Source organism: Hevea brasiliensis, chromosome 1 (genome assembly GCF_030052815.1).
Source record: "Hevea brasiliensis isolate MT/VB/25A 57/8 chromosome 1, ASM3005281v1, whole genome shotgun sequence".
In the NCBI taxonomy this organism is placed as follows: Eukaryota; Viridiplantae; Streptophyta; class Magnoliopsida; order Malpighiales; family Euphorbiaceae; genus Hevea; species Hevea brasiliensis.
Genome location: NC_079493.1, coordinates 7,122,191 through 7,266,369, shown reverse-complemented (window position 1 = coordinate 7,266,369; position 144,179 = coordinate 7,122,191). Strand labels below are relative to the sequence as shown.

General features: G+C 32.2%; 5 protein-coding genes, 1 non-coding gene and 2 pseudogenes across 11 annotated transcripts; all 8 read right to left on the bottom strand.

Moving 5' to 3' along the window:
- Positions 1-48,903: 48,903 nt before the first annotated feature.
- LOC110639206 (uncharacterized) lies at positions 48,904-51,328 on the bottom strand. Its single transcript, XM_058143778.1, has 2 exons — positions 49,120-51,328; positions 48,904-48,989 (listed from the first exon to the last, which is right to left on the bottom strand). The coding sequence occupies exon 1, from the start codon at positions 51,148-51,150 to the stop codon at positions 49,948-49,950; it is 1,203 nt and encodes a 400-aa protein (XP_057999761.1). The 5' UTR covers positions 51,151-51,328; the 3' UTR covers positions 48,904-48,989; positions 49,120-49,947.
- Positions 51,329-56,493: 5,165 nt separating this feature from the next.
- LOC131171907 (transcription termination factor MTEF18, mitochondrial-like) lies at positions 56,494-57,926 on the bottom strand. The gene has a single exon (XM_058132329.1). It carries the CDS (start codon positions 57,809-57,811, stop codon positions 56,609-56,611), a length of 1,203 nt encoding a protein of 400 aa, XP_057988312.1. The 5' UTR covers positions 57,812-57,926; the 3' UTR covers positions 56,494-56,608.
- A 7,289-nt stretch (positions 57,927-65,215) lies between these two features.
- LOC131169761 (small nucleolar RNA R71) lies at positions 65,216-65,322 on the bottom strand. Its single transcript, XR_009140670.1, has one exon. It is a non-coding gene; the product is annotated as a small nucleolar RNA R71 (small nucleolar RNA).
- A 10,827-nt stretch (positions 65,323-76,149) lies between these two features.
- Positions 76,150-77,532, bottom strand: LOC131171725 (uncharacterized; annotated as a pseudogene).
- Positions 77,533-82,385: 4,853 nt separating this feature from the next.
- Positions 82,386-85,518, bottom strand: LOC110639223 (transcription termination factor MTERF5, chloroplastic). 5 transcript variants are annotated; one of them, XM_058143769.1, is made up of 4 exons: positions 84,289-85,516; positions 83,456-83,510; positions 83,101-83,298; positions 82,386-82,683 (listed from the first exon to the last, which is right to left on the bottom strand). In XM_058143769.1, the coding sequence occupies exons 1-2, from the start codon at positions 85,374-85,376 to the stop codon at positions 83,507-83,509; spliced, it is 1,092 nt and encodes a 363-aa protein (XP_057999752.1). In that variant the 5' UTR covers positions 85,377-85,516; the 3' UTR covers positions 82,386-82,683; positions 83,101-83,298; positions 83,456-83,506. The 5 variants fall into 5 exon arrangements, 4 of the variants coding, with proteins under 4 accessions (XP_057999752.1, XP_057999749.1, XP_057999750.1 ...); XR_009147549.1 differs by lacking the exon at positions 83,101-83,298 and having other exon boundaries at positions 83,363-83,510; positions 85,391-85,518; XM_058143766.1 differs by having other exon boundaries at positions 83,456-85,517.
- A 15,133-nt stretch (positions 85,519-100,651) lies between these two features.
- On the bottom strand, positions 100,652-102,127 carry LOC131178616 (uncharacterized; annotated as a pseudogene).
- A 5,088-nt stretch (positions 102,128-107,215) lies between these two features.
- Positions 107,216-116,801, bottom strand: LOC110639226 (3beta-hydroxysteroid-dehydrogenase/decarboxylase). Its single transcript, XM_021790084.2, has 12 exons — positions 116,424-116,801; positions 115,088-115,177; positions 114,881-115,014; positions 114,629-114,799; positions 114,370-114,486; positions 114,186-114,265; positions 113,510-113,705; positions 112,930-113,047; positions 112,316-112,490; positions 109,950-110,109; positions 107,821-107,896; positions 107,216-107,726 (listed from the first exon to the last, which is right to left on the bottom strand). The coding sequence occupies exons 1-12, from the start codon at positions 116,677-116,679 to the stop codon at positions 107,560-107,562; spliced, it is 1,740 nt and encodes a 579-aa protein (XP_021645776.1). The 5' UTR covers positions 116,680-116,801; the 3' UTR covers positions 107,216-107,559.
- A 4,802-nt stretch (positions 116,802-121,603) lies between these two features.
- On the bottom strand, positions 121,604-128,671 carry LOC131178614 (hydroxyacylglutathione hydrolase 2, mitochondrial-like). Of its 2 annotated transcripts, XM_058143748.1 has the most exons (8): positions 128,515-128,671; positions 127,289-127,471; positions 126,978-127,181; positions 125,515-125,638; positions 124,993-125,093; positions 123,095-123,169; positions 122,903-123,001; positions 121,604-121,996 (listed from the first exon to the last, which is right to left on the bottom strand). In XM_058143748.1, the coding sequence occupies exons 1-8, from the start codon at positions 128,566-128,568 to the stop codon at positions 121,850-121,852; spliced, it is 987 nt and encodes a 328-aa protein (XP_057999731.1). In that variant the 5' UTR covers positions 128,569-128,671; the 3' UTR covers positions 121,604-121,849. The 2 variants fall into 2 exon arrangements, with proteins under 2 accessions (XP_057999731.1, XP_057999737.1); XM_058143754.1 differs by lacking the exons at positions 122,903-123,001; positions 123,095-123,169.
- Between the last annotated feature and the right edge of the window lie 15,508 nt (positions 128,672-144,179).

The window sequence follows — 144,179 nt, the reverse complement described above, 5'->3', positions numbered from 1 at the left end:
TACAAACAGAACTCTGTTAAAATTTTTATAAAATTTGTGGCAAAATTAAAATGGACAAAAATTTTTACTAGTATTTAAACTTTGAATAAATGGTTTTTAATTCCTACCAAAATGCTCACCACTTCCAAATTATAAGAAAATTATTTTAAAATCCCTTGTAGGGTACTTAATGAGTTATCGGTAGGTGAAGTTCGGTAGTTCATTAAGTATTCTACGGGATCATGTTATGCCTTATAGAGGGGTAAGGTATGACATGTTTTAGTGGTATCAGAGCATGGTTTTGCAATAAATTTTGACTATGCATGTGAATATTTCTTTGATAAGTACAATTGCTCTAGTGTCTTTAATTGATACATATAACGTATTTACATCATGAATATGCACTAACAGAGGTCAACCTCCTTGTGATTGATCTCAGGAAGTAGAGAAATTTGGAAAACGGAATGGAAGGAGGAGATCATTCCGAAGAACAATCTGTTGAGGCTGAGGTTCAAGGGGAAGCTCCAGCACTCCAGAACGTGAGTGGGTCAGCCACTCCAGCTCCTACTCCAGCATCGCAGTTCCCTGCTCAGCTTGTACAGCAGATGGCTGCATTTTTCCAGTAAATGGCGGGAAATGTGCCACCCCAAGCTCAGATGCAAGTACCTGTAGCACAACCACAGTCCTCAGCTCGGCAATATGAAAAATTGATGAAATTTGGGGCCACCGAGTTTAAAGGCACTGTGGATCCACTGGAAGCAGAACAGTGGTTGGAAAGAATGGAACGGGTTTTTAGAAAGGTGCAGTGTACAGAAGAGTTGAAGTTCGAGTATTCTGTTTCCTTGTTGCAAGGGGATGCGTATGAATGGTGGAAGACCATCCCCCACAGCCTGATTGAGCCACCTGTGTTAACCTGGTCAGACTTTTTGAGGGAATTTCGACAGAAGTGGGTTCCCAATGCATATGTGGATATGAAGTTACAAGAATTCCTGAGTTTGAAACAAGGGGACAGAACCATAGCAGACTATGAGAGAGACTTCTCAAGGCTAAGCCACTATGCTGGAAGCTTAGTCTCCACCCCCAGAGACAGATGTAAGAGGTCTGAGTCCGAGTTAAGGCCGAATTTGAGGATGTAAGTTGTGGGTTTTCGACATCAGAATTTCACTGAGTTCATCTCACAGGCCCTGGAACTGGAAAGGATAGAATCAGAAGGGGCAGTAAAGAAGGGTATACAAGAAAAAGAGAAGACTGAAAAGACTACTGGACAAACATCTGAGAGTGGTTCGGGGAAGAGGAAACAATTTGGGGGATCCAGCTCTCATAGATCTGGCAGAGGCAGATTTTCTGGCCAAAGACCACCTCAGTCTGGTCAGCAGACCCAGCAAGCACCCCGAGGAGCTCTATCAGTACGATAGTGTGAAACTTGTGGTAGAACTCACAGTGGGATTTGTTTCAAGGCCACCGGTGCATGTTTTAACTGTGGAGGGAGCGGACATTTCGCTAAAGATTGTACTAGTCTACGCCGGTCTGGACCCTCTGCTACATCTGAAGGATCAGCCCAAGTCTCTGCACCTAAAGGGTCACAGTCAGCTGCTAGAGGTAGAGGCAGAGGTAGGGGTCCTGGTAACACTCCTGGAAGTCAAAGCATCGTTAACCACCAAGATCCATGGCGCACTGATCAGAGTGTATACCATGCGTCAGAGGGAGGAGGCTGAAACATCAGACGTTGTAGCTGGTAATTTTTCCATCCTTGACCAAGATGTACATGTGTTGTTTGATCCTGGCTCCACACATTCGTATGTTAGTGCTAGTGTGATGTGTTCTACTGCTATTCAGTGTGTACCATTGGACTATGATGTGCTAGTAACTAGTCCATTAGGCCAGGAGGTCAGGGTAAATAAATTATATAGGGATTGTCCTTTGGTGATCCAAGGACACACTTTTCTGTCTGATTTGATTGAAATGCCCTTCAGAGATTATGACATTATCTTGGACATGGATTGGTTAGCCAGGCATCATGCGATGATTGATCGTAGATCAAGACGATCGCTTTGGTCTTCCTCAGTATGGTGATGTAGTAATTCATGGGGAGAGGCAGTTATTACCTTCAAACGTCATTTCAGCTGCACTGGCCAGAAAAATGATTAGGAAAGGGCGTGAGGCGTACTTGGCACATGTGATAGACACCCAAGTGGGGAGTCCAGCACTAAAGGACATTCCTATTGTATGTGTCTTTTCGAATGTATTTCCTAATGAATTGCCAGGATTACCTCCAGAAAGAGAAGTGCAGTTTGAAATTGATGTTATGCCTGGTGTGGACCCAATTTCCATAATGCCATATAGAATGGCACCAGCAGAATTAAAGGAATTGAAAGTACAGTTGCAAGAATTGCTTGACAAGGGCTTTATCCGCCCTAGTGTGTCACCTTGGGGAGCGCCAGTGTTATTTGTAAAGAAGAAGGATTGCACTCTCCGCTTGTGTATTGATTATCGGCAGTTGAATAAGGTGACAATAAAGAATAGATATCCATTGCCCCGCATTAATGACTTGTTTGATCAGTTGAGGGGTGCAGCTGTGTTCTCCAAAATTGACCTGAGATCAGGTTATTATCAGCTGAAAGTACAAGAGCAGAGTATTCCTAAAACTGCCTTCAGAACCCGCTATGGCCATTATGAGTTCTTGGTCATGCCATTCAGGTTAACTAATGCTCCGGCTGCTTTTATGGATCTGATGAACACTATCTTCAGACCATACCTCGACCAGTTTGTTGTGGCATTTATCGATGATATATTAGTCTATTCGAGGAATGCAGAAGAGCATGATAGACATCTGCGGATTGTACTGCAGACCTTGAGGGAGAAACAACTATACGCCAAATTGTCGAAATGTGAATTTTGGCTGAAGGAGATATCCTTTTTGGGGCACATAGTATCAGCAGAGGGTATTAAGGTAGATCCTAGCAAGATTGAAGCTATCCTTAATTGGAAGCCATTCAGAAATGTCACAGAGATTCGTAGTTTTCTAGGGTTAGCTGGATACTACCGTTGATTTGTGAAGGGATTCTCCATGTTGGCATCTCCATTGACCAAGCTACTTAGAAAAGATGTGAAATTTCAGTGGACAGACAAATGCCAGCAAAGTTTTGATGAATTGAAAAGATGTTTGATGGAGGCTCCAGTCCTGACTTTACCTACACCGGGTAAAGAATATACAATTTACAGTGATGCTTCTCACAATAGGTTAGGTTGTGTGTTAATGCAAGATCGAAATGTCATTGCCTATGCATCACGCCAGCTAAAATCGCGTGAGAGGAATTATCCGACACATGACTTGGAGCTTGCAGCTATTGTGTTTGCTCTTAAGATCTGGAGACATTATTTGTATGGGGAGAAGTGCTACATCTACACAGATCATAAGAGTTTGAAGTATTTGGGCACCCAGAAAGAGTTGAATTTGAGACAGAGGAGATGGTTAGAGTTGATAAAAGACTATGATTGCCTGATAGACTATCAGCCAGGGAAAGCTAATGTTGTAGCTGACGCCCTAAGTTGCAAGACTATGGCAAGTCTACGGGTTACTCCTTTGTCTTTGGTATATGAGTTGAGACCATTACATGCCAGTTTAGAGATTAATGATGAGGGGCAGACAGCAGTTGCATGGCATGTACAGCCACTGTTGATTGATCATATCAGAATGGCTGCTCAGAATGATGAAAGGTATCAGAAGCTATTAGAAGAAGTCCGGCAGGGCAAGAAACTAGAGTTCTCAATAAGAGATGATGGTCTATTGCTACACCAGGGCACAGTATGTGTTCCTAATGATGTTGATTTGAGACAGATCATTTTGAAGGAAGCACATGAGTCTCCTTTTGCCATGCACCCTGATGGTACAAAAATGTATAGGGGGCTAAAGGAGCATTACTGGTGGATGGGTATGAAAAGGGATGTGGCAGAGTTTGTTTCTAAATGCCTAACTTGTCAGTAAGTAAAGGCAGAGCATCAAGTTCCCACTGGGTTGTTACATCCACTACCAGTGCCAGAATGGAAATGGGAAAGAATAACGATGGATTTTGTAATGGGACTTCCAAAGACACAGAAGAGTCATGATACAGTATGGGTCATTATCGACAGACTGACTAAGTCTGCTCATTTTTTGCCAGTCCGAATGGACTACAGTTTAGACAGATTGGCCAGGTTGTACATCGATGAGATTGTGAGGCTTCATGGAGTGCCAGTATCCATTGTATTAGACAGAGATCCTAGGTTTACTTCTAGATTCTGGGGTAGTCTTCAGAGAGCCCTAGGAACTAGATTGAACTTCAATACTGCATTCCACCCACAGACAGATGGCCAGTCTGAGAGGGTAATTCAGATATTGGAGGACATGTTACGGGCTTGTGTGATTGAGTTTGAGGGTAGTTGGGATACACACTTGCCTTTGATTGAGTTTGCTTATAACAACAGCTATCAATCAAGCATTGGGATGCCTCCATATGAAGCTTTGTATGGCAGAAAATGTAGAATCCCGTTGTGTTGGGATGACGTGGGTGAAAGAAAAATGATTGGACCCGAAATTATTCAACAGACTGAAGAGAAAATCAGGGTGATCAGAGATCGACTTAAAACTGCATCAGACCGTCAGAAGTCCTATATTGATTTGAAAAGAAGGGATATTGAGTATGCAGTGGGTGAGAAAGTTTTCCCCAAGGTTTCTCCTTGGAAGAGAATTATGAGATTCGGCAGAAAGGGGAAACTAAGTCCTCGTTTTATCGGGCCATATGAGGTTCTAGAAAGAGTGGGTCCTTTGGCATATCGATTGGCACTACCTCTAGAGTTGGAGAAGATACATAATGTCTTCCATGTGTCTATGTTGAGGAGGTATCGATCAGACCCATCTCATGTACTACCAGTAGAAGAAATTGAAGTAAATCCAGACCTCACATATGAAGAAGAACCCATGAGGATTCTGGCTTATGAGGTGAAGCAGCTACGGAACAAGCAGATACCGTTGGTAAAAGTGTTGTGGAACCATCATTCGGGCCAGGAGGTTACTTAGGAACGAGAGGAGGACATGAGAAGACAACACCCACAGCTGTTCAGAGATTGATACCAGGTAAAATTTCGAGATGAAATTTATTTAAGGGGGGGAGAATTGTAACACCCCTATTTATATAGCCTAGTATATTTCACAGTTCCGGTGATCGGTGTCGGTCCGGACAATTAAGGGGATTAGAACCACACTTAAGACAACTAGAGAGGCCATAAATACAAATAATTAGTAATTGCCAATGAGTTAAGTATAAATAAGAAAAACGGAATATAACAAGTTAAACGACCCGAGAGTCACAGCGATGGGTGACTTTCTCGGGAAGGACTGTGAAGTCATTTTAAACTCAAATTTCGAACCGTAAAATGTGACATTGCGGTCCTTAGGACCATTATGAACACAGTGGAAAAGAGAAAATCACGAAAAAGAACTGTTAAGTCAGTCAAATAATTAGGTCAGGGAGCCGGAAGAAATATTGAATTATTTGCAAACAGGGATGAACCGGCGAGGGGCAATTTGGTCAATTGACCCCGAGAGCTGACTTCTGACCTAACTGTTAAATAAAATCGGAGAAAAGAAAATTTTGGAATCGAGAATTAAATTAAAGAACTAATAGAAAAATAAATAAAGAAAAGAGAGAAAAAGAAAAAGTGTAGGGAGATGACATCATGCATGACATCATGCATGATGCCATAAAAGTAATAATTAACATATTTAATTAATTAGATTTTTTTGGGTCTTCCATAAGCTTAAATAGATAAAAGAAAAGAAAAGAAAAAAAAATAATATAGGGTCATCTTCCTTCTCCCATTGCCGCCTCACTCTCTCCCTAATTCCTCCATGAAAATTTCTCCATTTAAGCTTACACTCAAGCTTAAATTTCTTCACTCAACATTAATAACTCCCATAAAAACCTTACTAGAGCTTATTATCTTAACTTAAGAAGAAGATTGAAAGAAGAAAGAAGAACAAAAGATAGAGATTTGGAGTTCTAAGAAAGGTTAGTATGCTAACTTTCAATTTTCTACTTTAAGTGCATGTTTAGTTACTTAAATAAACTTAGAAACTAATGTAATGAAATAAAAATATGTGGGGAGGACCAAACTGAAATTTCAGCCAGCTTGAAGGGGAGTATGATTTGCATGGTTTGATGGATTTGAATGAGTTTATAGACCTCCATTATTTGAACGATTATGATTGAGAGCTTTGAAATTAGCTAAATGCAATTAATTAGTGTGGTTAGGGTTTGAGACCTAGGGTTTTGAGGCAAAAATTTGGAGAAATGGGTAAATGATATGTTTGACCTATTGTGAAGTGAAAAATGGTCATTTGTGACCAATGAGTTGTGTTGGAATGGTTGGGAATAAAGTCAAATTCGAAGGGAGAGCAGCATGACCAAGTCAACTTTGAAGGACCAAAAATGAAATTTTACAAGTCCAATTGGTATGGACCAATTGGGGATGAAAATAGACACTAAATGACACAATTTTAATTTAGGAACCATGCTCAAAAAGTGACCAAAACCTAGTGAACAAATTAAATCGCAGTCTGTCCCTGTACAAACTGACCAAATGAACAGTATTTATTCATTTGGCCATAACTTGAGCTAGGCAGGTCCAAATGACCTGAAATTTTACCAGTGGTTAGATGAGATATAGACCTAAAACTTTCATGAAGAATACAAACCCAAATTCTGCAAGCAACCAAGTCATTTGGCCACCCCAAATTATTGACCCAAAACTGCTAGCACCAAAATTGCCCAGAAAATCTGGGTTATGTCTAATCCGGTAGCCATGGTTCAAATGGCCATAACTTGAGCTACAAAACTCCAATTGGGGTGATCCAAAATGAGAATAAACTTAAGATAATAAGGAACATTTTTTATGAGGGAAGTTTTATCAAATTCCAACAGTAAAATGACCAATGGAATAGTGCAACTAGGGACACCAAAACTGAAAATTTGACAATTTTGCCTAAAGGACTTAAGCTTTGAGAAAATGACCAAAACCAACAAATTTAATGACCAAAATGTGGTATGTGGGTGAAGTTGGAGTTCCCATACCTATTAAGCATTAAAAAGTCAATAATTTGACTTGAATAGTATAGTGAATAGTAACTCGAAATACAAAAACTTCGAGAACGTCGAATTTAGCACAATAGAGCTAGTTAAAAGTGAAGTTAAATTTATTTTTGGATTTATGCTAAGTTATGATACTGAAACACTGTGAAACTGTGTGTTTCAGCTGAAAAAGACTTAGAAGCTCTGAGAGACCGAGTCAAGGCCTAGAGGCGACTCACGTCAGGTCTGTGCACAATAATTCTTGTTTAAATATTTTATTCTCAAAAATTTGACTTCTGTGATTAATTATGTGCTGTGTTGCCATTTTATAATCGCAAATATGACTTTGAAAATTGATCAGATTTCTCATAAATTATTTAAATAAATTATTTTGAATTGATTTTGTGCTCACACTTAGCATGACAGTATCACATTATTCCTCCATTTATGGGGTTGAGATCGTTTATTTTCCTCCCTCTCTGGCTTGCCAGTTGAGGTTGAGATCAGATGAGTACACATTAGCTAGCTAGCCACCTCCCTCATTGATTTTGATTAGTGAGGTTGTAGATTGCTTTGTCGTGGTGTACAACACGACATTGATCGGAAATTTTGTATCATGGCTTAAGTTGTGTATAATTTTGGCAACACTATGTTTATGAAATTATTTGACTAAATTGTGTTATTATGAGCTTTGATAATTTGGAAAATATTTAAATTGTGTTTCATCAATGAATGATTTATGTATTACTCAGCGATAGCTCATTTTGCTGTCACAGATAAGAGCAAGGAGAAAGCAGCAGAGTGAGCTGCTATCGAATTGAGGACTACACTGGTCTTTTTGTACGGGTATTATTTTATACCCTTGTAGTTAATTTTGATGTAAACATAGTAATGTTGTATGTATCAATATAAAGTTGAGCAGTTATAAATAAATTGTAATAATATTATTTTTGAATTTCCTTCTGTAAATTAATATTTGTACTTGTGAATTTTATACTTTATGCCTTGTGAATGAAGTTATTAAATATTTTGAGATGATAAATTTTGATTTGGATTGTGGAATTACTTTGAAGTGAATTGAATTGAGTTGATTTGAGATTTATTGGAGGATGGGAGTTGAGAAAATTATTGGAAGTGTTTTTTTTTTCAGGTATTTGAAGAATTATTTTCTCTAAATACAAATGGAACTCTGTCAAAATTTTTATAAAATTTGCGGCAAAATTAAAATGGACAAAAATTTTTACTAGTATTTAAACTTTGAATAAATGGTTTTTAATTCCTACCAAAATGCTCACCACTTCCAAATTGTAAGAAAATTATTTTAAAATCACTTGTAGGGTACTTAATGAGTTATCGGTAGGTGAAGTTCGGTAGTTCATTAAGTATTCTACGGGATCATGTTATGCCTTACAGAAGGGTAAGGTGTGACAGAACAAGGCTTGCAAACATGGTCTTTTTCAAAGTTAATTTTTGGTAGACCTTTAATAAGGTCATATCTTAAAAGTTTTGAAATCACATGCATACTAGCATGACCAATTCTTTTATGCCACAACCAACTATCTTCTTCAAGAGATACAAGACATCTTTCATTTCCATTTTCAATAACATTCAAATCAAGCAAATATACATTTTCACTTCTAGGTGCAATAAATAATGTATGATCATTATGCAAACTTCTAATCTCACAATGTGTAGAATTAAAAATAACTTTGTAACCTTTATCACATAGTTGACTTACACTAAGAAGATTGAATTTCAAACCTTCAACTAATGCGACATCCTTTATGCTTGGATTTTTCCAAATAGAGCCACTTCCAATGATGTAAGCTTTGCCTTTGTCACCAAATCTCATATGTCCACCACTTTTCAAGGTAAGGTTTGAGAATTTTTCTTTATCTCCAGTCATGTGTCTTGAGCAAGCACTATCAACATACCATTGTTCACACTCTTGCTTGCTTCTAAGACATACCTGAAATTAATTGACTATTTCTTAGGTACCCAAGCAAGTTTGGGTCCTTGAGGGTTAGAGACATTAGGAATTGTTCCTTTAGGTACCCAAATACTTTTTACTTCTGAGGAACCTTTCCTTATAGGACAATGACTAACCATATGACCATTTTGGTTACAATAGAGGCAAATAACATTTGGTAATGAATGAGATGAACCTTTCACAAAGAAATTTTTGTATTTTCCATAGTGCATGAATCCATCATAACCAATACCAGATTTTTAATTTGATAATCTTTGAGAACTAAGTAATGTATCAAGAATTTGTGTGCCATTTGTGAACTTAGCTAAATCATTTGTCAAAGATTCCACCTTAGTTTCTAAAATCCTGTTTTTCTCAATGAGTTTTTCACATGCAGTTTTTGAATCTTTTAACTCCTTATTCAACTCATCAAATAAGAGCATTTGATTTTTATAAAATTTATTTTCTTATACAATAATGCTCATAGAATCATTTTCAGCTCTTAAGGAAGCAATTTCTTTGTTTAAAGCATAACATTTTTTCTTATAAACTTTGTATTCTTCATATAATTTCGCAAATGCATCTTCATAATCCTTAATACTAAGAGAGTCAGAATTATTTACCTCAGTATTGATTTCTCTTTGTTGGGAACTTTCTGGTTTATCCTCTTCTAGAGCCATGAGACAAATGTGTGCAAACTCCTTGTCACTAGAGTTATCACTTGAGGAATCATCACTATCCATCCAGCCAGCAACCAAGGCTTTCTTGCTCTTGTCCTTTGAGTTCTTCTTTTTTAATTTAGGACAATTTGGCTTGATGTGACCAGGTTTGTTGCATTCAAAGCATTTAATCTCACTTTGATCCTTGCTTGTTTCACCTTTGGGAGAGTACTTCTTTAGGAATTTCTTATATTTCGAACCTCCTTTTTTGAATGCTTTCTTGAATCTTCTTGTAATCATGGCAAGATCATCTTCATCACTTGAACTATTGGAGCTGTCACTTGAGGCAGCCTTAAAAGCTATAGTTTTCCTTAATTCATCCTCTTGGCTTGACTTTAAGGCAATTCCTCTCTTTTTCTTTTCATCATCTACATTGCTCTTGCTCTTGTCATAAAGCATTTCATGAGCAATAAGAGAACCAATAAGCTCATCATAAGTGAATTTGGAGAAATCTTTGGAGTCAAAGATCACTGTAACTTTTGTTTCCCATGATTTAGGTAGTGACCTTAAGACTTTCTTGACTAACTCTTCTTCAGTGAATTCTTTTTCAAGAGCTTTGAGAATATTCACTAGATCAGTAAATCTTGTGCTCATTTCTGAAATGTTTTCTCCAGGTTTCATCTCAAATAGTTCATATTCCCGAACAAGCCTATTTGTTTTTGATTCCTTCACTTGATTAGTCCCTTCATATGTGACTTCAAGTTTATCCCACACTTCTTTTGTAGATGTACAACCTGAAATATGATTATACTCAGTTGCACCAAGTGCACAATGAAGAATGTTTAAAGCTTTAGCATTTGAAGAAACTTTCTTCCAATAAAGTTTATTATATTCATCTTCTAGTTTTTCTCTATAACCATCAGCATGCAATTTTAATGGAATTTTAGGACCTTTAACAATTCTTTGCCATGCTTTAATATCAACAGATTGAATAAAGTTTCTCATCCTCACTTTCCAGAAAGAATAATTAGAACCATTAAACAAAGGCGGTCTAGTGATAGAGTGTCCTTCAGCTAAAGGTGCAGGGATACTAGCTGTGTTAGATGTGTCAGCCATTTTAGGATCTCTCTAAGGTGTTTAAACCTCAAGCAAGAGAGACAAGCTTTGATGCCAATTTGTTGTCCCAAAGAAAGTGACCAAGAGGGGGAGTGAATTGGACACTTTAGATAATTTTCTAGTCCTCGCTCAAGACTTAATGAAAAATTAAGGCTTTACACTTTTATGTATGTGTATAACTCTGTTCCTAGGATGTAATTTAAGTAATCAATCAAGTTATGCACAAATACTAGCTCATACACAAAATAATTACTTAATATCAAGTGTATTTTCTCACATAAAACTCAGAGTTTGCAAGTTTAATTGTTTAACCTCAGTATTAACTCAATAAAACAAATTCTCAGCACATCCAATATATAATCAGAGAATCAAAGTGCTGAAAATTAAAGAGTTAAGGGAAGAAGAGAATCAAACACAATGTTTATAATGGTTCGGCTCTCTTAGCCTACATCCACTCTTCCCAAAGTCCCACTTTGATAGTCACTCCATTATTTGATCTTTTCAATAGGCAAGATTCAAAGCATTTACAATCTCAGCAAGCATCCCAGGTGCTTGAGGACCTTTACAACGTCTTTGCTTCCCACAAAAGACCACAAGCTTCACAAGGTGCTTGAAAACCTCTCACAAGCTTCACAAGGTGCTTGAAAACCTTCCACAAGTGTGTCCTCACACTTACACAACCTTAAATAGGTTTTGGTGTAGAAGAAATCACTCTCAATAACTCTCTGATACAGAATTTAATGCTAAAAGATTGAGACAGAAGATTTGCCACTCAAGCTCAAGAGTATTTGAATGAAAGCTTTAAAAATACCACAATAAATTCACTATGAATAAGAGCACTTTCATTAGTTAGAATTGTAGTAAATGATGCCTTTTATAGGTGCTTTTCATTGCCAAAAACGTCTGCTGGAGAGTGTGTCTAACGGCTCTTTAATTTTCAAAAAACTAGCCATTATTACTTAGAAAGTCGTGCAGCAGAGTTGAGTCAGGTCAGATCATAAAAATAGTTAACTAAAATTTTCACCAGTTAACTAGTTTTGTAAGACAGAGAATTTTAGACATCAAAACTAGTTAACTAATTTTCGCAACGGGTTAACTAATTTCACTATTGTCTGACTTAAATTTTGAAATTTTGAGTTTTTGAAGAAATATTGTAAAAATTATTTTGACCATTCAAAAACCTTAGAAATGATATAAAAACACTTTCTAAACTCTTGAATCTAAAAACAAAATTGATTTTAGGTCTTAAATGGCATAAATTCTCCAATCTTGTACAATGGACCTAAGAACTTAATTTCTATTTTATTTCTTCATGGACTTTGATTCGTCTTGTGTTATACAAGATGATAATGTCCTTTTACATCAGCCATGTCAATAGAATAGACCTTCCATCAATGTCTTTGCATATCATGACCTATAAAATCACTTTAAATACTTATGCACAAAGGGTTAATGTATATTTCATTAAGTTTTGTTATCATCAAAATCAAGCTCATTATAGCTTACAGGGCCTACAGTATCTAATTGTATTCGTATCTATGATGTGTTTTTGTGTATCTGTACCTATCTATCTATGTTTATATCGATGTTTATGTCTGTATGTCTGTCTTTTTATATTTACATGTGTCTACATCTATCTATATTTGTATGTATGCCTATCTATGTCTATTTATATTTATGTCCATGCTTGTGTCTGTTTATATTTATGTATATTTTTGGGATAAAGGCTTAGTTGAGTTGAGTTAAGTTGAGTTGAGTTTGTGTTTGTTTGTGTTCGTTTACTTACGTTTATATGTATCTGTATCTATCTATTTATGTTTGTGTTTATATTTGTGTGTATCTTTATGTTTGTCTATGTCTGTGTGTGTCTGTCTATATTTATATCTGTATTTGTGTCTGTTTGTGTTCATTTGCTTACATTTATATGTATCTGTGTCTATTTATTCATGTTTATGTTTAAATTTGTGTCAATCTTTATGTCTGTCTATGTTGTGGTAGTGTTTGTGTCTTAGTCTGTCTACATATGCATCTGTGTTTATTTGTATGTATCTATGTGTGTTGTATTTATGTCTATCAATGTCCATTTATCTATGTTGTCTCTATATTTATGTTTGTTTATCTTTATTCATTGCCTGTCTATGTTTATTTATGTCTATGTTTGTATTTCTTTGTATATGTATGTATGTTTATGTTTATCTATTTTTGTCTTAGTCTATGTACGCGCCTATCGATGTATGCATGCGTGTTTGTAGTTGTGTCTTTCTACGTTTGTCTATATATGTTTCTATATTCGTGTCTATATCTATGTCTGTGTCTATGTCTGTACGTATTTGTATGTCTATGTGTATTCGTCATATAGACAAAATGTGTAACAACCTGATAAAATTGATGATTTTGACATAAAAAGAACTTTTGTAAATATTATTTCAATAATATGTATGTGATAATGTTTTTTTTGAAATTTTATTGTTTCAAAATTATTTTTTTATGTAAAATGTTATTTTAATTTTATGTTAGTATTATTAATTGAATTTTTATTATATTAATTTAGGATTTAGTCTTAATTGAAAGAACTTTGAAAAGTTAGGGGACTTCCTTGTAATTAAAAGTAAGAAAAAAATGATTTTTGAAAACTAGTGTGCTGCAACACACCACCCCCCCCCCCCCTCCCTCCCTCCACAATCATCTCTTCTCTTCTCGTCAACTCGCTCTCTCTCCCACATTCTTTTATTTTATTTTTTTGATAGCCAATGAACCACCATTGCTAGCAAGGCATCTAGCAACTCCTACAAGGCTAGGCGAAGGTAGCAAGGCACCAAACGATGGTGAACAGATGTGGACGAGGAAGAAAGAGCAGAGAGAGAAATCGTGCCAAAGGGGGGAACTAACTTTCTAACGTCATTCCGATGGCCCTTTTTGGTGATTCCAAGTGCTATGAACTCTTGGGATGACAAGCTTTTAGATGGGTCCTGTAGCGCTCTATTTGGTGACTGGAGGAAGGAGATTCAGCAAGTGAAAGAGAATGGAGAAAATGGATGGTAGAGAACTTTCCAACCAATTTCCTAATGATCCAACTATCGGATTGATGATTTGAGACCACCGATAAACTCAACACATCGAAAACTTTAAGATGAGACAAACCCTGCTCTGATCAGACACCATTTGTAAAAGGTAATCATCGAATAGTCTAGATCGTTCGGTGAGATTTTTAAGCCTTTTTGGATCCTGTAAATTAAAATTAATTATATGATCTTTATTAGTAATTTATGGGTTTTGCTTAGGTGCGATTGGATCAGTGATAGCTCACTGGCAATAGGGATTAAGTTTTCGGCCCGATGCGGATGCCCGGTGGGTCGTCCCGGAAGGTGGTCGTGTTTGCAGTAGTTTCTAATGTTTTCAGATGTTTCGGACATGTTCCAGGCAACAAAATTCACAAAATTAATCCCAAACTCAAGTTATGTGATTTTTTTTTTTTTATCTTAGTTAAGTTAGCTAATTAATCTTTAAAATATTCATGGTTTAGTAAAATTAAGCAAAATGAATTTAATTGATATAAGGATGATGTAAAAGATCTTCAAGAATATTTTTCATAATTTTTGAAGTGTTGAAAATAATTGTTTGGACTGTAAAGGAGTTAGAGACCCAGGCTAGAGTTCAAACTATTGGACTTAGATTAGGTTCTTATAGGCTCCGGATGGAGATGTGGTGATTATTATTGTGGGCCTAAGGCCCTATGCATTGCTTTTGCTGAGTTTTCTTATAGGGGGTTAGGTCCAGATATAGAGGAGACTCTGTCAAAATTTTGGCAAGACCTTAGGATTTATTCTTGCTTTTATAGATTAAATTAATTAGTCGATTACGATTGTTAATTGATAGAGGTCAGTGTGTCTGTATATGTAATCGGATCGACCGTCTTCTCCTTCTAACTGAACTAGTTACAATCGAGTCAACCAGTCTGTGAGTTAAATATTTATTATTTTTGTAATTTTAATATTATTTATATTCTTAGCTTGCTCATGCATTAGATATGTAATAACTTGATTTTGTTTAAAATATATTTTTTTTATTTTTTATATAGTATTTAAATATTATTTTACTAATTTATAATTTTTATAAAACTTTCAGTTATATACATATTTAATGCTATTTCTAAACATATTTTATAAATTATTTAATAATCTAATTTTAATTTAAATGATTAGTTTTAAATATTAATGTTAAACCAATTAACAACATATATTATTTCATTATTTTTAACCTTAGTTTTAAGATTTGATTTGTTGTTATTAATTTGAATATTATTATCAATATTATTTATTGAATTTTATTTATTATTTAATTGTACATATATTAGTATTTTGGGACTTATTTGAAAAATATAGAAAAGATCAAGGACTTATTTGAAACTTTCCAAGAATGAATCTAGACAAATGATTGTCCAAATTCATTCACAGATTAAAACAAAAAAAAGGTAGTAGCCCCTTTTCCTCTCTCCCTTCCCTCTTTCTCCCCTCTCTCTCCCATCACTCTCTTTCCGCCCACCTTTTTGCAGCTGTCGGCAAGCCACCACCTACCACCCACGGGTGCTAAGGCATTCCACCACCATGGGTGACGTCAGCGAGCAACCTACTGGCCGGAGTAGTGCCAATAGCAGCGCACAAGGGGAGAATTTGGTCTTCAATGTACGTGCACGGGCAGCAAATTCCAGGCATGATTTTGGCTTTATCCAATGTCCAATCAAGACGATTCTGGTGGAGTTGAAAAGCTTATTCTGAGAGCTTTCTTTTGATACAAATTTTGCAGCAAATGGTGGTCAAAGGAAAAAGTTGTGAAGGAGAGAAGTTTCGAGTTTTTCAAGCTTTTCGATCAGATCTAGGACGATCCGACCATTGGATTGACGATTCGAGATGACCGATGGACTCAGAGTAATGAAACCTTTGAGATGGAAACAAACCCACTCCGATCGAATACTGTTTGAAAAAGGCAATCATCGAATGGTCTATATTGCATGGTGAGATTTTCAACTTTTTGATGCCCGAAAATTAAATATAACTATATAATAATTATTAATAATTTTGGACTTTGTTTAGGTGCTATCTGATAGATGATAACTCACCAGCGGCCTGAATCAAGTTTTTGGCCTGATTTGCCTGCTCGGCAACCTGTCTTGGAACATAGTCAATATTACAGTCGATTCCAACATTTTCAGACGTCCCAGATGCATTCTAGGTAGCAAAATTTGTAAAAGTAATCCCAAACTTAAGTTATGTAATTTTTACCTTAGTTAAACTAGATAGTCAAATCTGTAAAATATTTTTGGCTTAGTAAAATTAAGTAAAATGAATTTAATTAATATAAGAATAATATAGAAGACCTTCATGAATATTTTTATAATTTTTGAAGTGTAGAAAATAAATATTTAGACTGTAAAAGAGTTAGAGACCCGAGCTGAAATTTGGAGGATTAGACCTAGATTAGGATTCTTATAGGCCCTGGATATATAATTATTGTTGTAGGCCTGAGCCCTGTTGATTGCTGTGGTTGCATTTTTCTTATAAGGGGGTTAGGTCCAGTTATACGGGAGACTTTGTTAAAATTTCAGCAAGACCTTAAGATTTATTTTAATTCTATAATTTGAATTAATTATTTATATTTTTTCAGTCATTTAATAGAGGTCAGTGTGTATGTTTAGGTAATCAGTAGTGGCTGTCTTCTCCTTCCAGCTGGATTAGTTGCAGTTAAGTCAACCAGTATGTGAGTTGGATATTAATTATTTTTACAATTTCAATATTAATTATTTATCTGTAATGCTCATGCATTCTATAAATAATTTATTATGCACATGAATAGTTAATATATTAGAAGTATTTTGGTTGTTGTATATTTAATTATAGTTATTTATTTGTGATTATCACCATGAGGATCATTTAAAGCTCTGTGTATGTGTTGGCATGAGTATGGTGTGGATATTGATATGTGTAGGATAGGTAGTCGCAGTTGGAGCTTGACTCACTTGGGCCTGATCCTTATATATGAATAAGTCGGGGTGAGTACGGCTTTAAGTTGATTTCGCTGACCTCTACACTTGGATTATTAAACAAAAGTCCAGCTTAAGTTGACCTTGCTGGCAGGTATTGGATTAAGAGAGCTATATAGGGGATCAGCTCCTATATGTATATACTGATGTGATACACTAGGCATATGAATAGCTCTAAATTAACTTCTCGTACGAATATTAGGTGAATTATTTATTTTATGTGTTAGATGTGCATTTCATGGTAGGATTGTACTAGCCTTAGATAGTTATAAAAATTGCATTTATAATAAATATTTGAACACTCTGAGTTGAACGCTCATTCCTGTTAAAAATCATTTTTTCCCAGGTTGCAGAAGGAGCATATTTATTTCTTTGAGCTAACTTGTATTTTTCCTTCGCAGGTTGTACTTATTAGTTTAGTAGTTTTTTGCAACTATTTATTTATTTATTTATTTGTTTAATAACTACAACTCTGCTATGACATTGGGTTATGTATTTATGGTATTAATTAATGAAATATTATTATGATATTAAATAGTTTGTACATAATAGTATCAGGATTGAGTTGAGCTCTCCTAGTTTTACTTTCTGATGATTATTAGGTTGGGTTGGCCCAAATAAGAACATAACATTTTATTTAATTTTATTTACATGTTGAGCCTTAATTTTGGCCCTAGTTATGAGTTTGAGAATAGTGAGGTACAATCCTTAAGAGCTTTATGCTCGCCTAGGTCCTAGTGCCAGTCCAGCCTATGGAATCAAGTCATGACAATATACACACACACACACACATATATATTAGAAGCATTCTTGTTGCTGCACAATTTATTATTGTTAATTATCTATAGTTGCCACCCTGAGGATAATTTGAAGCTGTAGGTGTTATATATATACGGTATATGATGGATGAACAAGTTGTTATGGCTTTAGTTAGTCTCGCTAGAACCCGATCCTTATGGATATAATAGAGTCGGGGTGAGGTACAGCTTTGAGAGGCATCTAGTTAGCCCCTGCACTTGGATTTTAATTGAAAGTTCGGCATAAGTGGTATTTCCTTAGCAGAATTTAGATTAAGAGAGTTGTATAATGGATTAGCTTCATATTTATTTATTGATGTGATACATTGGGTGCTTAATGAAGCTCTAAAGTATTTCTTGTGCGAATATTGGGTGAATTATTTGTTATATGCGTTGGATGTACATTTCATGATAGAATTATATTGGTTTTAGGTAGTTGTAGAAATTACTTGTAATCAACATTTAAACTCATTAAGTCGAATAATCACTCTTATTCATAAATTTTTCCCAAGGTTGCAGGAGGGTAATTTTCTTCAAAATCTAGCTTGCATTTTTTTTTCTGCATGGCATAATATTGTTAATTAGAAATTTTTATTTATTTATTAGTTTATTTAATTATTTATTTTATTCTTTGAACTTTGTTGTGACACTATTTTGTAAATATATTGTATTAATTAATAAAAATAAATGATATTAAATAGTTTATACATCTTGGATATCAGAGTTAACCTGGACTCCTATAGTTGTGAATTTTTAATAGTTATTGAGTTGAACAAGTCCAAATTGATTTATAATATTTTATTTTATTTTATTTTATTTTATTATATAGTTAGGTCATGAAATTGAGTCTGGTTATGAGTTTGAAAATAGGGAGATTTGTTATGGATTTTGAGGGCTTTATGTTGACCCAAGTTGTAGTATCGGTCCAACCCATAGAATTGGATCATGATAAAATAAGAGAGTGAATGACAAGAGAAAATAAGATAAAATGATATATAATAGGAGAAGGTAATTTTGTCATTCAAAATATATAGGATTTTAAGTTTGGAATTCATTTACAAATTTTATCAATTTTGATGCAATTTGGTTTAATTATAATAAATTTTATAGAATTGGTTATTAAAAATTCAAATAATTTTTCATTTAAAATAAATATTGAAATTTTATATTTATAAATTGAGTTACAATAATTTTATGAAATTCAGTTGTGCCAAACAGATATAATGTCAAACTTTTAATTTCTAAAAATTCAACTTTCACCCATGCACAATTTTGGTGGTCTATACTATTTTTCCAAAATCTAATATGATATTATATGGATATAGGATAATAGCTCTAATGGAATGTTTAGTTTAGCTGTTGAATAGAACTGAATAATATAGCAATTTGTATCAATTCTATTTTTAGTTTTTTTCTCATAAGTTTTTAGTTGATTTTATTTTATTTTTATTAGATTATATTATCCTTTTAAAATTTATTAATTACAAAATTTTTGACTATTTAAATTATTTTTTATATCAATAAAATATTTAGCATTATAAAAAATAATAGATAAATATAAAAAGACCTATTGGATAAAAAAATTCAAAACTTTTAGGCTTTTCTCAATTGTAACAAAAACTTTTTTGTGTGTCTTATGGCAACTTAATAAGTCATCAATTGTTGCCAAAAAGATTAAATTGAATTTAAGAAAGTAACAAAAAAATTATAATATAGTCCCTAAAATTTTATTTAATTCACAAAATAATCGGTTGGTTTAAACTTTATATTTAAATATTTTTTAATTATTATATAAAATATATTTATATTTATTTTTAATTGAAATTTAATACTAAAAAATTAATTTTATTGATTAAAATATATTTAATATAATAAATAATTCAAAAATTACATAATAGTAAAGTAATTATAAAATAATCGTAATGTAAAATTTTTTCCTAGTTGTTAATTATGCAAAGTAATCACATTATAATAAAACAACTTTTAAGGTTGCAGACTTAGCATAAGCCATATAATCAATTCTCAAAAAGTCCATAATTTTATAATTAAAAATAGCAATTATTTTTTTAAAAATTATATTGATTACTCATCAATTTAGAAAGATTAATATACCTGACAATAAACTGATGAATGAAAAAAATTTTGCATAATTGACAACTGTAAAAAAAAAAAAAAAAAAAAAAAAAAAAAAAAAAAACTATAGTTTAAATCAATGAACTTTTTGTATTATGTAAAAAATTATTATTTTATTACAATGTAATTACTTTGCGTAATTGAAACTGGAAAAAAAATTTTACAGTCTAATTATTTTGTACTTACTTTATTATTATGTAATTTTTGAATTATTTATTATATTAAAATACATTTTAATCAATAAAATTAATTTTTTAGTTTAAAGTTTCAATTAAAAATTAATGTAAAATATATTTTATAAAATAAATAGAAAATATATTGAAATTTACCATTATTTTCTTAAATTCAATTTAATGCCTTTGCCTATAAGTGTGATAACTAATTAAGTTTTTCCAATAAAACACATGATGTAACACTCCTAATTTTTAAAATAATTATTTTATATGTAAATATTAATATTTTATTTTATTAAAATTTTAGAAATTTATTTGAAATTTTTCGAATTTTAGAAATCAGATTTGATTTTTCAAAGTCAATAAAATTTGTTAATTTTTAAAAATTAATTTAAAGATCACGTGGCAAAACTGAAAATATATTTGCACTCTAAAAATTTTTCTGAGTTTTCTGAAATTTTTTCGAAATTTTTGGGCCTCGTCTTTTGTCTCAGTGTAGTGTAAAAATTTAATTTTGGGCATCCTAAATTGGATCAGCCAAATCGAACTGGACCGGGTCAGACCAGTCGAATCGGACCGGCCATATTCTTTTTCTTCTTCCTTTCCCCGCATGCCCCGAAGTTCTCTCTCTCTCTTCCATTTTCTCTCCTCTCCCTCCTCCCCACCACCGGACAGTCGGTCCCCTGTAACACCCCCTACTCAGTAAATAATAAGCTGGGTCAGGAATGCCACAAACTATGTTGAAATGCATAATATTTTATTTAAAACATTTTTAAATAATAGAACAAACCATGTTTAACATCATTTTAAATCCATCCATAATAAAAATAAATCATTAAAAAGATAAAGTTTGCAATAACTATTATAAATTACATAAAAGATAAGAAGTTTGATACAAAATGATTTACTTGATTATATCAACTATTTCTAATGTACATGCTAACATTTTACAACTTTTCCAAGGTTCAACGGAAAAGAAAATTACAAAATGTTTGATGTGCTTTGCAGCTGATGCAAACAACTGTGGCCCTTCTACTAGTGGTGACTGCTCTTTGCTACCTGCGCGTGGGGAAAATCCAACGTGCTAAGCTTATGCTTAGTGGTGCTAAACTCATCTATAAAAGAAAAATATGCAAGCATGAAACTAATATGCAGATTGAAACAATAATTTCTATAATATTAACAGCCATACATATTCATGAGCAAGATGCAAAGAGATATAAAAAAACATATCATATGACAAATATTAATCAATTTAAATCATATTACTTATGTCTCAGCCCCTATGAACTCTTAGCAGGATCGCTTAGCTAGATAAGGAAAAACTATAACTGTAGGGCACGGAGTGCAAGAACTGTGGGGCTTAAAAGCCAAGAAATGTAGGGCACCATCTGCCTGTATTTTGTGGTTGTAGTATTGCTAAGTCATATGGCATGCCACACCTTATACTAACCTACGACTTCTACCGAAGTTTACTAGAGCTAAGAATACATGTTACATTCTTTTATAATTATCAAGTTTATGTAATTATTTCACATGCTCATATTTGCCATACATAGCCAAAATTTTACTTGATTCATTTCAAACAAAGTTTATTTCACAATTTGATGAGAAATACTCAAACAAACCGACATGAAAAGTGTAGCTTAAAAATCACTTTTTGCAAAAAACTAGCCACGTAAACAGTAACATTCAAAATTCCACCAAAATTCATAGAGACAGAATTTTAATGCCAAATTTTGCAAAAGTAAACTTTCGTATGTCTATTTTGATTTCCAATTGGAATCATGGCAAAATATATTTTACAACTCAAGATATAAGCAAAAGTATACAAGCTGTCGAGAAATCTATTTCAGTGTGCATAGTAATAGAAAAGTATGAATTCCAATAGAAAAATAGCGAAATTAATTCCTGGCCATAACTACAAAGTTTTAAAGCTCTCTTTAGGCTTTCCAAATCCACAAGAATCACCCTAATTGGAGTTTTCTAGCTCAAGTTATGAATTTTTAAAATTAGGTCCCTTGTTGTTAGAATCTACCAAACCAGTTCCAAAATTGAGCAATTAAATGTTTTGGCTTCAAACTCTATCCTAGCATCAAAATTAAGGCTAACACTGAACCACAATGTTTTAGGGAACTCTTCAAAGTTTCATTTTCCACAAGAATGACCTCATTTTGACTTCCCTAGCTCAAGTTATGAACTTTTGAAAGTGGCTGTCTAGCAGCCTCACCTAACACAGATTTCATATTTCAATCTCTCAAACCCTAATTTCATCGAAATAGCAAATAATAAGAAATCACACATATAAACATGGCAATAAGGATGAGTTTAAGCACTAACCTCTAGTAGAATTACTTAGTTCCAATTCTCTTCAACTCTTCTACTCAAAACCCTAGAAGGAGATGCCTACCTTCAACTTCTTCAAATGCTTATTTTCTTCTTTTTCCTAAGGCTTGAATTGATGATGTTTAAGGTAGAAATCAATAAGGTTAATCTTCTTGGTCTTCTTCTTCTTCAATTTGGGAGAGTTTGGCTATGAAGGGATGAAAGAAAAATGAGAGAAGAGGGTTTCAATTGGGGCAGCAGAATGGTGAGGTAGATAAGGCCAATTTTCTTTTATCCAATGGTTAAAACAAGTTTTTGTCCAATGGTCCTAATTCCCCTTATACATTCTACCACAAAACTTTTTTATTTACTTTAATTTAGTCCTTATTTCTTTTAATTTACCCTTCAACTTTTTAATGTTATTTTTAAATTCTTTCTTCCTTACAAAAAAAAAATGTATATATAACACTTTATAAATAACTTTCATGTTAAAGTTCCAATGTCAATATGATAACTCTTGCAACATAAATAGATAAAATTTTAGGGTAGAATTGAAAATGTTGTAACTTTTCCCCTCTTATAAAATTTTGTCCTTAAAATTTACCTGTCTCAAATAGTTGTGGATGTTGTTGCCTCATCACCTCTTCGCTCTCCCATGTTGCCTCTTCAACCTTGTGATTCCTTCAAAGAACCTTCACTAGGGGAATCTTCTTGTTCCTTAACTCTTTGGTCTCTTGTGCCAATATCTTCACTAGTTCTTCTTCATAAGACAAATCAGGCTGAATGTCAATGGTTTCAGTTGGAATGAAATGTGAAGGGTCGGATCTGTATCTCCTCAATATAGACACATGGAAGACATTATGAATCTTATCTAGCTCTGGTGGCAAAGCTAACCTATAAGCTACTGGACCCACACGTTCAGTGATCTCATATGGGCCAATAAACCTAGGACTTAGCTTACCCTTCTTACCAAGTCTCAATACTTTCTTCTATGGAGAAACCTTAAGGAACATCTTATCCCTGATTGCATACTCTGTCACACCTTACCCCTCTGTAAGGCATAACATGATCCCGTAGAATACCTAATGAACTACCGAACTTCACCTACCAATAACTCATTAAGTATACTACAAGGGATTTTAAAATAATTTTCTTACTTTTGATAAGTTGTGAGCATTTTCTAATAGGTATTTAAAACATTTGATTAAAACTAAAACTATTTAATATTTTTGACCCATTTTATTTTTCCGCAAATTTTACAAAAATTTTGACAGAGTCCGTCTGTATTTTAAGAAAACAGTTCTTCAAATACCTGTAAAAAGCACTTCTAAAAATTTTTCTCAACCACTACTTCAAATTCTCAATCAATCTCAAATCTCAAGATTCAACAATCAACATTTGTCAATTTTCAAAATTCAATAATCCTCAAAATACTAGCAATTTATTTCATTCAAATTAAATAAAATAGTTTTACTCATATTTCATTAGAGACAAAACAATTTATATACATCATTACAAAATTTACATCAAAGGAAATTCAAACTAAATTTTATTACAAACTTCATACAAACTTTGTACAAGCTGCTCAAGACCCATTTTACATGTCCATACATTTATGTGCAATACATACATCAAAAGAAATATTTACAGTTAGGGTATAAATTATACCCGATGACTTCAAGCTGATAGATCCTCAATTCTCAGCAGCTCAGTCTGCTACTCCTTTAGTATCTAAATCTGCGACAGCAATAAAAGCTATCGCTTAGTACTAGGACTCTGTGGTGCACAACATACTAAAATAATCTTATGTAGAATTTAAATCACATTTATTCAAAAATTTGACTAAACATGAGCATTAAACACAAAGCATGAATTATGAGATTTTGATGCAAACAAGTTCATTTTGAAATATCAAAACACATTTCGTAAAACCTACAGTTAGATCATGCCATTCGAAACAAATATAATCTCAATAGCCAGAGGCTAAAGAGAAGTCACATCACAAGGCTAGCTAGCTCAAATATATGGATATCCATTCAAATCCTCTTCTACTGGCACACCTCAACACTTCTCTAGAGAAGGAATTAAAATTCGAAACTAATTACTCCCACTAGTCATGCTAGTGAGGTGTTCAAATATATAGTCATGACAATGTGGTTTCAAAACTTATCTTAACAATTTGCTAAATATTGCTATTTCAAACATACACAATAATCTTCAACAATTTCGATCAAAGAATTATAAATAATGTCTCAATTCACTTTTTCAAATCATTCAAAACATTATGCAGCAAATAATTTACAGAAATTATATGTTGTGCACAAACCTCAAGCGAGTAGCCTCTTGGCCTTAACTCGGTTCCTCGGGCTCTTTCCCGGTATTCTTTTTAACTAAAACACACAATTTTATAATGTTTCAGTACCATAACTTAGCATAAATCCAAAAATAAATTTAACTTCACTTTTACCTAGCTCTAACGTGCTAAACTCGACATTCTTGAAATTTTGTGTTTTGGGGTTACTATTCATTATACTATTCAAGTCAAATTATTGACTTTCTAAGGCTTAATAGGTATGGGAATTTCAACTTCACCCACATACCACATTTTGGTTACTAAATTTGTTGGTTTTGGTTGTTTACTCAAATTCTAAGTCTTTTAGGCAAATTTGATAAATTTTCAGTTTTGGTGTCTAAGGTTGCACTATTCTATTGATCACTTTACTGTTGAAATTTGGCAAAACTTTCTTCATAGAAAATGTTCCCTATTGTCTTAAGTTTATTCTCCTTTTTGAATCACTCCAATTGGAGTTTTGTAGCTTAAGTTATAGCCATTTGAACCATGGCTGCCGGATTGGACTCAACCCAGAATTCTGGGCAATTTTTGCTTCTGGCAGTTTTAGGTCACCAACTTTGGGTGGCCAAATGACTTGGTTAATGGCAGAATTTGGGTTTGTGTTTCATGAAAGTTTTAGGTCTATGTCTAAACTATCCACTGGTAAAATTTCAGATCATTTTGACCTGTCTAGCTCAAGTTATGACCAAATGAACAAACACTGTTCATTTGGTCAATTTGTACAGGTCAGACTGCAGATTTTTGGGTTTGGTCAATTTGTTCACTAGGTTTTGGTCACTTTTTGGGCATGCTTCCCAAATGAAAATTGTGTCATTTAGTGCCTATTTTCATTCCCAATTGGTCTCATACCAATTGGACTTGTAAAATTTCATTTTTGGTCCCTTAAAGGTAACTTGGTCATGCTGCCAACAGCATGACCATACTCAATCCGAATTTGATTTTGATTCAAACACCTCTAACACTCTTCATTACGTCACAAATGACCATTTCTTTCCTTAAACTAGGTCCAAGACATCATTTACAAGTTTTTCATATTTTTGTCCCTAAACCCTAATGTCCAAAACCCTAATTTTCTAAATTGTTGCATTTAGCTAATTTCAAAGCTTTTAACTATAATCATTCAACTAATGGAGGTCCATAAACTCATTCAAATCCATCAAACCATACAAATATACTCCCATACACCTACTAGCCAAAATTCAGTTTGGTCCTCCACACATGTTTTTATTTTATTTCAAGTTTATTTCTAAGTAACTCAAGCTATAAACACAACTACTAAATCTCAAACTTTCAAATTGGTGTGCTTACCTCACTTGAATTTGAACTCTCTAATTTCCCTCTTCTTTCCTTCTTTCTTTGATGATCAATCTCCTTCTCAAGTGACTAGAACCAGTTTTTATGAAGCAATTATGGGAGAAGTTGAGGTTTAGTAAGGATTTCAAAGCTTGAGTGCAAGCTTTAATGGAGGTGTAACCATGGAGAAATGAGGGAGATGGGAGACGACACTTTGGATGAGAAGACCAAATGATATTAATTTTTTTTTTCTTTTCTTTTCTTTTAAGTATTTTGTCTTATGGAAGACCCAAAAATCCATTTAATCAAATTATTAATTATGGGATTTATGGCATCATGCATGATGTCATTTCCCTACACTTTTTCATTTTCCTTCTTTTTTTTAATTATTTTCTATTAGTTCTTTAATTTAATTCTCGATTCTGAAATTTTCTTTTCTCCAATTTTATTTGACAGTTAGGTCAGGAGTCAGCTCACGGGATCAGTTGACCAAATTGCCCCTCGCCGGTTCAACCCGGTTTATAAATAATTTAATATTTCTTTCGGCTCCCTGGCCAAATTATTTGACTGGCTTAACAGTTCTTTTTCATGATTTTCTCTTTTCCACTGTGTTCGTAATGGTCCTAAGGACCCCAGCGTCATATTTTACAGTTCGAAATTTGAGTTTAAATCGACTTCACAATCGTTCCCGAGAAGGTCACCCATCGCTGTGACTCTCGGCTCGTTTAACTTCTTATGTTCTGTTTTTCTTATTTATACTTAACTAATTGGCAATTACTAATTATTTGTGTTTAAGGCTTATCTAGTTGTCTTAAGTGTGGTTCTAATCCCCTTAATTATCCAGACCGACACCAGTTACCGAAACAGTGAAATATACCAGGCTATATAAATAGGGGTGTTACATACTCTATGTCCTTTCTCTTCAAGTCTGCGTATGATTTTTGTCTATCTGCAGCTACCTTCAATCTTTCCTTTATAATCTTGACTTTTTTCTCTGTTTGTGTCACCAAGTCAGAACCCATTATCTTGCTTTCACTAAGCTCCGTCCAACACAAAGGAGTCCTATATCTCCTCTCATATAGGGCTTCATAGGGTGCCATCTTAATATTTGCTTGGTTGCTGTTGTTGTATGCAAATTCTATTAGAGGAAGATACTTTTCCCAACTTCCTTCAAAATCAATCACACAGCTCCTAAGCATATCTTTTAGTACTTGTATTACCCTCTCTGACTGACCATTTGTCTGAGGATGAAAAGCGGTACTGAAACTCAGTTTAGTGCCCAAGGCCTCATGCAATTTCTTCCAAAATCTAGAAGTGAACCTCGAGTCTCTATTTGATATGATGTAACTAGGTACTCCATGCAACCGCACTATCTCATTGATATATAACTCTACATACTTCTCAAGTGTGTAGTCCATCCTCACTGGTAAGAAATGAGCTGACTTAGTCAGTCGATCCACAATTACCCAAATGACATCCTTCTTCTTTAGTGTGGGAGGCAAACCAATGACAAAGTCCATAATGATCCTATCCCATTTCCATTCGGGTATAGAAATACGATGTAAAAGTCTTGATGGAACTTGATGCTCAGCCTTGACTTGCTGACATGTCAAACATTTAGCAATAAAATCAACTATACTTCTCTTCATGCCTGGCCACTAGTAATGTACTTTTAAATCTAGATATAATTTGCTACTACCAGGATGCATGGCATAAGAACTACAATGTGCTTTTTCAAGAATACTCTTTCTTAATTCACCAACATCACGCACACATATTCTATCTTTGTAGTACAAACAACCATCATCCTTAACCATATACTCATTTTTCTTCCCCTCTTGGACTTGTGCTATCCAAGTTGCTATTTCTTTTTCTTCTTTCTAAGCTTCTCAAACTTGTTAGAGCAAATTGGGTCTTATAATCAACTCTACTAGAATGGCTCCATCTTTTGCCAAAGTTAGATGAACATTCAAAGCCCTCAAAGCCGCCAAAAATTTTCTACTAAGCGCATTTGCTACCACATTAGCCTTGCCTAGATGGTAGTCTATGATGCAATCATAATCCTTAAGCAATTTCAACCATCTTCTTTGCCTCAAATTAAGCTCCTTCTGTATGGGCAAGTATTTAACACTCTTGTGATCCGTGTAAATATAGCACTTCTCACCATACAAGTAATGCCTACACATCTTCAAAGCAAAAACTATAGCTACTAACTCCAAGTCATGGGTAAGATAGTTCCTCTCATGTGGTTTAAGTTGCCTGGATGCATAAGCAACTACCTTTCCCTCTTGCATAAGCACATAACCAATTCCATTATGTGAGGCATCACTATAAACCACAAAGTCCTTGCCCGATATCGGTTGTGTAAGGATTGTCGCCTTAGTAAGCATCGCCTTAAGCTTCTCAAAGCTTGCTTGACATTTATCACTCCACTCAAATTTAACATTCTTGTGTAGCAACTTTGTCAATAGAGCAATAATAAGTGATAATCTTTTCACAAACCGTCTATAATATCCAAACAATCGTAAAAAACTTCGAACTTCTGTAACATTCTTAGATGGCTTCCATTCTAAGATCGCCTCAATCTTCTTAGGATCAACTCTAATCCTCTCTGAAGAAACTACATACCATAGAAAAGATATCTCATTTAGCCAAAACTCACACTTATTAAGCTTGGCATACAACTGCTTCTCTCTTAAAATCTGCAACACTATCCTCAAGTGGTGATCATAATCTTCTTTAGTCTTCGAACACACCAAAATATCATCAATAAATACCACTACAAACTGATCCAAGTATGGGTGGAGGATACGATTCATCAAATACATAAATGCAGCTGAAGCATTGGTTAACCCAAAAGGCATAACCAAGAACTCATAATGTCCATATCGAGTCCTAAAAGCAGTCTTAGGAACATCTACTTCTTTCACCCTCAACTGATGATAACTCAATCTCAAGTCAATCTTAGAAAAGACACTTGCTCCCTTCAACTGATCAAATAAGTCATCAATTCTTGGCAATGGGTATTTATTCTTAATTGTTACTTTGTTCAGCTGCTTGTAGTCAACATATAATCTCAAGGATTCATCCTTTTTCTTTATAAAAAGTATAGGTATGCCCCAGGGTGAAACACTAGGGCGTATAAAACCCTTGTCAAGTAACTCCTGTAGCTGTATCTTCAACTCTTTCAACTCTGTGGGAGGCATCCTATATGATGCAATAGATATCGATGCAATTCCTGGTACAACATCTATTGTAAAATCCACCTCTCTCTCTGGTGGCAAACTTGGCAACTCCTCTGGAAATACATCAGGAAAATCACACACTGTGGGTATGTCATGAACACTAGGACTTTCTTTCCTAGTTTCAATTACACAAGCTAAGTAGGCTTCACACCCCTTTCTTACTAACCTTCTAGCTGTAGTAGATGAAATGACATTAGAGAGATAATCCAACCTCTCATCCACAAACACCACCTCAACATCATTAGGTGTCCTAAGCGTAATCCTCTTCAATCTGCAATTTACTATGACTTGGTGTTTGAACAACCAGTCCATATCCAAGATCATATCAAACTCCTGGAAAGGCAGCTCTATGAAATCACCAGGAAAAACATGGCCATGTATCATCAAAAGGCATTCTCTATATACCCTGCTTACCACTGCACTATGGCCTAAAGGGTTGGTCACTAATATATCTTGATCTAGTGTATCTACCTGAATATCTCCCTGACTAGTAATGGGTATACATATATATAAATGTGCAAAATTAAGATCTATCAATGCATGCACTGTAGTACCAAAGATAGAGAAAGTACCAACTATAACAACGGGTGAGCCTTGGTCCTCCCTCGCCCTGATGGCATATGCTCTGGCAGGTGTACGGGTATCTGGCCTATCAATTATCTCGGATGTAATCCTCGGACTAGCAGCACCAACAGTGTCACCTCTACCCCGACCTCAACTTCTCTGAACAGTGGGAGCAGATCTCTCAGTTGGTGGGCTATTATAGCTTGCCCTTTAGGGCAATCTCTCATAAGGTGACTAGTGGAACCACATCTAAAACAAGCACCTGTCAGCTTCCTGCATGTCCCACTGTGCCTTCTATCACAATGCTCACAGAGTGGGTGCATACCTCTACCTGAACCTCTAGTACTGGCAACTGAAGTGGCATACTGTCCAGACCTAATTATGGAGTCCTGACCCTGCCTCTGGCTTGGTCTCTGGCCTTGTCCTACTAACTGTGATCCCTTCGGCTCTTTACTAGCAGGCAAAGAAATTGAACTCTGACCTTGACTCCTCTTCTGTTGACCTTTCTGCCTCCTACTCTATTCATCCTCTCTGATTTGCTATATACTAAAAGCTGCACCCACCAAAGTAGAGAACTCTTGAATGGGTCCAACTGCCAGATGTATCCTGATCTCATTATAAAGACCCTGCTCAAACCGCTTACACCTATCCTCCTCAGTAGGGGTGATCTCCCGTGCATATCTGCTAAGCCGGATAAAGTCCCTCTCATACTCACTAACTATCATTCTGCCCTGTCTAAGTTGAAGGAACTCTCTCTTCTTCTCTTCTATATAAAAATCTCCCATATATTTCTTCCTAAACTCAGTCAGAAAGAACTCCCATATCCGCTGATTGGCCTGTACTGTCTAGGCTGTAGTGTCCCACCATAGATATGCCTCTTCTTTCAATAAAGAGACTGCACACACTACACTATCCTTTGGTGTGCACTGAAACTACTATAAGATCCTCTCCTTAGCCTCCAACCAGTACTCTGCAGCTACAGGATCATCATCCTTCCTTCCTTTAAACTCTACAACCCCATACTTTTGAAGCTTCTTTATCGGTGGCTTATGAGGGACCTGGACTAGAGCTGCTGGTGGAACTGGAGCTCGAGGAATGGCTCCTGTAACCCGCTGAAACATCTCAGCTAACTGCTAAAAAAATGCATCCTGACCGGGTCCACCAATATTAGGAGGAGCATGAGCACTTGGAGGTTCTACTGCTATAGGAGGGACATGGCTCTCAACCTCCTCCTCTCCAGCATGCTAGGAGTCTGCCGACACCCTATAACCTATTAAAAGCCATAAATAAATCTACATCAGTGTCACATCATAACCTTAACTTAATTGGCATGTACAGTTACCTAAACACATATCTTTCCTTATAATAACCTAGAACCGCCTAAACCTTACTCTGATACAACTTCATACAAAACCCCCTACCCAGTCAATAATAAGCTGGGTTGGGAATGCCATAAACTGTGTTGAAATGCATAATATTTTATTTAAAACATTTTTAAATAATAGAACAAACCATGTTTATCATCATTTTAAATCCATCCATAATAAAAATAAATCATTAAAAAGATAAAGTTTGCAATAACCATTATAAATTATATAAAAGATAAGAAGTTTGATACAAAATGATTTACTTGATTACATCAACTAGTTCTAATGTACATGCCAACATTTTACAACTTTTCTAAGGTTCAATGGAAAAGAAAATTACAAAATGTCTGATGTGCTTCGCAGTTGATGCAAACTACTGTGGCCCCTCTACTGGTACCTGCGCATGGGGAAAATCCAATGCGCTAAGCTTATGCTTAGTGGTGCTAAACTCATCCATAAAAGAAAAATATGCAAGCATGAAACTAATATGCAGATTGAAACAATAATTTCTATAATGTTAACAGCCATACATATTCATGAGCAAGATGAAAAGAGATAAAGAAAGCATATCATATGACAAATATTAATCAATTTATATCATATTACTTATGTCTCAGCCCCTATAAACTCTTAGCAGGATCACTTAGCTAGATAAGAAAAAACTATAATTGTAGGACACGGAATGCCAGAACTGTAGGCTCAAAAGCTAAGAAATGTAGTGCACCATATGCCAATATCATGTATTATATGATTGCAGTACTGCTAAGTCATATGGCATGCCACACCTTATACTAACCTACGACTTCTACCGAAGTTTACTAGGGCTAAAAATACATATGACATTCTTTTACAATTATCAAGTTTATGTACTAATTTCATATGCTCATATTTGCCATACATAGCCAAAATTTCACTTAATTCATTTCAAACAAAGTTTATTTCACAATTTGATGAGAAATACCCAAACAAACCTACATGAAAAGTGTGTAGTTTAAAAATTACTTTCTGCAGAAAACTGGCCACATGAATAGTAACATTCAAAATTCCACCAAAATTCATAGAGACAGAATTTTAATGCCAACTTTTTCAGAAATTAACTTTCATATGTATATTTTGATTTCCAATTGGAATCATGGAAAAATATATTTTATAACTCAAGATATAAGCAAAAGTATACAAGCTGTCCAAAAATCTATTTTAGTGTGCATAGCAACAGAAAAGTATGAATTCTAATAGGAAAACAGCGAAATTAATTCCTAGCCATAACTACAAAGTTTTAAAGCTCTCTTTAGAATTTCCAAATCAACAAGAATCACCTTATTTGGAGTTTTCTAGCTCAAGTTATGAATTTTTAAATTCAGATTCCCTGTAGCTGTAATCTGCTAGACCAGTTCCAGAATTGAGCAATTAAATGTTTTGGCTTCAAACTCTATCCTATCATCAAAATTAAGGCAAACACTGAACTACAAAGTTTTAGGGCACTCTTCAAAGTTTCATTTGCCACAAGAATCACCTTATTTTGACTTCCCTAGCTAAAGTTATAAATTTTTGAAAGTGGCTGTCCAGCAGCCCCACCCAACACAGATTTCAGATTTTAATCCCTCAAACCCTAATTTCATCTAATTAGCAAAGAACAAGAAATCACACATATAAATATGGCAATAAGGATGAGTTTAAGTACTAACCTCTAGTAGAATCACTTAATTTCACTTCTCTTCAACTCTTTCACTCAAAACCCTAGAAGGAGATGCCTACCTTCAACTTCTTCAAAAGCTTATTTTCTTCTTCTTCCTAACGCTTTAAGGTAGAAATCAGCTAGGTTAATCTTCTTGGTCTTCTTCTTCTTCAATTTGGGAGAGTTTGGCTATGAAGAGATGAAAGAAAAATGAGAGAAGAGGGTTTCAATTGGGGCAGCAGAATGGTGATGTAGATAAGGCCAATTTTCTTTTATCCAATAGTTAAAACAAGTTTTTGTTCAATGGTCCTAATCCCCCTTATACATTCTACCACAAAACTTTTTATTTACTTCAATTTAGTCCTTATTTCTTTTAATTTACCCCTCAACTTTTTAATGTCATATTCAAATTCTTTCTTCCTTACAAAAAAAAATGTATATATTACTCTTTATAAATAACTTTCATGTTAAAGTTTTAATGTCAATATGATAACTCTTGCAACATAAATAGATAAAATTTTAAGGTAGAATTGAGAATGTTACATCCCCTCCCTCCGCCACACGCTGGCGACCACCCTGGTACCCTCCCCCTCGCCGGCCACCTCCTAAAACCATCGGAAAACGCACCCCAAACCTCCCTTGTCGCCCCTTTTCTTGTCAAAATTCGGCCGATTTGGCTACCAATTGGACCGGGTCTTGTCCCAAATATCTTTTACTCATTGAGAGCTTTCCATAGACACCAAAAATACAAATTTTTATCGAATAGATTATCCAATTTTTGCTCGGAAAATTTTAGTCAATTTTGACTTTTGGGCTAAATTTCTCCCAAACCGAAAACCTCACAGGAAATCCAAGAGTACCAATGTGCTCTACACGACGAGAACTTCGCAATGATATAAATTTCAAAATTTTCCTATATTAAAATTTCGATGGGTCTCGCGAACTTCATAGTGTTTTTCTGAGCTTCAATTAAGCTTAATTAATTTCATAAATATTTTTTTCTAACTCCTGGCATTGTGGGCTTCGCGTTGGTACCCTCTTTTTGCGGAGATTCGACAGTTGCTTGGGTCTATAATTTCAGGCTGGACAGACGGGCTGCCAGAAAAACTTCAGAATCGGGTCGAGGTTATAGGCTATCCCACCATTTTTAGACACCCCGGATGCATCTCAAGCATTGGAATTGGCGTAGGTAAACCCAAAACCTGAGTTTTCTTAATTATCGAGTATCTAAATTAGATTAAAAACCCATAAAATATTTGTGGCAGGTTAAAAAATTATAATTTCTTTTGTATTAGCTTAGTAATATTGCTAAGGATCGCGAGGAAAAATTTTAGAATTTTTAAAGCTTGTTTAAGTGGTTTTTGCCAAAAAGTAGATTTCGAGGACTAAATTGTAATTTTTCCAGATTGTGAGTTTTGATTGATTTGGAGGGCCCAAGAGAGGTCATATGCTGTTGATATGTTGTGATTGTGGGAAATTGAAAATTAGAAGTGTTATTTGAACATTTTTGCAGAATGGGTAGGTCCTAGGTATAAGAGGAACTCTGTCAGATTTTCGACAAAACCTTAGGGTTGTCTTTTAATTCTCTGCAGCTTTGTTTTAAGTTGTTTATTGATAATTTTGGTATATTGTTTAGGTGAGCCGGGACTGCCTTCTTTCTCCGCGCAGCCACTGTAGTAACCTTTAAAGTGTTGTGAGTAGATATTTATTTTATTTATAATTTCAATATTATTATATTTCTGGTATGCTCATGCATCACTTATACTTATATTATGTAGTAAAATATTAGGCATATCCTGCTTTGCATTTATACTTGATGATATTACTTTGGTTGCTGTGTTTTGATAATTTGGAGCTGTGTGTGTGAGTGGGTGTGTATGTAGTGTGTATGGATATGGGTAGGACAGGTAAATCTGCTTGAGCTAGTATCGCTTGGGACCCTGTCCTTTTTGAGGAAGTCGGGGTGAATACGGCTTTGAGTTGATCTCGCTGACCCCCGCATATGGATTATTAAGCGAAAGTCCGGCTTAAGTTGATCTCGCTAGTAGGCCTTGGATTAAAAGAGCTGGGTAGGCAGATCAGCTCCCCATATATGTATGTGTGAATATAGATTTGACATGGGTGCTTGAGTGCTTTAGATTATCTTTGATGTGATTTAATATGATCTCTATGACTTGTATGACGATAATGCATTTCATTTCCAGGGATGCATTAGAATTAGATAGTTATAGAGATTGTAGGTAAAATAAATATTTACTCTTTGAGTCGAATGCTCGCTCCTGTTTACTATTTTTTCAGGTTACAGGAGAGTTTTTTCCATGTGTTTAACCTGCTTTCATTCTTTGCAGGTCTACTGCTATTAATTTTATGTTTTGTGTTGTTAAATATAAATCCTAGCTCTCTGCATGTGTAGAAATATATCATTTAGTTTTGGACTGTAATATTTATTAATATTTGAGATTGTAACTTATTAAACTTTATGTATGTGAAATTGGATGATTGGATACCTATGCTGGATGAGGGAGCTAAGTTCCCATTAATTTTAGTTTGGATTATGGATGATTGATGGGTGAGCTGAGCTCCCCAAATATATTTTTATTGAGATTACAGGTCAAGTGAGTTAATAACTCTCCATTGGATAATCCATTTTATGGTCGGACTCTGTTAGATTGATCTCTTAAAATTGGGCCCAGTATGGGCTTGCTGATGGGTTAGAGTTTAGGTGGGCTTACTATGTGTTTCGGGAGCCTTATGTTGACCCAAGTTCTAGTGCCGGTCTATTGTGACACATAAAAAAAAAAAAAGTTTTGGTATGAAAAGTCTAAAATTTTTGGATTTTTTTTTCCAATAAGCCATATAAAAATATTTAAATATTAATTAAACCAGTTATAATGTTAATTCTAATATGATAAAAAAAAGTGTATATACAAAAGAAAAATAATTATATTTTTTAAAAATTATATTTTTCATTCTTATATATGTTATATAATAAATTAGTAATTACATATCTATTTCAAAAATAAAATAAATAATATGATATATACACTCCCATTAGTCTTTTTACATTTAAATAATAACAATTAGATATAATTTTATCAAGCGTTTATAATAAATTAATTATAATTAGCTATCAGTTATCAACTACAACAATCAATAATATCTATTAGTAAATAATTATATCTAACAGTTAAATTAAATATTAAATAGCGGTAAATTTTTATCAATTTTCAAAAACACATAAGAATGTGAAACGCTGAAATCCTTGAAGTCATTAACTTAAAAATTTGTTTCTACAAAATAAGGAGAAAACTAGTTAATTTATGTGTGGATTATTTATTATTTTATTTTAATAATATAATTAATATTTTTTATATTTCATATTTTTAAAATCATACTATTTTGTTAAATATAGAATGCAATTTAAATTTTCATTAAAATTTAAAATAATTGTACACCTATTCAATCAAATTAAAATTTTATTTTTTAAATGATTATTAATTATTTTTCTTTAAATATTCTTTAACAATATAATATATTTATGGTATACATACAATTAAAAAGAAAACCATGTATGATTTAAAAGAATACATCCATGATAACGAATATAATACTAAGTATGCTTAAAGATATTGTCTTAAATATTTTTCTAGTATTCAAAAAATATTTTTTAAAAATATAGAAAGTCATAATCATTTCCTAATTTGTGATATCTTTTTTTTTTCTTTTTTTTTGCGAGGTCTTCACTTTGTTCTTCAAAAATTGAATCTTTTATACCTTTCAGTATTTACAAATATCTCATTATTTTTCTATGCAATATTTTGCATTTTTTAAAATAGCATTTAGACCTTGTTTGGTTCAATTTTATGACAAAATTTATTTCATTTGTAAATGAATTTTATGATAGAATTCATTTACAAATGAATTTCTTTATCTGGTATATTTTATATTAAATGTAGAATTCATTTCAAATGAAATGAATTTTATGTTTTGAATAAATAAAATAAAATAAAATGATATATAATAAGAGGATAATTTTGTCACTTGAAATATATATGATTTTAAATTTGGAGTTCATTTACAAATTCTATCAATTTTGATCAAATTTAGTTTAGTTATAATCAATTCCATTGAATTGATTGTTAAGAATTTCAAATGAATTTTCATTTAAATCAAACATTCAATTAGCTAACTATATAAATTATTCAAAAGTTATATATTCAATGGCATATCCCTTTTGTTCTGATTATTTGACAATTGAAATTTTCATCAATTTGCATTCGTTATAAAGAAGACTTCAAAATTTTGAAATTTTAATTATCTAATAGAACAACTATAAAGACTTTCAAAATTTGCAAGCTCAAGAAAATCTTATCATTATAAATTAACAAATTGGCGATTCTAAGAACATAAATGGAATGATTGTATTTTTATACAACTATTTAGATAATCCTAATTTTTAATGACTGTCATGTCACAAATTATGTTAGAAAATTTCAAACTTCATATATATATATAATTTTAAAATCACTTAATTAATAAATCATTTTCTAATATTTTTTAAATTAATTTTGAAATCACTATTATTAAGTTAGATGGCTTAATTAAGATGCCATACTATTTTGCATTTTTTAAAATAACGTTCAACTAATTATATAAACCATGGAAGGAAGCTCATCTTTCTAAGCTTGTTCCTCATGTCAAGCAGAGTAATCAGTTCCTGTTTTTTGGTCCCTTCCTTCCATGGGTCGCTTGAAATGTAATGTGGATGCTGCATTGTCTCCTCATGTTTCTAAGGTGGGACTTGGGTGGATTGTTAGGGGTGCTGCTGTTGTATGGTTGCTGCTAAAGTGAAGTCTGTAGAAGGTCATATGAGTGTGATGCAGGTTGAGGCTCTTAGTTTCCAAGAAGCATTAAGCTAGATCAAGGGATAAATTTTAATAACCGTCTCTGAACTTATCTAGTAATAATATTACAGTCCCTTGACTTGAAAATATAACATAAAACGCCATCAACTTTCACATTTTGCATAGTAAAATTCCTCTAACATCTAATTACCAGTTTTTTAGTTAGACGCTAACTTGAACAGTTTCAGCATAGAGCTTAGTCAGCATTTTTCTTTTCTCTCTCAACCTATGTGTAAATTGAATCATTCTCTCTCTATAGACAGAATAATTTTTTACGTATAAAGAAAATAATTTTATACTTTGCATAAGAAATGAGAGAGAAATGTTAACAAAATACTATGTGGGAGCTGTTCACATCAATTTCTAACTGAAAAATCAATAATTAAAAGTTAGAGGGATTTTATTATACAAAATTTAAAAATTTAAGGGGTTTTATATTATATTTTAAAGTTGAAGGACTGTAGTGTTACAATCATATAAATTTATGAACAGTTGTTAAAATTTATCCTTGGATCAAGGACAAAGGCTGGAGGAATTTCGATTTTGAATCAGAATCTTTGCTTCTTGTTCATGCTATTCAAAATAGTGAGCAAGATATCTCATATGTTGGTTCTATTGTTGATGATTGTAAGTTTCTTGTGCAAGCAATTTATTCATGTAACCTGGGGTTTGTCAAAAAGTCGGCAAATTAATATACTTATTCTTTATGTAGAGCAGCTATTTCTATTTTTATGTCTAATTGACGTGGTGCACAAATCCATACCAAATTCAAGGACTTGTGCTTTCCTATTTTTATAGGGATTTCTATTTCTAATGGGATTCTTTATTTTTTTAGATAAGTTTTATTTATATTTCCTAATTTATTTAAAACTCCAAAATATTATTTCTATTTAATTTATATTTTTTAAATATATTTTCTGTTTACGTTAGGACTCTTTAATTTATTAAGAATTAGAACTTCATAAATATCCATTGTATTTTCATTATGTATAAGTTTTCAAATTTATTTCGATGTAGTTTTCTTTTTCATAAAGCAAGTTTGCTTTATTTTATCATAGACTTTGAATTAAGTCTTGTGTTTATCTTAAGATGATATTGTATTAGATCTTATTTATTTTCAAGGGTTTGATCATTTGTAGATCCTTTTTTGTACTACACGTTGCGTCAGGTGGTATCAGAGCGGGGATTTTGCCCTTATTAAGATGGCCAATATTTGTGAAAATGGTAGCAATCAACCTCATGACGGTGATCAGGAGTTGCATGCTATTTGTTGAGCAATCAAAAAGCAGATGAACACCATAAAGCAATTAAATATGGATATAAACTGTCAATTTCAAGAGATCTGCCACTTATTAGGAGTTCATGGTGTTGAGAAGAGAAACCATAGATTAAATCAAGCAGGAGGAGTTAACCACTGTAGAGTCAACTATGATTCTGTTTTGTTTAATTCTAAAAGAACACTTGTTACTCATGATGAGTATAGGAGAAGTAGTTTTCAGAAATTGTGTACCTCAATAAAAATAAAGAATATGGAGGTGGAAGCAAATCTTATTGAGACATCAAAGGGTGTTGAAGATTTGGAGCAAGAACAAAGAGATCAATCTGTATCAAAAAAACAACCTGCAATTGAAGATCCTAAGTTTAAAGGATATGAAATTGAAGAATTTGAAACTTTGGTTTTATTTTCTTTTGCTATAGTGAATGACGAAGAGTTTGAAGAAAGTATCATAGAGAATGAAAAATAGCAAACCATAGAGATTTCAATAGGAATTAAAGACAAACAATCCAAGAAGACAATAGAAATTGAAGAAACTAAAATTATGGAGTTTATGGGAATGAAATTTTTTCTAAACCTTTAATTCCTATTGTTTTCGTTGATTTTATTTTTCCAAATGTTCTAATAGATGTAAAGGACAATGTGATGTTCTTCAGTTTAATTTTGTTCAAGTCAACTTTATTGATATCATTTAACGAAGAGACATGGTGTGATCTTTCAATGGAGTTTTTGATTCATCAACACTTTAAAATTTGAGATAAAATTTTCTCAAAAGTATAGGTGAATGATGTGGTAGGCAAATCCATACCAAATCTAAAAACTTGTATTTTCCTATTTTCATAAGTAATTTTAATTCTAATGGGATTCTTTATTTTTCTAAATAAGTTTTATTTATATTTCCTTATTTATTTAGAACTTTAAAATATTATTTTTATTTAATTTAGGTCTTTAAATATATTTTCTATTTACATTATAACTCTTTAATTTATTAGAAATTAGAACTCTATAAATACTTATTATATTTTCATTATTACAAATTTTCAAATTTATTTCAATGGAATTTTATTCTTCACAAAGCTAGTTTGCTTTATTTTATTGTAGACTTTACATTAAGTCTGGTGTTTATTTGAAGATTTTAGATTAAATTTTACTTATTTTCAAGGATTTGATTATGTGTCAATTATTTTTTGAGCTACACCCTACGTCACTAATAAGAAGGAATGAGTTATTGTTCCCCTTCATTCCTTGAAAATATTCTGCAGTTTGATATCATTTAGTAATAATACATTCTGCTTTTATTTATATATATATATATATATATATATATATATAAAAACTAGTAATTTATTTTTTAAATTTAATTTTTTATTATTTTTTATTATTTTTTATATAAAATATATTATTATAAAAAAAATATTATACAAGTATGTAGATAGATTATGTCTAAAAGCATAATAAATATAAAAATGATTATGGTAAAAAATTCATTATAATAAAATGTAAAATTTAATTTAACAAGTGAAGATTTATAAGCTAAGGAACTAAAAATTTAAAATCATAAGTCCTTTCCATAAATTGAATAATAATAAAAATACAATCACTGATAGAAATACTAATATTATTCACTCATAAATTTTTTCATTTTTCATATCTAAATAAGTAATTAAATGAGTATAATAATAATAATAATAATCTAGAACCATCATAGAAACTTGTTGGGGAGGAACAAAAAGAAGCAGCAGCTAAAAGCGGAAATCTATTTTAGCTGTGATGACTATGGTCTTTACCAGAAACAGGCAAGAGAAGCTGCAGAGAGAAGAATTAAAAAAGCAAACGCCAAGGTAAACGACGAAGAACAAACACAAAATCTTACCAACTGAGGCCTCTTGTCAACCATAAACAAGCCATTAAACGCAAGAACAAAGGCAAAGACGATGAAAGATGCGAAGGAATGAAACATCCAAGGCCATCTGCTGAATATTATTACTCTTGGAACAGGTTTTCCATTCATGTAATCCAAAGGAAACTGCAAGAGACTGGCAGCAGTTATCGAGCAAACAAGAATTATAGATTGCAGAACCCTGGCTTGTATTTGGAGAGAAGAACATTTTTCCATGACGTAAAGTGGATGACGACCATCTTTCACGACCGGTGCTATCAATCTTGTAATTTTATAGAGGGGATAGTTCTTTCAGGCCCCACATGCAGCAGCAGTAAGAAACAAGAAATTCTGCGAGTTTCCAGGAACTTTACTTAACATTTCCGCCATTCTTTTTTCTAAAATATCTTATGATTTTCTGCAGTGTTCCATCAAGGAAATTTCCTTCGGCATCTTGCATTTTATACAAAGAAAATGGAAGGAAGAAAACACGCCAAGAAACCAGAAATATCCATAACTAGCTTAAGATTTAAGCAAAGAATGGACCCTATACATCTTACCATACGCGTGCATTCCGCGTAGCAAAGTGAATTGTTCATGGCTCCCTTTCTTCTTTGCAGTTTATCTTAAGCTGCTCTGTTTTGCAGAGGAAATTTCTCCTGTGGAAAAAATGTAAATGCGTATTTTATCATTTTTGTCTATAAAGAATCAAGAGTTATGATTGGTTTCAATCGTCAAATATGGCTACTAATTCTGCTTATTCACCTACACACAACTTAAATCAAGAAATGCAACTTGTTGGTCATATCCCAGATGAGATTCCAGCTTTTCAAGGGAATGTAGGAATTGGAGATGGAACAAATTACAGATTTGGTCGCAGGTTTAGCCTGAGAATTGAAAATTTCTTCCAGGGTTCTCCTGGGGAAGATCAATTTGGATTAGATGAAGAGAATGGGATTCCTCGGACACGTATTCAGGTGGAGGGGTCTGAACAGAGCATTATTCAGTGTTTTTCTGCTAATCATCTTATTCTCAACGTTGGACCAATTTCAACTGAGAAGCTGAAACCCTCTAAATCCAAAACCTGCACAATAATTAGTGTAACATCTCAACTAGCAGGCTCGCTCTTAGGAGTCACAAAACAAGGCTCAGGTTCAGCTCCGCGTGTTGGAGTTCAAGCTCTGCTATATACTTCTGCTCTAACTAACGCTGCAGGATTTCTTGCATCTCTGGGTGGGCTTTGGCTTTTTCGTAGAAGACCAGGCGCTGCTCACACTATGGAGTCTGTTGCATGCTTTTTCACTGTTCTTGGTTTCCTGGGGATGATGGGTATATTCTTCTTCTAGTTTCTTTTCATGATTATGCTCGTAAAATCATGCAGATGATTATATTTGTAAAATTTTCTAGCAAATTTGCTTTAGTTTTAATATTTGACAAACAGTATTTGTTCAAGATCTCATATGATAGACTTAGATGTAGGAGAATAATTCTAAGAGTGTGTTGATTTAATTGTTGAATGCAGCTAATTGATGATAAACATTTGAACCAACATGCTTGGTAATTTTATATACATCCTAACCTGGAAATCCTAAATTTATCATCAAAAGCAAAACGCATTCACATTTTTTGATTTATTCACCTACACATAAATCAAATTGCCATTTCTGCTTCTTCTTGTGGTGCAATTTGATTTTAAACTAGAAAACGCATGTCCAGCAAAGGAAACACGTTTTTTATTTCAAGGAATTGCAGAAATGGCCCAGAGTCGTTTAATATAAACACTTCAATGTTTAATAGCTGAAGTAAACAACTAAGGAATCAAAGCCTTAGTTAAGCCATAAATAAGAAGGCCACCCAAGATAATAATGAAAAGTAAAATTCAGTTGTCAAAACTATTCCTAATATTATCAGTTCAGTAAAATAGTACCTTAAAAGACAATCTGCTAACTTAAACCATGAAAAATAGTCTTCTAAGATAATAATGACAAGAAAGTTAACGAAGTTACTCATTCAAGCTTTGATTGTTCACCAATAAGGGACTCATTTAGAAAGCATCACAATGCACGCTAAATATTTCCTAATCCAGAATCACAGATTTATCATCAAAACCTAATCCAAGTTCTGTGAGCCCCATTTTTCCTTGAAAAATATCCAATAATTGAGGCACCTGATCCTGATACTTGATCACAAACCTTTTCAAGAAGTGCTTTTTACAACTACTCAAGGATGTGCATACAGGGACATCTGCCTTGATCAAACCCTTCAAAAGCAAAACCCTTTATGACTAAACATCTAGGCATAAACCATGTCTCCAAAACATAGCACAGAACAACTGGAACTCTAGCAACAGCAGCAGGCTGCCAACCCATCTTGCCCACAAAAAAATTCATGCTGCACATAATATTCTTCTCAGACAGACCCATACATAAGGAATTCTTTCTGAAAATCGATGATATCTCTTCTCTGAAAACCTCCATTTTGTGTTCCCATGTTTTCTGCGTCATTCCAAGCAAAACTCGGAGTGCCCTAACAAATGTATGTCTTGAAGGATCAAATCCTATTTTAATAATTTTCTTAACCGCTTCAGCAAACTTGAAGGCTTTTAAGCACATAACAGAGGGTTGATAGAAGACCAAGTAAGAGATGGCAGATTGGGGAATTCCAAGCCCTCTTAAAAGTGATAAATTGACATAAAAGTGATTAAGCGAAACCGATATAGAAGATTTTGCCGAGCGTTTAAAGCTTTTCACTACTTTCTGGCTTTACACTTCAAACCAACAATTCTGGCTTCTGAGAAACAATTATGGAAAGGTCTGATCTTGAAAACCCTATAGAACGCAGTAACTCAAACTTGGGCAAAAGTGTCCTTTCAAAATTGAATAAAAGCACAAAGTGCCGTAGCTTAACAATTTTGGAGATGTGGGAATTGGTGAATCCATGTTCCCTGAGAAACCTAAGTACTGAATCTGGTCTTTCATGGGTTTCAAAACGTATCCTCTTAGAGACTGATTAAGCAGACTCCAGTGTCAATCCGCATGAATTTATGAGATATGAGACTGTAAATGAGTGGTCATTCAAATTAGAAGATACATGAATTTGAGCTCAAGAGAGAAACACTCTTATTCCAAGCTAATCTTGCACTGTAAAAACCAAACATTGCAGGATACTCGAAAAAATTTTCTGAGTGAAGCAGCTAAGCTTTAGGCTTTACCCACGTTCATGTTCAATCAATTCTTCTTCCTGAGGAACAAACAGTAAACCACCAAACGAAGAGCAGAGAATTTTTAGGGTTTTGCTCGCCACGGTTTGGGCGAATTGCATTTGATTTTAAAAGTCTAGACCTCCAATTTTATGAGTTTCTAGATCCTATGCTTTGATAATTTTTACAATTTGGTCCTCACTTTGTCCCATATTTCATTTTAATTTAGTAATTTTAATTTATTATTAAAAATTATTTAAACTTCAATTTAAACATGTTATAATAAATTTTTAAATTAAAAAATAATAAATTACTTTTTATTAAAGGTGTACAAAATGATTGGTTTGATTTTGAACCAAACCGAATCGATAAAATCAAAAATTAAAAATAAAAATTTCAAAAATTTAACCAAATCGATTAATGAGAGAAAATCGAATCGAACTAAATTGATAAATATCAATTCTGTTCTGTTTAAATCAATCAAATTGAATTTTATAAAATTCATATTTTTAACAATAAATTTAAATAATAAAAATAAAAAAATTAAAATTAAAATTTAAAAATCTTAGGATTCAATTTGATTTTTTTTAATTTTTATTGATATATATATATTAATAATTTCAGTTTAATTTAATTTTTTAATTTTTTATAAAAATAATTAAATTAACTAATTAATTAAAATTATTAAAAATTATAAATTAAATTAAATTAATTAAATTTTAAATTTAAATCAATTAAATTAAATTAACTGGATCTAATTTGACATACCAATTTAAATTGAAATATGCTCTCCCATACTTTTTACTCTCTTTTTTTTATTATATTAAAATTACTTTTTAATCTCAATAAGCATTGCAAGCCTTTACCCTAACTAATAGTGCTTGTACACGTGTTAGATAGGTACACAGTTGTTAAGGACACGTATACACACTGTCTTTACTTTGTAGAACAGTTTTTGGTTTTTATCTATACAGTGGCCAGCCTTACATGATGGAACACTGGCACACTGAAGTTTATAAAAGAAGTGAGGGTAAGTATGTACTTTTACTGTTCTCTGGAAAAATTAAAAATTGCTTTTTTTATTAATATATAATAATAATAATAATAATAATAATATTAATAATATCAAATATTATACGATGCCTTGATAATATATATGCATAACTGAATTTGTAAAAATATTAATTTTATTTGATATTGATAATAATAATAAAATTTTAATAATCATATTCATGTATAATTATTTTTATAATAATAATATCTATAATATATAAAATTTCAAAAAATTTAAAAAATTTATAAATAAATTATATGCATTGGAGAAAAAAAAGACTCATTAAAATATAATAAAATAATTATATTATAAGTTAAAGTTAATTAAACTTAAACCTTATTATTCAAAAATAAAATATGTAAATATAAAAGTTATTAGATACTAGTATTTAAAAAAAATAATTACAAAATTATAACAAATAAATTATTTGTCATTGAATAGGATTAAAATTTTATATCTACTCATATCAATACAAATTTTTTATTTAATTAAATATTTAATTTATAATAATAATTTTATAATTATGCTAATTAAATATTTATTTTATAATATAGTAATTTTATAATTTAATTTATAAGTTAGTAAATATTTAGAATAATTGAAAAAATAAATTAATATAAATGAGATTATATTTAATGTTGTTTATTAATTTTATTGTAATAAACTAAGTAATTTTTAATAATATAATAATACTTATGGGATTAACACTATAGAATTATAATAGGATTTTTATTATAAGTATAATAGTATAATATTGAAATTTTAATTTATATTAATTGTAATGACTTTAGAAATTGAAATTATTTATAAATTTAGTGGTGAATATGCCATCGCTAAAAATTATTAACTACATATTTATATTAAATAGCTCTCTACTAAAAGTATTAGCGTGATTAACTTTTTGCTGAATATCATTTCCAATGAAATTGTATAAAAATAGCTTTCACAGCTGAAAGTATTAACAATGAATAAGTCGTCATTAAAATTTATTAAAGACTACTTTATATAGAATACTTTATCATTACTTAAAGTATTAGCGGTTGATTATTATCGTTAAAAGTAATAAACGATGAATTTTTGTCTCTATATCTATAAAAATAAAATTATTATTTCTTAAAAAAATTATTCCTACATAATAAATTAAAAAGTACTAATTATATATAATGCTTCTTAAAAAAATAATTTTTATTATTATTTCTTTTTCTTTTAATTATATATATATATTCTTTCAAAATATGTTATCATCAAAACCAAAGCCAAATTTTGTAATTTATAAAAGAAATGACACCTAAAAATCTTTGTTATATATATATATATATATATATATGGGAAATTTACAATTTAATATTATCCATCCAAAGTTTAAGTTAGATTGTCAAACTCAACCAGCATGTCAGTCAAATAATTAAATCTGTCCAGCGTGATAATCAAAGTTTGATAATGTTTAGAGGTCCAAAGAGCTTAATAAAAGGTAGATTGAGTAAGACCTTCGCTTGCCCAGCAGGGTGAACAAAGGTTTTAGTGAACGAGTAACCAAGAATCAGACGAGTCCAAATCTCACAGGTCAAGCAATAATCATGTCAGCAATCAAGTAAAAGCGATTTTCATGAAGAAAATCCCAAAGATTTGGCCAAGTTCAAATCCACAAATGAAGCAACGACTATTTCCTAGAAAAACCTATAAATATCAAACGAGTAACTAGAAATAAGTATGCTTACTGACTCTACAATTCTCTTCCACTCAAATATTCTCTATTTTCTCTCTCAATAATAGATCTCTGACTTGAGTATTGGAGTGATTTACCAAAAAGCCATCTACCTCACATTTTCTCTTATTGCATGCTTACATGTCAATAAGACCAAGACCCGAAGACCATCGGTTGCATTAATAGCGTCGTCTATGGGAAACTCAGATTACCAACTGAAATATTTACATCTGAGATCATTTCTTTTCTATCTAATACTTTCTTTTTTATTAATAGTGGTCTTTAATTATTTGACCTAATCGTTCCCGCAATATTTTATGTTTTTTTCTCTTTAATGGCTGTAAATTTATTAAGGGTGCTTAAAATAGGTCATATAACATAAACTTTTTTTATTTTTATTTCTACATTTTGTTATATAAAAATTAACTTATCTCGTTAAATACTTACTTTTTATTTAAATATTTTTTAAATTTAAACTATTGAAATTTTTATCTTGTATAAAAATTTAAAAAATTTTTCTACTACATCTTTTAAGAATTTTAAAATTCTTAAATTTCTGCTTATATATCACTAAAAATTAATTATTTTTTAATGAAATTAGAAATTGAGTGAATTATTTTTAAAAAGATTATATATATATATATATATATATATATATATATATATATATATATATATATATATATATATATATATATATATATAATAACCTTTCTTTTTTTTATTATTATATTTTTTTATAAAAATTAAATATTAATTTTTTATCTAAATATTTTTAAACTACAACTATTAAAATCTTATTTCATTCACAGTTATTTAAAATTCTTTTTACTGCATCTTTCAGGAATTTTAAAACTTTTTAATTTTTGCTCGTCATAAAATATCTAAAAATTAACATTTTTTAATTAATTTTTTTAAATAAAAAAGAGTAAATTATATTTTAAAAATATATTAATATATATTTTTTTATTTATTTATTTAAATTATTATTCACTTAAAAATTATTTATAAATTTTAGTCATTTATTTTTAAAAATATTTCTTATTATATTTAAATACTAACAATTTTAATAATGGCATTTCAAAAAGAGTAATGCTACATGACCCAGCTATACATCTCTATCTATATATATATATATATATATATATATATATATATATATATATATATTTAAAAATTTAAACCATAAATTCTAAACTTTAATCTTAAAATCCTAAATCTAAGCAGCTAAATTTTTATTCAAATCTTCAAAAAAAAAAAAATTGAGTGGAGGATTAAGACATGAATAATTGGAACATTTAAAATTTTCCAATTGTAGCATTTTTTTTTACTTTAATTATTATTTTATTAATTTAAGTCAAATAATTTTATGATAATAAAAAATAATATATCAATCAATAATATAATTATGAATATATATATATATATATATTATATTGTTAAAATAAAAATAAATATATAATTCGCGAAACAGGTAGGTAAAAGGACTAATTATAATCCTATTTTAGGACTCATACAAACTCCTATTAGCTATTAGCTATAGTTTTCATAAGCGAAATATGTTGGTCAAAGATCCAAGCAAACACCCCTTTGCGGCTCATATTGGTCAACATTCAACAAATCTCAGCTTCTATTTTGAGGAATCTCTTCCTTAATTCTTCATTAAATATAAAATTAATTAAAAATAATAAATATAAACCCTTTTAGTGATATTAATATAATTGGAGGAAACATATTTTTTATATACCAAAAAAATTAAACACTTATTCCGTTTGAATTTTGTTCAATTTCAATTACTACTTTTAAAATGTAAAATCTTTTAAAAGTTATTTAATTGTTTTTTCAATCAAGTTACTCGTGATTTATTTTGTATTTTAATTTTTTTAATCATATAATTAGTCATATTTATTATAACATTAATAATATCAACCTCAACAGGCCACTTTTTTTGTTAAGATGTTAATAAATTAATACTTATGTGCCCTCAAAATAATTAAAATATTATCTTAAAATTTAAATTATTTAAAAAAAGCCTAAAATTAATTTAAAAAAAATCAATTTTCATTAAAAATAAAAACACCCAAATAAAAAAAAATCACATCCAAAATATGAGATGGCACTCCCAATCTTCTTTTTCTCAAATATTTTACAACAAATATTGAATCATCACCTCCTACGGATCTGCAATTAAAAAAATTAAAAGAGAAATTAAATTCAAAGAAAAAGATAAGAAGAATTCCCACTGGGTCTGCAATGGTTGTTCTACTCAAATCCAAGTACTAGGTCTAGATTCTATAATAGCCAAACATACTTAGCAACTGAAGAACCTGCTGCTTACACTACACAGTCATGGATGGATCCTGCTAGCACTTGGAACTCTACCCGCACACATTGAAAACAAAAATGTTCTTGATTAATATACATCAGCAGAAAACCAGTGATTGGTCACCTGGGGATGATTCTCTTCAACAAGAAAGGCTTCTATATATACCAATAAGTGCAAGACAAATTTCATGCTTAAGAGGATCAAATTCCACTTTTCAATTCCTGCAGAGCATATCTGACACTGCTTATATCCTCTAAAGACATAATTGGTTAAACCATCCTACTTTAGGTTCCTACTTAACACATTTGCCACTGTTCATATCCCTTCCCATAAAGATTCTTTTCTTCAAGAGTCTACTAGTAGGAAACTGAATAAATAATTTGGTAGCCTTTGAAGACATACACGTTTAGCAAGCTTCAAGAAGCTACAAATTTTTGGAATACTGGTAACTAACATTAAAATGCTGAATGCACCCCAAGAAATCTTTAGCCTGAGGAAAGGGAACCCATTGTGTTAGCCAAGCTTTAGTTAAGCACAAAAAAAAATAACTAAAAAAAAAGCTCCATCCAAGACAATAATGAAAAGTGAAATTGAGTTATCAAAACTATTCATAATATCATCAGCTCTGCAATGTACATTTAAACAAAAATCTATTAAATTAAACCATAAAAAATAGTACTCTAAGATACTAATGACAAGTTAAAAAAGCTACTAATTCAAGCTTTGCCGGTTCAGCAATAAGGGACTCAATCAGAAAACATCACGAAATGGAAATCCATAGGCTTAAGATTCACATTGCATGCTATGTGTTTCCTAATCCAGAATGGCAGATTTATCATCAAAACCAAAGCCAAGCTCTGTAAGCCTCATTTTTCCATGAAGGATATCCAACAATTGAGGCACCTGATCTTGATACTTGATCACAAACCTTTCCAAGAAGTGCTTTTCAGATGGTATCAACATTGTGGATAAAGGAACATCTGCCTTGATCAAACCCTTTAAAAGCAAAACTCTTATGACCAAGCATCTAGGCATAATCCTTGTCTCCAAACCATAGCACAGGACAACTGGAACTCTAGCAACAGCGGCAGGTTGCCAACCCATCTTGCACACAAGAAAATTCATGCTGCACGTAATATTCTTCTCAGACAGACCCATACATAAGGGATTCTTTCTGAAAATCGACAAAATCTCTTCTTCAGATAAACCCCACCTCCTAAAAGGCTCAATTTTGTCCTCCCATGTTTTCTGCTTTATTCCAAGCAAAACTTGTAGTGCCCTAACAAATTGAAGTTTTGAAGGATCAAACCCTATTTTAATAACCTTCTTAACCCCTTCAGCAAAACTGAAAGCTTTTACGCACATAACATGGGGATAATGGATGACCAAGAAAGATGTGGAAGATTGAGGAATTCCAAGCCCTCTTAAAAGTGATAAATTGGCAAAAAAGTCGTTCTGCGAAAGCACTATGGAAGTTTTTACTAAGTTTTTCAAACATTTAATTGCTTTCACATCAGAAAGGAGTATACTTTTGAGGATATGATAGTGTGGGATCAGATTTTGCTTTATGCTTCGATTCAACAAATCTGGGTTCCGAGAAACAATTACGGAAAGGTCTGATCTTGAAGCCCCTATAGAACATAGAAACTCAAGTTTGGGTAAAATTGTCCTTTCAGGATGTAGTAAAAGCACATTGGGCCTGATCATAGCAATTTTGGAGATGTGGGAATTTGTGAATCCATGTTCCCTGAGAAGCCTAAGTACTGAGTCTGGTCTTTCAAGGGTTTTAAAACATATCTTCTTAGACACAGATTGTGCAGATTTTAGGGTTAATCCACATGAATTTATGAGAAAGGAAACTGTAAATGAGTGGTCATTCAAATTAGAAGATACCCTAGATGAAAAGGATCTGATTACGAATAATGAGTGAAAGGGAAGAATACCCAGTTGGGCATTTGAGACAAACAGAGAAACAATCTTATTTAAAGATAGTCTTGAACTGGAAAAAGAAAACATTGCAGGCTACTCACAGTGAGAGAGCTGAGCTTTAGGGTTTACCAGGTTCAGCAAATTATGAAAGAGCTGAGATATTGTTCTCATGAGATCTGAGCAGTAAATCATCAAGCGGAGCAAGACCCATCTGCAAAGAACAGATCTTTTTTTTTTTTTTTTTTCCAAAGAACAGCACTCCTTGTGTCGAGAAATTATCGCATTCATTGGCTCTTACAATTATTTACGTAGGATATTCTCTATATCTATATTATAAAAAAATTATTTTTTTATAAAAAAATTATTATTTTTAATATTTTATCTAATAATTAATCTTTGTGTTTACTAATATTTATACTTTTTTTAGAATAATATATTATTATATTTTAGAATCATATTATTTGAATATTTACTCCCCACATCTTTTGTCTTATATTTTAAAATATAAATTATTCGAGTAATTTTAATTAAATTTAAATAATTCACTTTCTTTGAGAAAAATAAATAATTCGCTTTAAAAAATATTTAACTTTATGTAGTTTGATTATAATTTTATACCCAAACCCAACTGAGGAGTTGAACTGAATTAAAACCCAAAAAATCGTCACTATAATTGAATCAAACTAAATTTATTTCATTGTTTTGGTTCGACTTTAATTTTTCATCAAAATTTAAATCAAATCCAAATCAAACTAAATTAAAATCAGATCAATTCAAAATCAAATTAAAGAACTAATTTTATACATAAGTTATTTTAGATATATATATATATAATTTAATATTAATTTTTATTATTTTTAATCATAAATACATTAAATCACTTTATAGTCATTGATTATATGATTAAATCATCCTTAGTTATATGATATACTTCATAGTTAAAAATAATATAATTGAAAAATATGTATAAAATAGTAAATATATTTATTAAGATATATGTTATAAAGTTAATTTATGGATATGTTTGAATATGTTATTTCATGATACTAAATTATGGCTCACTCAAAGTGTCATCGTGCAATCTAAATAAAATATTTTGTAAAGTCGATGGTGGTAACAAAGAGTCAAAAAATATGGGCCCAACCAATATTTAGGAGTGAATGTTAATCATTAAATTCACTAAATTTAAAATTATATTAGCTATCTTATTTTTAATTTTAAAAAGTTTTAATTATAATTTACAAATGTTTGTAACATCTATTATATTAAAAATGAATTTATTTAATGTTTATTATTGTGAATCAAAATTTAAAATAGTAAAATTTTTACCTGGGTGTTGTATTTTACTTGTGTGAGATCATGAAAACTTTAAAAGAATTGCACAATTAAAAATAGTAAAAATAAAATAGTTGAAATGGACAAGCAAACGAGGGCAAATTTCATTAAATGAGATGAATGTGATGCTATTGGTAGTAATTATGCTAAACCAAAGATATAAATTGAATTATATTAAAACCAAATACATTATTTATCATTCTAAAAATGAGGCCAAACTCTTGGTGGTTGATAGGTGGGCAAATACTTTAAAAGAAATGTTGAATAAATATATGAGAAATAATAATCAAGCATTTATGGGTGTTAGTGGTTCTAGTCGGAATGCTAATGTTGAAAAATATAATAATACAATGATAGAAGAAGATGAAAAGATTGATGATTATTTTGTTCTAATGGAGGAGTAAAAGTTGGCTTCTCAATCCAAGTTGGATAAGTATTTAGAAGAATTTTCTAAGAAATTTATTATGAATTCTAACCAATTATTGTGATGAAAGGTGAATTCAATAAGGTACCAATTTTATCTAAAATAGTCAAAGATGTTCTAGATCGAAATATCATTTTATAATTTAGATAGAAATTTTATGACTTAATATGGATATTCGGTATTATCTTATATTTTTATATAAGAATTGTTAGTTTGATTTTAGTATTTTTCTTAAATAAGTAATTATACTTATATTTATTGATATTTTATTTTAATATTGGTATTATCATTACAATATTAGTATTATTATTTTCTTAAGTTTTCATTAAAGGAAGACAAAACGTATATTTAAATTATAAAACTTCAAATTATTATATTTCTGTATAAACAAATTTAAAATAAATCAAATATATTAAAAATAATAGTAATTATTTTTTTTGGAGAAAGTTATTATTTGGTCCTTATATTTTAATGAAACCAACTATTTGGTCCGTATATTTTAAAAAATATACTATTTAGTCTCTATATTTTACTTCTGTTAAACTATTTAGTCCCTCCATCAAATTTTTTATTAGTCAATCTTATCAAACTACTATTTAATCACTCTATTTTTAGTAAAACTAATTAGATAGTCCATTTTTTTTTACAAAAACTATTATTTAGTCCATTTATTTTAGTAAAATTAATTAGTTAGTTTCTGTATTTTGAAAACACAATATTTTAAAAAATATATTCTTAGCTGAAAGCAAAAATTTTGTTGTGTGTAGACTAAATCTAAATTTATATATATTTTAAATTGTTCGAGTATTTTTATTTAATTTCCCAGCTATCATTTTTGTGTTTTATTTATTGGAAAAGAATTTTCCTAAATTGTCGCCTTGATTACTTAGAGATCTAGAGAAATTAATTGACCTTTTACTTATACAGCTTGTATCAATTTATATTAAAAGATGAAAAATATAGAGAAAATAAGGGAAAGCAATGCGTGAATGTGGAGAGAAAGAAATATGGAGAGAGAGAGAAGTGAGGGAAAATGGTCAGATAGTTTAACCATAAAAAAGATAGATTAAAGAGTTAATAGAACTAAATTACAAGAAGTAACTAATGTGTCTTTTAATATATAGGAACTAACTAATTAGTTTCATTAAAATAGAAGAACTAGATAATAGTTTGACTAATATTGAAATCATTTGACTAATATAAAATTTGACAGAGAGAATAAATAGTTTAATGGAAGCAAATTACAAGGTAATATATTTCTCAAAATATAGAGATCAAATAGTTAATTTCAATCGAAAATAAATAATAATTTTCCTTTATTTTTTTTATGAAAGTAATTATTTTGATTTAAAAAGTCTAATTGTGCTAACGACATGATTGAATTGACCAATGGATGAAATGTATTCTCTAATCAATACTAAAGAGTATATTTAATTAAAATATAAAAATAAATAATATTATTTATTTATTTTATAAAAATAATTATTTTGATTTGAAAAATCTTGTTGTGTTAATGAAGCGGTTGAATTGACCAATTGATGAAAAATATTCTACGTTTAATAATATTTTACTATTACACCACTTCGAAATCCTTTGACGAGTTTAATTTAATAATCATCAAATTTTGTTCCATATTAGAGAGAATATACGCACATTGTTCTCTAATATATACACATTGTACTCTACCTCTTCTTTTTTTTTTTTTTACGACTATCTCTTTCTAAATAATAAAACATCACAGAAAAAAAAATTTTTCAAAAAATATCAATGAGAACATTTATAATGGGTGAACACTAAATGATTTTAACTGAAAAATTAAACCGAACCAATTTAGTTTCATTTTTATATTTATATAGCTCTATTAGGTCTATATTTTCCACAAATTTCGATTGGACTGAACTGCAAAGAAAGGTTGCTTTGAAACTATCTCAACTAACACAAACACTGCTACGACCAAGCTGATTAATCCATAGAATAGAAGAGCTTTGCATAACCGAAGTGCTTTTGCCTCGCGAGGTGACCAGCCAACTTGAATGAAACAAGAATATCCCATGATCATATTACGAAGCACAGCCCCTAAACCACTAATTCCTTCCCTTGCATGCACAGCAGCATCATCATTGCACTCTGCACATGAGATAACTAGCGGGAGGTTTAGACCATTTTCCATTCGTAGGACTTTGATCCGAGGAAGTAGACTGAATAGGATTCCTCACTTGCACAGCCCTCCAATCACCAAACACTTTGCAAAGCAAAATGAAGTTTCCTGCCAAATTAAGATGTTCCTGGAAATGCCATAAAGTCCAAATAGGGGCACAAGCTTTTGAGACTGCCTCTGAATCTGGCAACTGAAGAATGTTAAGGCAAAAAAAAATTAGATGATTCCCCTTGGAAAAAATTTTTACCTTTGAGAACCTAGATTTGTTACCCTGCTTTCCAAGCATTGCCACACCAAAGGCGCGTAGATTTCAGAAACTCGAACCTCACTCATCTTTTAAAATACATAGACTATCCCGATTAGTGCCTGTTTGGTATTAATATTAATGGGGCAAAACTGCTTTTCAAAAAAAAATTACAATTATTTTAAGCACCGTTAAAAAAAAGTATAAAAAAATTATTTATTATTTTAATATTCTTATAATTAAAATATCAAATTTAATTTTAAATTATTTTTTAATAATTTCTAACTGATATATTTAAAAAAAATATTTTTATCGATTTTAGTTACAACATCAATACTAAATAGACTCTCAACCAATAAATGCTTCCACCAAATGAGATTATCATTCTCTACAAAACATCTCAAGTGCACAAAGGACCAAAAACACACACAACAGTTTGAGGAAATAGCCAAAGCCACAGATTTTGCATATTTTACATCTTTTTCTCAAATATTTTACAACAAATATTGAACCATCACATCCTATGGATCTGCAATTAAAAATTAAAAAGAAATTAAATTCAAAGAAATAGAGAAGAAGAATTCCCACTGGATCTGCAATGATTGTTCTTCTACTCAAATCCAAGTCCTAGGTCTCTAGATTCTGCAATATCCAAAAATACTTGGCCACTGAAGAACCTGCTGCTTACACTACAGACAGAGTCATGGATGGATCCAGTTAGTACTTGAAACAAAATGTTCTTCTCGATTAATATTTCAGCAGAAAACAGGTGATTGAGCACCTGGGGATGATTCCATTCAACAAGAAAGGCTTGTATTAGCTAGCCAACAGAAGTGCCAGAAGTGCAAGACAAATTTCATGGTTAAGAGGATCAGATTCCAGTTTTCAATTCCTGCATAGCACATATGACACTGTATATATTATCTAAAGACATAACTGATTAGAGCATCCCACTTTGGTTCCTGCTTAACACATTTGCCACTGTTTATATCCCTTCAAATAGGAATAACTCAATATTCTTTTCTTCAGAGTCTACTGCTAGGAAACTCAATAAATAATTTGGCAGCCTCTCAAGGCATAACACGTTTAGCAAACTTCAACAAGCTACACAATTTTGGACTACTAGTAACTAACAATAAAATGTACCACTATGCACCCCGAGTCATATTTAGCCTGAGGAAGGGAAGCCATCATCTGTCTTACCAAACGCAAAATATAAGAACTTCAATGCTTAATAGTTGAAGTAAACGACCAAGATATCAAAGCTTAGTTAAGCCAAAAAAAAAAAGCAGCCATCCAAGACAATAATGAAAAGTGAAATTCAGTTATCAAAACTATTCATAATATTATCAGAGTCATCAGAAAATTGCTTGCTATATTTTTCCTAATCCAGAATCACAGATTTATCATCAAAACCAAAGCCAAGTTCTGTAAGCCTCATTTTTCCTTGAAAGATATCCAATAATTGAGGCACCTGATCCAGATACTTGATCACAAATCTTTCCAAGAAGTACTTTTCACAACTAGTCAAGACCGAGGATATAGGGATATCTGCCTTGATCGAACCCTTCAAAAGCAAAACTCTTATGACTGAACATCTAGGCATAATCCTTGTCTGCAAACCATAGCACAGAACAACTGGAACTCTAGCAACGGCAGCAGGCTGCCAACCCATCTTGCACACAAGAAAATTCATGTTGCACATAATTTTCTTTTCAGAGAGACCCATACTTAAGGGACTCTTTCTGAAAATTGACGAAATCTCTTCTTCAGATAAACCCCACCTCCTATAAGCCTCAATTTTGTGTTCCCATGTTTTCTGCGACGACCCAAGCAAAATTTGGACTGCCCTAACAAACGTAGGTTTGGAAGGATCAAATCCTATTTGAACAACTTTCTTAACCCCTTCAGCAAAATTGAAAGCTTTTAGGCACACAATAAGGGGATGATAGGTGACCAAGAAAGAGATGGAAGATTGAGGCATTCCAAGCCCTCTTAAAAGTGATAAATTGGCATAGAAGTCGTTCTGCGAAAGCACTACAGAAGATTTTAACAAGCGTTTCAAACATTTAATAACTTTCTCATCAGAAACGAGTATACTTTTGAGGATATGATAATGTGGGATCAGATTTTGCTTTATACTTCGATTCAACAAATCTGGGTTCTGAGAAACAATTACGGAAAGGTCTGATCTTGAAACCCCTATAGAACATAGAAACTCAAGTTTGGGTAAAATTGTCCTTTCAGGATGTAGTAAAAGCACATTGGGCCTGATCTTAACAATTTTGGAGATGTGGAAATTGGTGAATCCATGTTCCCTGAGAAGCCTAAGTACTGACTTTGGTCTTTCTAGGGTATTAAAACATATTTTCTTAGAGACAGATTGAGCAGATTTTAGGGTTAATCCACATGAATTTATGAGAAAGGAAACTGTAAATGAGTGGTCATTCAAATTAGAAGATACCCTAGATGAAAAGGATTTGATTACAAATAATGAGTGAAAGGGAAGAATATCCAGTTGGGCATTTGAGACAAACAGAGAAACAATCTTATTTAAAGATAGTCTTGAACTGGAAAAAGCAAACATTGCAGGCTACTCACAGTAAGAAAGCTAAGCTTTACGGTTTACCAGGTTCAGCAAATTATGAAAGAGCTGAGATATTCTTCCCCATGAGATCTGAGCAGTAAATCATCGAGCGGAGCAAGACCCAACTGCAAAGAACAGAGCACTTGTGTCTGCTAATATTTGTTTTTTTTTTTCAGAAAATATATTATTATATTTTAAAACATATTATTTGAATATTTTTAATTTTTAAAATATTTTTTTATTTATTAATTTATTTTATAATATAAATTAATCAAATTAATTATTTTAATTGGTTATAGATAATTCGCTTTAAAAAATATTTAACTTTTTATTTAGCCTGACTATAGTTTTTTATTTATTTATTTTAAAGATAGTCTTGAACGGAAAAAGCAAACATTGCAAGCTACTGACAGTGAAGGAGCTGAGCTTTAGGATTTACCAGGTTCAGCAAAATATGAAAGATCTGACATATTGTTCACCATGAGACCTGAGCCGTAGTAAATCATCAAGCAGAGCAAGACCCAACTGCAAAGAGCAGGGTACGTAGGTTTTTCTTTGGATGTGGTGAGGGGAGTGTAAGAAGTGTAAGGAGGCAGAAGGATAACGAGAATTATAATAAAAAAAAATTTTATATTTGAAAAGTAATATATTAATAAAAAATAAAAAAAATAATATATATTATTTATGTTTGAAAAAAAATAAAAAATGATAAATAATTATTAAAAATATAAAAATATTTTTTTTATTAAATAAAAATTTATTTTTTAGAATGAATTATTAAAAAAAAATTGATAATTGAAGCATAATTGTAACACCTCAAGATTTTAAATTTTATTATTTATGAGTATTTTTGGTATTTTAATTTTTATTTAAATTTTAAGAAATTATATGAGATTTTTCGGATTTTAAAAATCGGGTTCGATTTTCCGAAAATATAAACTTTGATGATTTTTAAAAATTAATTTAAAGACCACATGACAAAACTAAAAATATATTTGGAGTCTACGTATTTTTCTGAGTTTTCTGAAATTTTTTCGGAATTTTTGGACCTCGTTTTCGGTCCCGAGGCAGAGTAAAAATTTAAAATTTTGTATTCTGAATCGAACCGGCCGAATCGAACCGGACCGGATCGGACCGGCCTTCTTCTCTTTTTCTTCTCCTTCCCGCGCGCGTCGACCTTCTCCTCTTCTCTTTCTCTTTTCTCTCTCCTCCCTCTTCCCCTTGCCGCGCCGCAGCCTCCCCTGCGTCCCCACCTCGTCGGCGCCCCACCTCGGCCCTTCCCCACAGCCGCTGAACGCCGGAAATCGCTTAGAACGGACGCAGCGCGATCGTTGGATCGCCCGGCCAAAATCCGGCCGATCCGGCCACCAATTGGACCGGGTCTTATGTCTAAAATCATCTACTCGGCGAGAGCTTTCCATAGACACCAAGAACGCCGAAATCCATAGAGCGGTTTGTCCGATTTTTACTCGGGAAGTTTTTAGCCCATTTCGACTTTTAGGCTAGATTTCTCGAAAATCGTGAATCCCACGAGAAAACCGAGGCTACCAGCACGCTCCACTCGTCGAGAGCTTCGCGTGATATAAATTTCAAATTTTTCCGACACCGTTTTTCGGTGGGTCCCACGGAACTTCGCAGTGTTTTTCCGAGCATTTAATGAGCTTAGAAAATTCTGAAAAATTTATGTACTAACCCCCGTGTTATGGGCTTCGTGTAGGTATCCTCGATTCGCGAAAATTCGACAGTTGACCGGGTCTGCGAAATTCCGGCCAGACAGATCCGTTACCGGAAAAGTCTCCGAATTGGACCGAGGTTTTGGCTAGCCCCCCATTGTCAGACGTCCCAAGGGCGTTCCCGAAGTCGGAATCGGCAAGGTAAACCCGAACCTTGCTTTTTCGTAATTTTCTAGTGCTTAAATAGGATTAAAAATCCATAAAATATTCGTGATAGCTTAGAAAATTATGATTCTTTTTGCAATAGCTTAGTAATATTGCTAAGGACCGCGGGGCAAAGTTTTAGAATTTTTAGAGCTTGTTTGGGCAGTTTTTGCAAAAATGATCAATAATAAGGACTAAATTGAAATTTTACGTATTGTGATGGATGACTGATTTGATGGGCCCAGGAGGGGCTGTGTGATATGATTGAGTTGTGGATATATGGATTGTGAGTATAGAAGTGTGTTTTGAGCCCTTTTGCAGGTTGGGTAGGTCCTAGGTATAGGGAGATCTAGGATTTTCTGCACGACTTAGGACGTATTGGTCTTTTTCTTTGTTTGTATTGAGTCAAATTTATTAAATGATTGTAATAAAATTGTCAGGTGAGCCGATAACCTTCTTCCTCCGCCCAGCCGCCTCAGTGACCACCGTCAAGTCTGTGAGTAAAATATTAATTTTAATTGTAATTTCGATATTATTATATGTTCAGCATGCCCATGCATCACTTATATGCATATATTTATGTAGTTAAACTCTAGGCACGATTTATGATGCATTGATAACTGTTAAAGTGCCATGATGTTGTTGTGGTAATTTGGAGCAGTGTGCGTGCGTCGGCGTGCGTGTGATGTGGTGTGGACTATGGATAGGACGGGTAGTCACGGCTTGAGTTCTTCGCTGGGAACCCGATCCTTCGAGGGGTAGTCACGGCTTGAGTTCTTCGCTGGGACCCTCGATTTGGTTTATTAAGCGAAAGTCCGGCTTGAGTTCTTCGCTGGCACCAGGTTGGATTTAAGAGAGCTGTATAGGGGATCAGCTCCCATATATTATGATTGATGCTACAGGGTGCGTGAGTGCTCCAAATTACCTTTTTGATGTTATGATGTGAAAATGTTGTTGCTGTTGCATTTCACTCAACAGGTTGCATTAGTACTAGATAATTATAGAGATTATGGTTAAAATTGATATTTTACTCTCTGAGTCGAACGCTCACTCCTGTTCAAAAATTTTTACAGGCCACAGGAGGATATTTTTTTTGAGGTTAACCTGCTTTCTCCCTCGCAGGTCAATTATTACTGTTTGTATAAACTTGTTAAATCTTAGAATTTCCGCATGTGTTAGAAATGTTTATTTGATTTTGGTCTGTAAACTAAATTATTATTTTGGGACCTGTAAACTTAATATGCCATGCATGTTTGATGGATTGGATGAGGGAGCTGAGCTCCCATTTATTATTATGTTGATGAGTATGTGGAGGGTGAGCTGAGCTCCCCAATTGACTATATATTGTGTTTACAGGTCGGGTGAGTCGAAAACTCCCCGTTGGAAAGTCCATTTTATGGTCGGACTCTGTCCGTTTGTTTTCTTGAAATTGGGCCCAAATGGGCCTTAGAATTGGGTAAATGAACAGTTAGGCTTACTACGGGCCTCGGGGGCTTTAGGCTGGCCCAGGTCCTAGTGCCGGTCCGGCCCATAGGTTGGGTCGTGACAATAATAATTGTAGTAAACTAAATTGAAATTAAATAAAAAAGTAAAACTAATTTTGTTTCTACAAGAATTTAAAATCTAAGAGAGAGAGAGTAGAGAGATTAGATACAACCACTTGAAAGAAAAGACATTTGTTTATATTGGTAAATTAGGTTTATTTTTAATAGATATAATTGGATTTTTAATAAAAAAATTAAGGACACAATAGAAAAATAAAAAATAAAGTAATTTTCAACTCTCACCTACTATTGTTTACACCTTAATTTGAGGTGTAAGAAAAATTGAGATTTTATAGGCAAAAGGGAGTAAGCATTACTTATTCTTACCACTTACTCTTCCCTAGCTTATCTTTTCCCAAATAGGGTATAAAAGTTACTTATCCCTCCTTGCCTTTATTTACTCTTCTCCAACTCTTATGCAAATAGAGCATTAATTGTGTCTTTTAATATTTATATTTTTTTTAGAAAATATATTATTATATTTTAAAATCATATTTATTTTTAATTTTTAAAATATTTTTTATTTATTAATTTATTTTATAATATGAATCGATCAAATTAATTATTTTAATTGGTTATAGATAATTCGCTTTAAAAAATATTTAACTTTATTCATTCTGATTATAGTTTTTTATTTATTTAATTTAACATATTCAACTTAAATGGAACATAGCAAACTACTTATCTTTAGTTTAAAAAAATACAGGATGAGTTAAAAAATTAACAGAATTAAATTATTAGAATTAATTAATAAATTTTTTAAAATATATAAATTAAATAATTTATTTCACTAAAATAAAAAAAATTAAATAATAATTTAATTAATAAAAAATTTAATTAATGAATTTAATAGTTTAATGAACGTAAATTATAAGAGTAAATAATATTTTTTATAAAAGTAATTATTTTGATTTAAAAAAGCAGTTGAATTGACAAATCAATGAAAAGTATTCTCCATTTGACATTAAGTAATTATTATAATTAAAATATAATAATTAAATAATAATTTCTTCTTTATTTTTTTTATAAAAGTAATTATTTTACTTTGAAAAATTTTAATTGTATTAATTCTCCCTATCGATGAGATGTGTTCTCTGTTGGATAGTGATCTGCTATTACTCCACTTCGAAATGTTTCTTCAAATTCAATTTAATAATCATCAAATTTTTGTTACATATTTGAGAGAATATATGTACTTAATATTTCATCTCTATCCAAATAACAAAATATCACATGGGCAACATATCTAACCATAAAGAAAATGAAAAAAAAAATATCAAAATGTATCAATGAGAACAATTATAATGGGTGAGCACTAAACAATTTAACCCAAAAATTGAACCAAACCAGCTAGGTTTATATTTTCTACAAAATTCCATTGGACTGAATAGCAAAGAAAGGTTCCTGCAAAACTATCTCAAACCATGTTGATTAATCCATAGATTAGAAGAGCTTTGCGTAACCGAAGTGCTTCAGCCTTAGGACATGAGCAGTCACACTTGAAGGAAACAAGAATATCCCATGATCATCGAATTTATCACTTGCACAACCCTCCCATCATCAAACACTTGCAAAGTAAAATGATGTTCCCTTCCAAATTAAGATGTTCCTGGAAATGCCATAAAGTCCAAACAAGGGCACAAGCTTTTGAGACTGCCTCAGAATTTGGCAACTGTAGATTGTTAAGGCCAAAAAAAATTAGATGAGTTGCCTTAGGAAAAATATTTGACTTTGAGAATCTATATTGACAATAATTGTCAACCTTGTTTTCAAAGCACTGCACACTGAAGGAATGTATATTTCAAAAACACAGACCACAATCCTCTTTTTGACTATCTACACTTACCCTTTGTTTGGATTGAGAGAAATAGAGAGAAAAGAAAAGAAAAGAAATTTGATTTCTTTAAATTCCTTTGTTTGGATAACAATTAGAAAGGAGAATTGAAGAGAAAGGAGGAGAAATGAAGAGAAATTTTAACTCAAAATATTTCTCTCTAAATTAGTGAGAAATGGAGAGAAATTGAGAGAAATGATAGTTAAAATACATAAATATCCTTCTACAATATAAACATAAAAAAGAAAATGAGAGTACAATAGTTATCTCTCCTATAAGAGATTGTATTTCTCTCCTATTCTAGTAACTTATCCAAACAACATAGAGTAAATTAAATTTACTTTCTTTTCTTTTTTCTTCATTTCCCCTCTTTAATTTCTCTTCACTTTTCCTGCCAAGTTAAGGATCTAAACAAAGGGTTAGTGTCCATTTGTTATTGAGGTTAAAGCGGTAAAATTGCTTTTTAAAAAAATAATATTATTTTAGATGCTTTTAAAAAATTATGATAAAAATTATTTTATTATTTTAATATTCTTATAATTAAAACTTATTAAATTTAATTTCAAATTATTTTTAATATTCTCTAACTAGTATACTTAAAAAAAAAAATATTTTTCTCAATAGCAAATTCAACAGTAATGTTAAATAAACCCTTTAACCAATGAATGCTTCCACCAGAATGAGTTTATCATTCTCTATAAAACATCACAAGTGGAAAAAGGGAGGAAATAGCCAAAGCCACAGATTTTGCATATTTTACATCTTCTTTTTCTCAAATATTTTACAACAAATATTGAATCATCACCTCCTATGGATCTGCAATTAAAAAAATTAAAAAGATATTAAATTCAAAGTAAAAGAGATGAAGAATTCCCACTGGATCTGCAATGATTGTTCTTCTGCTTGATACATTTGAATTGTATAGATGTTTTTAAACACATTTGTATTCTAAATCATAGCATTTAGACAAGTATTTTCATGCATAATAGTTGATTTCATTAGTTTTCATAAATTCTATTGCCAAACCCTTAATTCCATGTTTTCTGCATTATTTCAGGTGTTTTGGTGAAGCCCCAAAGGATGGATGTGCAAAGGAAAGCTTGAAGAGGCAAAAAGACAAAGAATTGCTGCTGATACAAAGTACACGGGTCGTGTAAACCAAGCACCAGACCCGTGTAACCCCCTGCCAGAAGAAAGCCAAGAGAATCGATGAGAAACATAAGTACACGGGTCGTGTAAGTGGACCTGTGTAATCTGCAGAGACTCGTGTAAGTCTCTGCCGGGCGCAAGCTTGAAGAACCTTATGGGAACAAAAGTACACGGCCCATGTAATAAGGCCCGTGTAGTTGGCACAGACCCGTGTAACTTTCTGTGCCAAAACAAGACCACTCGATTCTCCTCCAGCAAGTTACACGACCCTACTTTGCGGGACCCGTGTAGTGATACTTGTTAGCGATACGTGCATTTGCGGAGATTGCAAAATAGCGAAACAAGTTTTTGGCGCTGTTGCCGGGGAATTTTGGCTCTAGTAATATCAAGCGATAGGCGATTTAGCTGATTTAGGCAATTATATTTATCATTTAATTTTATTTTACTAGTTATATTTCTTTTCTTTTCTCTCAGGTACCCGATCTGATATATGACCAGAACAAAGCCAGAAGAAATTTTAGACTGTGATCCAGAAATAGACAGAACTCTGAAAGCCATCAGAAAGAAAAGGAAACATCAAGAGCACAGTCAAGGAGATCCCGAAATCCCAACCATGGCCGATAATAATGACAGACCAAGACTCTTAAGAGATTACGGAGCTCCATCTGTCCAAGGATTTCAGCCTAGTGTCACTAGACCCACAGTGGAAGCCAACAACTTTGAATTAAAACCAGCATGGCTCCAAATGATTCAACAAACCTAGTTTGCAGGTTCACCAACAGAGGACCCACACTATCACCTCCAGTGTTTTCTTGCCCTATGTAATACATTCAAGATGAATGGAATGTCTGATCAAGCAATAAGACTCAGAGCATTCCCATTCTCCCTTCGAGACAGGGCAAGGAAGTGGTTACTTTCTCAACCGGCTGGAACATTCACTACCTGGGAAAACCTCTCCCAAGCTTTTCTAGCAAGGTATTTCCCACTTGCAAAGACTGCAAAGCTGAGACTTGAGCTCAAAACCTTCAGACAAAAGGAGGGAGAATCACTCTATGACGCATGGGAAAGATATAAAGACCTACAGAGGGAATGTCCACTCCATGGCATAGAAGATTGGCTATTGGTGCAAAATTTCTATAATGGATTACTACCCTCTACAAGGAGCACAGTTGATTCAGCTGCAGAAGGTGATTTAATGGAGAAAATAATGCCACAAGCACTTGAACTCCTAGAAAGGGTTGCATACCATAACTATGAGTGGTCAAACGAAAGAGGAAATGCAAGAAGAACTGCAGGAGTCCTAGAAGTAGATGCCCTGAGCATGATAAATGCCCAGTTTGATCAACTCACAAAGAAACTCGAAAAAATGCAAGCCAACGCAGTTGGTACAAATAGTCAACATGAGGGCAGCTACGAAGGAGGATACATGAATTCAGAATACAGCAATTTCAACGAACCTACAGAACAGATGAACTATGTGAATAATGGAGGAAACTTCAACCAGAGGCAGCCAAACAATCCATATTCAAATACTTACAACCCTGGATGGAGAAACCACCCAAACTTCTCATGGTCCAGTCAACAGAACCAGCCAATAAACAAGCAACAAGGGTACAAACTTCCAGCACCCCCTGGATTTCAAAACATATGCCAGAACCTTGCACAGCCATCGTTACCTCTCCAACCTGAACCGAAAATGACCATGGAAACCATGATGGAAGGATTCCTAGCAGCTCAATAACAACAAACTGAATTGATTAAACAGCTGACTTCCAGAATGGACCAAATTGCTACTCATAACAAGATGCTAGAGAATCAAATTGCTCAGCAAGCAAGTTCTTCAAGTAAGGCTGCTGGCAAACTGCCCAATCAACTAAAAATGAACCTAAGGGAGCATTGTAAGGCAGTTGCACTAAGGAGTGAGAAAACTCTAGTACAACCAGAGGTAGAATTGACAGAGGAAACCATAGAAAAATCTAAAGATCAAGCAGAGAAAAATAAGGAAGAAGCTAAGAAAGACCAAGAAGAGGAAGCAAGGAAGACAAAGAAATTACCGGAACCATACCAGCCTCCCCTACCTTTTCCTCAGAGATTTCACAAAGCCAAATTGGACAAGCAGTTTGGAAAATTTTTAGAAGTTTTACAGAAACTTTACATTAACATCCCCTTCACTGAAGCACTTTCTCAGATGCCATCTTATGCCAAATTTCTTAAGAAAATTCTGTCAAAGAAAAGGAAGCTAGAGGACTATGGAACAGTAGCTCTAATAGAGGAATGCAGTACCATTCTGCAAAACAAACTGCCTCCAAAGTTGAAGGATCCAGGAAGCTTCTCCATACCCTGTATCATTGTTAACAAAAAGATAGATAAGGCCCTCTGCGATCTTGGAGCAAGCGTCAGCCTAATGCCTCTATCAATATGCAAAAAGTTAGAGATCGGGGAACTGAAACCCACAACAATCTCATTGCAATTGGCTGATCGATCCATTAAATATCCTGTAGGGATACTTGAGAACATCTCTATCAAAGTGGGCAAATTCTTCATTCCAGTGGACTTTGTTGTCCTTGAGATAGAAGAAGATGTCCAAATTCCCATCATCTTGGGAAGACCATTCTTGGCAACCGTCGGAGCCATCATAGAAGTCAAAAATGGACAATTAACCCTCAAGGTTGGAGAAGAAGAAGTGGAGTTCAACTTATTCGACACAATGAAACACAAATTTGAACCTGATGAATGCTTCAAGGTTGACATAATTGACGAACAAGTTAAAGAGGAATTTCATAAGACACATCCTAAAGATCCTCTTGAAGCATGTATTGTGCGCAGCCACACAGTGGATGATGAAAATACTGAAATAGTAGCATATGCACAACAGTTGGCAGCTCCTCCACCCCTACCTTTAGCTAAGGCTTTCGAGATGGAGGATTTGAAGGAGGAACAAACCGAAGGTAAGCTCCAGAAAAACGCCGAACAGGTAGAGCTTAAACCTCTCCCATCCTCGCTAAGGTATGCATTTCTGGACTCAAATTCTAAATATCCTGTTATAATCAATGCTAGCCTGTCTAAATTAGAAGAGGAAAAATTGTTAAGAGAACTCAGGATCCATAGCAAAGCATTAGGGTATAAAATAGAAGACTTGAAGGGAATCAACCCTTGGATTTGCATGCATAGGATACCCATGGAAGAAAACAGTAAACCCACAATCGAACACCAAAGAAGACTTAACCCAAACATGAAAGAGGTAGTCAAGAAAGAAATTTTAAAACTTCTAGATGCAGGTATCATATACCCAATTTCTGATAGTAAATGGATTAGTCCAGTACATGTAGTTCCTAAGAAAGGTGGGACAACTGTTATCCGAAATGCAAACAATGAACTAATCCCTACTAGAGTAGTCACTAGTTGGCGAATATGCATAGATTATAGAAAATTAAATGGTGCCATCAGAAAAGACCATTTCCCCCTCCCCTTCATTAATCAAATGCTAAAAAGATTAGCTAAACACTCTTATTTCTGTTACCTGGATGGGTATTCAGGATTCTTTCAAATTCCTATTCACCCAGAAGACCAAGAAAAGATAACATTCACTTGTCCCTATGGAACATTTGCATATAGGAGAATGCCTTTTGGTTTTTGTAATGCCCCTGCTACCTTTCAAAGATGCATGATGGCTATGTTTTCTGATTATATTGAAAATATTATGGAAGTTTTTATGGATGATTTTTCTGTCTATGGAACTACTTTTGATGATTACCTAGCTAATTTATCTAAGGTGTTGCAAAGATGTGAAGAATTAAACCTGATCCTAAATTGGGAAAAATGCCACTTTATGATAAGGGAAGGTATAGTTTTGGGACATTTGATATCAGAAAGAGGAATTGAAATAGATAAGGCGAAAATTGAGATCATTGAAAACATGCCACCACCAACATCAGTCAAGGGAGTGCGAAGCTTTTTGGGACATGCAGGATTTTACAGAAGATTTATCAAGGACTTTTCTAAAATAGCTAAGCCACTTATTAACTTGTTAAACCAAGATGTTCTCTTTGATTTTGATGAAAATTGCCTTGTCTCCTTTAACACAATCAAAGAGACCCTAATATCAGTACCAATAATGCAGCCACCGAATTGGGAGCTAGCATTCGAGGTCATGTGCGACGCGAGTAATTTTGCAGTTGGAGCAGTGCTCGGGCAAAGAAAAGATCAAAAGCTCCATACTATTTATTATGCTAGCAAGACACTCGATGATGCACAAATCAATTATGCTACCACAGAAAAGGAATTCCTAGCAGTAGTATTTACAATGGACAAATTCAGATCTTACCTCATCGAGTCAAAAGTCATTGTATTCACAGATCATGCTGCAATCCGGTACCTTATGAACAAAAAGGAAGCAAAACCAAGACTGATTCGATGGATTCTACTCCTGCAAGAATTTAACCTTGAAATAAAGGATAAAAAGGGATCTGAAAATGTAGTAGCTGACCATCTTTCCAGACTAAAACTGGAGTACATGGAAGATTTCGAAGATTTGCCAATTGACGATTCATTTCCTAATGAGCAATTACTTGCATTTTCCAAAGCCCCATGGTATGCTGACTTTGTTAATTTTCTTGTATGCAGGATACTACCTCCAAACATGACTTATCAGCAAAGAAAAAAATTCCTACATGATGTGAGATATTACTTATGGAAAGAACCTCTATTGTATAAGAGATGTAATGATGGGCTGATAAGAAGGTGCATACCAGAGGAAGATATGGAAAGTATTATTTATCACTGCCACTCATCACTATATGGAGGACATTTAGGCATTTCAAAAACCGCAGCCAAGATTTTACAAGCAGAATTTTACTAGCCACATTTATTTAAGGATGTAAGATCTTTTGTGCTAGCTTGTGATCAATGCCAAAGAACAGATAACGTTTCAAGAAGGAATGAAATGCCATTGCATGGTATACTTGAGATAGAATTGTTTGATGTATGAGGAATAAACTTCATGGGACCATTTCCCTCTTCCCATGGAAACAAGTATATCCTGGTTGGAGTTGATTATGTGTCAAAATGGGTAGAAGCTATTGCAACGCCAACCAACGATGCAAGAGTGGTCACCAAGTTCCTTAAGAAGAACATCTTCACAAGATTTGGCACACCACAAGTAATAATCAGTGATGAAGGAAGTCACTTCTGCAACCAACAATTCGAAACACTACTGAAAAGATATGGAGTGACTCACAAGGTGGCCACACCTTATCATCCTCAAACCAGTGGTCAAGTAAAAATATCAAACAGGGAACTAAAGCAGATTCTGAAGAAAACTGTAAACAGATCCAGGAAGGACTGGTGCATGAAGCTAGATGATGCACTATGGGCATACCACACTGCATATAAAACCCCAATTGGCACAACACCCTTCCGACTGGTTTATGGAAAGTCATGCCATCTCCCTGTTGAAATTGAGCATAAAGCCTACTGGGCAATTCAGGTACTAAACTTTGACCTAAAGGCTGATGAAAAAAGGCTTTTACAACTAAATGAGCTGGAAGAAATCCGACAAGATGCATAGGAAAATGTCAAAATCTTTAAGGATAAAACCAAAAGATGGCATGACAGGCACACAGCAAGGAAAGAGATAAAAGAAGGAGATCTTGTCCTCTTATTCAACTCTAGATTAAAACTCTTTCCAGGGAAGCTGAAATCAAGATGGTCCGGACCTTTCAAGGTCACCCAAGTCTTCCTGCATGGAGCAGTAGAGGTATAGAGCGAAACCTCAGGTGCATTCAAGGTCAATAGGCAGAGGCTGAAGCCTTACTTTTAGGGAGAATCCATAAAAACGGGAGTAAATTGCACTCTCAGTCCTCCTACTGACAAACCATAAACAAGCAAAGTCCAGCTAAAGACTATAAACAAGCGCTCTTTGGGAGGCAACCCAAAATCTTTCTGAACTTTTCTTCTTTTCTTTTTATCCAATATTAAATTTTTGTTTCGTACTCATTAGCATTTCATTTTGTAGGATTCTTGAAAAAGGGAATAGAGAAGGGAATCACCAAGTCAAAACCACAAAAGGGAAAATTGAACAAAACCGTGGAAGTAAATCTACTGCTAATCTTTACATCCAATTCATGTGTTAGAATTATAAACTTTTCATTTGCCAAAGATTTGAGAAACCAGAAACTTACACTGGTCGTGTACTGATAGTACATGCCCCGTGTAACTTTCTGGAAGTCTATAAATTTCATGCAATCTCAACCCTTCGAGAGGCAGAAAATTACACGAGTCCATATACAAAATTACACGGACCGTGTAATGTCTCTAGCAGAGTAACTGAGAGACAGAAGGTTACACGGGTCCCATAGCCAATTTACACGGGCAGTGTACTACGAAAGATTTCGAAAATTCCAGGCAGAAATTTACACGGCCCTACATGTCGGGACCCATGTAGTGATACACGACCCGTGTATCTCGTCGCAGACGCGACTCCTGGGGCGCGAAACGCGCGAAACGAAGAGTCCTAACGGCTTTTTAAATACACCCCTAGCATTAAAACCCTTCATAAACACAAAACCCTTCATCTACTCCTTTCCTAGCCTATAAAAACATCTCAAATCTCATCTCCTTTCACCAAAATCATACTCTTCTCCTCCCTAAAAACACACCCATGGCTCTTGCAAAAAGATTTGCAAGAAGAATCGGCTCTTCTTCACGACAAAGAGGAGAATCCTCACCTTCTCCACCCCAGCCTCCAACCTAACGTCCAAGAACGAGGGAAGCCACTCAACAACCATCCCAACAAGCCCCACCCCCACCACAACCACAGCCACAACCCGCTCTACAACCCGAAATCTCTATTCCTTGGGGATTTCGAGATGACTCCCACAAGGCAATGTGCACCCGACTTCAATCAAGAAAAATATCCTCCACCAAATACATAGATTTTCCGCTTTTAGAGCAAATCGGGTTGCAATAAGAAATCAATGGGCTACTTGACAGCATTGGGTGGACAAGGTTCGCCCAACTCCAATTTTCGGCCTACAAAGACACAACGCTGGAATTTTTGGACAGCTTCAAGGCTAACTTATGGCCCACCAACAGGGAAGACAGGGGCAGAATCGAGTTTTGCCTGCTTGGTGTAGACCGGGTAATGAATATGGATGAGTTCAACGCCATCTTCGATTTTGACAGTACCGGCTACCAAGAAATCCCAAGGAACCACATGTTGTACAACAACATCAACTTTTGGGATTCTATTGCACCAAACATAGAGCCCTACAACTCCAGTAAATCCAAATCAACGGGCATCACTAGCCCGGTATTGCGATACATGCATCGGTTTGCAGCCCACACCATAATGGATCGTGGCGACAACCTTGGCGTTGTCAACGCCAATGAGCTATTTTTCCTATGGTGCATGGTCACTAGGCAGCGGTACAGCACTGACTTTTTCCTGTGCAACCATCTCTGACGCCTTTGCCATTAGCCCACCAGGCACATAGTGCTTGGAGGCCTTGTCACCACCATTGCCCTCCACTTCGGCTTTGTTCCAGGACATCACAGACTGCGCTTTGTTACTGAAACATCGAGAATTGATCAGACTATCTGCATATCCATGAGGATATGTAAGAAGGTGGGCAACAAATGCTACTTAGTGGACGCCGAAGGAAACACCATCCCTCGGAGAGACGAGGCAAGGGAGGGACCCGGTGAGACTTCACAACCCCAAGAAGAAAGGCAAGAGCGGATGTTCGAAGAGTCCCTTGTCCGAGTGCCTCCATACACACCACCACTGACAGACCCGGTCCTTGCATACCTGCAGTGCATGGAGAACACAATATACGGCAGGATGCAAGCTATCGAGGACAGCCTCCAGGAAGCACATAACAAGCTGGACATTCTAATGGACAAACTAAATGAGGAGGATGAAGAGGAAGAGGAGCAAGGATCACCATCATCATCATCAGAGGCCTTTTAGAGATAGGACTATAGGATATGATCTTCATTGTAATATCTTACATGCCCTAGTCCTAACTTAAAACCATAGGTCTCTTTTATTTGCTTTATGTTCAAAAAAATTTTCCATGATTAATAAATATTATGCTTCCTTAAAATTTTTGTACGCGTCATTCAATCTTGCACATTATATTGACATCGAGGACAATGTCTAATTTGAGTTTGGGAGGGATACATTTGCACTTGCATATCATTACATACAAATCATTGCATAGTTTAAATTCAGCTATATTATTCTTGTGTATAAAATTCAGCTACATGAAAATTTTTGGATTGTAAATTGTGAAACTTAGCACTATAACCAAATTATTTGTAAGCTAATAATTGGACTTCACGGGATAAAGGAATGAACGTATTTAGATGGGCAAAAAAGGATTCTAACATGTTGTTTGTGAAAAAGCTAATCTCTTTTATGGAACTAGACTAGCTAAACCTCTTCATAACTATTAATTTATCACATTAAACTTGTAAAATTAGGAGAACAAATTTTGAAACACAAGCAAACTCAAAAATTGCCTCAATAGCTCTAGAACATGTCTCTTGGACCTATCGAGACGAAATCCTAGCATATGCTTGATGAAGAGATGATTAAGGCATTCTTTGATATAACATCACTAAGCCTTAGCCACTCCTAATTAAAATATATCCCTTGTAGCCAACTTGAAGCCTATATTTATCCCTTAGAATTTATTGCTTACCCATATTATTTACCTAGCCCCTAATCTAAATACCTACCATACCCTTTTGAGGAAGCAAAATGCATAAAAAAAAAATGAAGAGAGAATGTGGAACTCAAGAAAGAATGCGAGTGTGCAATTGAAGCCAAAGAAAAAAAAAATTTTGCCTTTCCAACCGAGCAAAAGTAATGAGTTTGGGGGAGAGGACAAAACAAAAAAGAAAAAGAAAAGAAGTCCCAAGACAAGTGTCATAGAAGCATGCTTGACAGGATAAAAAAAGCCAAAAGCCCTTCCTTTCCACACAAAATATGTAAAAATAAACTCAGTATATTTAGATTTTATGTATATATGCTATCCTCATATTTGCATTCCCTAAAATCCTTTCATTGGCAGCCAAGTCATTACCCCCTTAGCCCCATCACAACCCTTTTAAAGACCTTTTGATCTTTTGAAAAGCGCATGCTACATTAGTGGAGATAGAAAATTGAGATATGCCTAAGGAGTTAGAATTGAAACACTTCATCTCAATTACTTACGAAAGAGGCAGAATTGGGGAAGTTAGTGTTTCTTAATTCTATCCCGATAAAACAGGTTGTTTGTGGCTTATTAATGGTCTAGTATAGAGGAATAATTAGTCGAAACACCATAAAACGAGGTGAAGTTCCAAACAAGCAGCTATTAGAACCCTTATGCCTTGAAAAAGGGAAATCGGTATGAAGGTTGGAGGAGTTCAATTCTATGCTTATTAAATTGATGGTTGTATTCCTAAGTATCCCCTGAAATATGCTTTAAAACAGAGTTTTGTTTTGCTTGAGAATAAGCAAAAGTTTGAGTTTGGGGGTATTTGATACACTTGAATTGTATAGATATTTTTAAACACATTTGTATTCTAAATCATAGCATTTAGACAAGTATTTTCATGCATAATAGTTGATTTCATTAGTTTTCATAAATTCTATTGCCAAACCCTTAATTCCATATTTTCTGCATTATTTCAGGTGTTTTGGTGAAGCCCCAAAGGATGGATGTGCAAAGGAAAGCTTGGAGAGGCAAAAAGACAAAGAATTACTGGTGATACAAAGTACACGGGTCGTGTAAACCAAGCACCAGACCCGTGTAACTCCCTGCCAGAAGAAAGCCAAGAGAATCGATGAGAAACACAAGTACATGGGTCGTGTAAGTGGACCCGTGTAATCTGCAGAGACCCGTGTAAGTCTCTGCCGGGCGCAAGCTTGAAGAACCTTATGGGAACAAAAGTACACGGCCCGTGTAATAAGGCCCATGTAGTTGGCATAGACTCGTGTAACTTTCTGTGCCAAAACAAGACCACGCGATCCTCCTCCAGCAAGTTACACGACCCTACTTTGCAGGACCCGTGTAGTGACACACGGGCCGTGTACTATGCTACAGCCTGTTTTCTGACTCGAATTCCCCCCCTGTTTTCTGATTCGAACAAGACTCCTAAAGCCTTTTGGACTCAAAATGACCTAACCCTAGAGCAACCAATATAAATAGAGAAGAAAACACCCAAAAAGGAGTCGGCCACTGTTGTCGGGAATGCTGATGAAGGTCGCTGTTGTCGTGCTCACATCAATACCAAAAAGAAGTCTTTCAGCTGAAGCTCCACAAGATCGAAGCTGAAACTCTCTTTGGTTCCTTCGTTTCATCTCTTTAGATAGAGTTTAATCACTTTATTTCTTTTGCATGACTCTCTTTTTATTGTTTTTACTTTTTATCATGACATTTGCTGAACTCGCTATGAGTGAGTAGTTTTCTTATTCTGGATTTAAGAGAGTAGCTCTTGTAATTATTATTATGGATGAACACTGAGTTTTATTTATTGGATTTGAGATTCGTTTCTTGATTTAATTTCTTATGATCTTAATGCATGCTATGTATTGGTACCCACTTAATTATGACTATAGATGTTAATTGAAGGACTGAAATGTGAAAATTAGCATTAGAAAATCGAGATCTTAAACCTAGGAATTCTGACCTAGACATAGGCTAATACCTTTGTGGAACCTAAAAATTGGTCAAAGATCTTCAAGGATTTTAATTGATTTGATTACCACGAAAGTAGAATTCGAGTTAATTAGAATACACCCTAGATGCCTTGAGAGAGGATCTAGGATAGCTTAGGACTGATTTCCATCAAGGAAAATGACCCTCAATTCAGTAAATAGACTAGATAACATCCCTAGTATGATTCAAGTGTGAAATCTTAATTCCAAAATTGCTTCAAATAAATCATTTCGTTTTAAGTTTACCATTTTAGTGTTTAAAGTTAACAACCTTCATTCCCTAAGTATTCGATAGCCTAGATAGTCAAGATTTCTGTGTAGATTGGTACTTGCTAAACAAAATTCCTCGTGGAAACAATACTCTACTTATCACTTTATTACTTGCTAGCGATACGTGCATTTGCGGATATTGCAAAATAGCGAAACACTACTCAAATCCAAATCCAAGTCCTAGGTCTAGATTCTATACAACTCAACTCAACCGAAGAAACTGCTGCTTACACTACACAGTCTTGGATGGATCCAGCTAGTACTTGGAACACTACCTGCACAGATTGAAAACAAAATGTTCTTCTTGGTTAATACTTAAGCAGAAAACCAGTGATTGAGCACCTGGGGCTGATTCCATTCAACAAGAAAGGCTTGCATTAGCTAGCCAACAGGAGTGCCAAAAGTGAAAGACAAATTTCTTGGTTAACAGGATCAAATTCCACTTTTCAATTCCTGCATTGCACATATGACACTGTTTATATCCTTTAAAGACATAATTAGTTAGAGCATCCCTTTGCCACTGTTTATATCCAATATGAATAACCCAATATTCTTTTCTTCAGAGTCTACTGCTAGGAAACTCAATAAATAAAAATTGCAATCCCAATAACACATTTTGGACTACTAGTAAGTAACAATAAAATGTACCAGTATGCACCCAAAGTCATTTTTAGCCTGAGGAAAGGGAAGCCATCACCTTTGTCTTACCAAACGCAAAATATAAGAACCTTAATGCTTAATAGTTGAAGTAGACGACTGAGGTATCAAAAAGAACCTTAATGCTTAATAGTTGAAGTAGACGACTGAGGTATCAAACCTTAGCTAAGCCACCCCTTCCCTGCACCCACCTCCCCCCTCTCCCCCAAAAAAAAAAAGCAAAAAAAAAATCAGCTATCCAAGACAATAAATGAAAAGTGAAATTCAGTTATCAAAACTATTCATAATATTATCAGTTATTAAAACATCGCATGCTAGGCTATATGTCTCCTAATCCAGAATAACAGATTTACCATCAAAACCAAAGCCAAGTTCTGTAAGCCCCATTTTTCCCTGAAAAATATCCAATAATTGAGGCAACTGATCCTGATACTTGGTCACAAACCTTTCCAAGAAATGCTCTTCTGTAGGAATCAAGACCGAGGATACAGGCACATTTGCCTCGATCAAACTCTTTAAAAGCAGAACTCTTACGACTGAACATCTAGGCTTAATCCTAGTCTCCAAACCATAGGACAGAACAACTGGAACTCTAGCAACGGCAGCAGGCTGCCAACCCATCTTACACACAAGAAAATTCATGCTGCACATAATATTCTTCACAGACAGACCCAATGACCCATACAAACGGGACTCTTTCTGAAAATTGACAAAATCTCTTCTTCAGATAGACCCCACCTCCTATAAGCCTCAATTCTGTGTTCCCATGTTTTCTGCGATGATCCAAGCAAAATTCGGAGCGCCCTAACAAACGTAGACATGGAAGGATCAAATCCTATTTGAACAACTTTCTTAACCCCTTCAGCAAAATTGAAAGCTTTTAGGCACACAACAAGGGGATAATGGATGACCAAGGAAGAGATGGATGATTGAGGAATTCCAAGCCCTCTTAGAAGTGATAAATTGGCAAAAAAGTCGATCTGCGAAAGCACTATAGAAGTTTTTACCAAGTTTTTGAAACATTTAATAACTTTCTCATCAGAAACGAGTATACTTTTGAGGATATGATAATGTGGGATCAGATTTTGCTTTATACTTCGATTCAACAAATCTGGGTTCTGAGAAACAATTACGGAAAGGTCCGATCTTGAAACTCCTATAGAACATAGAAACTCAAGTTTGGGTAAAATTGTCCTTTCAGGATGGAGTAAAAGCACATTAGGCCTGAACTTAACAATTTTGGAGATGTGGGAATTGGTGAATCCATGTTCCCTGAGAAGCCTAAGTACTAAGTCTGGTCTTTCAAGGGTTTTAAAACATATCCTCTTAGAGACAGACTGAGCAGATTTTAGGGTTAATCCACATGAATTTATGAGAAACGAAACTGTAAATGAGTGGTCATTCAAATTAGAAGATACCCTAGATGAAAGGGATCTGATTACGAATAATGAGTGAAAAGGAAGAATACCCAGTTGGGCATTTGAGACAAACAGAGAAACAATCATTTTTAAAGATAGTCTTGAACTGGAAAAAGAAAACATTGCAGGCTATTCACAGTGAGAGAGCCGAGCTTTAGGGTTTACCAGGTTCAGCAAATTATGAAAGAGCTGAAATATTCTTCTCAATGAGATCTGAGCAGTAAATCATCAAGCCGAGCAAGACCCAACTCCAAAGAACAAGGCAGTTTTTTAAAATATAAATTTATTAAATAAATTATTTTAATTGAATTTAAATAATTTGCTTTCTTTGGGAAAAAAAATAATTCGCTTTAAAAAAATATTTAACTTTATGTAGTTTGATTATAGTTTTTTTTAGAGCTCGATTGTTGGATTTGAATCAAATTAGAATTTAAAAAATCATCACTATAATAATCTAAATGAATCAAATTAAATTTATTTCATTGTTTTGATTCAATTTTAATTTTTCATCAAAAATTAAATTGAACTAAAATTAGACTAAATTGAATTTGAATCAATTTTTATTATTTTATATATTTTTTTTAATTATATAATTTTTAACTATAAAGTATACTAAAGGTGATTTAATCATATAATTAATAATTATAACTGGATTTAATATATTTATAATTAAAAATTATAAAAATTAATATAAAATTATATATATAATTATAATTAAAGACATTATATATATAATAAATAGAAATAAATTAAATTAATAATAAATAGAAATATAAATTAATAAATAAGAATTTTTAATATTTATAATCAAATATAAATATTTATAAATTAAATTAATAATAAATAGAAATATAAATCCGCTCTAACATTTTTCAAGCTGAGGCTCTAGTGGCTAGCTTAAAGCCACTACAAGAGCAATGACCATTTTAAGTTGGAATTGTCAGCGATCTAGTCAACCCCTAACAATGAATGCTCTCAGGGAGCTCATTTCATGTAATAAGCCCGGGATGGTGTTCTTAGTTGAGACGAAGAAAAAAGAAAGTTTTTTAGAGAGGTGGAAGCGTCGTTTTGGCTATCAAAACTCAGTCAATGTTGAACCAGATGGACTATTAGGAGGTCTTGCTCTTTGGTGGAATTCAGACTATTCGGTGCAGGTTCTTCAATCATCTAAGAGATGGATAGATGTCATGGTGTCAATGCCGAGTAAATTCCATATTTCTTTTGTATATGGGGACCCGTTGTATCTGGCAGAATTGCTTTTTTGAATGAATTACGTTTGTTAAATTTGAAAAATGGCATTCCATGGCTCATTTTGGGTGATTTGGATATTTGTAATGTTATATTTGATAATATCGGCTCTAGAAGAATTAATTCCACAGTGGCAAAGGCTTATAATCAGTTTTTATTTGATGAAGCACTGGTGGAACTTCCGTTCAAAGGGGGAAAGTTTACGTGGACTAATAATCAACAAGAGAGGGTTAAGATCTTTGAACGCATTGATAAAGCCATCATTAATTCTGAATGGTTATCTATGTTTCCCTATTGCCAATTAATCCATGAGAAGTTTGGAGCTTCTAACCATAGGCCGTTGATCTTGTTCCTGCAACCCTGCACTAGTAAACCAAAGAAGAGGTTTATTTTTGATACCAGGTGGACAACTTCAGGGGAATGTGTCAATGTAATCAAAGAAGCTTGGTCAGGAAATCACTCAAATGCCAATTTCATAAATAAACTTAATCGATCATTGCCAGGAAGCTTTAATTTCTTAGGGCCGCAGTAGATTTGGGAATTCTAGACAACATATTCAGGAACTATCAAAAAAGCTTGATTCCTTTATGTTTGACTATTCAAACTCCAATAACCAACAACAAATTGATGAGATTAAAAGCCAGTTGAAATCTCTTTAGAGCCTGGTGGAGATGTTTTGGTTCCAAAAGTCTTGTGTAGATTGGTTATCTTACGGAGACAAGAATACAAGATTTTTTCATGCCACCACTGCCCAAAGAAGACAAAGGAATCAGATTTTATCAATTTGGGATAACCAGGAAAGGAGAATTCAGGATGAAACGGGTATTATGGATGCAGCTTTTGACTTTTTTAATGATCTTTTCAAGGAAAGGCATATTTATATATTTGATTATATTTTGAAAACTATTCCAAACGTTGTGACATCAGGCATGAATGAGATCCTTTGTGCAGATACAAATGAGGAGGAGATGTGAGCTGCAGTATTTGATATGGGGGCATTTAAAGCCCAAGGTTCAGATGGATTTCAAGGACTATTTTATCCAAAGTTTTGGGAGGAAATTAAACAGGATGTGGTAAAAATGGTCCAACAATTTCTTCAATCTAGTGTTCTGCCTGATCATCTAAATGCCACTAATTTGGTGCTGATTCCTAAATGTAGTAATCCTCATTCTTTTGCTGACTTCAGGCCAATCAGCCTGTGTAATTTTGCTTACAAGATTATTTCTAAATTGCTAGTCAACAGGTTGAAACTGATGCTTCATCAGATTGTCTCTCCCATGCAATCAACTTTTGTCCCCAAAAGAAGTATTCAAGAAAATATTATAGTCGCTCATGAAGCTTTTTATAGTCTAAGAAATAAGAAAAAAGGAAAAGTGGGAGCTATGGCAATAAAGCTTGATGTGCATAAAGCTTATGATAGCGTGAATTGGAACTTCCTTATAACCACAATGAGAAGATTAGGGTTTTGTGGCAAATGGATTTCATGGATATGCCAATGCATTTCCACAGTGAGATATTCGGTGATGGTGAATGGAATCAATTCTCACACTTTCACTCCATCTCGTGGAATCCGGCAATGTAACCTAATTTCACCCTACCTTTTCTTATTAATTTCATATGTGTTAGCTAGAATGTAGGAACACGCTCAAGTGACAAAGGAGATCCAAGGATATAAAATCAATAGGCATTGTCCCAGCTTTACCCATCTTCTATTTGCGGATGACACAATTCTATTTGGAAGAGCAACTATGGAGGAGGCAAATCAAATATCAAATATTCTACAAGAATATAGTTTGGCATCTGGTCAATGCATTAATCAAGCCAAGTCTGACATAACTTTTAGTCCCAATATGCCTATCCATATGCAAAAGGAGATTACGGGTATTCTAAATATTCATAATTCAGGCTCTCTTTTTAAATATTTGGGTTTACCAGTGCAATGGGGGTGATCCAAGCATCAAGCTTTATCTTTCTTGAAAGAAAGAGTGCTTCAAAAGTTGCAAGGGTGGAAGAGCACTTGCTTATCTCAAGCGGGTAAAGAAATTATGATAAAAGTAGCAATACAAGCAATACCTTCATACATTATGTCAGTGTTTAAACTCCCAGCAACAATAATTCATGAACTGCATCAACTTGCCGCTCGTTTTTGGTGGAGACAGTCTCCTGATAAAACAAACATTCATTGGGGGAACTGGAAGAAGTTGTCATGGGCAAAGGGAGATGGGGGAAGGGGATTTAAAGATTTGGATCTCTTCAATGCTGCTCTTTTAAGTAAGCAAGCATGGAGAATAATTTCCAATCTGCAAGCTATATGGGTGCAAATTCTTAAGGGCAGATATTTCCCATATTCAAACTTTATGGAAGCAAGAAAAAGACATTATTCTTCCTGGTGTTGGAAGAGTTTGATTATTGGAAGGGAAGCACTTCGGCCAGGTATTCATTGGAACATAGTAGGTCCTTCATTTATTGATGTGTGGAATGAAGCTTGGATTCCATCTTTACCAAACTTTAGAATTTCATCTGTCAAACCAGCAGGAAGTCCCATACGCTATGTGGCCTATCTTATTAATCCAAATTCTAAGCAATGGGACATGAATATCTTGTTGGACTCCTTTTCTTTACAAGAGTGCAGAGAAATAATAAAAATCCCTTTGGCGGATGTTAATAGAGAACCGAAGCTGATTTGGCATCATACTAAGACTAGAAATCCAACAATGAGAGCAGTTTACCATTACCTCAAAAGAAATCAGTTTGTCTTAAGCACATATGGGCTACCTTCGTCATCCAGAGTTAGTGATCCATCTTTTTGGAAAAGGCTGTGGGGCTTAAAGGTATCTCCAAAGATTTGCAACTTTCTGTGGAGGGTATGCAATAATTTTCTAGCTACCAGACTTAATCTTTTTAGGCGAAAATGCTCATCTTCTCCCATATGCTCTCTCTATGGAATTGAGGAGGAATCAGTGGAGCATTTAATTTTCTTTTGCCCTCATGCGAAAGCTACATGGTTCGCTTCTCCTCTCGGCTTCTCCCCAAGAAAGGAAGGTTTTGTTCCTTTTTGTGTTTGGTTTCAACATCTGATGAAGGAGGAACCCTCAAATGATAGCTTTGTTCTCTGCATGGCTAGCTTGGTATCTTGGCACATTTGGAAAGCCAGGAATAGGGCTATTTTTAATGGGAATCATCCAAACCCCTTAAAGTCTATTAGGAAGGCTCAGAATGATTTTAAGGAGAAGATCACCCTTCCTTCTCCGCAACAACATTCTCTACCGGCTGCTGTGACAATCCATGGGATGAATCTTTTGAAGTGGCAAGCTCCACCGAATGGGATTATAAAAATAAATGTGGATGCTTCATATGACTATGAATCTTCCAAACCAGGTTATGGTATCATTGCCCGAAATTCCCAAGGAAGTCTTTTGGATGGTTGCTTAACTGTATTCATTTGCTCCTCTCCCCTTTTTGCAGAAGGAATTGCAATGCGAGTAGCTTTTCTTTTTGCCATTTCAAGAGGATTTCAGCAATGCTGGATTGAATCTGATTCCAAACAGATTTGTCAACTTTTATTAGATCCTACATCTCCAACTCCCTGGGTATTGCAGGCTATCATTCATGATATTTCTGTCTTACTGTCTGCTAATCAGAATTTTAAGGTTATACATAACAATAGAGCTAATAATCGATGTGCAGATTGGATAGCAGTTTCAATTAGGAAAGGGTATCTTGTAAGTGGGTGGATCTAAAATCCTCCAAATCATCTGTTAGACCTTTTAAAGGATGACTGTAATAGATTTTCTCATGAATGATAGTTTTTCTTCTTCTGGTAAAAAAAAAAAAGCACCAAATGATTTTAACTGAAAAATTAAATTGAATTAATTTAATTCAGTTTTATATTTATATAGTTCGGTTAGGTTTATATTTTCTACAAATTTCTATTGGACTAAAATGCAAAGAAAGGTTCCTGCAAAAATATCTCAACTAACACACTATTAAGACCACGCTGATTAATCCACAGAATAGAAGACCGAAGTTCTTCAGCCTTACAACGTGAGTAGGCACCTTAAAGGAAACAAGAATATCCCATGATCATCGGCTTCATCACTCGCACAGCCCTCTGATCACCAAACACTTGCAAAGCAAAATGATGTTCCTTGCCAAATTAAGATGCTCCTGAAAATGCCATAATGTCCAAATAAGGGCACAAGCTTTTGAGAGTGTCTCAGAATCTAGCAACTAAAGAATGTTATGGAAAAAAAAAAAATAGATGAGCCCCCTTGGAAAAAATATTTGACTTTAAGAATCTAGATTGACAATAATTGTCAACCTTGCTTTCTAAGCATTGCACATTGAAGGAATGTAGATTTCAAAAACAATGACCACACTCCTCTTTTCGACTATCCCAACTTAATGCATATTTGTTATTGAGGTTAAAGGAGGTAAAATTGCTTTTTAGGAAAATATATTCATTTTAGATGCTATTAAGAAAATATAATAACAAAAAATCTATTTTGTTATTTTAGTATTCTTATAATAAAAATTTATCAAATTTAATTTTAAATTATTTTTAATATTCTCTAACTAGTATACCTAAAAAAATGTTTTTCTCAACAGCAGATCGAATTACAATGTCAAATAAACTCTTTAACCAATGAATGCTTCCATCTCTACAAAACATCACAAGTGGACAAAGGGAGAAAATAGCCAAAGCCACAGATTTTGCATATTTTACATCTTCTTTTCCTCAGATATTTTACAACAAATATTGAATGATCACCTCCTATGGATCTGCAATTAAAAAAATTTAGAAAAAGATATTAAATTCAAAGAAAAAGAGAAGAAGAATTCTCACTGGATCTGCAATGATTGTTCTTCTACTCAAATCCAAATCCAAGTCCTAGGTCTAGATTCTATAATAGCCAAAAATACTTAGCAACTGAAGAACCTGCTGGTTACACCACACAGTCTTGGATGGATCCAGTTAGCACTTGGAACGCTACCTGCTCAGATTGAAAACAAAATGTTCTTCTTGATTAATACTTCAGCAGAAAACCAGTGATTGAGCAACTAGGGATGATTCCATTCAACAAAAAAGGCTTCTATTAGCTAGCCAACAGGAGTGCCAAAAGTGAAAGACAAATTTCATGCTTAAGAGAATCAACACTTTTCAATTCCTGCATTGCACATATGACACTGTTTATATCCTTTAAAGACATAATTGGTTAGAGCATCCCACTTTGGGTTCCTGCTTAACACATTTGCCACTGTTTATATCCCTTCAAATAGGAATAACCCAATATTCTTTTCTTCAGAGTCTACTGCTAGGAAACTCAAATAAATAACAATTGCAATGCAAATAACACATTTTGGACTACTAGTAACTAAAAATAAAATGTACTAGTATGCACCACAAGTCATCTTTAGCCTGAGGAAAGGGAAGCCATCACCTTTGTGTTACCAAACACAAAATATAAGAACTTCAACGCTTAATAGTTGAAGTAAACTACTGAGGTATCAAAGCTTAGGTAGGCCAAAAAATAAAAAAATAAAAAATAGAAAAAAATCAGCCATCCAAGACAACAAATGAAAAGTGAAATTCAGGTATCAAAACTATTCATAATATTATCAGTTATCAAAACATCGCATGCTAGGCTATATGTCTCCTAATCCAGAGTTACAGATTTATCATCAAAGCCAAAGCCAAGTTCTGTAATCCCTATTTTTCCTTGAAAAATATCCAATAATTGAGGCACCTGATCCAGATATTTGATCACAAACCTTCCCAAGAAGTACTTTTCTCTAGTAATCATGACCGAGGATACAGGCACATCTGCCTTGATCAAACCCTTTAAAAGCAAAACTCTTATGACTGAACATCTAGGCTTAATCCTTGTCTCCAAACCATAGGACAGAACAATTGGAACTCTAGCAACAGCAGCAGGCTGCCAACCCATCTTGCACACAAGAAAATTCATGCTGCACATAATATTCTTCTCAGACAGACCCATACAGAAGGGATTCTTTCGGAAAATTGACGAAATCTCTTCTTCAGATAAACCCCACCTCCTAAAAGCCTCAATTTTGTCCTCCCATGTTTTCTGCTTTATTCCAAGCAAAACTTGTAGTGCCCTAACAAATTGAAGTTTTGAAGGATCAAACCCTATTTGAACAACTTTCTTAACCCCTTCAGCAAAATTGAAGGCTTTAAGGCACATGGTAGAGGGATTAAAGGTGACCAATAAAGAGATAGAAGATTGAGGAATTCCCAGCCCTCTTAAAAGTGATATATTGGCATAGAAGTCGTTCTGCGAAAGCACTATAGAAGATTTTAACAAGCGTTTCAAACATTTAATTACTTTCTCATCAGAAACGAGTATACTTTTGAGGATATGATAATGTGGGATCAGATTTCGCTTAATACTTCGATTCAACAAATCTGGGTTCTGAGAAACAATTACGGAAAGATCTGATCTTGAAACCCCTATAGAACATAGAAACTCAAGTTTGGGTAAAATTGTCCTTTCAGGATTTAGTAAAAGCACCCTGGGCCTCATCTTCACAATTTTGGAGATGTGGGAATTGGTGAATCCATGTTCCCTGAGAAGCCTAAGTACTGAGTCTGGTCTTTCAAGGGTTTTAAAACATATATTCTTAGAGACAGATTGAGCAGATTTTAGGGTTAATCCACATGAATTTATGAGAAAGGAAACTGTAAATGAATGGTCATTCAAATTAGAAGATACCCTAGATGAAAAGGATCTGATTACGAATAATAAGTGAAAGGGAAGAATACCCAGTTGGGCATTTGAGACAAACAGAGAAACAATCATATTTAACAATAGTCTTGAACTGGAAAAAGCAAACATTGCAGGCTACTCACAGTGAGAGAGCTGAGCTTTAGGGTTTAACAGGTTCAGCAAATTATGAAAGAACTGACATATTCTTCCCCATGAGATCTGAGCAGTAAATCATTAAGTGGAGCAAGACCAAACCACTAAGGACAGAGCACTTGCGTCTACTAATATTTGTATTTTTTTTAAAAGAAAATATATTATTATATTTTAAAATCATATTATTTGAATATTTTTAATTTTTAAAATATTTTTTTATTTATTAATTTATTTTATAATATAAATTGATCAAATTAATTATTTTAATTCAATATAAATAATTGGCTTTAAAAAATATTTAACTTTATTTAGTCTGGTTACAGTAATTTTTTTTATAATTAAAATACGTTCATGTTATTTTTAAAATATGTTTTCATAATCTTTTAGGAAAAAATAAATTTTAATTAATATATTAAAGACCATGATTTTTCAATATTAACTTTTAATAAAACCTAATCCATAAGCTTTTCTTAAGCCTTCATTAAACTTCAAATTATTATATTTCTGTTTAAATAAATTTAAAATAAATTACATATATATTAAAAATAATAGTAATTATTTTTTTATATAAAAATAGTTTTAGTGAGATGTAATTTTCTCTCGATGGTTATTAATTTTTGTTTCATTTCAATATCTTTTCATGAGTTTAATATAATAATCATTAAATTTTTGTTCCATATATGTGCGTCTGTACTTCACTTCTACTTAGATCATAAAATTATCACATCTACAACATCCTAATTATGAAAGAAAATAGAAAAAAATTCAAAATGTATCAATAAGAACAATTATGATGACTGAACAGTAAATAGTTTTAACTAAAAAATTGAATAGAACCGATTTAGTCCAGTTTTTATATTTGTAGTATTCGGTTCGATTTAGACCACTAATTTCTTCCTTTGCATGTAGGGAACATCGTCATTGCACATGAGATAACTGGCATTGTCCTCTAATCACCAAACACTTGCAAAGCAAAATGATGGACGTCAGTTGCAGAACGAGATATGCCCGGCCAAATTAAGATGCTCCTGGAATGCCATGAAGTCCAAATAAGGGCACAAGATTTTGAGACTGGCTCAGAATCTGATAATCGAAGAACATTAACGCAAAACAAATTAATGAAGATCTTGCATGATGGCCTACGTCTTTAACCAAAAGGTCCCAAAGAGTTGATAATGATTTTCTATCTATCGGTAACTTTAATTTCTTTGGAAATGGATTGGTTTTGTTTTGATATTCAACTTGAGGATTTGACTAGCAAAATTGTGCGGCCTTTATCTATTTATGACTTACCTGTTATGGCTCACTGAGGAGGATTTTATACCTTCATTATAGAAAATCGGTGAGGTCATTAAATATTTGTGATTCCACAACTAAAAAGGTAATAATTGCAATTTGTCTAACAAATAAGTCTGCAAAAGATCTGCATCTGTACTTTAGGATGAGACCTCTTGATAGAGATGCTTTATCTGGACAAGCTCTGCTAATGGCTGATGTTATGTTCTAAAAGTTTTTTTGGCAGATTGTATGCCATTTGCTACCATTTTTATTTGAGGGTCTTGCATAGATATTTTCATTTGTTAACTATGTTTATTTTTTAATAATAATAATTAAAAAAAACACCCTTTATAAGCAAAAGTCTTATGACTGAACATCTAGGCATCATCCTCATCTCTAAACCTTAGTACAGAACAACTAAAACTCTTGTAACAGTAACAGGTTGCCAACCCATCTAGCACACAAGAAAATTCATGTTGCATCTTGTCGGATAAATTCAACCACAATAATAAAATATAGTTTTATCAAAAGCTTAATATACATTAACTATAATTAATTAGGCCAATTGATTGGCTAAATTAAAAAATTTGCGCTTATTGCTTACTTTATTCAAACATTTTAATTTTGAACAATTAAACTAAAGCTTTCAAAGAAATTTAATCAACATCTAAATTATTTTTGGTATATTATGATTTAGTCCCTAAAATTTGATAAAACTTTATAATTTAGTCATTACATTTTGAAAACTAAGTAATTTAGTCTTTAAAATTTTATAAAACCTACAGTTTAGTCCCTATGTTATTTTTCATCCCATTTCCATTGCTTTTGAAATTAAGAGATTAACAACAAAAACGATTAAAAAAAAAAAGAACAAAAATAATTGATATTAATATATTGGGAAAAAGTGTAAATTTAGTTCATTATTTTTCTATCAAAATTTAATTGACTTTTTTGTAAGCAAAATTTAATTGATCGTTTATATTTCTTTTCTAAACCTTCAAAAAAACTGACCATTTTTTTTAGGATATTAATAAATTTATGCTTACAGAACCTCAAAATAATTACTAAAACTTAAATTATTTTAAAAACTAAAAAATTAAGTCTAAAATTAGAAAAAAATAAATAATTTGCCTCAAAACAAAAAATCCAAAATAAAAAATTTCAATTCCTTCTTCATGTTGAGCATCGTTAAAGTCTAAAATATGACCTATAAGTTTTGGTTCAATGATTGTTGGTATGTTGTCTAGCTTGGATTGTTCATATCACTCACTTGACATGTGCCAGTTTTAAATTTTTATTTTTTATCCCCTCCTAAAAAAAATGATATTGGTGTTGCTTCCAAAATTGTGAGATCTCCGATTCGAATCTCATCTATAGTCTATATTTAAAAAAAAAAAGATAAATCCTAATTTTGATTCATTAATGTTATCCCAAATAGTCACATAAGCTCTTAAAGAGTTTTACAGTCTAACTATACCTATCAATTATTTAAAATGATACATTTAAGTCTGAAAATTGAACCATGGCCCATTATTAGCCATCACAAAATCAGTCAAAGACACTAAAGTGCCCGTATACAAGTAAATTTGCTCACACCTTGGCTTAGGTCATTTACTGGCTAGCAAGCTGCTTCCTTATTAATTTCTTTCTTCTTCGTTCTATCATTCATTCAACCACTATCTGAATCTCTTGGCTTCTCAAACCTCTGCTACTGCCTAGAACAAATTGGCACAGTTATGGCCAATAAATCTCGTTCTCAAGTCATGCATCTCGAAGAGAAGTTGTCAATAAGTCGTGGAACCAAAGCCTTATCTGAATATCTTCAAAATATCATATCTTTTGTGGGCGAACTTGCGCTCATTGATGTTCCCCTAACTGATGCAAGAATAGCATGTATCAAGCTATCCTGACGAGCCCGAAGATTATATGCAAGATTAGGATTGGGGCCATTTGTAGGACCAGTGGTAGATGGAGGACATGGGATTGAACCAATGGCATACCTGTATAAATCATAACCAGTGAGTAATGCATTAAACTGAGCACGCCATGAAGGATAATCTCATGGGGTTAATTTTAGTGGAAGTTGTGGGCAGCATTGATGGAAATTAAGGTATTTGCAATGATGAGAGGATTTGTTATGGAGACTATTTATGGAGCGGTTGATGTATTGGTGTTGCTGGAGCTGTTGGTATCTTGCAACATGATGCAGTGATCCATGTAAAATGTATAACAATTTTCTATATTGGTTTGAGAAAAGTGTTACAACAGGATATCAAACTCTAAGAGATTAGATACACAGCTATATATATATATATATATATATATATATATATTTTTTTTTTTTCAAAATGAAAGGAGAGCAAATGAGAACCCAATTCCTCACACCTCTCCTTGAACCCTATGTTCCCTACTCTCGGCCCTTCAAATGAAATCACAGTCATTGGAATAGTCATGCTTGGCTTGTTGAGTCTGTTCAATCCAAGCTCAAAAATATCATAAACAAGAAGAAGAGCAAGTGAACTCCCCATATTGTGTGGCTTATCAAGGATATGTCGATTTCCTCTCATTAGTACTTGTCTGGCAATCTTGACACTTCATATAGCGGCTATTTGTGATAACTTTCGAGTCCAAACTTGTCACTTTCATCTAAAGTGTACGATCTCAAAAAGCTAGATTCCACCTTCACATTTGGCCGGGGATTATGAGGGTCTAGCGTCGCAAGTGTGAGACAGCTCATGAAATTAGCAACCCACACATGTTTTGTTCCTCGAAATGTAATGACTATATCCCTTCTGCTGTGCCTCTTAACTGCATCATCGAAAGACACGGCCACATAACAATCCAACGGCCACAAGAAGCACCATTTTGAAATATATATAAAATGTTGGCAGGCTATAACATGCATCTCTCTTCTTAATGGTGTTGTGGTGCTCGGAACTTTTGAGAATGTAATGCTAAATAATACTAGTCATTAATTTTCTTAATTTCTTTTGCATGTGTTGGAATCTTTGTTTGTGCGCGCATTAATTTACTCTGATGGAATTAACTATAGGTTTAGGAGGATTTTGGATTTGTCCAACGAGTGAAGAGCTTATTCAATGACCACCACCACCACCTTTAACCTCACCACCAAAACCAACTCTCTTTGTACACTCTAACTTTCAGCCCTGACACACCTTCAGACCAACTTCACTTCCACTGCAATCTTATTCTTCTTTCTTAAAAAGGTCCTTCTTCTCCTTGCTCGTGAACAGCCCATTTTAAGATCAGTGATGGCTCTTGCTGTAATAGATTGGTGCTTCTTTTATAGAAATGTAAGTGATGATGGAAGAAGTTGGAAGAAAACGGATGTCCTCTCACATGGCTCGCTTTAGTTTAATTATAACTATTTTAAAATAATTTTAGAGTTATATAAGTTTTTCAAATAGTTGATGGTCTAATTGAATTTCGAAACATGCTTATATGACTATTTGGGATAACTCTAACAGTTTATTACTTTTTACCTAATTAAAAAAATATATATATGAAATAGCCTTTCCATCTTCTTTTTCTTGAATATTTTACAACAAATACTGTATGATCACCCTTCCATCTCCTTTTACCAAAACAACAAAAATTTAAAAAGAAATTAAATTCAAAGAAAAAAGAAGAACTCCCATTAGATCTGCAACGATTCTTCTTCTACCAAAATCCAAGGCCAAGGTGTAGAATAGCCAAAAATACTTAGCAATTGAAGAACCTGCTGCTTACACCACCCAGTCATGGATGGATCCAGTTAGTACTGGGAAAAACGAAAAGTTCTTCTTGATTAAGCCTTCAGCAGAAAACCAGTGATTGAGCCCTTCAACAAGAAAGGCTTGTATATATACCAATAGGCACAGAGAAACTCCACTGTCTTCTGTTCCCAAGTCGACTGGAGTGCCAAAAGAGCGGGAAAAATTCATGGTTAAGAGGATCAAATTCCAATTTTCAATTCCTGCTTAGCACATATGACACTTTTTATATCCTCTAAAGACATAATTGGTTAGAGCATTCCACTTTAGGTTCCTGTTGCACATTTGACACAGTTTATATCCGTTAACATAGGCATAACCCAAGATTCTTGTTTTGACAGTCTACTGGTAGGAAACTCAATAAATAATTTGGTTGCCTCTGAAGACATAATTCGTTTAGCAAGCTTCAGCAAGCTACACAATTTTGGACAACTGGCTACTAACAATAAAAATGTATGCACCCCAAGTTATCTTTAGCCTGAGGAAAGGGAAGCCATTATCTTCGTCTTACCAAACACAAAATACAAGCACTTCAATGCTTAATAGTTGAGGTAAACGACCGAGGTATCAAATCTTTGCTAGTACAATCCAAGACAAATTTTGAAAAGTGAAATTCAGCTATTAAAACTATTCATAATATTATTGGTTGTGTAAGGAACTGCATTTAAACAAAAATGTACTAAATTAACCATTAAAAACAGTCCTCTTAGACAATACCGACAATAAAAAGGTTGTTCATTCAAGCTTTGCTAGTTCACCAATAAGGTAGTCGATCAGAAAATATCAGCAAATGGAAATCCATAGGTTCACGATTCACATTGCACGTTATCTGTTTCCTAATCCAGAATCGCAGATTTATCATCAAAATCAAAGCCAAGTTCTGTAAGCCTCATTTTTCCTTGAAAGATGCCCAATAATTGAGGCACCTGATCCTGATACTTCATTACAAACCTTTTCAAGAAGCACTTTTCACAACTAGTCAAGACCGAGGATACAGGGATATCTGCCTTGATAAAACCCTTTAAAAGCAAAACTCTTATGACTGAACATCTAGGCATAATGCTTGTCTCCAAACCATAGGACAGAACAACTGGAACTCTACCCAAACCCATCTTGCACACAAGAAAATTCGTGTTGCACATAATTTTCTTTTCAAACAGACCCACACATAAGGGACTCTTTCTGAAAATTGACGAAATCTCTTCTTCGGATTACCCCACCTCCTAAAAACCTCAATTTTGTGTTCCCATGTTTTCTGCGTCGTTCCAAGCAAAACATGGACTGCCCTAACAAATGTAAGTTTTGAAGGATCAAACCCTATTTTAATAACTTTCTTAACCCCTTCAGCAAAATTGAAAGCTTTTAGGCAAATACGAGAGGGATGATGAATAACCAAAGAAAGAGATGAAAGATTGAGGAATTCCAAGCCCTCTTAAAAGTGATAAATTGGCAAAAGATTCGTTCTGCGAAAACACTATAGAAGTTTTTACCAAGTTTTTCAAACATATAATTACTTTCTTATCAGAAACGAGTACACTTTTGATGATATGATAATTTGGGATCAGATTTTGCTTAATACTTCGATTCAACAAAGCTGGGTTCTGAGAAACAATTAAAGAAAGGTCTGATCTTGAAACCCCTATAAAGCATAGAAACTGAAGTTTGGGCAACAATATCCTTTCGGGATGCAGTAAAAGCACAATGGGCCTCATCCTAACAATTTTGGAGATGTGGGAATTGGTGAATCCATGTTCCCTGAGAAGCCTTAAGTTCTGAGTCTGGTCTCTCAAGGGTTTTAAAGCATATCTTCTTAGAGACAGATTGAGCAGATTTTAGGGTTAATCCATATGAATTTATGAGAAAGGAAAATGTAAATGAGTGGTCATTTAAATTAGAAGATACCCTAGATGAAAAGGATCTGAATACAAATAATGAGTGAAAGGGAAGAATACCCAATTGGGCATTTGAGACAACAAAGAAACAATCTTATTTAGAAAATTGTCGCTTGATATAAATATGATAAATTTAAAATCCTATCTACTTTTCAATTTGGTTTACAGAAATTTGGATCACCTCTTTATTGGGAAACGAAAACAGAACATACATAAAAATAGCATAAGTGTTTATTGGGTATAATTAATAAATTAATCTAATTAACTTTTAATTTTTCTTATCTCTAATTACTTTGAGCTTTCTAAATAATAATAATAATAATAATAATAATAACTTGTTATAATATTAAAGTGTAATAATTAAATAATTTATAACTTATATATACAGAAAATTAATAACTTAATCATAATTTAAAAAATTATATAATTAATTAATAAAAAATAAAAAATCAATGAAATTACTTAACATAAATATATAATTTAAATTAATATTAACAAAAAAATAATATTAATTATTTATTAATTATACTATAAAAATATAACAAAATAATAAAAATTGAATATTAATATAAATTTCTTATTTACCATAACTATGAAAATAAAATTTTATTTATTTTTTCATAATTCATAATATATACCATATTTAATATATAATTAAAAAATATCTTTATTAAATACATAATAAAGTAAAATAAATAAAAATAAAATAATATTAAAAGTTTTTAAAATTTATTAAACACATAAAAAAGAGAGGATAAAATATTTAACTCTATGTCAGCACTTTTATAGTATAATTTAAAATTATTTTATAAAATTTAAGATATATAATTCTTAAATTTTTATAATTAAATGAAATAATTAAAATTTTAAGAATCATTAAATGATAATTTTAGAAAATTATTGAAATAAATAAATAAATATATATATATATATATATATATATATATATATATATATTTAATTAATTAGTCATAAAAATTGTGGTAACAATGGTAAGTGTAAAGATATTTAATGATAATAGTAATGATAATAATTACTTATATTAATTACTATAATTATTAAATATAATAATTTCTATATAGTAAATATCAAGTGGTAGTATTAAAATTTAGAATGTCATATGGTAGTATTAAAATTTAGAATGCTACAAAAAAACCATTCTGCTTTATAATATAGAGAATTTAATAAAATTACTTAGAACACAAGCACACACACGCGCGTGTGTAATGATTAATATTAATTAAAATAATAATATTAATTATTTATTAATTATACTATAAAAATATAAAAAAATTAAATATTAATATAAATTTCTTGTTTACCATAAATATTAAAATAAAATTTTATTTTATTTTTTAATAATTCATTATATATATATATAGTATTCAATATATAATTGAAAATATGTCTTTATTAAATACATACTAAAATAAGATAAAGGAAAATAAAATAATATTAAAGTAATTAAAATTTATTAAATACATAAAAAGAAAAGAGAGTACAAAGTATAATTTTATAGTATAATTTTAAATTATTTTATTAATTTTAAGATATATAATTCTTAAATTTTTATTTTCAAAGAAATAATTAAAAATTTAAGAATCATTAAATGAGAAATTTATAAAATAATTAAAATATATCTAATATTTTTAATTAGTTAGCTATAAAAATTATGATAACAATGATAATAATAAAAATAATTAATGGTAATAGTGATAATAATTACTTATATTAATTATTATAATTAATAATAATAATAACTTTTATATGATAAGTGTCATGTGATAACACTAAAATTTAGAATGTCATGCAATAGCTCACTGCATTATAATGGAGAGAATTTAATGGAATTACTTGAGATATATATATATATATATATATATATATATATATATATATATATATATATATATATATATATATATATATATATATATATATGATTAATATTTACTAAAATAATAATATTAATTATTTATTAATTATATTAAAAATATAAAAAAAATAATAAAAATTAAATATTAATATAAATTTCTTGTTTACCATAGTTATGAAAATAAAATTTTATTTCATCTTTCTATAATTAATTATATATATAATATTTAATATATAATTGAAAATATGTTTTTATTAAATGCATATTAAAATAAGATAAATAAAAATAAAATAATATTAGAGTAAATTAAAATTTATTAAATATAAAAAAAAAGAGTGCAAACCATTTAACTTCATATAATTACTTTTATAGTATAATTTTAAATTATTTTATTAATTTTATGATACATAATTCTTAAATTTTTATATTTAAATAAAATAATTAAAAATTAAAAAATCATTAAATGATAAATTTATACAATTATTGAAATATATATAATATTTTTAATTAATTAACTATAAAAATTATGATAACAATAAAAATATTTAATAAGAATAGTAATAGTAATAATTACTTATATTAATTATTATAATTATTAAACATAATAATTTTTATATAGTAAATGGCACATGACAATATTAAAATTTAAAATAATGTATTATAATAGTAAGAGAAAATATTTTTATTTTATAATTTCACGTTACAATACCAAAATTAAGAGCAAAGAAAAATTTGAGGGCGCATTACTTGTGAAATTAGGAAACAAAAAAATAACTGATATTAATTTAAGGGGAAAAAAGTACAAAATTACTTCATAGATCGCTTGCATTCTTTTTCTTTTTCAAATTAAAATCTTTAAATTTAAAATTTTAATAATTGACCATGAAAATAAATCAATCATATTAAAAATATTGGTTATTTAGTTCTATTACAAAAATAAATTTATTTTGATATAAAAAATAAGATAGTTTAACTAAATTTTATAATTCATTTAATGATATTTTTGCAAATTATTTTTTTTATAAAATAGTTAATTATAAAAAAAATTATTAATTTAATAGAGAAAGGATAAAGTTTCTTTGCAAAGTATATATATATATATATATATATATATATATATATATATATATATATATATATATATATATATATTTAAAAAAAAAATTTAATAAATAAATTAGATGTGATAAAATTTCTTTAAAAAATTATAGGATAGGAAATACTAAAATAATTAAAATATTATATATGCTCATTCACTTTACAAAAAAATATATCATTTTCCAAAAATTAACATAAAGTGAGTTGTAAAATTATTTTAAATCACCATTTTTTCATAAAATTAAAAATTTTCATTAATTTAAAATAATTAATTGGATATACTCATTTTAACAATTATTTTTTCTGTTAAGTTCATAAAAAAATTTTATAATTAAATATTTTATAAAAAAAATCATTTCACAAAAATATCTAATAATAAATTTATGTTAATTTTTTTTTTTTGCGCAAAGTTATTTTACTTTGTATAAAATCAAGCAACTATAGAAGACAGCATAAATAAAATAATACATATGGACTCACAAAATAATTAAAATCTTATCTGAAAATTTAAATTATTTCCAAAAAGAAGTCTAAAATTAAAAAAATAAAACAATTTTCATTAAAAATAAAAAATTTCACATCCTTCTTCATGTTGCTCATCATGAAAGTCCAAAATATGCGATGCCACTTCTATCTTCTTTTTCTCAAATATTTTATAGCAAATATTGAATCATCACCTCCATCTCCCTTCCCCAAAACACCAAATATTAAAAAAGAAATTATATTCATATCATCTGCAATGACTGGTATTCTACTCAAATCCAAGTCCTAGGTCTAGAATAGCCAAAAATAAGAATCTGCTGCTTACACCACCCAGTCATGGATGGAGCAAGTTAGTACTTGGACATTACCTGCACAGATTGAAAACAAAAAGTTTTCCTCTATTAAGCCTTCAGCAGAAAGCCAGCGATTGAGCACCTGCACTCTAAGTTACCTTTAGCCTGAAGAAAAGGAAGCCATCATCTTTGTCTTACCAAACACAAAATATGAACACTTCAATGCTTAATAGGACTGAGGTATCAAAGCCTAGTTATGACCAAAGAAAAAAAAAAAGCCATCCAAGACAGTAATAAAAACTGAAATTCGGCTATCAAAACTACTTGTAATGTTATCAGTTCTGAAAAGTAGAACCTTTGAACAAAAATCTATTAACTTAAACCATCAAAAATAGTTCTCTAAGACAATAATGAAAATTAAGTTAGCAATGTTCACCAATAAGGGACTCAATTAGAAAACATCACCAAATGAAAAATGGAAATCCATAGGTTTATTGACAATGCGTGCTATATATTTCCTAATCCAGAATCACAGATTTATCATCAAAACCAAATCCAAGTTCTGTAAGCCCCATTTTTCCTTGAAAGATATCCAATAATTGAGGCACTTGATCCTGATACTTGATGCAAACTTTTTCAAGAAGTGCTTTTTACAACTATTTAAGGCTGTAGATACAGGGACATCTGCCTTGATCAAACCCTTCAAAAGCAAAACTCTTATGACTGAACATCTAGGCATAATCCATGTCTCCAAACCATAACACAGAAAAACTGGAACTCTAGCAACGGCAGCAGGCTGCCAACCCATCTTGCCCACAAGATAATTCATGCTGCACATAATATTCTTCTCAGACAGAGCCATACATAAGGGATTCTTTCTGAAAATCGATGATATCTCTTCTTCAGATAAACCCCACCTCCTAAAAGACTCAATTTTGTGTTCCCATGTTTTCTGCGTCATTCCAAGCAAAACTTGGAGTGCCCGAACAAATGCAGATTTTGAAGGATCCAATCCTATCTTAATAACTTTCTTAACCCCTTCAGCAAAATTGAAAGCTTTTAGGCACACAATATGGGGATGATAGGTGACCAAGAAAGAGATGGAAGATTGAGGAATTCCAAGAACTCTTAAAAGTGAGAAATTGGCAAAAAAAGTCGTTCTGCGATTGCACTATAGAAGATCTTAACAAGCGTTTCAAACATCTAATTACTTTCTCATCAGAAACGAGTATACTTTTGAGGATATGATAATGTGGGATCAGATTTTGCTTAATATTTCGATACAACAAATATGGGTTCTGAGAAACAAATGCGGAAAGGTCTGATCTTGAAACACCTATAGAACATAGAAATTCAAGTTTGGGTAAAATTGTCCTTTCAGGATTTAGTAAAAGCACCCTGGGCGTCATCTTAACAATTTTGGAGATGTGGGAATTGGTGAATCCATGTTCCCTGAGAAGCCTAAGTACTGAGTCTGGTCTTTCAAGGGTTTTAAAACATATTTTCTTAGAGACAGATTGAGCAGATTTTAGGGTTAATCCACATGCATTTATAAGAAAGGAAACTGTAAATGAGTAGTCATTCAAATTAAAAGATACCCTAGAAGAAAAGGATCTGATAACTAATAATGGGTGAAAGGGAAGAATACCCAGTTGGGCATTTGAGACAAACAGAGAAACAATCTTATTTAAAGATAGTCTTGAACTGGAAAAAGCAAACATTGCAGGCTACTCACAGTGAGGAAGCTGAGCTTTAGGGTTTACCAGCTTCAGCAAATTATGAAAGAGCCTGAAATATTCTTCCCCATGAGACCTGAGCAGTAAATCATCAAGCGAAGCAAGACCCAACTGCACAGAACAGAGCACTAACTTGTGTCTACTAATATTTGTTTTTTTTTTTTTTTGGAAAATAAATTATTACATTTTAAAATCATATTATTTGATTATTTTTAATTTTTAAAATATTTTTTATTTATTAATTTATTTTATAATAAAAATTGATAAATTAATTTTTTTAATTGGTTATAGGTAATTCTCTTTAAAAAATATTTAACTTTATTTAGTGTGATTATAGTTTTTATGTATTTAATTTGACATATTTTAAATTTAGCGATCTATTTGTCTTTAGGAGTAAAAAATAATAGAGTGGACTAAAAAATTAATAAAACTAAATTATAAAAATTAAATAATATATTTTTTAAAATATATGAACTAAATAATTAATTTAATTAAAAAATAAAAATTAAATAGTAATTTGACTAATAGAATTTTTAACGTATAGAATAAATAATTTAATGAAAGTAAATTACAAGATGTAAATAATATATTTTTTAAAATATAAAAATTAAATAGTTAATTTTGTTAAAATTAAAAATTAAATAATAAATTTTCCTTTATTTTTTTTATAAAAGTAATTATTTTGATTTAAGTAGTTTGATTATATTAACGAAGCAGTTAAACTAATCAATTAGTAAGAAGTATTCCCTATTCGATATTAAATAATTAATTTCATTAAAATATAAGAACTAAATAATAATTTTTTCTTTATTTTTTTTTATAAGGTAGTTAAATTAACAAATCAGTGAAAAGTATTCTTCATTTGATAGTGATATACTATTAAGAAGTTTTTACGAGTTTAATTTAATAATCATCAAATTTTTGTTACAATTTTTAGAGAATATAAGCATCTCGAATTTTACCTCTATCTAAATAATAAAACATCACATCAATAATATATCTAACCATAAAAGAAAATAAAAAAAAATTAAATGTATCAATGAGAACAATTGTAATGGATGAATACTAAACGGTGTTAACGGAAAAATTAAATTGAATTAATTTAATTCAGTTTTATATTTATATTGTTCAGTTAGGCTTATATTTTCTATAAATTTTTATTGGACTGAACTGCAAAGAAAGGTTCCTGCAAAACTATCTCAACTAACACACACTGCTCAGATCACGCTGATTAATCCATAGAATAGAAGAGTTTTGCGTGACTGAAGTGCTTCAGCCTTACGACGTGACTAGGCACCTTGAAGGAAACAAGAATATCCCATGATCATAGGATTCATCACTTGCACAGCCTCCAATCACCAAACACTTGCAAGGCAAAATGATGCTCCCTGCCAAATTAAGGAACCTTGCAAGGCAAAATGATGTTCCCTGCCAAATTAAGATGTTCCCGGAAATGCCATAAAGTCCAAATAGGGGCACAAGCTTTTGAGACTGCCTCTGAATCTGGCAACTAAAGAATGTCAAGGCGAAAAATATTAGATAAGCCCCCTTGGGAAAAATATTTGACTTTGAGAATCTATATTGACAATAATTGTCAACCCTGCTTTCTAAGCATTGCCACATTGAAGAAGGGCAGATTTGAAAAACACAGACCACACTCCTCTTTTTGACTATCCAAACATAGTGCCTGCTTGGTATTAAAGTTAAAGAGATATAATTATTTTTCAGGAAAATAATATTATTTTAGATGCTATTAAAAGAAATAATATGTAAAAAATTATTTTATTATTTTAATATTCTTATAACTAAAATTTAATAAATTTAATTTTAAATTATTTTTAATATTCTCTAATTAGTATACTTTAAAAAATATATATTTTTCTGGATAACATAACAGATCGAATTGTAATGTCAAATAAATCCTTTAACCAATGAATGCTTCCACCAGAATAAGATTATCATTCTCTACAAAACATCACAAGTGGACAAAGGGAGGAAATAGCCAAAGCCACAGATTTTGCATATTTTACATCTTTCTTTTTTCTCAAATATTTTAGAACAAATATTGAATCATCACCTCCAATGTATCTGCAATTAAAAAATTAAAAAGATTTTAAATTCAAAGAAAAAGAGAAGAGGAATTCCCACTGGATCTGCAATGATTGTTCTTCTACTCAAATCCAAGTTTAATAGCCAAAAATACTAAGAAACTGAAGAACCTGCTCCTTACACTACACAGTCTTCGATGGATCCGGTTAGCACTTGGAACACTACCTGCACAGATTGAAAACAAAATGTTCTCCTTGATTAATACTTCAGTAGAAAACCAGTGACTGAGAACCTGGGGATGATTCCACTCAACAAGAAAGACTTGTATTAGCTAGCCAACAGGAGTGCCAAAAGTGAAAGACAAATTTCATGGTTAAGAGGATCAAATTCCACTTTTCAATTCCTGAATTGCAAATATGACACTGTTTATACCTTTAAAGACATAATTGGTTAGGGCATCCCACTTTGGGTTCCCGCTTAACACATTTGCCACTGTTTATATCCCTTCAAATAGGAATAACCCAATATTCTTTTCTTCAGAGTCTACTGCTAGGAAACTCAACAAATAACAATTGCAATCCCAATGACACAGTTTGGATTATCAGTAACTAAGGATAAAATGTACCAGTAGCACCCCAAGTCATCTTTAGCCTGAGGAAACGGAAGCCAGCACCTTTGTCTTACCAAACACAAATAGTTGAAGTAAACGACTCAGGCATCAAAGCTTAATTAAGCCCAAAAAAAGAAAAAATTCTGCCATCCAAGACAATAAATGAAAAGTGAAATTCAGTTATCAAAACTATTCATAATATTATCAGTTATCAAAACATCCCATGCTAGGCTATATGTCTCCTAATCCAGAATTACAGATTTATCATCAAAACCAAATCCAAGTTCTTTAAGCTCCATTTTTCCTTGAAAGATATCCAATAATTGAGGCACCTGATCCTGATACTTGATCACAAACCTTTTCAAGAAGTTCTTTTACTACTATTCAAGGCTGTGGATAGAGGGACATCTGCCTTGATCAAACCCTTCAAAAGCAAAACTCTTATGACTGAACATCTAGGCATAATCCATGTCTCCAAACCATAGCACAGAACAACTGGAACTCTAGCAACAGCAGCAGGCTGCCAACCAATCTTGCCCACAAGAAAATTCATGCTGCACATAATATTCTTCTCAGACAGAGCCATACACAAGGGATTCTTTCTGAAAATCGATGATATCTCATCTTCAGATAAACCCCACCTCCTAAAAACCTCAATTTTGTGTTCCCATGTTTTCTGCGTCATTCCAAGCAAAACTTGGAGTGCCCGAACAAATGCAGATTTTGAAGGATCAAATCCTGTCTTAATAACTTTCTTAACTCCTTCAGCAAAATTGAAAGCTTTTAGGCACACAATAAAGGGATTATAGGTGACCAAGAGAGAGATGGAAGATTGGGGAATTCCCAGATCTCTTAAAAGTGATAAATTGGCAAAAAAGTCGTTCTGCGATTGCACTATAGAAGATTTTAACAAGCGTTTCAAACATTTAATTACTTTCTCATCAGAAGCGAGTATACTTTTGAGGATATGATATTGTGGGATCAGATTTTGCTTAATACTTCGATTCAACAACTCTGGGTTCTGAGAAACAATTACAGAAAGGTCTGATCTTGAAACCCCTATAGAACGTAGAAACTCAAGTTTGGGTAAAATTGTCCTTTCAGGATGACGTAAAAGCACATTGGGCCTGATCTTAACAATTTTGGAGATGTGGGAATTGGTGAATCCATGTTCCCTGAGAAGCCTAAGTACTGAGTCTGGTCTTTCAAGGGTATTAAAACCTATCTTTTTAGAGACAGATTGAGCAGATTTTAGGGTTAATCCACATGAATTCATGAGAAAGGAAACTGTAACTGTGTGGTCACTCAAATTAAAAGATACCCCAGATGATAAGGATCTGATTACGAATAATGAGTGAAAGGGAAGAATACCCAGTTGTGCATTTGAGACAAAGGGAGAAACAATCTTATTCAAAGACAGTCTTGAACTGGAAAAAGCAAACATTGCAGGCTACTCACCGTGAAAGAGCTGAGCTTTAGGTTTTACCAGGTTCAGCAAATCATGAAAGAGCAGAAATATTCTTCTCCATGAGATCCGAGAAGTAAATCATCAAGCGGACCAAGATGGCTAATGCTAACTGTCTTCTTCTTCCATTTCCCCAACTGCAAAAAAAAATAGAAAACTTTTTGTCTAATAATATTTATATTTTTTTCGAGAAAATATATTATTCTATTTTCAGATCATATTATTTTAATATTTTAAATATTAAAAATAACTTTAATTTATTAATTTATTTTGTTGTATAGATTGATAAATTAATAATTTAAAATGAATTTAAATAATATTTAACTTTATTTAACCTGATTTAAATATTTTATTATTTTAATTTGAAATATTCAATTTAAATGATCAATCATGACCTCTCTCTGTCTTCTTTTTAGCTATGGTAATAGATACGGGTGGCCACGGTCTGGTTTCGAACTAGAATCGAATTGAAATTGATTTGATTAAAATTGGATTGAAATTGATCAAAATTGGAATCTGCTTCAAATCGGATCAAAATTGTCTTTTTATGGTTTGATTCAGATTCATAATTTTTAAAAATCGCGGACCAACAGTTTCGAACCGGATTGAACAGAAGATTTCGAACCGGAACAAACTAGCAATTTAAATATAAAAAAATTCAATAAATATTTCACTCTACTCCTAATTCATATATATATTATTAATTCTCTACATAAATATTCTCTACACTCTCTTTAATTCTTAATACTCTTTCAATTTCCCTCAAATTTTCTAAATAATTATTTTCTACACTCCTTTTAATTTCAGTACTTTCACAATTCTCCTACTTTATTATTTTTATGCTCACTAAAATTTTTAATAGTATCTCAATTACTCTGTTATTATTTTATATCTTCAATAAAATTTTCAATACCCTCTATTTTGATATTTTTTTATATTTTTTTAATTATCAATTATCATATAATTTTTTTAAAAATGGCAAGTAATATTCAATTCCAATCCTCGAAAATGTGAAATGCTTCTAGGTCATATCGTACTATTCTCCTCCAAGTCAGTTTAGGTCTACCTATTATTTTCTTTCTATCCTCAACCCAACATATTCTACTTGCCTAATTGGAGCTTTCCTAGTTTATGCTTCACATGACCAAACCAACTCAATATCCCTTTTCTCAACTTATAACTGAAAATTTTGATTTCTCTAAATCCTAAAAGGATACATAAGCAAAATTAAGTTCATGCACCTTTTCTAATTTTTTTTAAAAATTAATTTTATTTTTAATTTTTTAATAAATTCAAGTCTTTACTTATTAAATTTTTCTTAAAAATAAATTATTTTTATTCTTATTTTTCTTATTTTATTTTGATTGAAAGATTTTTAAAAAAAATTAAAATATTTTTACAAATATAACTTAAATTCTAAATCAATAAAATTTTCATCTAATTTTTTCCTTTAAGTTGCTCTTAAACCACCCTTAAATCGCTTTCAAACCGTTTTAAATTATCATTTTTCGAACAGACCTTTAAACCATTTTAAACCGGAACTCGAACCGGAACCAGCGGTTCTTAAACCGTGGGCACCCCTGGTCATAGGGTAGCTTTAGCTGTTTTTTCTTGTTTATTCCATAGTTTTCTCTTCAGTCTCTAGGTTTTTTAGTATTAGTTCCCCTCTTAGATGGGGTTTTGCTGGGTTTTAGCAGGACACCTGTATGATAAAGAGATCCTCCCTTGTAGGTTGTTGTGAAGCTCCAAGATGCAGATCACTTGGCAGTGGAAGGTTATCAATTTGGTCACCCTTTCCTTAAGGCAAGTATAATAGCCTGCGTTTGCCAAGCTTGTTATCTGTTTCGATCGGAACTAAACCTGGTCTCTGCTCCTTTCAGGTGTATAGCTATGTTTCTTCCTCCACCCCTCCGCTTTGAAGGAGTTGAGAGAGGAGAAGTTTCTGTTGAGCGAAGTGCTACTTCCATGTACTTGTGTGTCTTGCTTCTTCCTTGCTCTTTTTGTCTGCAATCTTCTCTGAGTTGCTGTTGAAGGGGAGGTGGCATTGGTTGGATTGGGTAACCTGATTCTTCCCTAAGGTTGCTTTTCTATTAATAAGACTTGAGCTAGAGTTAAAGTGATTGTAATATATTATTTTGGACTTTAAGCCTTGTGCCCATAATTTATATAATGAAATATATTTCCAAAAAACAAAAATCAAATCTAGCCATAATTCATAATTCATATAATGAAATATAAACTTATATTTATAACTTATAATGTAACACATTACAGAAAGCCTAGAGGCCTTCAAATAAAGAAGCCCATGGTGTAAACACAAAACTAGCCGAAGACAACCCCAATCCATACAAATATAACCCAGCAGAAACCCTAAAAGGGGTGGCTGCAACCCAACTGATGACCCAGATGAGCTAAGCATAAGCGCCACATGGAGGATCAGCCTCTACCAAAATCTTCACCTTCATTGGAAGTCTTTCACCTCCAGCCATATTAACGGGAACGAGAAACAAACATGCTAAGCTGAGACATAAGCCACTTGAAGCGTAAGACCATAACAACACTAAATCATAAGAACTCGGGGTAGAAGAAAATGAGGAGAAGAGGGAGAACTCTGATGGCATCTCAATCTCCTTTAGCCAGAGGGGGCAACCACAGTCTTAGATGGACAACTAGCAATATAACCCACAGAAACCCCCTTCCCCAGAACTTAGCCATTAAAGCACAACCCCCCAAGCCCAGTAAATCTCACATACGAAGAAACCATAGAAATTCACATCGGCAACCAAACCAGGTAGAGGACATCGACAATGGGTTCTTTGGCGTCTCACTCACGCTTTCCGAGCTGACCCCCTAGATCGCACCTCAATCCTAAACCTGAGAGAAAGAAAGAAAACAAACAAAAAGAATTCTCTTTCTAAAAGTTTAGAGAGAGACAATCCTGGGCACTTAGTTGCTTTCATTCTTCTTGTAATATTATTTTTTTCATCTGGTTGATTAAAAAAAAAAAAAAAAAAAAAGTGGCTGAATGTAGACCTAGAAATACTAGTGAAGTATTAGAAAATCATTTTGGTTTTATATCTAGTAGATTTATAATGGAACTTATATTTCTATTAAGAAGAATAATGGAAATTTATAAGGGGAAAAATATGGAACTCCAGATGATATTTATTGATCTAGAAGTATATTATAGAATGCCGAAAAGAAAGAGTTGATCTCAAATATATAAATATCATTAAGGACGCATGTGAAGGACAATCACAAGTGTAGGAACAGTGAAAAATGGTAACATGTGAGTTTCCCATAACAGTGAGTTTACATCATTTATGGACTTTGAATTTGCACTTATTTACCTTAATTATGAATGAACTCACTAGTCATAATATTCAGCATGATATCCCATGGTACATGTTATTTGTTAATGGAATTGTCTTAATTAGTGAAACTAGTAAATAAGTTACCCAAAATTTATGGAGAAAAACTTTTGAGAATAAGGGTTAGACTAAGTAGAAGTAAGACGAAATATGTGCATTGCAACTTTAGCACTCATAAAAGGAAAGAAAGTAAGATTTAATTAGATAGAATTTAGGGATAACAAAAGTTCCTGAATCCATCCCACCTCACCTCGAACTCGATCAATTTTTCCTAACTCCACCCTGATCTCGATTTGTACAAGGTAAGGACGAGAAGACCTTCTTTCCTCCCTGAAATCCAGTAACTTACCCCTCACAATAATATATTATTATTATTTTATTAAAAACTAATTTATTTTTATGTGTTTATTTATTTAAATATTATAATTTTAACAAAATATATAAATATATTAATGAAATAATATGTAAAACTTACATGTCTAATTATGTTTTACTTTTTTATTAAATAAATTTATATTATATGCTAATAAATTAAAAAAAAAAATCCTTGCAGGAAAACCCACCCCACCCAACACCCCCACGGAAAATACCCTACCCCAACCCCGAACTGCTGTGGGGGGCGGGGGAGCGATCCCTGCCCTCGACCCGCCCCATTGCCATTCCCGACGTAATAGATGAGAATATAATTCATAGGATTGGAATAGAACAAATAAAATTATGTTGTAGAAAGGGTGTGCTATGCAACTCTAGGATTCATGAGAAAGTGAGGTAAAGATCCATTTAACTGTGGTTGGGCCAATTACATAGTATGAGAGTGAACATTGGCATCTAAACTACAAAATATCCACAAGATAATTGTAGCATAAATGCCAATGTTAAGATGAATGTTTCCTAACATGATAATAGATAAGATTAATTATGACCACATCTACTAAAACATACATAAAGAATACATGTAACACACATTGTAAATAAAATGAGAAAAGTCGATTAAAATAATTTGATTGATTAGATGTTGTCAACGTACAATATTGCATGGTCAATTAAAGAAGTGTGAAAGTGGTTCAATAAGTAAAGAGAGACCTAAAATGAAAGTAAAAGTGGTTCAATAAGTAAAGAGAGACCTAAAATGAAAGTAACTAGTATTAAAATATTTAAATTTTTAGATACTAATGCATAATTTATTTTAAATTATAACTAAATGAAGAATAAAAAAACCATATAACTGATCAGCTAATTTGAGATTAAAATTTAATTGTTATTAATTTATTAAAAAAAAAGGAAAATGCTTTTACCATGTTTGAATACCATGATTTGAAATAAATAATTTGGATTTAATTTTAGCAATGACTAAATGAACAATTCATCAAGAATATTTGATTTAAGCGGAGACAAGTTCATTACTTTTAATTGCAAAAACAAAATTATATTGTCATTTCAAATTATTTAAAATGCAAATTAAAGTTATAAATTTAAAATTGTAATACTTCCCTCTTAATATACAATGTCAATCGTCCAAATCCTCAAAAAAAAAAATTCACATTTCCTTCTTTTTATGTACTTTTAAAGAGAAGCAGGAGAAAACACTAGGGCAATAAACAATGGAGAAAGAAAATCAATTTGCAGTGAATTAGATCTTCAATTTTTCTCCCCCAAATTGTTAAGTAGAAGAACATTAGGGAAAAATATATCTCATACATTACTAATAAACGTCTGTCTGTAAGAGGTTGGTCTATAAATAAATAGCAATAAAATTCCATCTTTTAAAATTTGTAAAAGATATCAGTAAAACTTCTAACAACTTTTCCATGAGCAGATTGCAAGAATAATAGAAGATATTTACAGAAAACCATATTTAGGCAAACAATCAAATTGCAGTAACTCACAACCGAAGAAGAAAATGAAGAATTATATCATAAATTTGAAATTCGACCTATTTCCTGATTATATTTCAACATTTTGTCCAACGTTTCTCCAACCTAAACCTAGCCTTTCAGAAAATTAGCAATCAGTGTTACACAGGAGAAAAAAAAAAGGAACAGAAGACAGAAAGTTTGTGTTGTACTAACATACCCCATCTCTTTCTTTTGCTGGGGGACATCTCTCTCCAGTTTTTGGCAAAAAGCCTATATAAGCTAGCAGATCGTACATCAAGTGTTCTGATTGAGCTTGGGAGAAAATTTCCAGACCCTCTACATGCTATTTGTTCTCTCTCACAAGAGGTCTCTTCTCTTTTTACAGGATTCTTTTGTTTTGTAGAAATGATGCCACGGTTTCAGGAAGATTTCTCATCAACAGCCTCTTTGATTCCTTTATTCTGTCGAGCAGAATCTTTCCTAGTCCATCAATTTCTGGTTCATATTGCTCATAAACGAAGAAGGCCGTAAAGGAAAAGACTAGGGCTGCATTAAGTTCCAACAAGGTCAAAACTAAAGAACACTAAATTGGTATCAATAAAAATATGAATTTGAGATTGTAGAACAAAATGTTCCCTACCTATTCCTACCATTCCTACCACCAGAGTCATTGATCGCAACAGAATCAACTTCAGAAAATAGAGAGAGAACATGACCTGCATCAGTTACGAGAATGGTTTAAGAAGAAATTCCACAAGAATACACCTTATCTTAATCAAAATGAGAAGATTTATTCATACCCCCCTCACGTGCAACAAATGTGCAGTACTAAAAGAGATATAAGCATGTGTGTGGCTTTAACATTCACATGCACTATTAATCCTCTTTTTGTCATAGAACAAAATATCATGTCAGGTAGTGGCAAATCTAGAACTTTTTTTTTTCAAGGATCAATATATAAAACGTAAAATAAAATACTGTAGAAAGAAAAAAAAAATTTAGTATCTTATAACTGGACTCAACGAAATTTAATACCTTGAAAACTGTCAAAAATTACATCATTATTGATGTTATCAAACACATCTCTCTCTATGTTAATAACTAAACGATCATTCATCAATTGATCACACAAATAATTACACAATTTTGTCGTGATAAAGTTCATTACTTATAATAGTTACAATAGAGTTTTGAAAGCAAATAAAATTTTAAATACATAGCATGTTTTTTTTTTGTCTCAAGTGATCTTGCCATGCACCTACTACTGATGCCAAGATGGTTGTAATATCATGTACAAGACACACTAAGCATTAAAAATTTTCACTAGAATAGACAGGGAAGTTCGTCTACATGTCATGTTGGGTTTTTTTTTTTTTTTTAATTTAAATTCTAGAAGGAAACACATCAATATATCTCAATTTACATGTATAACTGACAGTTTCTACAGTCCCATAATTTTTCCAGCGATTCATATTTTTGTAAATTGACTGTTACATTTAATGCTCGTCATCTCAAAAGTTTTCTTTAAGACTGAATATTTTATTAAATATAATTCAAGGTCAAATTGTTCTATTACATAAGAAAACTTATCTATATTCAATTTATTTGAAAGTAGGCATGCATGTAGAGGTGACTAGAATTCAGTTCAAATTGAAAAACCGACCGAAGCGATTTAATTCAAAATTTTGGTTCGATTTTCTTGGTAAATTGATTAGGTTTAGTTTTTTATTTTAAGAAATTCAATCTTTTTGGCTCATTTCTTGAGAAAAAAGGAAAAGTTAGAATCAAATCGAATAATTGTTTTTTAATTAATTGTTATTAGTTCTAAAAATGAAATTGAAAAAAAAAAGAAATATAATTGAAATTAGGTCTGAAATGAGTCCAGGATAAACTTAAAAAAAGAGTCCAACATGAAGTCCAAACCAAACCGAACCAAACCAGTTTTATTTGATTTTTCTCTCTAATTCAGTTCAGTTTGATCTACTATAAACTTTGATTTATTCAGTTTTTTGATTTTCCAAATTGAACCGAATCAACCAATGCTCACTCTACATGCATGATCTACATTAAATAGAATAGTAAATCCAACAGTCAATTTGAGAAAATAGGAATTACACGGAAAAGTTACAGGACCATGTAAAAGTGTGCAACTTAAACATGCGCGCGCGCGCGCGCACACACACACACACACACGTGTGTGTGTGTATATATATATATATATATATATATATATATATATATATATATATATTCTGCATTCTGTCTGACAGAAATGCAGGTAGCAAGTAGAGATACATAAAATACAATGTTTAATCATGAAGTAATCCTACAATAAATTGAAATCTGCTTAAGCTTGCTTTACAATCTTCATTCCATATTACACACCCTCAAATGAAGGAAACCAAAAATTCTGAGAATTTCTCCAGATTTGCTAAAAGACAAGTGCTACACTATTTAGCTTAAATCATTACTAAAGCTGTATAAGTAAAACAGAGGAATCATGTGGGAAGGCAGGATTCACACTAGTGTATGCATATATAGTTCCTAGATAAAGTAGACTCTGATAACAAATTTAATAGTTAGAAAATTGTAAATGCTCAAAACTACCACGCTCATGCATCTTAGCACACACAAACCTAACAAAGACAATTACAATATGTGCATCCTACGCTTGGGAAGATTGCATGAGCATACAAGTGAAAGGAAGCATGGAAAAAAAGACATTGATAAACTAACTCCCTGAAGAAGAAATACCATCACAATCCATACCTTAAAGAATTTATTCCAATCCTCTCCTTGGGCCAATAATCTTACATTCTTGTTAACCCATCTATTCCACAGATATGCTATGAATGTCACTGAATCTTTCACCACTGTTTCTGAAATTTCAAACCAAGACAAAGATATCCTCTGAATGGTAAAACCGGATCTGTTGCAAAGGTATAACAATCAACACACCTCATGTAACTTTGAATACAATGAATTTCATCACTGAAAAGATTAAGAATTTAATATAATAGTCTATGGAGTAGCTTCAAAAACCTAGCAAAGACCATGCACCTGACAATTAGTGCTAAACAAAATTAAGGATTCAAGGCATATAGACAATTGACTATTTTCCCTAGTTATTTTTACCAGAAATGGAAATGGGAATAAATTGCTATAAAGGGGGAGACCCGTAATACTTGAAAAATTCCAAAACTTGTACAAAAATAAAATTGGAAATTTTCTGAAATTTTTGACGCAAGTTTCACATTTTTATGAGACCCGCAGAATATTTTGTGAATTTTTGAAGCTTTGAGGTATATGCTGAAACAAGAGTTATTGTTGATCACTGTAGGTCACCATAGATGGCTGACGATATCATTGCAGTTGTCACTGCATATTACTATAGCAACTAGGGGTGTAAACAAACTGAGCCAAGCCTAACTTTAGCTTGTTCAGGCTTGGTTCATTAATATTAGTTTAGGCTCGAGCTCGAACTTTAACATTAAGACTCGAGTTCGACTCGTTTGAAATATGTTAAATTCGAGTTCGATTCGAGCTAAGCTCGTTTTAAGTACGTTTATTACATTAACGAGTCAAGCTCGAGCTCAGCTCGCGTCAAGCTCGATAAACTCATTAAAACGAACTCGAAAGCAAACTTAATAAGGTCAAACTCGGTTCGAGTTCGATAAACTCGATCTCAAATTCTACAAGCTCGAGTTCGAGCTTGAGTTTCAATTCAATGAGCTCGGGCTCGATTGTTAATTATATCTATTTTAACTCACAATTATTTTCATAATACATTATTATATGAGTCCATAGTTATAATAATAGAAAATAACAAGAAAAACAATTTAAAACACATTGTAAGTTATTTTAAAATAACACAAATTACACACCATCATAATTCAAATAAAATTAATTATTCTTTATTCTTTCAATTCAAAACTACATAATTTTGAATCAAAACTACGTAGTTTTAAAATTACATTATAAATTTTATGCAATTATAATTAAATTATTATTTTATTTTTCTAATATTGTTCTGATAAAATATATTACTTTTTGCATTATTAATTAATTTATACCATTAATAAATTTTATTAATTTGTGTTGCATTATCAAACTCAAGAACTATAATTAAGGATGGGTTGATAGCTTGTGAACTTACACCAAAACAAGCACAAGCTATCTCCAAGAAGATCAACTTAGAACTCCAGCTTGATAAATTTTTATCATATAAAGACTCAATGGTCAAAGTTGAACATGGCAAATGGCATAGGCCAGTTGCTTCTTCAAAAGAAAGGAAAATGCTCAAAAAAATTCTTTTGACAATAAGACATCAAAAGAGCACAAAGCATCTTATGATAAACTTGTAGGAAAATTTAAAATTATTTCAAAAGTTGAACTTACTTATCCAACAAAAATAAAATAATTTTTTTTTTACCTTGCTGCACACATACATAGGGGATTTCCCCTAGTTTACCCTTTTGGGGAGTAGTGATCTCAGCAATAGGACACAATTCTTTAGTTATACAAGTAAATAATAATTAATAAATGAGTCATAATGAATAGTAAAAACTAGAGGGTAAAATCAGCATACAAAGTGGGTATAAGATGTGGAATTCATGCTTAGATGGAATGAAAATGGTTTTGCCACAATGAGATCACAACACCACCATCAGTATGAAAACCAAGATTAAAATCTAAGCTTTGATTTCATGTTCTCAAATGGAGTTTCTTCAATTCCTTGTTATGAAAATAATCAACTCAACTACTTAACTAAGCTTTAATCCCAAATTAGCTAGGTTCAGCTATATGAATATGTTTCCTTCATTCCACCTGGTTTATGGGTACATCTTTAGAAAAAGCTAGGGCTGCCAAGTCCTTTCTTAATATTTCTCCTCACATCAAATTAGGTCTACATATTTGGCAAAAAGATTAAAAAGGGAAAGTTTAAAAAGGGAATATGTAATATTCCCTTTTTAAGAAAAGAGCAAAGTTTAAAAAGGGAAAAAAAAAATCATGTGGCAAAAAGATTAACAGAGTGCCATATTTTTTAGCAATTTGAATAAATTATACAATTCCACAAATGCCAGCAATATCCAATCTCTAGCAGTCCATCTGTAACAAGCATAAATGATACTTACATCTCTAGTGGTAGAATCCCATATCCATAGAGGATGGTAGTTATTATCAGCAGAAGCTTTGCAACAGATGATGTAAAAGTCCTTTCAGAAAGTAAAAACCAGTAAAACAACATAGCAAAGCAAAGGAAATATGTAAATGTTCTCTTCTCATCTCTCCAAAGTAAAATGTCTGCAACTGCAATGAGAAAGTTTAATACATTAGTCACATCAATAAATTGTAAGATGCATCAAAAGATGATGGAACTAATTATTCAAGATCACAAACTCAGTCGTAATGCTGGTGGAAAAATGGCAACCTTTTGGCTGAACATAGACACACCCAGAGAGGTTATCTGCAGCTAGGGAAATATTTGCCATGCCCATCAAGCTAAGTCTAGCTAACAAGCATACAGGCTAAAATTAAGTTCAGGTAGAAATAAATATATCTTTATGAACAGCCGTGCACCCATAAAGATTTTGACCATAGAATCTATTAATCTAAGCCCAGATCAATATGGCTCCACCCCTAAATATTTCTTCACAATTTAAACTGATAGAAACATGAAAGCAGATATGGAAGGTACTAGAGGTACATTGCGTAACCGTTTTCCAAAAAAAAAAAAAAAGATTCCAACCTTTCCCACTGCCTAGCAGCTTGTCAACCTTTGATTGTTCTTCAAAATTAGTGCACCTTATGAAAGATGGGTCCTTGACCAAGTGTGAGAATGCGTCAATGGTCAATGCAATACCATCCTGTATGTTCAACAATCAACACAAATGGAAAATTTTAAATTTCCGAAGTTCCAAACTTAAGATTGAAATTATAAATTACCACATCCTTTTATGTCATCAATCACCAATACCCAACTAGCAGACCATAAATTATAGGATTCAAATGTCTCAGAAAATTATTGGTATCATCTGGAGATTGAAGTATGTTAACTCGGCGACCCATCAACAAAACAGAGTCACAATCAAATAGCCAAGCAAAAAATTTCTATAAATTCAGCAGATCAAAATTATACAATCAAAGTCAACAATCCATCATGATGTCAAGAATATCCAGAAATTAGAGGATTAAGAATTTAAAGGACAACAACAGGCTCATGTAGATTAAAAAATGACAAGACATCCAAGAAAAAAATCAATGTAATGACAAATACATCATAGAAAAAGGTATTATTACAAAAGGCCACAAATTAAAACAAAACTTACATCTAGAGAGACAACTGGTGAGTATCCAATGTATTTTTGGGCTGCATTGCAGTTAAAAGTCCTAGTGTGTGAAGCTAAACGGAAGTAGTAAGCTGACAGCGAATGATTATATTTTTTGAAACCCAACTTTTCATGTGTCCATTTGACAAACAAGAGAACATACCACATCATACTGGCAGGGAATTTTATCAAAGGTCTGCAATCAAAGTAAACAGAAAAATCAGACTGACAGTGGCATTAGAAAAGCACAGTTTTTAATAAAAAAAAAAAAAAAGAAAAATGCTAGAGAACACCATAGAAGAATGCAAATCCATAATTGTATTCCCTGATCCATCTTTATGAATATGTGAGACAACAAGGATGCATTTGGTACACTAGACACAATGTAACAAAGCTAAAAACACCTTGAAATGACTAAGGGTGTTCTTTTTTTTTTCCCCATTTCATACTCTGGCATCTAGCCCTTTATTTTATTATTTGCTAATTCTTATGTATTTTTATTTCCTTTGTGCTTTGGCTTTCTACCACACTTGATACAGAAACGTACAAAAGTCTAGCAGTTCTCTCTCCCTCTCTCTCTCTCTCTCTCTTCTTCTTCTTCTTCTTCAAATGCTTACATGGTATTTTCTAGCACTTTTCATCCTTGAAGCCTAATAATTTTGGATGCCTAATTTACCTTTGATACCCCAAGCCTTCCAACATCAATGAGACAAATTCCCAAAACTTCATGGGCTCGAGATTAGTGATGAAAAATGCCTGCAATCGATAACAAACAAGGTAATATCTTCTTTGTGCATGATTGCGATCAAAACAGAAAATAAAGAACTCTAAATTCATGATTACTTGAAATGTTGAAATACCTTGCCAGCCACAGAGATCATCTGAGAATCCAGAGCTTCTTCTGCACAGATGTGGGCGTGAATAACATTCTCAGCATAGGTGAAGTCAGACATATTTTCACCACTTCCTATAATAAACTGAAAAGAAATTTTGTTACTTCAAGAAGATTAACACAGTTTACAATCATAGGAGTTCAAGATGTGTACAAAATAAAACATGAAAAGTCTAAACAGAGAAGGAGAAAAGATAAAACATCTTGATCACAAATAGCTCTCAAACCTTTGCAAAACCAGATTTTGCTAATTTCATTAAGAATGGCACAAGCTGTGTGTCTCCAGGTCCAAAGACATTGCTTGGACGAAGTGCACATGTCAAAAGGCCATCAATATTGTTAGCAAACAGGATCACTGCTTCTGCATGAGCCTTAAGGTCACTCAACATGTCCTCAAACTGTATAATAACACCAGTTAAGAGGGATACATGGTCAAAAAGAAAATTATATAAGGTCAGAAGGAAAAGCAGTCAACATACTCTCCAATGGCATGGTAAGGACTCATCTCCATTGCATATATCATGTGAACCGTCAAAAATTACATCTGCAGAACTGTTATATATCAGCTTTCGAACTTTGCACTCTCGGCAAGCATTGATGACATTTTTAGCTCCTGAACAAAGAAAGCAATCAGTACTCTATACATTTCAATGAGAATAATATTTAGCAAAATCATGATCCATTACCTTGAACTATAATTTTGTAGCAATAATAGAAATCGTGATTCCATAAATCAGTAGCTTCCATATAAAATACTACAGATGCACCCTCAATAGCTGCAAAGGCACATGTAACAGTTAATTTCTCGATCCAAATTTGATACTGTAAAAATGAACAAACAGTTTATTAAAAAAATGCAGGGTAGGTGATAGATAAACAGAAGAAATGACAGAGCATGCCAAGGATCAATACAAAAGCACATGCACCATGCAAAGAAGAGTGAGAAGAAAGATATTAATAACTCAACTCTTTCACCAAAGATGGATAAGTTATTAATACCAATGATACCAATGATCAAAAACAACACATAACTTGCCAAAACAGATAAATGTTTGTTAGAGAAAAATTTTATTTAAACCCTCATAAAATAACTTAATTTGACACTTATAAAAACAGAAAGGTCCAAATGAACCATTTTACCAAGTTCATCACTTGAAAAGGTTAACACTGAAATAAATACATAATATAAAGAATGATTGTTCATAAAGCTATCAACTCAGTATAGAAGCTTCAAGGAAAATAACCGGCAAATAGTAAACTGAAATGTGTTCGGATTTTTGCTATTGATCTCTCTGCAAACTTTGGAAGCGTATGTTTTCAATAAAAGCATACTGCAAAATAAACTGCCTCCACAACTACATAACACAGCCACATTTTCCAAGGAATTCCCCTGCATTATATTTGTTAGAAACATTTAGCATTTTGCAAAATGTGGAACTGGAGATCACACTTATATGTCTGTGGGAATTCAACGATCTTGTTCACTTGATTGCTAACAACAGATTCAATAAATGCAGCAATAGATGCATCATTACCAGCATATTAAGGAACAAGAAACATGCAGGCTAATGGTATCATGCCAATTCTTATGGCTGCCATTTCGTGTAATTCTTTACTTTGTGATAAGAAGCCCAAAAGCAATCCCTAAACAGAATTCTCAATTTAGCTGACCATTGAACCAAAAACAGAACTCCACAAGAGGAAGGCCTCCTGTGTCTATTTTGATCTATCTAGTAATCCAGACTCAGTTATTTAAAATGTCAAGCATTAAGAAAACCAAGTCTTAATAATCCAGTCTCAAACTCAGTTCTCTTCACTTGCAAATTATTAAAAAAAAAAAAATTGAAAAATCAAACTTGATCTATCTAGCCAACTAAACTCATATTCAGCAGCCAGTAAACAGTAACCTGTAATCTCCACCCCTAAATTCTGACAATCCATACCCAAGATTTCCTTTCCTCTCGGTTTCCTTTCTTAGTTCTCAGCAAACAAACAAAGAGACCTATACACGTTACAAATTACCTTTGACGATTGAAGAGACGTCGAGAACATCAAGACGATGGCAGGAAGCACGGCCGGAAGAGATGGCGTCGTTAAGAAAGGAGTCAGAAGAGTCAGTGAGGTGGAGTTGCAAAGAGTGAGGGGAATCGGAGACTCGAACGATCCAGTTACCCAGTTTAAGGAGGGTGAAGACGAGCGATCTTCCTAGAAACCCTCGCCCTCCAAGAACCGCGCAGGTCTTAGGGTTTAAATCCCCAAATGGAACCTCGATCGCCATTAACGACCACAGAGAGAGAGAGAGAAAACGAAATCGATATAATCAGAGAGAGAGAGAGAGCGTAGCGTAGAGATATATAAAAGGAAGGGATTTGGCGCGGAAAGTATTACATAGAGACGTTTTTGTTGGTTTTCTATTTCTATTTCTAATTTTTTTTTTAGTTACTGTAATTGTTGATGATGGGTCCCACACAAATATATTCAGGTCTTTTTGTGAATTTTGGTTTTTCCCTTTTCTCTGGGTTTCTTTTAGGTAATTTAGGGTTTTTTTTTTTTTTCCTTTCCTTCTTTCAATCTTAACCCAGAGAAACCTAAAACTAGGGGTGAGCAATCGGTTCAAATCGAATCGAATCAAATCGAATTAAATTAAATTATAAAAATCGAACCGTCAATTTTAGAAATGGAACCGAACTGAAATTGGTGAAAAACCGAGTCGAACCGAACCGCTTTATTTCAGTTCGGTTAGTTTAAACCGATCGATTTGATTTTTGATTATTTTTTAATTTAGACTTGATTTTCAAGTTATTTGGTCTAATTTTAACTTTGGTTTGAACCTAATAATCATTAATCAATAAAATTAAATAATTAATATATATATAATTAAATATAATTCATAAATTTTTCATAAAAATAAATTGATTTAAAAATCGATTTGGTTCGATTTGACTATATAAATCACTATTTGGTTCAGTTCGGTTTAATCGATTGTTTTCTTTTCAAAACCGAACCGAATCGAAATAACTGAAATTTTTATAAATTAAAATCGAACCGAACCGATTAAATTTTAAAACCGAATCGATTGAATCGAATTGACTCGGTTCGGTTTGATTTTTCGGTTTGAACCGAATTCTGCTCAGCCCTACCTAAAACTGCAACTGGTTTTTTTAATTACATTTAATAATAATAATAATAATAATAATAATAATAGAAAATCATTCAATTTATAAATATTATATTAATTAAAATTATAATAGATCTCATATTTAAATATCTATTAATAATTAGCGTTTTATGATGAATTATTTTACTCCCTCCATACAAATTCATGTGTCACTGTCTTTACTAATATGAAAAAAAAAATGAAAATTTATATTTAAGGAAATACTAAAATTTAATGCGCTCAATATATTATATAATTAGCTGTATTTTATATCATTAAATTGAATTTTGAAATTTATTTTTCTTGGGATTAGGATATTATTTAAGAAGAATAACTCTAAATTAAGAATAACAATAATAATATAAAATAATAATAATAATATAAAAATGTGAAAAAAAATATTAAAATATTGGAGAAGGATTTATTATTAATGAAGATTATATTCCAAGTGCTCACTCCAAACAATATTACTCCTATATTACATATATATAAAAAATAAAAGTTAATTTTTCATTATAAAATATTATATTTTTCAAAAGGTTATATTCCCTACTTTTTAAGGAGAGGGAATAGACCATCTATTAGAAAATATAATTTATCATCTATTAGAAAATAAACTTAAAGGAAAATTTTATCTAATATCAAAAATAAAATAATTTCTACCCCACAAGCCAATAGCCCAATTAAGTAATGGCTTGACTCAAAACAATCACAACACACTACCCTTACATATAAAGCAATCTCTAAAAGGAATTGCTCTTTTGAAATTTTGGCCCTACTCTTTATTTGGCATTAAAAATAAATGTTGCTTTTTATGTATTTGCAATTTGCAATAGCAAGCAACTATCTTAAAAAAAAAAATTTCAACATAATATTAAAAAAAAAAAAATAGGTGAGGGGAGAATTCGTCAATTTAAGGTCAGGATATGCTATCAATATTTTTGAGAGATTACAATAAAATTTACATATCACTTATCAAGAGAGACTGTTAATAAATTCTCACTCTCAACTTAATAAGAAAATACTCAAAATGAGTCATAATATTGATGATTTGTAACACTATGAGAATATGTAGGGGAGAGCAATTTTCGGTTTAAACCGAAAAACCGAACCGAACCGATTAATTCGGTTCAATTTGTTCGGTTTTAAAATTTAATCGGTTCGGTTCGGTTTATAATTTTGATAATTTCGGTTAATCGGTTCGGTTCGGTTATTTTCATAAAAAAAATAAAAAACCGAATCGAACCGAAATTAATAATATATATAGGAAATCAAAAAAATCGAACCAAATTGAATCGAACCGAACCGAACCAAATCGAAATCAAAGAAAACTGAACCGAACCTTAAGATTTTTGAGTTTTGATTTCTATTTTTTTTTGTTTTTATTATTTAGATTTAATGTTAAAAATATGAAATTTTATAAATTTCGGTTTGATCGGTTTAAAACCGAACCGAACCGATAGTTATCGGTTCGATTCGATTCTGTTTTCTCTTATCAATTGGTTCGGTTCGATTTTTAAAATTTTTTATTTTCGATTTTTTGTTTTATCGGTTCGGAACCGAACCGACCGTTTGCACACCCCTAAACATATGGAGGTTGTAGAGAAAAGAAAAAGGAAGAATACTATAGGGCACCATAGTCCATAGTGGCCCAATACAAAATAGCTAGTGCTAGTGGGTGACCTAATAATGAGAGAATTAGACAACTATGGAAGCAAGGTATGAATCCAAAACTTAAGGGCAAAATTGATGGTTTCAAGGATGACTTAGGAAAGCAAAGATAAGGTAAGGTCATCTCATGAAATGGCCTGTCAATTTCATGGATATGGAATCAATTTCTTCATTGGAAGAGTGATGCAAGATAGGGTTGAAATTTGTATTAGCTATAAAAATTGTGTTTGGTAAACCCATACATCACCTAAACTACCAAATGAAACCAAAATCACATTAATAATAATAATAATAATAATAATAATAATAATAATAATAAGCAATTTCTCACAACATAAATTCACTAGCTTCTCCCAATATTTTCCTAATTCCTCTCATATATAGCTTTGCTTATATATTAATACTCCGTTTATTTTATAAAAAATAATTTTTTAAATAATTTTTTTTAACATTCAAAAAAATAAGTCAATAAAAAATATTTTTTATTCAAAAAAAATTAAATTATTTTTAAAGAAAATGACTTAGTATTTTCAAAAGAAAAAATTATTTTTAAAAGAGAAAATTATTTTTTATTTTTTAAATTTTGATAAACTTATTAAAATATGTAAACACCATACCATTAGTTTAACATTACTCATACTGTTAGATAGTAATACTCTAACCGAATTGGATAAAAAAAAAAATATATAGCTAATTTCAATTAATTAATGATTAAGACTTTTTATTATTATTGTATTACACATATTGTTTAAGTACATCTCGATTGCATTTCAATTTCTTATATTTAAGTCGGTTAACTTTCCTTATTTGTATGCAATCAACATTTAATTTTCTCATCTTTATGTTGATTGACTTTCCTTTAGGCAATCCATAAAGTTATATAGGAAAATCAACCAATGGATTGGTATACGAGTGGTAAAAGATTTTACGTCTTTTAAATAAGATCGAGCATTTGATCATTGTTACATCTCTTAAATAAAATCGAGCGTTCGATCATTGTAAATGGAGAAAATTTTTATTGGGAGCAATTTATCATATAATAGATATGAAAACACTAACATAAAGGCATTGCATCTGAGTTACTCAGAAAGATAGGTCAATTAAAAAAAAAATTTATTAAGAAATAATTAATCATTTAAAAAAATTATTTTTTAAATTTTGATAATTTTATTGAAATATAAAAATATTTATGCGTACAAAATATAAATACATACAACTAATTTAGCATGACAATTAAATAACGAAAAATAATTTTTAAAAAAATATTTTTCATAAAAATTATTTTTTATATATAAATTATTTCCTCTGAAATAAATGAAACTTATGCAAATTAATTTGCTGTACACACAATTAAAAAGAAATAAAAGTGAGGGGCAAGTGTAGTAATTCTCATAGAAATTTTTTACATTTAAGTTCCATTTGTTTTACAAAAAATAATTTATATGTAAAATATTTTACATGAAAAATAATGAAAAACTAATGCTATTTGTTTATATTATTAATATATAAGGCTTTTTATATTTTAATAAAATTATTAAAGATTAAAAATGAAAATTGAACTAGTTTTTTCTTTAATAAAAAAAATATTTTTCATTTGGCTATTTCTTTGAGTGCCTTAAATATGAAAAAAATGCAAAAAATATTTTTCAAGAAAACATTTATTAATTTCTGTCAAGCCATCCCAAAGTATCGATCTAAATCCCAGTGGTGCAACGATAGCTTGGATTAGTACAAGCAAAATTTCCATTCCACAGCTCCAGTAAAATAGACTACTTGAATCACAGATTTCGTTTGTTTAACCCCAGATTTCCATGCTAAATTCTGAAAATCTTGCAGCAAACCTGTCATCTCTTCTATATATGCTTGCATCTATAATAGAGACTCAACGAAGAAAAATCCTTATACAAACCCAGCCCATTACACATCTTTGTAAATTCAGTTGGTTTAAACCTCATGGAAAACAGACGAGGCAAAAGATAAGGCTTCTCTTCTCACTACTGAAGCTACTACAAAGACAAATCACAAAATTGTTTGTTTTTCTAAATTTCCTTTTCACAGTTTGTTTCCCTGAATGAAGATAATGATATGTTTATATACTTCTGAAGCTTATTAACAAAATTGGCCAAACTTTTAAATTTTGATCAAGCAAGACAACAACAACTTTAATTAGTAATGCAATTAAAGCTAAAGATGAATTGCAGAAAATGTATACTCCATTTTCAATAAATTGAAGCTCAAGTTCACCATGAATTTAAGAACACTTTCTTTGTTTAGCAATAATCTACTGAATGCAACATTAGCTAACCAAGCAAAAATCATTGTCACATGTTACCCCCTTTGGCCAAAAGTACACGACAAAAAAAAATCATCATGATATTGAAAGAATATTTTTGGATAGCAAGTAAAAAGGATTCTGATTTCAAAGACATATGATACTAAAACTTTCGTCATCATCAAATGGACTTGAAGAACCAACATTCCAATAGAAATCTAAAACAAATTCAAATATGCAAAAATATATGGACAGAAACTTCAAGTATCCAAAAATATATGAACAGAAGATAAGTTCACTAAAAGTGCGGGTTACTTATCCTATAGACAGACGCACCCCATAAATATCTTAAAAACTATCCTTTGCTTGACAAATGATGTGTAAGGCTTCTGCATCATTTGCCATCGCTGGAATCTTTAATGACTGCCGGATTTCTGTACTTGAAGTGCGAAGGAATGGATTGCAAGCCTTCTCAACCTTCAGCACAGTTGGAATCTAAGACATCACAAAGAAAGCCAACTTCAATGTGGAAAATTTAGGAAGATAAAATAAAAAACACTGCCCTGATAAGATTGACTAAGAACAGTTGAAGGCCTGCCAGATGGCTAAGCAACTCAACTTGCTTGATATTACAAGATCCTTTGAATTGAACTTGATTTAAAGGTTAATGACCATTAAGAGGATGCACAACATACATAACTACAATGCTCTAGAGACAGATTCACAACAAAGTTTGGTTCCACTTCTTTGTAGCCTACAAGCTCATTTAAATTGAGCTTCATCTTAAGGTTCAAGTATTTCTAAAACCTAGAAGAGGCCATAAAAATGGAATGCACTAGCATATGCAACAATTCTTTCAAAGAACAATAGCAACTCCACATAAGGGGGACTCCAAAAAATGGATTAAAATTTTCACATCCAACTCCAAGTGGAGCATGCAACCACTATCACAGCACAAGACACGTTATAATGAGTTCATATTTTGGTCATAAAAATAGCCAGCTCAATCACTGAGAATTTTGACATAGCCAAGCAATCTATTAAGAGAATCTTGAAAGATTCAAAAACAACAGATGCACCAACATGAACACAAGTTTGGTGTCACACAAATGCCAACAGGAGTTGATTCATATCTCTTGGCAATCCTAGAAATCAGTTAGTAAGGAAAGAAAAACCTAGTGCGCACTTAGCAGAGTCTCTTGGCCTCATACCAGAGATGTGGCATTAGTTCTGACTTGCAAGGAAGAGCTCTACAAGGCGCAAGGCCAGGGATCTGAGGGATATAAACGGCTGCCCTTATGTAGCCCAGTCATTACATAAATATAAACGAAAACCTCTGTGCGAGTGTGTGGGTGGACGGATGGATGAATGTATATCAATGAAAAGAACCAGAGGACTCACTGTTGGCAAATTCTTGCTGCGAAGATGGGCCACATGGGCTGCATAGGAATGCAGTGCCTTATTATTGGGTTCTATAGACAATGCAAACTTTGAATTACTCTGCCAATTGGATGCCTCATAGTTAGGGCCCATGATTTTCATCTTGGGTGGATTGAACAAGTACAAAATAAGGAAAAGATGATAGCAACTAACCAATGTATATTCATGGCCGCAATATATATTTGTATCATCTGGCAAAGACGTGATTTTTCTCAGGGAAGAATGCATCTGGAACAAAGACAATTATCCGTCATAAAATCCATTCACTATGAATGCATATATCGCTTCCTCAAACAACTCCATCATGGGAAAAAGTCAGTCAAATAAACATAGCTCAGCAGTCAGAATGTTACGATAAGGAGAATAAGAGTGTTGAAAATAAATAGAGGGTCTTTGGGTTCAAAATTGTAATAAAGGAATAGTATGAAAGTTAGTAGAGTGACCTGGGAGTTAGTTAGAGAGTGGTGGGAACAGTTACTAGTTAACTGAAATCAGTGTAGGAGCTGTATAAATACAGCTACCTGAGAATGTAATAGCATCTGTAATCAATCTCAAGAATCTAATACAAATCTTGTGTCTTTCTGCTCTATTTCTCTCTCATTTCTGCTTCTATTCCTCCCTATTACCCTCTCTTTCATTTTTTTCTTCTTTCTCTGAATCAGTAACAGCTTGTTAGGGGTCTAGAACCCTAACAATTGGTATTCTTGCAAGGCATTCCAAGAATCAATACATAGAATTATATTTCTCTCTCCTATAATTCTCTTTGAATCTTCTCCCCTTTCTGTTCTGTAATTCTGTTCTCAACAAGTCTCTTTCTATTTCTCTGTTTCGAATGGGCTGTACAAGTCTGTTACATAACAAATTGGTATCTGAGCACTGTTGTTCAGTGCACTTGCTTCCAAATCAGTTTGCGGGAGTCACAACCATAAGAGATCAGTGGCAGTCTTCCAAATTCCAGGTTTCTCTCTTCTTCTTTATCCCTTTCTCTCTTTCCCTTCTTTCTCAATATCTTCTTCTGTTCTACTTCCTTCTTTCCCTGAAATTTCTTCCGTTCTTTCCCTTTATTTTTCTTCTTTCTTCTTAGCTGAGCCCTAATTCTTATTCTTCTCCCTCTTTTCCTTAATTTCTCTCTTTTCCGAGAAACCCTGTTTTTGGGGTTCCATTGTCAAAATTCCAGAAACATCTGATATATATATATATATATATATATATCTTCTCTATCTTTCTTCCTCCTCTGCAGAATACTTTCTTCTATTTCTGTAATTTCATCTCTATTCTTCTTTTCCAATTACTCTTCCTCCTTTCTGTCTAATTTTCTTCCAATTCCAGTATCAGTAACAAAAGTATCTCGTTTCTTTTCGATTCTTTTCTCTCCTTCTATCTCTCTTCTCAACTACTCCCATTTTCAGATCCCTTTTAATCTTTTTTTATTCCTCTGTTCATTGTTCCTCAATTCTTTCTCTCTTCCTAACACAGCACTAGCATATAATTATTGACGCAAAGCCTAGATTCTTAAAACCAAAAATACTTAAATTTTAACCAAAAACCAAAATTTACCTATAGTGGCCGCATATAAAATTCCTTATCAAGTGTCAAAATACTAGAATGCCTAAAAGGAAGAAAAATATTTCCAAAGAGGTCATTCTCTCCAAGATGAGCTCAGTTCAAAATTAAGACTCAGGCAATGCCTCTAAGGAGGAACAAAAACTGCATTACTCAAACCGTAAAATATTCTCTTCACCACGAAATATTTCAATATTTAGAAAATTCAACTTTAAAAGCATTTGCTAATGAAGAATTCCATATTCTTCTACTTCAAAATATTAAATCATTCCTTGACAACATTTTATTGAAGATTTAAATGCCAATAATTTTCTCAAAAATGAAAGCTCTATTTCAGTTGTCCAAATGATGATAGAAGATAGAACTATTTCCCCCAAAATCGAAGATATTTCCTTATTTTGTTCACAAAGGTTTTTAAGCAGATATATCCTAACCAAAAAAAAAAGGAAGGAGGAAAGATGAATTCCTGGATTGGCAGCACCAACTACCTGCTCAGGTGTTCCTTCCAAAAGCTTGCCACATGATAAGCTAAACAAAGTGTCTCCTGTGAAAATCGCCCCTGATCCAGGAAAGTAGAAACTAATGTGGCCTACAAAAAAGCCAACGCAGAACATTAGAATGTTAAATGAAAAATTAAAATGCATCTGTGCATACTTGCTTACATATACTGAAGACAGTGTTAATCATAGACCACACGCACAATGTACGAAGAAATAATTGTGATCTATCGATGTATTTGGGAAAATCAATCCTGGATTTTTGAGTCAAAAGCATATCAACGCATTTCAAGAAACTCAAATTATTCTAAGCTACACTAACCGATATAATATAACTTTATGAAACGGTAGTTAAAATTTAAACCCAAACTAATCACATGGTATCAATAACAAAACAAAAGTTAATGCTGTAACAATATAGAAGCCAGCTACAGAAACATGGTATCTAATTTCATTAATTGATATTTTAGTACCAACATGGTTTCCTATTTTAAACAAACAACAAAGTATGACCTCGGGTATGGCCAGGAGTTTCCATTACAACCACCTCATGCCCTGCAAACATCCATTTATCCCCATCATTCAGAACTATATCAATGCCAGGAATTCTGTCTCTGTCAATTCCTGGACCAATTACCTACAGCCAAGAAATGGAAATATAAAAACTCAATACAATTGAATGAGTGTTTCAAATTGAGCTTCTTCACAGGAAACAAGAACATTATTGAATGCTGTATAACTCTTTTGTGTTTACTTCAAAACCTTACTTTCAATATATGCAGTTAGAAAAGAAAAAAAGAAAAAGACAAAAAGAGAGCCACAAAATAAGCTTATATGTTTATTACTCATGCACAACAAACAAACTAAAAGTATAGAGGTACGTAAAACTTTGCAAAATGATCACAAAAGTGATTGGTGTGACCAACATTACCAATTTAAGACATCTTCAATTTCCCAAAAAGTTAATAACAAAATCATTTAAAATAATTAATAACATTTGAAAACAAAGCAACAATAACCACATAATTATTAGCATTCTCATTGAGTCTTAGATTGTGGCTTGGGCAATTCAGAAACACCTATTCGCATTTTTGATGAGGTTAATTCTTGGTTTTGATCAGATTTTTACAAGCTGTTATTTATTTAGAATGGAGAGGAATTGATAATAAACAACTAAACAAGATGCTAAAGTTCTTGGAGTTGCATTTTTTCCTCTGTTTTATGGAGCATTTGAAAATTTGGATGGAGAGGAATGCATGCATTTTCAAAGATCAATCTTCATACTTTAATCTGTTTTGGGATAAGGTGGTTTCTTGGCTTCTTTGCGAACTCCTTCAAGGACTTTAAAAGAAGTGTCTTTAAACATTATTATGAACGCCAATGGAAAGCATAACGAACATGAATTTTATCGCTTTAATTCGTTGTATTTCATGTCTAGCATACTTACTACAGATAAACTATTAAAAATTCAAGATAGGAAATTCCTTTGATTAAACTAAGTTTTATATCAAGACAGAGTTTCATAGGAATGACAAAAGCAGGGCAAAAGCGCCAATTATATACTCAGATTCTATATGAACCTAACTTACAATCAAAACTTATGAACATGTGCCAAGAGTTGCTTGCCAAAGTTCATATGTGATCGAGTGACTATAAATTTGTGAGTGAATCTTGCATAAATAAGAAAACTTAATTCCCTTATCATTTCTAATCCAACTATCTGAGTTTTACCATTAACAAAATCTCCTTCTTAAAATTGTCATTATAATTAATGAGTAGTTACTTTCTTAAGTAGAAACAGAAGGAAGAAAACGTTCCTCATTGTTAGATACGATCTACAAAACTGAAATTGTCAAAACAAGCTTTTATTTTTAAAGCTTATAACTTGTTGTGCCACTGTTCACTTACAGTAATTCAACTGCTTAAATATGAGTTTATGGGAAAAGAATCTAGACAGGGAAATACCAACATCATACCTTTGCACCGTACCTTGCTTTCAACTCTTCATTCCCACCAGTGTGATCATGATGATGATGAGTATTCAGTATATAGGTCAAATTTCGGTTTTTCCTACTTAGAGCATCTATAATTGGTACAGCTTCAGTGGGATCAACAACTCCAACTGTGCCGGTATCCACATCATGTAAAAGATATGCATAGTTATCCCCAAGACATGGCACCTGAAGATACAAAAGGCAGCAAAAGAATGGTACTAGAAATTAATTTGCAAGACCAGGAACCAAAATATCAACCCTGTACAACAATTAAAAAAAATAAGTGTTCTTACCAATTCAATTTGTAATGAGGAAGACATATTGGAAACACTGCAAAATTCAGCAACTCTAAGTGTTCTACTAGCTCCACGCAAGGTCTTAAATGGCAAAGACAGTAAGTGCATGAATCCATACAAGAGGCCTTTTCTAAGGCAAAGCTGTCTTGCACCTGGCCATACACAAAGCCCACTCCTCACCTAAAGTATGAGACGCAAAAATAAGGTTCTAAACAATATCTTTGCAATGTCAAGAAGCATCTCTACTAAAAAGAAGGTGATGGTAAATGCAATTAGCCTATGATGGAAGAAGCAAAGACTAATTCTAAACAACAGCACCAAATGGCAAGTATGGACTAAGTAATCATTTTCTTTACATAGGCCAGACATCGTATGCAAAAAGGGCAAGCAATAGAAGATAATGGGGAGGTGCTACACAAAAATGCAAGAGCCATTACTATGTATAGTAAAACTCATGATGGGAATTTGTTTTTGTAGGTTCATATGTCATACCATTTAACTTGATGAGTGCATGTAATCATTGGAAAATAAAACCAATTTCCACAATTACAAGTCATGAGTGCATTGTATGATTCTTGAATCCGTATGCCTGGATTATGCCCGCCCACGTCCCAACCCACCCCCCACCCCAAAACAGCGGAAAAAAGCAAGCTCACATTCAAGTCCTGAATTTGCTGCATATCAAGTAATTAACCCTTAATACATATAAATTCTAACAACTGACAATAAACCCGCTAATCCATCACCATAAACTCTGACAGCTCCTACATGTTTCGCTAAAACAAAGTGTACATTATACCTATTCATCATACAGTTTCACCCGTACAAAATATATATGATAATAACATTCATTTTGAAGGGAGAAGAACTAAAAACAGATTGATTGCTATTGAAAGCAAAACCAGTACAAAAATACACGTACTTGCCTAAGAAGGGAAAAATACAAAACAAAGAAATAAATCCGCAGTTCTTTACGCAAGCGACACTGCTTCAAACCCAGAAAGGTCAAACATAAAAAAATTAAAAAAAAATACCCAATTCACCACATGGGTTCAAATACTTAGATCATACATTTTCCAGGAAAATTAACAAAGAAAATAACCACCACAGACTACTAAATCCATCCAATGAGAGGGGGAAAAACAAATAGAAACGTGTAAGTAAATTTCCAACAGAGTATTATAAAAAAAAATAATAAATAAAAAAAAAGAGCAGAAACAAACCCTTGAGCAAGGAAGGGAGGCCATAGCACAAGATGCCTTAGAGATCATTTGCATCCCTCTCTCACCCTCTTTTTGGTTACTTAAAGAAGTTGAGAGAGAGAGAGAGAGAGAGTGTGAGAGAATTTTTTTTAGAGAGAGAAAGAAAGAAATATTTTTTTTTTTACTTTTTTTTTTTTTTTCAGAGAAAGTGGTTGAGAGAGAGTATTTGTGGGTTGGCATTTTGGTGGCAATCGGCACTCAGAATGATTACTGATTGATACATCGGTGCAGAACAACAATGATATTAAATAAATAAAAAAAAATCCAAAAAAAAAATAAATAATATTTTATGTCGAGGCTCATCTTCAAAATCAAAATCACTTTACTGAAAACGAAAGCCACTAGAGCAAAGCGATTATTTTTTTATTTTGAATAGAGCTCAATTTACTCCCGTATTTATTGAAAATGATTTAATTTTTAATATGTGAGTTGCTTTTTTTAATTTTTTAATAACTTTGTTAATTATTTTTTAAAATTAATTATTTAGTTAATAAGTTTTAATGTTAATTAAATAATTATAATTGGTTAATTTTTTTTTTATTTTACTGTTTTAATATTAATTAATAATATGAAAATAAAAAATAATATTTTATATTTTTAATTTTATTTAATTATAATTGTCTAATTTTAAATTAAAAACATAAAAATATAAAAATAATTAATTTGAATAATTAAAATTAATTACAATAATTTTAATTAATTATATGAAAACAAAAAATATATGTTATTATTTTTTAATTTACTTAAGTATAATTATTATGATTTTTATTTTTAATTAATTATATGAAAATATAAAACAATTTCGTTATATTTTTACTTTAATTAATAATATTAAATAATAAAAAAATAATATAAAATAATATTTTAGATATTTTTATTTAATTAATTATGTAATATAAATTAACATTTAAATATTAAAAAATAAAATAAAATAAAATATTAACAAACGGTACGTCTAATCAAATAAATTGAGCTTTATTTTTTTTTTTTTAATAAAAGTGAACTTTTCAACATGAATATATATTTAATAAATGATACACCTTTAATCAGAGTATTTAATTTATTATTTATATTTTAATTTTTAATTTAAAATTTATTTTTAATAAATAAATTGATTTAAATAAATAATTATTTATTTAATAAAATTATTTAAAAATTAATTTTAAATATATGATTAAAATGTATTTAATAATAATTTAATTTATTAAAATATCATAAATTATATATAATTAAATATTATAATTATTAAAATAAAAACAGTGCTAATAATTTTAAAAATTATTAAAATAATATAATTTTTTATTTAAAAAAATAATTTATAAATTTCTTATTTAGCTTATTTTAAATATTTTTTTTAATTTATATATTAAATTAAATAATAATTTACTTACAACCTTTTATTTATAAATAAATTTTATTATAAATCAAATCAGTGCAAAGTGTTTATTTATTTTCTTCATAAATATGTGTATTTATATTTTCTGGATTTAATAAGATATGGTGACAAAGCATTAGAGTTACAAGCCGGTGACAAAGGGAAAAGACAAAATTGAAGACAGCACACGTGGAAGTGGGTGTAGGTGTTAGGTGTGGAACGTTGCGTCATTATCCACCTTATAATGGGCCTACGTGGCAGATTACGCATAAAGGTTGTTCCTACTTCCTACTTCTTTCATTATTCTTATTATTATTATTATTTTACAAGTCAAAAACCATATATTCTCCAAGCGTAAGCGTAAGTTTAGTTATTAAATTTTATCTCAGTTAATAATTTAATCTTATATTTTATTTTTATTAAGAAATTTATCCTAATTTAATAGTTAGGAATGCGGACTCTCTAAATTCTAATAGGATAAATTTAAAAAATATATAATCAAATTTAAAATAAATTTAAATTTAAATAATAATATTTATAATAAATTTAATTTTATATGTTGATTATTTATTATTAAAATTTATTTATATAAATATTTAATTAAATATAAAATATATATTTTTTATAATAATATTTATAATATTTATATTTTTATTTTAAATAAAATAAAATTTAAATATTTTATAAATTATTAAAATTTTAAAATAAATTTATTAATAAAAATAATTTCTAATGTAAATTATTAATTAAAATATATAAAATTAAATAAATTTAAAAATTTTTAAATAATAGAAACTGAAATCCTAAAGTCTAGCACCATACTGATTTGAAGGAATTATTTTGACTAAATCTTTAACAATCCTCCCTTGAACTGAAGTTTGCAAACATTCAGTTTAAGAGTACAGGGACTTTAACAACTCAAAATTATGCCCTCCCTTGAACAACATCTTCTACAGAGCATACTCCAAGCATTCTTCGACTTGCTTGAGGGGTTTAGTCATAATATCAGCCACCTGATTTTTTTACTTTTTTAGAGCACTAAATCAATTATATTATCATTGCATAAATCACGCAAAAAATGGTATCTAACATCAATATGCTTACTCTTTTCACGTAAAACTAGATTTTTGAAATCTTGATTCCTGAAACATTATCACAATGGATTTTTGTTGGACCTTGCTACTGCCTTTAAAGTGCTTCAAGCAATCTCCTCAACCATATAGCTTGACAAGACAGGCTGCTGCTATAACAAATTCAGCTTCTGTAGTCGATAAAGTAACAATTTATTATTTCTTTGAAGACCATGATATAGCTCCAGAACTCATCGTAAAAACTAAACCAGATGTGCTTTTTCTATCATCAAGATCTCCAGCATAATCATTATCAGAAAAACCAAAAAGATTTTCCTTTGTCCCTACTTTACACAAAATTAACAGTGCCTTTCAAGTAGCAAAAATCCTTTTTGCAGCTAAGAGATAATTCTTAATTGGATTCTCCATGTATTGACTTATTAGACTATCACCATGCATGATGTCGGCCCTTGTTGTAGTTAAGTACATCAAACTCCAAACTATCTGCTTGCAAAGAGTAGCATTTATCTTCTTCCCTCCATCATCTTTCACCAACTTTAAGCCACATTTAGTTGGAGTACAAGGTAAATGACCTTCTCTCATTTTAAACCTGCCCAAAATCTTAAGAACATATTTCTTTTATGAAATAAAAATGCCAACTAATGATTTTACAAATTTAATACCAAGAAAAAAATGCATCAATACCAAATCAGACATTTCAAATTCGTTCATCAACCTCTTAAAAGCATCAATCATGACATCATCATTCCCTGTATAAATTAAATCATCAACATAAAAGGCATACAACAAGCATTTTCCCACCTTTTTCAAATTTTGTATAGAGAGTATGTTCATGAGGGCATTGCTGAATACCTTTTTTAGAAAAATAGGCATTTATACGACTATATGAAGCTCTTGGCGCTTTTTTTAGTCCATATAATGCCTTTCTTAGTTTGTATACCTTTTCTTCATTGCCTTCTTTCACATATCCAAGAGGTTGATCAACATATACTTCTTCCTGCAACTCACCACGTAAAAACACAGACTTCACATGCAGTTGATAAATGGACTGAGATTTTGTTTAACCATGGCCAACACCAATCGAATAGTGTCAAGCGTTGCAACTGGAGCCATTATTTAATTCCACGGTTTCAAGTATAGGAGCTGGAATTAGTTGGTGTACGGGCTGCTGCATTTCTTGTTCAAACTCAATATCAAAAATGACAGAAGTATGCTGCTACCCACTCTAATTCCAAATGTTTTCCTTGTCAAAAGTAAAATCTCTTCTAGTCTCAATTTTCTTTGTCAGTGGATTGAACAATTTATATGCTTTTGATGCTTCACTTACACTAAGAAAAACACACATTTCACCATTGTCATTGAATTTCATCCTTTTCTCATCTGGAATATGTGCATAAGCGATGCAACCAAAAATTCTGAAATGATCTACTGTTGGTTTTGTCAACTCCATGCCTCTTCTAATGTCATGTTTGGGACAAAAAAAAGTAAGACTTCCATTCAAGACATGGATGCTCCAATTCACTGCTTCTGGCCAAAAAGGCAAAAACTCTTAAGAATGCTCCTTCTTCCTAACGAGATTCTCGCCATTAGGGCTGGTCATCCGTTCAAACTGAACTGTCAAAAACTAAATTAATTAAATTTATAAATATTACAAATTGAATCGTACCGAATTACAGGAAAAGACCAATTCGGTTCGATTCATCGGTTATGGGTTGAATTGTTTCAAAGAATTTTTAACAATTATATATATTACCCAGTAGAGAACTAAAGATAAATTTTATTCCAACCAAAATCAAAATCCCAATTCTCAAGCAATTGCAAATGGAAACAAACAATATATTCAACTATTTTAAATACAAAAATCCAGAAGCAAAATCAACCATTTTATAAAGGGAAACAAAATCAACAATCAATTTCATCATAAACCATCAAAGTTGGAGACAAATTGATACACAAATGACAAAACACAATACCCAATCATAGAAAATAAAAACCAATAATTGATATAAAAAGTGAGAAATGGAAGAATGTTGCGAATCTTGCAATACTCAACACTGCAAGTGCTGCTTTATTGGCATGAGGTTGTGAATTGATGATGGTTTGAGGCAAATACTGGTCACCGAAAGTGCATCAAAGAGCAAAAGCACATTGTCTAGGCGTTTAGTTGTCTAGTCCTCGAAATTGAAAGTGACTCATCAGTGGTCCAAAATATGAGATACACACACAAATAAAGAAGAGAAGAGAGCAAAAAAAAAATTGAAACGGATGCGGAAGGCAATCAGTAGAGAGAAGGGAGAAATGGTCCAAAATGTGAGATACACACAAATAAAGAAGAGGAGAGAGAAAAAATTTTAAGCTAGCAGAGAGAAGGAAGGGAGAAGAAATGAAGGGAATGGGTTTGAGAAAGTTTTAATCAGCACTTAGTTTTGGGATTTAAGAAGAAGAAGAAAAGAGTGGCTAGGGTAAAGTGACAAGAAGAAGATATATATGGACTATTTTGAACGGTTGAGATCATTATTTTAAATGAATGGCCAAGATCAAAGGTTAAAAATAAAAAAAAATACAAATTGCCGCACCTAGGAATCGCACTCTGAGAGGTACATAGGTGTACAATGCTTTTAACCACCGATTAAAAAAGAGCCTTAATCTTTATTTGCATAAATATAATATAAGTCAGTTTGGTCTAGTTTAATCGAAAATTTTTATCCCAAAATTAAAACAAATTAAACCGATTAAACTAGAAAATTTAAAAATAAAAACCAAAATACATGAAAAAAACTCAACCAAATTACTAAATTAGGGTAGTTCGGATCAATTCAGTTTATTTGGTTCAAATCGAATAAGGATGGCCAAAAACTTTTTGGCTAAAAATCAACTATAAGCATGATTAGGTTCCAGGTTAACTTGTCGGGTAATTGAATTGGGCTAGAAACCTAGTCCTAGGTGCTGAAAGGCTCCTGTTAATTTGAATGTACCTATATGAAGCTCAAATTGTATTAATAATTATCATATAATTATATTTGAGAAACGAGAATCGAAAGGGCTTGGAAATCTTAACAAGCTGTCACGACCCAACCTATGGGCCGGACCGGCACTAGGACCTGGGCCAGCCTAAAGCCCCCGAGGCCCGTAGTAAGCCTAACTGTTCATTAACCCAACTCTAAGGCCCATTTGGACCCAATATCAAGAAAACAAAGCGGACAGTCCGCCATAAAATGGACTTTTCAACGGGAGTTTTCACTCACCCGACTGTAAACATAATAAATACTCAATTGGGAGCTCGGCTCACCCTCCACATACTCATATCCTCATAAAAATAAATGGGAGCTCGGCTCCTCATCCAATCCATCAAACATGCATATCATTATCGTTTACAGTCCAACATGATAATAATATTACGGACCATAATCAAATAAATACTTCTAACACATGCGGAAATTCTAGGAGTAAATAAAATTACACAAATATTGATAAACAACTGCGAAGGAGAAAAGCGAGTTAACCAAAATAAAATCCTCCTGTGCTTTGAAAAAATATTGAGCAGAGTGGCGTTGACTCAAAGAGTAAAATATCAATTTTAACCATAATCTCTATAACTATCTAGTACTAATGCAACTTTGTGGAGTGAAATGCAACAAGAACAACATTTTCACATCATAACATCAAAAGGTAATTTGGAGCACTTACGCACTGTAGCATCAATCATAACATATGGGGTGATCCCTATCTGACTCTCTTATATCCAACATGGTGCCAGCGAAGAACTCAAGACGGACTTGCGCTTAATAAACCAAAGCTAGGGTCCCAGCGAATAACTCAAGCGGTGACTAACCCCCGAAGGATCGGGTCCCAGTGAAGAACTCAAGCGTGACTACCGTCCTATCCATAGTCCACACCACATCACGCACGCGCCTACGCACGCGCACGCTGCTGCTCCAAATTACCACAACAACATCATGGCACTTTAACGATTATCAATGCATCATAAATCGTGCCTAGAGTTTAACTACATAAATATATGCATATAAGTGATGCATGGGCATGCTGAACATATAATAATATCGAAATTACAATTAAAATTAATATTTTACTCATAGACTTGACGACAATCACTGTGGCGGCTGGGCGGAGGAAGAAGGCTGTCCCGGCTCACCTGACAATTTTATTATAATCATTTAATAAATCTAACTCAATACAAACAAAGAAAAAGACCAATACGTCCTAAGTCGTGCCGAAAATCCAGTGAGTCTCCCTATACCTAGGACCTACCCAACCTGCAAAAGGGCTCAAAACACACTTCTATACTCACAATCCATATATCCACAACTCAATCACATCACACAGCCCCTCCTGGGCCCATCAAATCAATCATCCGTCGCAATATGTAAAATTTCAATTTAGTCCTTATAATTGACCATTTTTGCAAAAACTGCCCAAATAAGTTCTAAAAATTCTAAAACTTTGCCCCGCGGTCCTTAGCAACATCACTAAGCTATTGCAAAAAGAATCATAATTTTCTAAGCTACCACGAATATTTTATGGATTTTTAATCCTATTTAAGCACTAGAAAATTACTAAAAAGCAAGGTTCGGGTTTACCTTTGCTAATTCTGACTTCGGAAACGCGCTCGGGACGTTTGACAATGGGGGGGCTAGCCAAAACCTCGATCCAATTCGGAGACTTTTCCGGTAACGGGTTTGTCTGGCCGGAATTTCGCAGACCCGGTCAACTGTCGAATTTCCACGAATCGAGGATACCTACACGAAGCCCATAACACGGGGGTTAGTACATAAATTTTTCAGAATTTTCTAAGCTCATTAAATGCTCGGAAAAACACTACGAAGTTCCGTGGGACCTATCGAAAAACGGTGTCGGAAAAATTTGAAATTTATGTCGCCGCGAAGCTCTCGACGAGTGGAGCATGCTGGTACCCTCGGTTTTCTCGTGGGATTCACGGTTTTCGAGAAATCTAGCCCAAAAGTCGAAATGGGCTAAAATCTTTCCGAGCAAAAATCGGACAAACCGCCTGATGGATTTCGGCGTTCTTGGTGTCTATGGAAAGCTCTCGCCGAGTAGATGATTTTAGACACAAGACCCGGTCCAATTGGTGGCCGAATCGGCCGGATTTTGGCCAGAGAAGCGAAGCAGCTGCGAGGAGAGAAGTCGCGCGGTGTTCCAGGCCATTCTCAGGCGGCTTTTGGGGTAGCAGGGTGGCGGCGCCGGTCGGCTGGGGTGGCGAGGAGGTGGTGGCCGTGGCGAGGTGGGAGGAGAGAAAAGAGAGAGAGAAGGGAGAGGAGCAGCGCGGGAGGGAGGAGAAAAAGAAGAAGACCGGTCGATTCGCCGGTCCGGTCGGTTCGATTCAAGATACAAAATTTTGAATTTTTACTCGCCTCGGGACCGAAAGCGAGGTCCAAAATTCGAAAAATTCGGAAAACTCAGAAAAATACGTAGACTCCAAATATATTTTTAGTTTTGCCACGTGGTCTTTAAATTAATTTTTAAAATTCATCAAAGTTTATATTTTCGAAAAATCGAACCCGATTTTTAAAATCCGAAAAATCTCAAAAAAATTTCTAAAATTTAAATAAAATTAAAATACCAAAAATGCTCATAAAATTTAAAATTTTGGGGTGTTACACAAGCGATTCAGGCCGTTCGACAATCGCCTTTCTCAAATTATGTCTGATTAGAGTAGGGTTGGTCCAATTTTTAGGTTTTGATGCATTGAGTTCATTGGTGATCTTGGATCAGCATCCAATAATTAGATCATTCAAAAATGACGTTAAAAGCTTCTAAAACCCATTTCCTTTCCTTCCTTGTTTTGCGTGATTCTAATGACCATTGGGCCTACTCCTAGTTAGGACTTCTTCCCTTAGCTCAGAGGCATTGAACTAGACTAGTAGTGTGGCTAGAGGAACGTTGAAGAGACTAGTAGCAACTCCAAGACCCATTATTGGCGTTCCTGAACTTAGGCCTATGCAGTTTTTGGTGTGAACTGAAAAATCGAATCGAACTAAGCCATTTCCGTTCAATCAATTCGGTTTTTTAATTCTATCAGTGCGGTTCGGTTTGAAACTTCTAGTATATTCAGTTTTCAGTATGATTCGGTTTTTTATGGGTTAAAACTGATTAAACCAAATAGTAAAATAGTCCAAGTAATTTTTCAGCCCAAGATGCATAAGTCTCAAAGCTCTTATCTAGTCCAATTATCCATTCAAGCCCAGCCTAGAGAATAAAAATTAACCTAAAATATTTTCAATTTAATGCAACAGAATCGAACCGAACTGTTATTTTTCAGTTTGATTTGGTTCGGTTATTCTTAAATAATCAGTTTAGTTTGGTTTACTAGAATACGAAAATAAAATTTATAAAGTTTTAGAAGAAAGTTTAATTTGAAATGGGACTTTAAAATGAAGTTTTAGAAGTTTTGGGTGGAAATTGAGTTTTGGAAAGAGTTAAATGACTAAAATGAATATTTTTCTTTAAAAAGTGAGCAGCTGGTGCTTACCCACATGAACTTTCTCCAGCAACTTAAAAAAAGGCAAAAGAAAGGAAAATCCGGAAAGAAAGGAAGAAAGGAGAAGAAGGGAAGGAGGGGAGGAAGGATGGTCAGACTTTTGGAGTTTTCCGGTGAGAGTGCATGTTGGCAAGGGGAAAAGAGGGAGTGGGACCTGAAAAGCTAGAAAGAGAAAGAAGAGAGATAGAGAGAGGAATTTAGGGAGGGTTGATTTGAGCAAATGGGTAAGAGTTATATTGCAAAATTGGTATCTATGGGAATCAGGAGGAAAAAAGAAACATTTTAGTGTGCTCAAATCTTGCGATCGTAGCCATCGAGTGGCTGCCGATGGCAATGCGTAGTGAAGCCGGCGGCTGCTCTTATGACCTTTGACCATGATTCAACTTCCACAAGTTTTCTCATGAATTTTTAAAATTTGTGAGATACAGAATGGATAAAAGTAGTGTCTGTATATTGATACATAGCAGCTCAATTTTGCAAGTAATATAAGATGAATGTTGAGTATCAATTGTGGTTTCTAGAACTCTAATTGGCTAGACTTCAAGATTCTGGGAAAAAAGAGATTAGTGTTCAATAGGAAGAAGGGTGTTACACTTTGCATTGCCTAAGCTGGTTGAGTCAGCTAGTTGCTTCTTTGGCATCAGACTGTGGCCGGAGTTCCTGGCCATATAAGGTGACCGTGATGAGAAGGCTTACAACATGACTTGAGGTAGGAGAAGAAAGACTAAGTTTTGATTGGTCCATTTTTTATAATGTGTTATTATTATTATTATTATTATTATTATTATTATTTAGATGAGAATAAATATAAATTATAGTAAAGTTGTATTATAAAACTAATATAGTGCAAAAGTAGGTATTTATTCTTTTAATTATAAAATATTCAAATCTACTTAAAATTAGAACATTAAAACTTAAGTTATTATTGAAGTATTGCTAAAAATTTATAAGTCTTATACATTACAAGAAATTGAAAAAAAAACTACGAAAATTACCGGTAAAAAAATTTCGATGATAATTACCAACTAATTACCAACAATTTTACAGATAAAAAGTGAAGTCAGAAAAATTAAAATCTAAACTAATTATTATCGATGAAATTACCGATGAAAAATTTACCAATGGCTAAATTTCGTAGGTAAATGTAGAGCCAAATTATAGTGGCAAAAGTTAGCAACCAAATATAAATATACCGATGGTTATGTTCGTTGGTAATTACCAATGAATAATGTTTTTGTAGCTAACAATTAAGGGAAAAAACAAAAATAAAATTTTAAAATGGCAAAAAATTACCAACCGCAAGGAATAGTTGGTAATTACAGACGCAAAGCTATTTCGTAGCTAATTTTAAAGAGTAAATGAAATTAAAGAAAATTTTAATCTGACAAAAAAACTACCGACGAAAATATTCGTTAGTAATTACGGATAAAATGAGATTTCGTAGCTAAATTTAAAGAGAAAATAAAAAATAAAATTTTAAAATGGCAAAAAATTACCTACTAAAATGAATAGTTGGTAATTATTGACAAGAAATGTTTTCCTAGTGAAATTTAAAGAGAAAATTAAAAAAATAAAATTTTAAAATGGTAAAAAAAATACCTATCAAAACTCGTAGTTGGTAATTACAGACAAATATAATTTCCTAGCTAATTTTAAAGAGGAAAAAAAAATAAAATTTCCAAATTTCAAAAAAATTACCTACCAAAATGTGTAGTCGGTAATTACTAATAAAAAACTGTTTCGTAGCTAAATTTAAAGAGAAAATAAAAAAATAAAATTTTAAAATGACAAAAAAATTACATACCAGAACTAGTAGTTGGTAATTACCGATAAAAACTAGTTTCGTAGGTAAATTTAAAGAGAAAGTAAAAAAATAAAATTTTAAAATGGTAAAACAATTACCTACCAAAATGAGCAGTTGGTAATTACTAACAAAAAATAGTTTCGTAGCTAAATTTAAAGAGAAAATAAAAAAAATAAAATTTTAACATAGTAAAAAAATTACCTACCAAAAAGGAGTAATAGGTAATTATTGACAAATATTATTTCGTAGATAATTTTAAAGAGGAAAAAAAAATTTCCAATTTTAAAAAAATTACCTACCAAAATGTGTAGTTGGTAATTACCAACCAAAAACTTTTTCGTAGCTAAATTTAAAGAGAAAATAAAAAAATAAAATTTTAAAATGGCAAAAATTTACCTATCAAAACTAGTTGTTGGTAATTACCAATAAAAAATGGTTTCATAGCTAAATTTAATGAGAAAATAAAAAAATAAATTTTAAAATGGCAAAAAATTTACCTACAAAAATGAGTAGTTGGCAATTACAGACGAAAAATAGTTTCATAGCAAAATTTAAAAAGAAAAAAAATTTAACATGTAAAAAAATTACCCACCAAAAATAGTAGTAGGTAATTACTAACGCAAATTAATTTTGTAGCTAAATTTAAAAAAGGAAATTAAAAAAAAATTTAAAAAAAAAAAATTAACGTAGCAAAAATATTATCTACCGAAACAGGTGGTAGGTAATTATTGACAGAATGTTATTTCGTAGGCAAATTTTGAAAAAAGTGGATATTGAAAAATAAAATTTTAGGTGGGAAAATTTATCTATGACTAATTACCAACTAAATTATTTCATAGCTAAATTTTACAATTCCCCATTCATAAAAAAATTGAAATTCCCTCCTCCCCTCCCCCAATTTCATTCTACTTCAATTTTACACTCCCGATTATCTCTCTCTCTCTCTCTCTCTCTCTCTCCAATTGCATTCATCATTCTTCCCCAATTTCACACTCTCTCTCTGCCCCCAGATTCCTTTCCTTCTTTAACATCATTCGTCTCAATTTCATTATTCGTCCAAATTAATAGGATAAAAATTAATAGGATCCTGTTTATTTTGGGATGATAATGGGTTCTGTTCTGTTTCAGTGGAGGAAATACAATGTTTTAGTTTCTCTTAGCATGTTTCATCTTTGCTTGGACTTGGTCTCTTTTACTGCTTTTTCTTCCTCCACAGCTAGACTCCTTTTGCTCTGATTTTTTTTTCCCTTCATTATCAATTTATTTCCTTGTATTTTATTAAAGAATTAATCAATTAGAAACTTAAGCCGTAATTAGAGACAAGAAGTTTACTTTGTGGTTTCAAGCTTGATTAAGAAACGAGATAATGATTTGAACACTAGAGATGTTAATAGAATCTCTAATTTTATGCAGCTAGGTAGACTACCCCCAATAGGGACAAGTGGCTGGCTTATTTTTTCAGTTCAGATTAAAAGAATGTAAGTTATTAGTGTTATTGCCTTTTCTTTTCATGGGTGTGATTTGGTTATTACTTTGGTTTTCACATTCTAATTTTAAGAGCTAATTAATCATACACAGATCCTATGCACTTAATTAAATTGTTAATTGGCTTTTTGGGTGTTAAAATAGAGAGGGATTTTACATATGCAAGTGCATTTCAAGTATTTTCTTCATGGAGTGATGTGACCCAAGAAAAGATAAAACTCTTACCATCCATGAGCTGAAGAGATGATATAGTATGGAGGTTGTGATGAATTTTACATATCCATTACTCTATAATGATGAAGATTTTATGGACTATATGAGATGGAGAGAAGAAATATAAACTTGAAGTTATTATGTTGTGATGTGGAGTCCTCATCATCAATGTATTAGAGATGAATTAATGTTACATTATTGGTTGACTTGTATATTTATGCTGGTAGGTTTGGTATGTTGGCTAGTCATGGTTATGGAAAATTCCTGAAAAGTTCTGCACTTTGTTCTGGTAACCCATTGCTATGGCAACTATGTTATGGTATGTTGACTTGTATCCGATCATTAATAAATGATCCTAATTGAAAAATAATATACTAAAAAAGTTAAAATATCCTAAAAAATTAATACATTCTTTAATTTTTAATTTAAAATAAGAAAGATTCTATATTCACAATAAATGATTATTCATTAAATAAGAATGAAATCTTCTTCAAATTGAAAGGCAAAAAAAATTACACCCTTATGCATACGAGAAAATCTAAAATTGGGACTTCTTGTTTCTTTTTTATATTTTAGTGGGTTAGGTGATAGTAAGGTTACGTATGAAAACTTTGGGACTGTTTGTTTAATATATATATATATATATATATATATATATATATATATATATATATATATACACACATATATATATATATAATGGTACAAGTGTTAGTAGGAGTGGGAATGGATACGAGTATTCATAATAACCATTTAATTTTAACTCGAATTCAATTTCTATTATCAAAATTTAAATTTATTTTAAATTTGATTAAAATTTATTATTAATTATTCGAATTCATCTCAAATTTAATTATTGTTATTTGAAAAAATTCAAACACATTTAATTTTATATATTTTAATTAATAATTTATATTTAAAAATTTAATAGTTGCATAAATATTTAAATTTCATTTTGTATAAAATAAAATACATAAAAATTTATAAATATTATTAAAAACAGATACACCTTGCGGGTGTCATGTAGAAGACTGTTCCAAAAGAAACTAAGTACTTTTATTGAGAGGAATTCAAGGTAACATCTATTTCAATTTTTTTATTATTATTTTCCTTGTTTTTAAATATAGAAATCACTAAAAATATGCATTTTTCTATATTGCAGAAAAAATATTACTGGACTACTGCTGAAGAACTAAGGGTAAAGGGTGTTGGCAAGCAAAGGCTGCTGAACGATACAAAGACATGATATCTGATTTCAAGGCGAAGAGAAAAAGGCCCCAATATGTTAGTGAAGAAACATGGGCTCGATTTGAGCAGCATTAGGAGGACCCTTCTATCATTCGACGATCTGAGACTAATTCGAAAAATCTTTGTGGTGCTATAGATGGTCTAGGGCCGTCCACCCACATAGGTGGATCTATATCATTTCAAGAATGGTCAGATAGAATGGTAAACTTTTCATAAATAGATATTACATATTTAATTTTTATCTAAATTTAAATTTATTTTCCTATATACATATTTAGTTCATTAATTATTATGTAATAAGCAAATATGATTATTGTTGATGGAATTGTCACTAAATAATTGTTTGGATTTATTTGAGATTGAGTTATTATATATTTGTTGATTTTTGACAGGGCAAAATATCAAAAATATAGGAGAAACTCTGTCCGTTTTTTTTTTGAAATAGATTTCTTAAATTTATTATAGTTTATTCCTGATAACTATTTATTTATATGTTATAGGAGAAAGATTTGGGTCGAAGGCCCAATTGGAATGAATTGTTTGTACAAACTCATACTCGCAATTATGACAAAGAAAGATTTGTGGACGAAAAGTCCAGGCAAATAAATGTAGGTACTTAATATTTATTTCAAATAAATTAATTTTTCTATTATATCATTTCATGAATAAATATAAATTTTTCTATTTTTCACATACAGGAAGCGATAGTGGCTAGAAGGGAAGAGCTCCAACAAACTTCACTTAACGCCATTGATGAGAATAAAATTTATTTGGATGTTGTTGAGGCTGGCCATAAGAGATGGATGGTGTATGGACTTGGATCATAATCATCTGTCATTTTCCCTTCACATCGAGCATCTCAATCTGCTGTTTTACAACAAAAAGTAGAACATTTGAAGAAGCAACTTGGAGAAGAGAGGCAACAAAGGCAAGCAGAGAAATAAGCTCTTACATAGCAACTTGAAGAAGAGAGGCAACAGAGGCAAGCAGAGAAGCAAGCTATCACAGAGCAATTTGAGACGCGTTTGGAAGACATGAGACAATCAATATTGGAGGAGATAATGAGATTAATCAGAGGCTTACCAATACCTCTAGCTCCAACTTTGCCTCCACCTCCACCTGATTAGGATTGATGATTTTGTATCTTAACTTTGACTTATTAAAATTTAATATTTTTATATTCCTAGAGTTTATATTTATTTTATAACATGTATGGAGTATTATTATTAATAATATTATTGGATATTATTATTATTATTATTTGCATTTGTTATGCATTATTTATTTTTAAGCCATTAATAATTACAATTTAACGTGTAAAATTATTTTAAAAAAGTTTGAAAAATTTTTACCAACAATGTCACACCTTACCCCTCTGTAAGGCATCACATGATCCCGTAGAATACCTAATGAACTACCGCACTTCACCTACCGATAACTCATTAAGTACTCTACAAGGGATTTTAAAACAATTTTCCTATTTTTGATAAGTGGTGAGCATTTCTAATAAGTGTTTAAAACATTTAGTTGAAATTAAAACTAATTAATATTTTTGGCCATTTTAGTTTTCCGCAAATCTTATAAAAATTTTGACAGAGTTTCCTCTGTATTTTGAGAAAACCGTTCTTCGAATACCTGTAAAAAGCACTTCTAAAAGTTTTTCTCAACCACTACTTCAATTTCAAACTCAATCTCAATCAATTTCTCAAATTCACAAGTTCAATAATTTCTTCAAAATCATCCATCAATATCATTTATTCATATTCCATTCAAGATAAACAATTTATATATTCATCATACTAAAATTTACATTCAAAAAGTCCAAATTAAAATTTATTACAACTTTTATACAAACTTTGTACAAGCTGCTCAAGACCCATGTACATGTCCATA

Excerpts from the sequence above, each read along its gene's own strand:
- LOC110639206 (XM_058143778.1), bottom strand. The coding sequence starts at position 51,150 with ATGTTTTCTTTTTCCAGTTCAAGACTATCTTTAAATAAGATTGTTTCT.
- LOC131171907 (XM_058132329.1), bottom strand. The coding sequence starts at position 57,811 with ATGTTTGCTTTTTCCAGTTCAAGACTATCTTTAAATAAGATTGTTTCT.
- LOC131178614 (XM_058143748.1), bottom strand. The coding sequence starts at position 128,568 with ATGCAAATGATCTCTAAGGCATCTTGTGCTATGGCCTCCCTTCCTTGC. Across the intron at positions 123,002-123,094 it reads GCGGCCATGAATATACATTG|AGTAATTCAAAGTTTGCATT; the intron begins GTTAGTTGCTAT and ends TCCAATTGGCAG. Across the intron at positions 121,997-122,902 it reads GCAGCAAGAATTTGCCAACA|ATTCCAACTGTGCTGAAGGT; the intron begins GTGAGTCCTCTG and ends GTGATGTCTTAG.
- LOC110639223 (XM_058143765.1), bottom strand. The coding sequence starts at position 85,376 with ATGTTTGCTTTTTCCAGTTCAAGACTATTGTTAAATATGATTGTTTCT.
- LOC110639226 (XM_021790084.2), bottom strand. The coding sequence starts at position 116,679 with ATGGCGATCGAGGTTCCATTTGGGGATTTAAACCCTAAGACCTGCGCG. Across the intron at positions 113,048-113,509 it reads CACCAGTTGTCTCTCTAGAT|GATGGTATTGCATTGACCAT; the intron begins GTAAGTTTTGTT and ends TTGAACATACAG. Across the intron at positions 107,727-107,820 it reads GGTAGGAATGGTAGGAATAG|CCCTAGTCTTTTCCTTTACG; the intron begins GTAGGGAACATT and ends AACTTAATGCAG.